At 41.9% G+C, this 144,179-nt stretch overlaps 1 protein-coding gene across 1 annotated transcript; it reads right to left on the minus strand.

Moving 5' to 3' along the window:
* Positions 1–14,834: 14,834 nt before the first annotated feature.
* Positions 14,835–116,797, minus strand: PLPP3 (phospholipid phosphatase 3). The gene is made up of 6 exons (XM_003411056.4): positions 116,102–116,797; positions 64,210–64,367; positions 47,733–48,013; positions 47,274–47,331; positions 34,357–34,533; positions 14,835–16,900 (listed from the first exon to the last, which is right to left on the minus strand). The coding sequence occupies exons 1-6, from the start codon at positions 116,238–116,240 to the stop codon at positions 16,775–16,777; spliced, it is 939 nt and encodes a 312-aa protein (XP_003411104.1). The 5' UTR covers positions 116,241–116,797; the 3' UTR covers positions 14,835–16,774.
* Positions 116,798–144,179: the final 27,382 nt, after the last annotated feature.

Raw genomic sequence — 144,179 nt, forward strand, 5'->3', positions numbered from 1 at the left:
GATGGCAATGGGTTTGGTTTTTTTGGTATATATATACATACATATGAAAAAGTTATTCTTTAACAACCAGTGATATTTCATAATTACTTCTATTCCTTGAACTTATATTTCCAGTCCATTTACTCACAGAATCTTTTCCAGTGTAGATTATATGACTGAAAGTCTTTTACTGATCATCCTATCATATACATCCCTAACCAAAATATGTATGTAAATTGAAACATAAAATTTTGATTCCAGTAATCATATGGTTCTAAGTATTAGCATAAAAAAACTTTTTTTTTTACTTTGTCTAAATTGAATTATCATTATAATTAATAGTAGTACACAACTGATCAAAATAACAAATATATTATGGGTTTTTGAAAGAAATTCCTAAGCCTATAAAGTAAAATCTCATTGGAAATGTATATCATAATGAGATATATGAGGACTTTCTTTAATTAGTTCATGTATCCACTGACATATAATGTTTATTACTATAATGAGAAAAAATTAAACATCTATTTCCATTTTTCGTATTTACAGACATCAGCACTGAAAATCCTTATTTTCAAAAATAAGTACTTGGGAAAAGAAAGAGCTTTGTTAAAGGAATTCAACTCAATTCTTTGAACTCCTAAGTTATATGCCAAAAACCACATAGTGAACAATCATAAAACATTATTTTAAAGATCTATCATCTGTTAACGAATAAATCTGGGGCTCAGATTCGTGCATGTTAGCTGTGAGGTGCCTTTTAGACACTCAAGTGCAGAGGTCCAGAGAATGCATCTTCTGTCTTCCGTGGCAAGAATGGTGGTGCTTCAGGCAGAGTTAGGGTCTGAGAGTTGGTGGCAGGTGTGGCACAGGTGGCTGTGATGACCTGGGGAGAGGGGCAGAGCAGACCCTGACTGCCACTAGGTTGGAAAGAGCACTGCACCAGGAGTTAAAACACTTGGGTTCTAGTCACAGGACCAACCCTGCTGGCAGTGGGACCTTGGACAAGTTATAAAGTCTTTCTGAGCCTCAGTTTCCCTTTCTCACTTTCATGTGGGCCCACAGAACCTAGAGGTTCACACTGGAACTATTTCACTGGGAACACAGACTTTTTGAACTCTCCAACTGTTCAGAAGAATAAAATACAGCACATCCAGGTGTAGCCATATCACCAACCACATGCTCTGGATTTTATTTCTCATTCAGATGAGTTTTTATTTACTCAACAAAGATTTATTGAGCATCTACTGTGTTTGTATACGTACATCACTGGATAGACAATGTGGCCCAGACATAAACTTCACAGTCTATGGTAGATTTGCAGTTGGATCCATGTACTTGCCCCACCTTTTGTCCATCAATCAAGCCTCTGGAACAATATCACATTAGCACCACAATCTCATAGTTCAGTTTAGAGCCCGAAGACCACCTAGTTGCATCCTGCATGCATGCTTGATGTTAAAGATAATCATGTATTCTCTTATTAAACTCTCTACGGAAGCATAGGAAACCCTGGTGGCATAGTTGTTAAGAGCTACCGCTGCTAATCAAAAGTTCAAATGTACCAGGTGCTCCTTGGAAACCCTATGGGACAGTTCTACTCTGCCCTTTAGGGTCGCTGTGAGTTGGAATCAACTCATGGCAACGGGTTAAAGAATATCAGAAAATAGTTCAGACTTCTTAGGTAGGTTCAGGCAGTCCCCAGGTTACAAACAAGATCCATTCCTAAGTGTGTCTTCAAGTTGAATTTGTAGGTAAGTTGGAACAGATGCCTACGGTTCTCATTTAGCCTTACTTTAATGCAAGAAGGAGCCCTAGTGGCAAGAGCTTGGTTGCTAACTAAAAGGCAGCTCAAATCCACCAGCCACTTCTTGGAAACCCTATGGGGCAGTTCTACTCTGTCTTATAGGGTCACTATGAGTCAGAATTGACTCGATGACAATGGATCTGTCCTGGTCTAGTGCAAGAAAAGGCTCAAAGCCTTTGGAATGATTTAAAATCTGCTCATACAGCATTCAAGTGAAGGTGATTGTGATGAAGAATTCATTGCAAGTAGGGGTTGGTTCCCATTCTCAGTGGTTAAGCAATTGACTGCTAACCAAAAGGTTACCAGGGGCTCCGCAAGAGAAAGATGTGACAATCTGCTTCCGTAGAGCCTTGGAAGCCCTCTGCGTTCACTATGAGTCGGAATCTACTCAGTGGCAGTGGGTTTTGGTTTAGGGGTTAGTTCAGGTAGCCCTGCTAGTTCAGTGGTTAAAGGGTGTGGCTGCTAGCCTAAAGGTCAGTGCTTCAAACCCCCCAGCCACTCCAAAGGAAGAAAGATGTGGCATTCTGCTTCCGTAAAGCCCCCACGTGTCTGTCAGTTGTTGTACTGTGGGCGCTTGTGTGTTGTTGTGATGCTGGAAGCTATGCCAACAGTATTCAGATACCAGCAGGTCACCAATGGAGGACAGGTTTCAGCTTAGCTTCCAGATTAAGGCAGACTAGGAAGAAGGACCCAGCAGTCTACTTCTGAAAAGCACTAGCCAGTGAAAACCACATGAACAGCAGCAGAATATTGTCTGATAAGGTGCTGGAAGATGAGCCCCCCAGGTTGGAAGGCACTCAAAAGACGACTGGAAAAGAGTTGCCTCCTCAAAGTAGAGTTGACCTTAGTTATGTGGATGGAGTCAAGCTTTTGGGACCTTCATTTGCTGATGTGGCATGACTCAAAATGAGAAGAAACAGCTGCAAATATCCATTAATAATCAGAACCTGGAATGTATGAAGTATGAATCTAGGAAAATTGGAAATCATCAAAAATGAAATGGAACACATAAACATCAATATCCTAGGTATTAGCGAGCTGAAATGCATTGGTATTGGCCATTTTGGATCAGATAATCATATAGTCTACTATGCCAGGAATGACAACTTGAAGAGGAATGGTGTTGCATTCATCATCAAAGAGAATGTTTCAAGATCAACCCTGAAGTACAATGCTGTCAGTAAGAGCATAACATCCATACACCTACAAGGAAGACCAGTTAATACGACTATTATTCAAATTTACATACCAACACTAAGGCCAAAGATGAAGAAATTGAAGATTTTTATCGGCTACTGCAGTCTGAAATTGATCAAACATGCAATCAGGATGCATTGAAAATCACTGGTGATTGGAACTCGAAAGTTGGAAATAAAGAAGAAGGATCGTTAATTGGAAAATAATGGCCTTGGTGATAGAAACTATACCAGAGATTGAATGATAGAATTTTACAAGACCAATGACTTCTTCATTGCAAATACATTCTTTCACCAACATAAACGGCGACTATACACATGGACCTCACTAGATGGAACACACAGAAATCAAATTGACTACATCTGTGAAAAGAGACAATGGAAAAGCTCAATATCATCAGTTAGAACAAGGCCAGGGGGTGGCTGTGGAACAGACTATCAACTTCTCATATGCAAATTCAAGCTGAAACTGAAGAAAATCAGAACAAGTCCACGAGAACCAAAATATGATCTTGAGTATATCCCACCTGAATTTAGAGACTATCTCAAGAATAGATTTGACACATTGAACACTAGTGACCAAAGAACAGTCGAGTTGTGGAATGACATCATACATCATTGAAAAGACAGGAAAGAAAGAAAAGACCAAGATGGATGTCAGAGGAAACTCTGAAACTTGCTCTCAAATGTCAAGCAGCTAAAGCAAAAGGAAGAAATGATGAAGTAAAAGAACTGAACAGAAAATTTCAAAGGGTGGCTCAAGAAGACAAAGTAAAGTATTATACTGACATGTGCAAAGAGCTAAAGATAGAAAACCAAAGGGGAAGAACACGCTTGGCGTTTCTCAAGATGAAAGAACTGAAGAAATTCGAGCCTCAAGTTGCAATCCTGAAGGATTCTATGGGGAAAATATTAAACAACACAGGAAGCATAAAAGAAGATGGAAGGAATACACAGAGCCATTATACCAAAAAGAATTAGTTGTTGTTCAACCATTTCACGAGGTAGTATATGATCAGGAACCGATGGTACTGAAGGAAGAAGTCCAAGCTGCTCTGAAGGCATTGGCAAAAAACAAGGCTCCAGGAATTGATGGAATATCAATTGAGATGTTTCAACAAACAGATGCAGCGCTGGAGGTGCTCACTCGTCTATGCCAAGAAATATGGAAGACAGCTTCCTGGCCAACTGACTGGAAGAGATCCATATGTATGCCTATTCCCAAGAAAGGTGATCCGACTGAATGTGGAAATTATAGAACAATATCATTAATATCACGTGCAAGTGAAATTTTGCTAAAGATCATTCAAAAACGGCTGCAGCAGTATATCAACAGGGAACTGCCAGAAATTCAGGCTGGTTTCGAAAGAGGATGTGGAACCAGGGATATCATTGCTGATGTCAGATGGATCCTGGCTGAAAGCAGAGAATACCAGAAGGATGTTTACCTGTGTTTTATTCACTATGCAAGGGCATTTGACTGTGTGGATCATAACAAATTATGGATAACATTGCGAAGAATGGGAATTCCAGAACACTTAATTATGCTCATGAGGAACCTTTGCATAGATCAAGAGGCAGTTGTTCGAACAGAATGAGGTGATACTGAGTGGTTTAAAGTCAGGAAAGGTGTGCGCCAGGGTTGTATTCTTTCACCATACCTATTCAATCTGTATGCCGAGCAAATAATCCTAGACGCTGGACTATATGAAGAAGAATGGGGCATCAGGATTGGAGGAAGACTCATTTAACAACCTGCGTTATGCAGATGACACAACCTTGCTTGCTGAAAGTGAAGAAGACTTGAAGCATTTACTAATGAAGATCAAAGACCACAGCCTTCAGTATGGATTACACCTCAACATAAAGAAAACAAAAATCCTCACAACTGGACCAATGAGCAACATCATGATAAATGGAGAAAAGATCGAAGTTGTCAAGGATTTCGTTTTCCTTGGATCCACAATCAACAGCCATGGAAGCAGCAGTCAAGAAATCAAATGACGCATTGCATTGGGTAAATCTGCTGCAAATGACCTCTTTAAAAGTGTTGAAAAGCAAAGATGTCACCTTGAAGACTAAGGTGCGCCTGATCCAAGCCATGGTATTTTCAATATACCACGCATCATATGCATGTGAAAGCTGGACAATGAATAGTGAAGACTGAAGAAGAATTGATGCTTTTGTATTGTGACGTTGGTGAAGAATATTGAATATGCCATGGGCTGCCAAAAGAACGAACAAGTCTGTCTTGAAGAAGTACAACCAGAATGCTCTTTAGAAGTAAGGATGGTGAGACTGTGTCTTACATACTTGGGACATGTTGTCAGGAGGGATCAGTCCCTGGAGAAGGACATCATGGTTGGCAAAGTACGGGGTCAGCGGAAAAGAGGTGGATTGACACAGTGGCTCCAACAATGAGCTCAAGCATAACCACGATTGTAAGGATGGGGTAGGACGGGACAGTGTTTCGTTCTGTTGTGCATAGGGTCGCTATGAGTAAGAACCGACTCGACGACACCTAACAACAGCAAAGGTTTACAGCCTTGGAAACCCTATGAGGCAGTTCTACTCCGTCCTGTAGGGTCACTGTGAGTTGGAATCAACTTGACAGCAGTGGTTTGCTTTCGTTTTGGTTAGAGGTGGTTTCAAAGTGAGGGCAAGTTTACATAACACTAAAAGGCAAGTACGAGTTGTCCCTAAGGCAGATGTTCAGAACCTGGGGACTTACTGTATACAAGACTGCATGATTTGGCCTCTATGACTCTCTGACTTCAATTTTCATCATGTCCACACGTGAACCCTTTCTTCCAACCACATCAAACTACCTAACAGTTCATGAAATGTACCAGGCCTTTGGACATGATTGTGTTCTCTGCCCAGAGCACCATGCTTCCTTTCCTTCATCTAGCTAACTCCTACTTGCCTTTCAAAATTTAGCATCAACACCATCTGTGTTAGGTATAATATGTTATCTTCCATTTAAATGGTTACAGTAAGTCAGATTCTAGGCTAAAAAATCATTTTAGTCAATAGTCACAACCATTCTACGTAAGTATTGTTATCTCTGGTGTCCAATGAAGGAAACAGGTTTAATTAGTGAATAGCTTACGTAGTTAAATGGCAGAGTGGAGATTTAAACTCAGGTTTATCAGACTCCAAAGCCCATATTATTTGTCACTCCAATTTGCTTCCTCTCTGACATTCCTGTCTATTTGGATTCCTCTTCTTTGAGTTGCCATACCATCCTGGCCTTACTTTGGTGTTTCTGTTTGTCCACATGTCTGTCTCCCTCATTAGACTGTAAATTCTTTGAGGGCAGGAACTATGTCTAATTCATAATGAAGGAGCTCAGTGAATATTTATTGAATGAACGATGCATGAATAAACAAACACTAGCTGTACTCTTATACCTCTGACCTAGGTTTTCCTTAATTTCCTTTGCTGTCACCAATGATGACTTTATGAGCTTGTCTCCTTGGGGGATCACCGCTCATTTCCTCTGATGTCTTGATTCATGCTGGGGTCCTCCAACTGAGCAGAGGTGACATCATAGTCATAGAACTCCTCTGCCAATAAAGGTAGGCCCCAGACAGCATCTTGTGAATCAAGCAGAAACAGGAAGATGCCAGTAGAAAGTTTCTTTTTGCCCACACATGCCAGAGTAATGAAAGGAAAGGAAACACAGAAATAGAAGTCAGAGGCTTAATGGCTTAGAAAGAGGCCCCGTGTGCTGCAGTAACTGGCCTAAAAGGATTAAAAAGAAAAGGAAATGTGAAAACTAGGCACATGAGCTTCAACTGGGTTTAAAGACATCAGGTCCACAAGACCATCTTTCACTGAGACTGTCCCATTGATGTCGTAGCTCTATGTACAAAGCTCATCCCACACCCTCCTTCCAAAACACTGAATCCAAAAGAAAGGCTGTGCTGACTTAGGTATAATGGATTCCTCCCTCCACGCGCCATAACAGGCACCGTCCATTGGGACGGTTTCTGACTGAAAGCAGCTGGAACTACATACTCCACTCTTTGGTCACCAAGGTGGCAGTTATCCTATTTCCCCTCACCACTCTCACCACAAACATCATAGCATCTCCACAAATGCTACCTAAAGGTTTGTGTCACTGACTCCCCCTTTTCAATGGAAATATAAAAATCGACAAGTGCACAAATCATAAGCATATAGTTCAATAAATATTTCCAAAGTCACCACCACCCAGATCAAGTCACAATCAATATGTCCCCCCAAAGGAACCAGGAATCTGACTTCTATGACCACAGACTAGTTTTGCCTAATTTTGAACTTTATAAAAATGGCATCATATGGTATGTATTATTTTGTGCCTGTTTTTATTCATTCAATATTCTTTCTGTGAAATTGATTGGTATTGTTGTACCTAACAGGAGTTGGTTCATTTTCCTTGCTGAACAGTATTCCCCTGTGAATATTCCAAAGTTTAATTATCCGTTTAATTGTTGACAGGGATTTTTTTTTTCCGGTTTTGGATAATGCTGTCATGAGAATTCTTATACGTGTCTTTTGGTTAGCATATGTACACCTTTCTGTTAGGTCTGTATTTAGGAGTAGAATTGCCAGGATATAGAATATGGATATTATTGACTTTAATACAGATTGCCAAAATTTTCCAAAGTGGTTATACCACCAGCAGTGAATGAGAGTACCAGTAGTTTCACATCTTAACCAACATTTGGTATTGTCAGTTCTGTGTTTTGTTTTGTTTTAAGTTTGAGAGTGTGGTAGGTATGTAATGGTATCTCATTGTGATTTTAATTCGCATTTCCCTGTGACTAATAAGGATGAATATGCTTTTATGTATTTTTTTTTCCATTTGCATATCCTCTGTTTTGAAGTTTTAGAAATGGTTCTCTCTCTTTTTCTTATTATTAGTTGTAACATGTTTTGACTTTCAAAGAAAATTTTCAGAGCCTCCCTTCACTGACATTCTTCTCTGATACTCTGGGGATATTCATTCAATATCGTCTTTTAGGAGGCTATCTGGAGGATTTGGATGCGATCATGTGTGCTCAAGTGCTTTGAAAACTATATTGTTGTTGCTGTTGTTAGTTGCCGTTCAGTCATTTCCAAGTCATGGAGATCTTAATGTCTAGCAGAATGAAATTTGCCCTGTCCACACCATCTTCATGATTGTTGGTATGTTTGAATCTATTGTTGCAACTATTGTGTCAATCTATCTCATTGAGTGATGACCCTCTACTTTACCTAACATAATGTCCTTTTCTAACAATTGGTCTTTCCTGATGATGTGTCCAAAGTAAATAAGCCAAAGCCCTGCCATGCTCACTTCCAAGGACCATTCTGGTTGTATTTCTTCTAAGACTGATTTCTTTGTTCTTCTAGCAATCTGTGGTACATTCAATATTCTTCACCAATACCACAGTTCGAATACAGCAATTCTTCTCCTGTCTTCCTTTTTCATTGTCCTGTTGTCTCACACATATGAGGTGATTGAGAAGACCATGGCTTGGGTCAGGCACACCTTAATCAGCAGAGTGACATCTTTGCTCTTTAAAATGTTAAAGAGGTCTTTTGCAGCAGACTTGCCCAATGCAATATGCTGATTTCTTGACTACTGCTTCCATGGATGTTGATTATTGATCCAAGTTGAATGAAATCCTTGACAACTTCGTTTTTCTTTTTTTTTTTCCTCCCTTATAATGTTGCTTATTGGTTCAGTTGTGAAGATTTTGTTTACTTCACATTCAGGTGTAATCCATACTGAAGGCTGTAGTCTTTAACCTCCGTCAGCAAGTGCTTCTAGTCGTCTTCATTTTTGGCAAGCATGTTGGTTTCCTGTATATTGCAGGTTGTTAACAAGTCTTCCTCTAATCCTGATGCCATGTTCTTCTTCATATAGCTCAGCTTCTGAGATTATTTGTTCAGCATACAGATTGAATAACTAAGGTGATAAGCTACAACCCTGCTGTACACATTTTCTAGTTCTAAACCATTGAAGGAAACCCTGGGGGCCTAGTGGTTAAGTGCTTTGGCTGCTAACCAAAGTGTTGACGGTTCAAATCCGCCAGGGGCTCCTTGGAAACTCTATGGGGGCAGTTCTACTCTGTCCTATAGGGTCACTATCAGTCGTAATCGAGTCGATGGCAGTGAGTTTGTTTTTTTTTTTTTTTAAACCATTGAAAGCTGTAAAGGACTATCAAGTCATAATTATCACCATTGGAAGGGTTCTAGCAGAAGCTGGCATTCTTTTCAGGGTTGAAAGTTCCAGAAGGGATGTTTCCATGGGCTGGGGAGAGGGTCCACAATGGAGGACTTCAAAGTCTTTCTAGCACATTCCATTTATGCCACCACTGCACTTTGTACACAGCTCATTCCCTTATCACACCACTGTAATTATTTACCCACTTGTCTTTTCTACAGAATTACACTTGGCAAGTCCCCTTTCATTCATTTGGTTAGGGCAGAGGTGTAGTGAAAGCAGGCTTTGGCCCTAGGCAGATGTGAAGGAAGCCATCCTTTGATAGGATGGTTCCTCCTGCTGAAAGCTCTCGTAGCTTCCTGTAGTTTTTCCTCATAACACTCATCTTAGTTCTTAACTACATATTTGATTAGCATTTCCATTCCCCACTAGACTATATGCTCCTTGAAGCTGGGCTCATGTCAGTTTTAAACACTATCTTACCTTATGTACTCACCAGTGCTTGGTACAGAGTAGGTAAATAACAAATATTAGTTCAACAAACAACTGAAAAGACTCGGATCTGAATCTCAAATCTGCCCTGTATTATATGTGTGAACTAAACAAGATTCAGATGAGCCTCAATTTCCCCTCTTAGTAAAATGGTGCTACTTATGTCTACTTTAATTTGTTGCCGTTGAGTCAATTCCAACTCATAACAACCCTATAGGATAGAGTAGAACTGCTCCGTAGGGTTTCCAAGGAGTGGTGGGTGAATTTGAACTGCCGGCCTTTTGGTTAGCAGTCATAGCTCTTAAGCACTGTACCACCAGGGCCCCATATCTACTTTACTGGTTGTTTTTGAGGATTTAAATGAAGCAAAGCATGTAAAAGTACCTAGGTCAGCGATTTACGGATACATGGTCATTTGGAAATATTTTGGAACAAATGAATGAATACACAAATTCATTTAAAAAAATGAATTAAAAAAAAAAAAGTGTGCCTCTTTTATCTCTACCACAGAGAAAATATATCTCTTGACTAACTCCTATAGAAAGTTCTCTGTATTCCTGCAGAGTGGGTAATGGGAGCCATTGACCCAGAGAGGTCAATTTGGTTCAACAGCTACCAGGAACTGTTCAGTGTCAGCTATGAAGCCAGGACTTGATCCAGAGATGAGTAAGACATGCTCCTTACCCCTCGGAAGCTGCAGTCGTGGGACCAATCTTTGCGCGTGTAATTTTGGTGTGTAAGGCTGAGAGGTTACTGATGTCTGCACAGCATACATTGAGCCAAGTCTTGGAGGGATGCAGCTGTGCAGAACACACTGGAACATAATCTGCAAGTTCATGGCACAAAGAGTGGGGGTGTTTCTCAAACTTTATTGTGCATACCAATCATCTGGGGATCTTGCTAAAAGGAAGAATCTGATTCTGTAGGTCTAGTGTGGATTCTGAGCACCTGCATTTCCAACCAGCTCCCAGGAGATGAAAATGCTGCTGGTCTGTGGCATGTTTCGAGTAGCAATGATCAAGGTTGAGAGAATGTCATGAGTAAAGACAGAGGTGTGAATCAGGTATTATAAATCTCATCTTTATAGAGTAGCAATTTGAGATTAAGAGAGGTTAAGAAACTCGTCGAAAGGCACACAACCGTGATGCTCCCTTAAAAAGCTAGAAATAGAAATACCATACGATCCAGCAATCCTACTCCTAGGAATATACCCTAGAGAAATAAGAGCCATCACATGAATAGACATATGCACACCCATGTTCACTGCAGCATTATTCATAATAGCAAAAAGATGGAAATAACCTAAGTTCCCATCAACAGATGAATGGATAAACTATGGTACATACACACAATGGAATACTATGCAGCAATAAAGAACAATAATGAATCTGTGAAACATCTCACAATATGTATGAATCTGTAAGGCATTATGCTTAGTGAAATTAAGTCAATCACAAAAGGACAAATACTGTATGAGACTGCTATTATAAAAACTCATGAAAAGGTTTACACATAGAAAGAACCAATCTTTGATGGCTACTAGGGAGGGGAGGGGCAGGAAGGGAAAAACACTAACTAGACAATAGATAAGTGGTAACTTCGGTGAAGGGTAAGATAGTACACAATACTGGGGAAGTCAGAACGACTTGACCAAGGCAAGGCTATAGAAGCTTTATAGACACATCCAAGCTCCCAGAGGGACAGAATTACTGGGCTGAGGGCTGGGGACTACAGTCTCAGGGGACAACTAGCTCAATTGGCATAAAATAGTTTATAAAGAAAATGTTCTACATCCTACTTTGGTGAGTGGCGTCTGGGGTCTTAAAAGCTTGTGAGCAGCCATGTAAGATAGTCCACTGGTCCCAACCTGAGAATGAAGAAAACCAAGGACACAGGGAAAGATTAGTCCAAAGGGCTAATGGGCCACAACTACCTCAGCCTCCACCAGACTGAGTCCAGCAGAACTAGATGATGGCCGGCTACCACCACTGACTGCTCTGACAGAGATCATAATAGAGACAGAACTGGAGAAAAATGTAGAACAAAATTCTAACTCACACACACACACACAAAGATCAGACTCACTGGTCTGACAGAGACTGGAGAAACCCCAAGATATGGCCCCCTGACACCCTTTTAACTCAGTACTGCAGTCACTCCTGAGGTTCACCCTTCAGTCAAAGATTAGACAGGCCCATAAAACAAAACAAGACTAAAGGGGCACACGAGCCCAGGGGCAAGGATGAGAAGGCAGGAGGGACAGGAAAGCTGGTAATGGAGAAACCAAGGTCGAGAAAGGGAGAGTGTTGACCTGTAGTGGGATTTGCAACCTATATGACAAAACAGTGTGTATTAATTTTTTAATGAGAAACTCATTTGCTCTGTAAACCTTTAACTAAAGTACAATTAAAAAAAACACAAAGGCACACAACTAGTAAGTGGCAGAACCAAGACTGTAACCTTGATGAGACTCCAAAGACCATGTTTCTTTTGACTTCATCAGGCTGCCTACCACAATGGCATGGATACTATGAGGTGCAGCTCCATCTTTCCCTGATGTCTCCATGAAATGTTATTTCTCTTAGAAACTAGTTTAGTCTGTTAAGTACTACTGTTGTTCGTTGCCATTGAGTCAGCTCCGACTCATGATGACCCCATGTACAACAGAACGAAATGGTGCCTGGTCCTGTACCATCTTCGTAATTGATGCATGTTTGAGTGCATTATTGTAGCCACTGTATTTGAGCGCCTTCCAACCTAGGGGACTCATCTTCCAGCACTATATCAGGCAGCTTTCTGTTGTGATCCATAAGGTTTTTATTGGTTAATTTTTTGAAGTAGATCGCCTTTCTTCCTAATTTCCCTTAGTCCGGAAGTTCTTAACCCTGCTGGTATTTGAAATACTAGTGGCATAGCTACCAGCATCATAGCAACATGCAAGCCACCAGTATAAAAAACTGACAGAGGTGGTGGCAAGTACTCAAAAGGCATAATGGAAAGACTGGGGGACTGGTGTCAGGAGAGTTGGGTTCTGGTCTCCCCAGTTCCTCTGCTAACTTGCTGTGTGAACACTCAGTGAGTTGTCTCTCTGGACCTTTTTTACTCCAAATTTGAAGTGAAAGTTGGGGTTCTTCCCTTAAGGAATCTCCCTGGCTGTATTCTATGGCCCAAAGATATGTCTCCACTTATAGGAAATGCTAAGAAATTGTACAGGGGCCTGAGTAGGTGAGGGGTTACCAGAATAGGGCCTGCCTTATCTAGCAGTGGATTTTGCCTAGCAGGCTCACCTTGGAGCATAGAAAAAGCCATGAGCTGCAGAGGCTTAGTCCCAGGGCTTGAAACCAGGTGGAGTTTGCCCAGCTGGATTTTGAAATTGCTTGGACTGATGATTCATTTTTTTCCTTCCATTTTCTCCCTTTTTGAATGGGAATGTCTATTGCTGTTAACCTATGTCTGTCCCACCACTGTATTTTGGGAGCAGATAACTTGTTTCTTGAGTTTCATAGGTTCACAGATGGAGAGATTGTTTCTTGGGATGGATGATAATCAAAGTCTCATCCATACCCGATTTAGTTTAGATGAGATTTAGGACTTTTGAACTGGTAAGATTTAGATGAAATTTTGGATTTCGAGCTGATGCTGTTATGTGTCAAAAACTTTTGAGGATGTTAGACTAGGGTGAATGAATTTTGCATGAAGGAGGGATGACAATCTTTGGGTACCAGAGAGTGGACTGTGGTAGGCAGAACAATGGCTCTCCCAACCTCCTCCCTACCAAAAAAAAAAAAATGCCTACGTCCTAATTCTTGGAGTTCCTGAATGTATTTCATGGCAAAGGGAAATTAAGGTAGCAGATGGAACTGAGGTTGCTAGTCAGTTGACCTTAAAATGGGAGATTATCGTGGATTATCTGGATGAGCCCAATGGAATTCCAACAGTCCTTAAATGTGGAAAAGGGAACAGAAGAGAAGAACCAGAGAGTGGTAGTGAGAAGGACTCAGCCCAGTGTTGGTGGCTTTTGAAGATGGAGTAAGAGGACCACAAGTCAAGGAATGCGGGTAGCTTCTAGAAGCTAGAAGAGGCAAGGAATTTGCCTCTCTCTAAAACCTCCAGAGGAAACTCTGGTGGTGTAGTGGTTAAGAGCTACAGCTGCTAACCAAAGGGCTGGCAGTTTGAATCTGCAAGGCGCTCTTTGGAAAACTCTGTGGGGCAGTTCTACTCTGTCCTATAGGGTCGCTATGAGTTGGAATCGACTCGATGGCACTGGGTTTGTTTTTTTTTAAACCTACAAAAGGAATGCTGTCCTGCCAACACCTTGACTTTAGCCTAGTGAGACCCTTTTCTACCTTTACAACCCAAACTATAGCACTAATGATAATAAACGTGTTTTCTTTTAACCCCTAAGTTTGTGGTAGTATGTTACCACAGCACTAGAAAACTAACACACGTTCCGTCCTGCAATTTACTGTTTTGGGATCTTGGACGTTATTTCATCTTTGCTTTCTTTATTTCTAAATATAAGAACTGCTGTGAAGCTCAAAACTGACAAAAGGGTAGAAATGCCTGTGACCCAGGCGCTCAGTAAATGTGAATTTCCGGCTTGCCCTTTCCTTCCGGGTTGGGAAAACACAGAAAAGGAAAGCAGGAGCAAAATGTCATTCTCAGTGATGCACTCACCTTCCTCTGATGTCAGCTGCTTTAGGACTCCCTCACTAAGCTCCCAGGCACACCTTATCTGGAACACTCGGGCTCTTTATCTGCCTTTGGGGAGCCCACAGCTCCCCAAACGAAAATACCCTTCAGAACACAAAAGGTCTTTAGAAGAGCCTGAAATGAGAGCAGAGCCAGAGCCTCACTCTGCAAACGACCTTTCAAAGATGAAAGAGCAGCTCTGACATTGGTATCTGTACTAAAAACCAGTTGTGGTGGAGTGGATTTTGACTCATGGTGACCTCAGGTGTGTCAGAGTACAATTGTGTTCCATAGGGTTTTCAGTGGTGTAATTTTTTGAAAGTAATAATAGCCAGGCCTTTTTCCAAGGAACCACCAACATTTTGGTTAGCAGTAGAGTGCATTAATTGTTTACAGCTCCCAGGAATTCCAGTATCTATACTACGGTTTAAAAAAAAAAAAACAAAAACATAGTATAGATACTTTTTCTGGGATATACTACGGTTACCATATTTCCCGCAGAAAGAATCAGGAGGTAAGGTAAGCCCGTTCAGAGGGGCCAGGTCTGGGGTTCCCACTCCATCCACCCCCATACCTGAGACAAACACCCCTCAAACATTCCAGGCTTCCAATTCCTTAATTAGTTGTGTTACGAGCTTTTATTTCAAAAGCACATTTAATACAAGTATAGTTTCGCAGATACAAGTTTTCACTTTGTATTCTACAAAAGTCTTTGAATATTATTCTCTTTACAAAATGGAACCTTACAAAAATACTGACAATTTAATGCTTTTATACAGTTTTCTCTAGTTGCAGTTATTTCTTTCACTGTAAAACAATGTCTACCACAGAACTACGATATTTTAGTTGATATTAAAAAAAAAATTAACTCAATGCTTTTTTAAGCAGCTAATGTAAATAACACAGGTCGAGACACAGTTTATAATCATAGTGGATATAGCTAAAATTGTTTCAGAAATAATATTTTACATAGTTAACTTTTAATGTTTTATACATTATTTATATAATATTTATATATAAAAATCATAGCTTGCTATAGTTGAAATGAAAGGACGGATGTGCATGTGGTAGATGCATGTGGTTACATTTAGCCCTTTGAAAGGTTTGCACCCAAGATCTGAAAGCATTTCTTCCTTCCTCCTTTTCTCAAAGGTGCCGTAGGAGTCCCTGTACACTGCCTAGAGTGAGACCTTGCTTAGAAGGACTTAAAGGATACAGGATGAGGAAAACTCTCTACGGAGATTTAACCCACGTGTTCTGCCCAGCAGAACCTACCAAGATCTGCCCCAGAGATCAACCCCAAGACAATAGTGCTTTACACAGTTTAGCAAGAGCAACACCCACAAGGACCCCTGTCAGCTCCGTGATCTTGAAGGGCAGCCTCGCAGGTATGAGCCCGTCTGCTACTCTGGCTCCTTCTGACTTTGAGTAGCCAGGAGGTTGGTTCCTTTTTCATTCCGCCCCCTTCACTCCCCCATCTCTTGTACAGAAGGCTGCCTCTTCTCAGCTGGCGGCGGACCACGCCTTTGCTCATCTCCTGACCCTCAGCGGAAACCCTGGTAGGTACACAGCAAGGATTTCAAGGGAGAAGGCAGTCACTGAAGTCTAACCATTTCTAAAGAGTGTGCAAGTGCCCGGTGATTGGTGTACACAACATCAGCATCCTGTCATCGCCATTTCAGCATCACAGGCTGATGCGTCAACAGAAGACAAATGAGGGTATGCACCCTCGATGTCTTCTGAAATTGTGCTATTTGTGAAATTCACTCATCCACAAAGAGTCTCCTAATCACTAATGTGAGGGACTGTGCTTACTGGCCTGTGGGCCGGGGAAGTGATAAGGCCTCAGGAGTGTGAATTTAGGTTCGGGATAATGTGACTGAGCAAGCTTGCTCTTTCCTTTTATCCAAAAATAAAAATAAAATGAACTTCTTGAACCAAAGTCACAGTAAAGAACAGCGTGGGGTTGACAGAGAGACGTAGGAGGGGAGCCCCCTCAATGGCTATTTTCTTAATTCAGTGCTATCTCTGGCATCGTGTGCTACAATGTGAATTTGCGCTTTTCTTACAGGTCTGGGATTCCTCAGGTCACAAAGGTGACCAACAGACTCTACTCAAACCATTTTAGTGTTTGCTCCAGAACAAGCCTGTGTTCACTAGAACATGAACACTTAAACCAATTGCACATCCAGGATTCCGGCACCTGGGGTTAGTTTGCTGTTGTTTCCACATAGGTGAACACTACCTATTTTGGAAGGCCACAAAGTAAGACACTTTTTTTTTCTTTTTTAAATCAGTCAGGCAAAAAGTTTTTTTTCCCTACATTCTACTGTCTGATGAGATTGGAGAGCAGCAAGAAATTGCTGTCAGCAGTCATTTTACAAAAACAGCTTGAGAGGTGGGTGGCTCCTACACCATGTTGTGGTGATTGTTCCTCTCAATAATGTCCACAGGCGAGAGGATTTCCTTCCTGATAGGAGGGGGAGGCAGGGACAGAGTCGTCTTGCTCTTGAAGAGGTCAGACACGAAGAAAACCTAGAAGCACAAATCAGAGACCCAGATCAGTCATGGATACCTGGGGACTGGGGACATTCAAAGGCAAAGGGAGCATCACAAGACCATGGGCTTTAGGGAAAAGGGGCTCCAAGTCACAGATCTTTCAACAGGGAAGGGCTGTAGTTCATGTAGTGCAACTTTCGTTGTACAGACAGGGAAACTGAGGCCCAGAGAAGGGTAGAGACATGGCCCAGGTTGCACAGCAGCAGTAGGAATAGAACCCAACTCTCAGTCCATTGCTCCATATCCATATCCGTATCCATAGCCCCTATTTATTTCTTATTTCTCAAGGTAAATGAATAGCAATGAAATGGAAGTTCCTAAACAAAGGAAGCAAGTCATAATTAGTCACAGTCATTTACCCATGCTACTTTCCCTTTCCTCACAAAGGAATCTAGGGTATAACCAAAAAAGATCAGCCAATATGAATTCATATATCAGCGGGAGTTAGAATAAGGAAGAGATAGTGGCCACTTTTTCCTGAAAATCCAGTGACACCAATAGTTTTGATGGAGGTCGAGAAGCCCGGGTCTTGTTGCTGAAGGAGTCAGCAACTAACCCAGAGGCAAGGTCAGTGAAAAATCTCCTATTGCTCATTCCCCAGCCTTCTTCCTCCTAGGCATATAATCTCACTGAGTCTTTCTTAAAATCATTGAGAAACTTTTATTGAACTCCCATTTGCAAGGGTATAAGGATGCCTCAGGCTTAGTTCCTGCTCAATGGATTTATGATGAAAGACTCAAGGACTTGATGAGTTGCTGAAGAAACACATATGCTTTGTATTAGGTGGCAAATAAATACACAGAAATCCATTTGAACCAGTTAGCAACAGGAGTTTGTATTAAATAACTATAAGAGGCAGCTATCAGTCATGTAATTTATGGGAAACACATGGCTAGGTTTCAAAATGGGGGATAAAACACTTCCAAAGTTCCTATGTCCAACAGCTTTCTGACATGAAAAGCTTTTGTCTTGAAGATGGTGAATGTTCCCTAGCGATGTTAACACAATGGACTTCATTATGGTCACGTTGTTTTGTGTCATTGAATCAATTCCAACTCATAGTGACCCTATAGGACAGAGCAGAATGCTCCATTGAGTTTCCTAGGCTATAAATCTTTATGGGAGCATTCACCAGGTCCGTTGTCCCACAGAGCCACTGGTGGGTTCAAACCGCTGACCTTTCAGTTAGCAGCTGAGTGTTTAACCATTGCGCCACCAGGGCTCCTTCCTGGTCACATCAGAGGCAAGAAAATGAAGTCCTTCATAAGACATCACCAAAACTGAGGCTTTAACAGCTTAGGACCAGCACACAGTAGGGACTTGGAGCATTTGTTCAACCAAATTCCATGATGTCCCTTCTGTAGTAACACAGCAATGAACAAAGGGCCACAAAAATTCCAACAAGGAACTGGTCATGCACGGGGTTACCCAGGACAGGGGAACTGGGAGGCTGGAGGACAAAGGTGAAAGGAAGGTGCACTTGTCATTGTAAAACCCTTTATACCTCTTGAATTTTGTACGCATTACATTTATTACCTAATCGAATGTTTAATGATATTTTAGGGGAAAAAAGGGTGAAGAAAAGAAAGGTAGACTGTTTATATGTAACTACGAAGAAGTGAAATATTAGCCAAAAAAAGTAACTGATTTTTTAAGTCCACTTATAGCTTGAGTGCCAGTGAATGCACCATTTTAAAGAAAAAAAAATTAAGCTTTTTTTTTTTTTTTTCACTTTCTTTTCTAAGGAAGCATGAACAGTAAGAATTTTGGTACAGAAAGGTATATCTTCAAGTTAGAAAAGACTGTGCCTGCCCCTGCGCCAGGAGGCTCTCAGGCTCCTCTCACTGGGAACTCTTCACAAGTGGTCAGGGGAAGGGTGTTCAAGTGCCCCCTGAACAAGGAAAAACTAAAAAAATGATCAAAGTTAAATGTGAAAAATATTTATTAAGCTTTTCAACTCTCCTCTAGCCCCACCCCACATTTCCCTTCAACTCCTCCAACGGCCTCACTTCCTACTGTCCTGAAAAGAGGTGATCATCTGACAGAAGCAGAGACAATGTCTTCATCGCTACCTGAAAATTACCCCTCCCCTTCATTTTTGATCAATCCTTCCCCATTACTGGCGTTCATCTCCACTTATTCCAGTCTAGCAGCAAGTTCTAGCAAATAAGGGCTCCTACTGCCCTTATTCCAACTCATAGGGTTGCTATGAGTTGGAATCGACTGGACGGAACTGGGTTTAGTTTTTTTTTTTTTTTTTACCGCCCTTATTTCTTAGAGATCATTCTCTAGGCTCCTTCCTCTCTGCTGAGGGCATACATAGCAGGGAATCCCCCTCTCCAGAACAAACACCTCCTCCTTCAAGATCTTACTACTTATAACCTCAATGTACTGGTGTAGTTCCCAGTATGGCTTTCTAGGTTCATACCCACCACATATTAGTGTTTCAGTTTCCTAACTGCAAGGTAGGAATAATATGAAGATTAAAAGCGATAGTGTACTTAAGAAGATCTAAAACGGTGTCTAGTACATGGTTCAACAAAAGGCATTTCTGTCTCTAATACTCTGGACACCAGAGGAATTACTGGGCTCACAGTGTCCCATATTCCCTGGAGTCACCAAAACTTTGCTCATCAGCCTTTTTTCCTAGATAAGAAGTTTCTTGAAGGCACAGTCCTTGCCCTAATCATCTTCTATCACCCACAACACTTAGCGTTGGGCCTTGCCCACAGCAAGGGCTCAATAAATATTGTTGAATTTCTAAACTACTGGGAAGCAAGTGCTTTGGCCTCGAATCCTATCGGCACAGGGAGCTCTTGAAGACTTCTGGAGGGACCACATACTCACACAACAAAAGCGCACAGCCCAGTGGCAACATGAGAAGTTGGGCCCAGTCCAGCAGAATCCCCCTTTAAGCGGTATTTCGCTTTCAGTGTAGCTTGAGGTTACACAAATACTTTTTGGGAATCATAAAACATGACCTGTCAGACTCAAACAGGGTTCAGTCCTCCCAATGCCTGAGCAGCAGAACACAAAAAAGGACTTGGAGCATTTGTGCAGAAGATGATCTTCACCCAGAAAGAAAACCCAGGAGCCCAGGCCAGGAAGGGTCCGTACACATTAAGTAGCAATCTTAGGTCTCAGGCTACAGTCATACTCAGCAAATAGGAACTCTATACCCTAAGTGCCAAGAAGTGTTCTAAGTTACACTGCTCAGAGCACTGGCCGTCAATTCCATTTCTCTGATTCTTTGCATTGTATAATTATCTTTTTTTTTTTTTTTTGAGAAATGAATGAATGCAACCAGTAAATATCTACTGAGATAGTTCTCTGTTCCAAGCCCTGAGAATATAAATATACATAAGACAGAGACCTTTCAGGAGCTCACAGCCGAGTGAGGGAGAGAGCTACAGAGATAACTACAGTACAGTGCTTTAAGGATTATGATAGAGGGAAGCCAGGATGTTAAAAAGCCACAGAGAATATGGCATCTAACCTAGACAGAAGGGAAGGGCAGAGAGCCACAGCAGACTTTCCCCCAAAAGAGGTGTATTTGAGCTTAGCTTTGAAGGCTAAATAGGAGTTAGCCAGGTGGTGAATAACAGGAATGTTGTTACAGGCAGGAGCAGCGTGTGCACAAGCACAGGAGTGAGCAAGCACAGCAGGTTCAGGGAACTGTGAGAAGCTCAGTATGGCTAAGGGCGGATCATTCCATGAGGCTGCAATGGCCAGGGCCACACCTTGAAAAGCCTTCTATGACATGTTGAGGAGTTCAGATCTTATTCTCTTGGCTCTAGGAAATGTCGTCAAGGCTTAAGCAGGAAAGCATCACGTTGGGAAGACTTGCATTAAGATCATGTTGGAATCTAGAATACAGATGCTGTTGTCATTAGGTGCCGCTGAGTCGATTTTGACTCATAACAACCCCATGTAACAGAGTAGAACTGCCTCATAAGGTTTTCTAGGCTGTAGTCTTTATGTGGAGGAGCCTTGGTGGCGCAGCAGTTAGGTGCTAACTGAAAGGCTGGAGGTTTGAACCTACCCCCAGGAGAAAGATGTGGCAGTCTGCTTCTGTAAAGATTACCTTGGAAACTGATGGGACAGTTCTACTCTGCCCTATAGGGTCGCTACGGGTCAGAATTGACTTGACAGCAACTCATTTGGTTTTTGGTTTTGGTTTAATCTTTATGGGAGCAAACACCAGGTCTTTCTCCCATGGAGCTGCTGGGTGAATTCAAACTATCAGCCTTTCCGCCAGCAGCCAAGTATTTAACCATTGCACCACCAGGGCTCCTTTCAGAATACAGAAGGAGTTGGGAAAGGGTGCAGTGAGCCTGAAGGTAGTGAGACCAATGGCATACTAGTACAGAGTCTAGGAGAGGATGAGTCCTGAACTACAGTCATGCTGTGGAGACGAAGAAGAGGTGGATTTTGAGATGTTGAGGATAGAACGAAGCTGGTATAGATGGTATGTGTGTGTGGGAGGGAGGGAGGGGGGAGGTAATGCTTTTCTTTCCAGCACTGTTCTTCACTCCGGAGATCCTTGCATGTGTTACCAGAAAACTCTTACAGTTTGGGTAAATATGCTGGGGGAAAAATTATAACTCTACTTTCCTCTGCCTTCCAATATTTTGACTCTTTCTGACAGTGTCTTGGGAAGTGATTCTGACTTCCTCCTGAGTTAGAACGGCAGGTTATTCTGTGGTTTGAGGGTAAAATGATCTGATTTTCTCAAACATTCAGGTCAATGTCTCCTTTCCTTCAGGAGCAAGACTACATACAAACAAGGCAACCTTGGGCTGGAGGAACCCTGTTCATTCACCGTAAGGAAGAATCTGTACAAATGGTGACCATTATTCGTGTTCTAATACCATTGCATCACCATCTCCCACTCTCAATCCAACACACATTAAAAAATCTTTGTTCTTTGGAATACGAAAGACGTCTTTACATCCAAGTTTTACCATTTTCAGCAAGATACCTAAATAGGAGATACAATACCTACCTCAGAGGGTTACTCCAAAGACTATATGTCATAACAAGTGGCTAAAGGGCAGCAGAGTGCCTGGTGCACTGTAAGAGGCTGATAAGTGGAGGCCATTCCAACTGGTGTGTGTGCTCAGTGCTTACCTACACAAAGCAGGCTGCAAATTATGGTCCTTCTCCTCCCTACCCTCTATGAAGGAAGAGGAGAAGAGAAAAACTGAAAAAAGGAAAAGGAGAGAGAGGGAAATGGGAATGAGTGCAAATATGAAGGAGCGTGTCAAGTCTGTACATGAAGATGTGCTGATGGGACAGGACAGATAGGTTTTACTCTAGCAGTCCTATAATTTCTGGGGCTACTTTAGGCAAATAAGCACAATCAAGAAGGAAGATGCACAAAAATCCTAAATAAAACAATGGAAAAGAACCACATGATCAACTCTATGGATGCAGAAAAAGCATCTGATAAAATCCAACATCCATGCTTGATGAAAACCCTAAAGAAGATTTGTGTATGAGTGAAAATTCAGGGCATATATGAAAAGCCAACAGCCAACATCATAATGAAGAAAAACTGAGAGCTTTCTCCTTGAAATCGGGAATAAGTTAAGGGTGCGGCTCTCACTGCTTCTATTTAATATTGTATCAGAAGTCCTAGCTGGACCAATAAAAAAAAAAAAAGACAAGAAATAAAAGGCATCCACATTGGAAAAGAAGAAGTAAAATTACCTCTACATGGATGATATGATCCTACATATAAGAAATCCCAAAGAGTCCACAAGAAAACTTCTAGAGCTAATAAAGGAATTTAGCAGAGTTGCAAAATTCAAACAAAATCCAAACAAAAATCAGTTGGATTTCTATACACCAGCAATGAGAAATCAGAAAGGGAAATTAGGGAAACAATTCCATTTACAGTAGCATCTAAGAGAATAAAATACCTAGGAATAAATCTAACCAGGGATGTGAAGGACTTACACAATCCAAGCTATATAACACTGCTGAAAGAGATTAAAGAAGACTCAAAAAATGAAACAGGATCCATGCCTCACATCACACACAAAAACAAATTCAAAATGGATTAAGGATCTAAATGTGAAAACTAAAACCATAAAATTCTTATTAGAACAAGCAGAGACAACGCTGTCAGGCCTAGCTTTCAACAATGGTTTTTCTAATATAATAACAAAAGCACAAACAGGGAAAGATAAAATTAAATAAATGGGAACTCATAAAAACTAAAAACTTTTGTTCATCAAAAGACTTTACCAAAAAAGTGAAAAGACAAGTTGCTGACTGGGAGAATATCTTCGGAAACCATAATCCAATTAGAAATTAATAACCAAAGTATATAAAAAAACCTGGACAACTTAACAACAAAAAGACAAATGATCCAATCATAAAATGGGCAAAGGACCTGAATAGACATTTCACCAAAAAAGACATTCAAATGACCACCAAACACATGAAAAGATGCTCAGCATCATTAGCCATCAGAGAGATTCAAATAAAAACCACAATGAAATACCATTTCACTCCCAGTAGAATGGCTAAGAGCCCTCGTGGCACAGTGGTTAAGAGTTCCGCTGCTAACCAAAAGGTCAGCAGCTTCAATCCACCAGCTGCTCCTTAAAAACCCTATAGGGCAATTGTACCCTGTCTTATAGGGTCACTGTAAGTTCGAATTGACTTGACAGCATTTTTTTTTTTTTTTAAATAATGGCTAAGATTAAAAAATAATAATAATAACAAATGTTGGCGAGGATGTGGAGAATTAGAACTCTTATCCATTGCTGGTGGGAACGCAAAATGGTACAACTGTTGTAGAAGACAGTGTGGCGGTCCTCAAAAAACTAAAAATAGAACTAACATACGACCCAGTAATCCCATTCCTAGATATATACCCAAAGAGACCTGTATACCAATGTCCACTGCAGCACTATTCACAATAGCCAAAAGGTGGAAACAACCTAAATCCCCATCAACAGATGAACGGATAAACAAAATGTGATACATACATACAATGGAATATTACTCAGCCAGTAGAAGAAATGAAGTCTTGATACATGTTACAGTATGGACGGAGCTTGCAGACATTATGCTGAGTGAAATAAGCCAATCACAAAATATTGTATGATTTCACTTATATAAAAAAACAGGAAAAGACAAATGCATGGAGACCAAAGTTTCTTAGCGGTTACCAGGAATGGAAGGGAGGGGGCAAAGGGGGACTAATGGTTACGAAAAAAACGCATTGATTAAAAGTAGAGTAGCACAGGTGATTACTGCACTTGCTGTCAGTAAGTTATACAGCTGTAAAAAGATGAATTGGCAAAAGTTGTGTGATAGATATATTTACAACAGTGACAAAAAAAAAAAAAAAAAGTAGCTGCTGAGCCTGTTTATATACAACCAAACACCTCATGGGATTTGGTTCCTTGGTTTGGAGGTTTAGGGTTATGGTTTCATGGGACATCTCAGTTAACTGGCCTAATAACAACATGTTTAGTGCTTCTGTTCTACCTCCTGGTTCCTTGCTTAGTGATTGGGGCCTTTAAAGCTTACAAGAGGCCATCCAAGGCACATCAATTTGTCTCTATTCACCTGGAGCAACAGAGAAAGGAGGAAGAGTCCGAAATAGGAGGGTATGGAATGTGTGGCTAATTGCCTCCATGAACAACTGGCTCCTTTGCCATGAGTCCAGAAGAACTGGATGGTTTCTGGCTACCATTACGGAACATTTTGATCAAAGATTCCATAGAAGAATCCTGATCAAAAGGGGGGAAATGCGGAACAGAATTTAAAATTCTCAAGAATGCTAGACTTTCTGGAGCCATGGAGGGTGCCCTGAGATAATCTTTAAAATTTAAACCAAAAATATCCCCTGAAGTCATCTGAAAATCAAACAACAGTTAAGCTTATCTAGTAAAAAGGGTCTGCCTTGAGCATTAGCATTATGCTCTTTTAAGAACGATCTATATGGGATCAAACTGACAATAGCAACTCAAAAGATTAGATAGAAACCTTAGGAGGCAGTGAGTTTATACTTAAGGAGAGAAGAACAACTCAAAAAGGGAGGGTGAAAATGGTTGTACAACTCCAAGAATATAGTCAATGTCACCAAATTGTACATATAGTAACTGTTGAACTGGTGTACGTTTTGCTGTCTGTATTCTCAACAACAACAAAAGTAACTAAAATTTAGGGAAAAAAAAAAAGGAAGATGCTCCCATGCCTTCTTGATGACATTCACACACCCCGGAGATGCCAGGCCCCTCGGAACACACACAGCCCAGCTCTACTGGGGTGCTCCCTGGCTGGAGCTCACCAGGCACCACACTGGCCAGAAATCAGAAGTCTGGTCAGTAGCCAGCTTTCCGCTTCCATTGCTGCAAATGGCTGAGTTAGCAAATTCTGAGGGCCATTCTATCAAGGGCAGATTATAACAAAATCATCCTTTAAATGTTTCTGGAGCGTTTCAACTCCTGAGATTGTGTAAGTGAGCTCCTTGAAGATAGGAATGATGGCCTTATGCATTACAATTTTTATATGCTCCCACTGAGCTTAGATGCTAGCACAGAGCAGACAAGTATAAAAGCAGAGTTACAGAATCTTAGAACCAGAAGAAAACCAAGAGATTGTCTTTCCAATATTTCTCCAAGTGCTGGCCTCAGACCATCTGTTTCAAAATCACCTGGGTATGTCTTGAAAAACCAGGTTCCTAGGCTCACCCCAGGTCTACTGGAAGTGTGGCCTGGAGTCTGTATTTTAGCAAACACTAGAGGTGTTTGTTATGCAGACTGAAGTTAAGAGAACCATTCGAGGATAGTTCATAGAGATAAACAGATGGACTCAACTCCCAGGTCTGCCATTTAATGGCTCTGTGTTTTTTTTTTTAGTCAGACAGGTTATCATCTCTCTGAGAGCAGTTTATTTGTCAACTGAGCATCATGACAGCACCCTTGAGCCATCCCTACCTTCCCTCCTTGGTAACCATATTGAATTTTTAATGGCCTTCTATCACAGCACTAGGCCTTAGGCGTCATTGCATAATGCTTGAAATGCTATGTCATGTTTCCTTAAAGAGCATGAATTGTGTTGAGTCATCTCTGTGCTCAGAGCCCAGCAACTACAGCTCTCAATAGCCTAGTCCACTCTGGGTTTGAGTACAGACCATGCCTACTGCTCCTTATTCATATACCCTATATGCCTAGGCCTTGAGATTTCCTTTTGGCTTCCTGCTCTGCCATAATGAACTATCTCACAGATTAAGGAAAGATTAGGGGAGAGAAAGCCTTGGAATCTGGCTCACCCTCATGCTGGCTAAAGAAAAGCCATCTTTGGCAGCCCTGTCTTTTGACTAAATGGGAGTTACCCGATTACATTCATTACTTTTTGACCTCAATAAAGGGCTTGCAGCAGCTTTTGGCACTGGGGATTTGCCAGCTGTCTGTGTTGAGGGATTTCCTGGTGTAGCTGAGAGGGAACGTGACACGCTGGGAAGAGCGTCACCATGGGAGTCAGACAGCAGCATCTAGCCCCGAAATTGCTATTGCTGTGGGACTTGGGCTAGGTCACACACTTCTCTCTACTTGACTTTACATAAACTGAAGAGGTTTATGATTTCAGATAATAAATCTGCCTTGTATCTGTGTGCAAATGTTATTTTAAAAAAAGCCTACTTTCACATAGTTACTGCAAAACTTATATAAAAGAGTAGACATGAAAACACTTTGTACCTATAAAGGGCTATTTGAATATTACCTTAGTTACCATTGTTAATGACTTTCACTGCTATTGAAAGTTAGTCCTACATAAAGAAGGGGGGTGGGGTTGGAGCACGAGAGGAGGGGAGGTTGTGGGCAATGCTGAAGGAGAATAAAGATCTGTGCCCCGCCAAGGAGCCTGAATGAAATGTCCACTTCCAGGCTATGAAAAAGGAAGATTTCAGGGAAGGAGAACCCACAGGGCCAACAGCTCTGACAATGGGGTGTTCCACTCAGCAAGAGTTGGAGTATTGGAACGTGGTACCCCATGACTGGACAACGGCAGGGCCACCACTCCCAGAAATCCTACAATGTTGAAGCTGTAAGGGAAAAGAGGGTTACTATTTATTGAGCTCAACTCCCCATTATTCCACAAATTCCAGTCGTTTTCTTCTAAATTCCTAGGGTCACAAAACATACCATATTCCCAGTCATCTCCTATCTTGGTTTATGCTATTCCTTCAGCACAAGCTCTCCTTCCTTACCTTCTGTATCTTATATTAAATGTTCACTGATCTTTCAAGAACCATCTCCTCCAGGAATTCTTTCCAGTCCAACAACCTTGAGAAGAATTAATTATCATCTCTCTGGTGTCCCCACTGTCCCCAGTAGAGAATCCTATCCCAGCCACTATACCATTTTATTGCTCTCGTTTGTTTACCTCTCTGTTCCCACTAGATCAATGGTTTTCAAACTGCAGGTCGCAAACCATTAATAAATTACGAAATTAACTTACTGGGTGCTGACCACCAGCATTTTTAAAGGTTAAATAGAAAATAGCAGAACATATCACACACAGTAAGCATTATTTTGTGGAATATTTGTTTCAGTTATGTGTGTATGCCTTTACTGGCTTATGATGTAAAATGTATTTCTTCTTACGAATTGTGGCCAAGTCTTTGAAAGCTACTGGAAGGACCAAGTCTTTTTTGTAGCTCTGGATCCTTAAAACCAAGCATAGTGATAAATGCATAATACACATTCAATAAATGTGCTGCATGGGCCAAGCAGTACTCATCGTTTATTTCATTGATTCCTCAATCCAAATATCGCATAGGTATTATCACTCCCGCTTCACAGAATACAAAAAGGAGGCACAGAGAGCTGAAGTGAATTGCCCAAGCTGCCTAACTAGCAAGTGGCAGGAATAGAATTCCCTTCCGGGTCTCTGCCTCACCATCCGCCCCTTCCTTCTCATAAGGTAAATGAGAAAGGAGAACCACTTTGCAAACTGTAGAGTACTGTAAGGATACTGTCATCATCCAGTAGGAGCCAAGGTTTATCTCTGCCTTTGCTTCCTTCTCCCTTCCACATCCCCATTCCTGGTACCCATGCCCACCTGAGACTGAGAGCCTAGGGTGGCAGGCTCAGCCCCAGGGCTTACTGGGCAAAGGGCTAGGCTTTCATAAGACTGGAGAGATTTGGGAGGTCATTTCACCCATTCCCCTGTGTGGCACTGAAATAAATTCAATGGCAATAGATGAGAATCTCTCCCATTAGAGAAGAAAGAAATCTTGCAAATTCCTGGCATAGACCAAGCATGTCTGGAGTTTATTGTCTTAGCCCTTTTGAGATGGTACATGGACAGGAATCAAGGACTGGGACTGGGTTCCTACTCTCCACTGTCTGCTGTGTGTCCCTGGGCAGGCCACATCCTCTCTCTCTCTGCACCTCGGTTTCCTCCTGAAGAGCTATCTCTGAACTCTTCTTCACACTATCATTCTTGCTGGTCTCTTTCCCCAAGGTCACCTCCCTAGGGCAGAGACAAAGAATTCCCTTGCCCTTCCCTACATCCTGGAGCAAAACTGCAGCACACAAAAGAGCCACCACTAGCTGAGGCACACCCCGGGGAGAGGAAGACCAGGAAGGGCTCTGCTGTGTGTTTATGAAATTCATCAGCAGCTGCTTCCTTTGTGGAGCCCAAAGCAATGGCAGGCTGGCCCTCCCCTGACCCCTCCAGGGCCCCATAATTTGCCATCTGTTAGAGGGGTCAGGGAGGAGGTGACCAGATATGCAAGTTGTCACCGGATAGGAAACGAACTGATGTCTGTCCCTTCATCCAAGTCCCTCGGTTAGTCCAGCTGGTGGGTATGGTGAGCTGGACCACTGTGTTCTTGCTTTTGGTTGGAGTCACTGTACGTGTGTGGAGATGGGAAGGAGACTGTGAGGGTCAATATCTACCTGTGTCTGCATCTGTCTCTCTGTGTCTGTTGTTCTGACTGCTGCTGACAGAGGGAGAATAAATGAATGTCTATGTATCTGGGTATGACTGTCCATTCGCCTCTATCTGGGCTGTGGCTTGGCAGCTCTCTGCCTTTGTGTGTGTGCTTCTGTCCATGTGGGTGAAGGTGTACACCTCTGTATGCAGGCTTATATGATCCTGTACCTCTGTGCTGAGTCCGTGACATTGTGTATGTAATCTGTTTGTGCTGGGTTCTATTGTCTTCCCTTTCTGGAAAGGGTTCAACTACTGAGCCATGAGGAAGGAAATCGAACCCACTCCAGTTTGGCCTGTGCTTTTTTGTCTAGACAAGTCTGCTTGCCATGACAGGACCTCCCCTTAGTGGACTCAGGTAAAAGCACTTGGCTGTCACAGCTTGTTGCCCAAGGCTCTGCAGTGTCTGAACCAACTTTCTAGGATCGCGTACTGCACGCACTGGGACGCATGCTGCGATCTCCAAATAAAAGGCACCTTTACAAGCACTGTGGGGAGACAGCCCATCTGAGAAGACATGTCCAGAGCTTAGCTACTGCAAAATCAGCTATGCTACAGAACCTCTGTGGAAAAAGGTCACAGAGTTACAGAACCTCCAAGATCATGTCACAGATGCAGAAACTAGCCTCGGTGGGGAAGTGTCTTGCTTGAGGTCACAAGCTAATGCATCATTCATTACTTAAGCAACGCTTATCAAGCACCATCGTGTGTCAGCTGATGTACTAGGCACTGGGAATGACTAACCAGAAGGTTAAGCCATGGATTATGCTATTAAAGTACCCACAATCTAGTTGGGGAGACAAACATATGAGCAGGCAATTGTGATAGAACAGGCCAGACGCTGTGGGGGGTGGGGGGCGGGGAAGAAAGTGCAAAGGGTCGCGGTAGCACAGGAATGAAGCCAGGCAATTCTGTCTTCCCGGAGGGAAACTGTGGTGGGCTAAACAATGCCCCTCTGCCACCAAAGACATTCACATCCTAATTCCTGGAACCTGTGAATATGTTCCTTTACATAACAAATTAAGGATCATGAGATGGGGGATTACAACTAGATTTTCTGCATGGACCCCACGTAATCACAAGGGTCTTTATAACAGGGAGGCAGGAGGGTCAGAGTCACAGATGGAGATGTGATGGAAGAAGCAGAAGCCAGAGAAAGGGAGCGATTTAAAGATGCTACCCTGCTGGCTTTAAAGATGGAGGACGCGGCCAGGAGCCAAGGAGTGCAGATGATCTCTCTTAACTACTGCATAGTTGATCCTGACTCATGGTGACCTCATGTGTGAAGAGTAGAACTGCTCCATAAGGTTTTCAAGACTGTGACCTTTTAGAAGCAGATTGCCAGGTCTTTCTTCTGAGGTACCTCTTGGTGGGTTCGAACCACCAACCTTTTAGCTAGTAGTTGAGTACTTAAATGTTTGCCCCATGCAGGGGCTCTAGATGATCTCTAGAAGTTGGGAAAGGCAAGCATTCTTCCCTCGAATCTCCAGAAGGAACACAGTCCTGCCAGCACCTTTATTTTAGCCCACTAAGACCCTTTTTGGACTCCTCACCTCCAGAACTGTAAGAAAATAAATCTGTGTTGCTTTAAGCCACTAAAGTTTATGGTAATTAATAACAGCAGCCATAGGTTACTAATTCAGAAGGTTTCATCTGAGATGAGACGACTTGGGAACTGTGCTCCATTAAAGGGACCAGGCAGAGAAGGGGAATAGCTTTCCAAGATAAGAGCTCAGGGTGCTGGGGAAATACTGAGAAGCTTGGTATGCCTAGAGGTGAGGGGAATGGACAGCAGTCAGGAGATGGGGTGCTTAAAAGAAGCTTGGTCTTGGAGTCCTTGTGTATTGGACTCCTTGGGGTTATGTGGCTTCTCTACCTTCTCTCTGCATGACCTTCTTAACCTCTGTTTCCTCATCTCTTAAATGAGGACAATAATGGAATCTTCAATACAGGATTTTCAAGGGACTGAAGAAGATGATCTGTGCAAAGTGTAAACATTGTGGCTGGCACACAGTGGGCTCTCAACTAGCAATCACGACTTCTCTGTGAAGTTAATGGAGAGTTCAGAGAGGCTTGGCTTAAAGGTTACCTGGCAGAGTGGGAAAGGATTCCAGGTTTCTTTCTTATACGCCATACTGCACTGCCTCTGGAAACCCTGGTAGCATAGCGGTTAAGAGCTACGGCTGCTAACCACAAGGTCGGGAGTTCGAATCCACCAGGCGCTCCTTGGGAACTATATGGGGCAGTTCTACTCTGTCCTATAGGGTCGCTATGAGTCGAAATCGACTCAACGGCAACGTGTTTGGTTTTTTTGGTTTGCACTACCTCTTTCTTGGTCTTCTTAACCCCAGGAAGTATCTCCATGTTTCCAGAACCATTCAATATAGTCACATTCCCAGGTGGGAAGAGAGTTTGGCTTTGTGCCCTGGGATTTATTGGGACAGCTAGCCCTGCTTCTTGGTGGAAAGTTCTGCTATGTGGCACAAGCAGAGCAGAGGTCACAGGCTCTTGCCTGGGCTGCAGAGAGCTACATTGCATAACTCAGGAAAAATCCCTGATAAAGCTGCAAAACCTGTTAGGCAGATGCCCTTCACCCTCCTCACAGCTACTTCTCTCTGGGCACCCCATGTCCTATAAGAGCCCCTTGGTTCCCCAGGTCTCCTCAGGGATCTGCTCATCTCTAGCTCAATCCAAGGGTCCTGGGCTTTGTTTGTGTCTGTCTCCCTCACAATCAAAACCAGAACCACAAAACCCTGGGATCTTAGAATGGGAAAGGATCCACTACTTTCTTTTCACAATGCTGAGTATTCCCAGTCTCTTACACTGATCAGCCACAGCTGCCAGCCACTTTCTCCCTCTGGCCTTCTCAGGTGGGTTAAATGGCACAGATGGCTCAGTGCTGGGAGTCACTCAGCTGGAACCATGAGCTCCTACTGTGCACCAGGCTGGGTGTTAGGCACTGGAGCTTAAATGATGAGTATGATAGAGTCCCTGTCCTCACTTGTTCACAGCTGAGTAAGCAAAGGGCGGGGAAAGATATTTATCACTCCTCTCCAAACCATCTTCACATTATATAACAGGCTTTCAAACTCAAAGGAATGACTCTCAGCCCAAAGGGATGGCAAGGACCCCGTGACACCCTTAAATTATACTCTCAGGAGTTCTCTGTGCTGTTTATGCCTCAGGTTACCTGTGGCCGGCCTTCAGCTTCAGTGATCCTTCCTCCCTGCAAAGTACAGAGGGCAAAGCTTGGGAGCAGCTGTCTACTAGCCCTGTGACTTTGGATGACTTGAGTCATCTCTCTGAGCCTTAGCTACCTCATGTGCAAAATGGCTGTAGTAAAATGGCTTTGTGTGGCTAAAAGGAGATAATGGGCAAAGTATCTAGAACGGTGCCTGTAGACAGGAGGTGCTTTACAAATGCTAGAACCAAATTCTTGTGTTATGGTCAGCCAGAGCCAAACAGGATAAAAGTCAGACCCTCAGATTCCTTCTAGAACTGAAGTCTTCACCCTCCCAGATACTTTGTCCAATCGCTCTTTTAGGATATAAAAGAGAGGAAGGCTACGAAGGATCTCCCACCTTTAATTTTTTTTAATTGGGGGTAGAGGAGACTCCAATTAGGGCAGTGGCACCAAGAAGGAAACACAACAGCAGGCCCTATTGCTAAGAGCAAAGCTCAGTGGGCACAGTCAGCAAAGGGTTATTATTACTCTTACTTCAAACTTCCATCCCCCACTGTCACTTTGTGTTAAAGGGTCAAGCACTGGGAATAAGCTGGTCAGTGACAGTCACTCTCATTAAGGGTTTCCTTCCCCAGCTTTTCTCCTTTCTGGCTTTGACTTTAAAAAAAAAAAAAAAAAAAGGAAGGAAGAAAGAAATGTGACGAAAGCCATCAAAACGGTTAGTCCCTTAGGCTAGGATTCCCATGGCTGGGCGGGCAAGCAGTTCAGATGCTACTTTTTCGTGGTACCCATTCTGATCACCCCAACTTCTCCTCCCTCTTCTTGACCACAGGACCCTGCACCAGGCCCTCGCCTGCCTGTTGACGCACCCTACGCACACGCACGGCACTTCCACAGCCCAGTGTGCTGCTTCATACAGAAGCTCCTGCTCCTCCCCTGTCTGGGTAAGCAGCCAGTCTGGGATTTGCAAGGACTGAGCCTTATCCATCCCCAAACCTTTAACAGAACGTTTCCTATAGAGTTCCCAACAAAGCTTTGATCAACCCACTGATTCTAGGATTTTGTTTTTTAAGCAAGCATTTACTTACTCTGAGCCAGGGTCCCTGAGAGGCCTTGGTAACACAGAATAATACATGTGGCCGCTGCTCCCGAGAAACTTACAGTTGAATCAGAGACACACATAAACAATCTTATTAGAGAATGATCAGTGTTATGAGAGAGGAAGGTGGGGGGAGGTTGCTACAGGGAGACATGGGCTTCAGCCAGCCTTGGAAACCAGAACTAGGACAAGGAGCTAGTGGAGAGCTCTCTATTGTTTGCAGTTCTTACTGTGAATAAGCAAGAATTACACTAACAGCGAATAAGCAAGAATTATACTAACAACAATACAACCGACAGGTGTGGCGCTTAAACATCCAGCCATTGTTGTATTCTGGGATCCCTGCTGGGTTGAGAGCTTCTCTGAGTGGGGCCCAGGCCTGGATAATATCAGAGGAGGTGATCAGCTGTGTTTGCTGAATAAGACCCTCAAAAGTTTCAGAAAGCAGGAAAAGCAGAGGTGACTGAGGAAATGGAGGCGCTGAGAGGTAGAACATTTTACCTTTTTTTCTCATGGGGAGTCAAGGACAAAGCATGTGAAAAGGGCTTCCCAGCCATTTGAGGCACACCAGAATGTAGCCTGTCCCAAGTACCATCTCTAATGAGCTCTCTGACCTACCGTGCAAGGCCCTGAGCCCACAGCAAGCTCCTCTTCTCCACTTAATACCAAATTTAGGGTCTAATCAAGATACCCTGAAGGTCACAAAGGGGAAGGTGGATGTTCTGCAAGTACTCAATAGTGTTTGTCAAAGCAGCACGTGAGCACCAGATGAGTCAGAAGTCCCTGGGCTCTGCTGCTAATGTGCCATGTGACCTGGGCAAGTTTCTTCCCCTCTCTTACCCTACATTTCCTCATTTATAAAATGTGAGAGTTGGACAATATCTAAGATCCCTTCCAATTCCAACAATCTATGAGTCCACGAATGATTTATGTTAGTGGGGAAGAGGATTTGCAGACCATGTCTGATTAAAACTCAACAGCTAAGATTCCTTGTAATTCTAACAATCCATGAGCAGGAATTATTCTCATTGTATTAAGGAGGCCCTGCAACGGGTGACCCTTCCTTCAGAGGCCAAGCAGAGAACAGGCCTGTGTGCTCTCTGGCTGTAGTCACTGAGCTGGAAACATTTAACAAGCAAGCAGTCTAGGGCTGGGCTTGCAAACCGACGACAAGATGCTACTTACTATGCAGCAGGCCACCAGGGCTCCTTGAGCAAATCCTGCCAGGACGTCACCGGGATGGTGCTTGTGGTCAGAGACGCGTGACAGTCCCGTGTAGAAGGCCATCATGAGCAGGGTGAACTGCAGGAGAGGCCGGAGCAGGCGGGCGCCTCGCCAAGTGAAGCGGGCCTGCAGGTACAGCTGGAGGGAGGAGAGAAAAGGGGCAGACACCAAGTGACATTCTGTTCACCTGCATTATAACACCAGACTGGCCCTGGTCCACACACTACATTTCTGCTAAACGGAACCATCGGAACCTTGGTGGTATGCTGTAGAAGGAGCATTCAACTTGGACATCACCTCAGGCCTGTTATTTAAACTCTGAGCCTTAGTTCCCATAGTAAAGAGTAAGAAAAATAGATCTTACCACCTAGGGAGGGTCAAACAAGGTAACACCATGTGAATGGCTGTAGCATACTGCTTGACATTAAAAAAGCAAAAACAAAACAAAAAAAAGAACAGTTGCTGTGGAGTCGTTTCCAACTCATGATGACCCCACGTGAGTCAGAGTAAAACTGTCCTCTATAGGGTTTTCAGTGGCCAATTTTTTGGAAGTAGGCTTCTTCCAAGGCATCTCTGGGTGGACTGGAACCTCCAACCTTTCAGTTAGCAGCTGAGTGCGTTAACCCTTTGCACCCCCCAGTGACACCGCTTGGCACATGGTAAGCACTTAATAAATTAGAGTTTCTTGATGGAAGCTCTAATTCAAGAACAGTAACCAGGGCTAAAAAAATGTTTCTTATTTGATAATGGATGATAACTCACTTAAGCCAGTTGTCTGTTTTTTTCCTGTGGATCACAGGTGTACAATCTCTATACTACCTACCTCTCAGAATTGCCATGGAAACAAAATACATGATGCAAATGTAAAGGGTGGTTATCATAATACTCAGAAAGGGATGCTTCTACTTCAAAGGAAAGTGACTCTATGAAAGAACTAGTATGTACATCACCACTACAGGTCTATGGATTTTGAATAAGAATATAAGGAAACACATAAACCAACAGACAATGCCAGAAACTTTCAAATAAAAGTTGACAGACACTGAACTGGGTGGGGTAGAAGATTAACCTGAAGAAAATGGGGGGAAAAGAAACCAGCAAAACACCCCTGGCCGAAGCAAAGAAGTTGAAATGACGTCAGCTGGGCATTGTCCCCTTGGAGTTATCTTGCTGCAGTTTCCGTTCTAACCTTGGGGCACAACCTACTTCCCAGGTTCCTGTGGGAACTTGGGGAACAAGAGGGAAGAGGCAGCAGGACAAGGGGAACTTCCGACTACAAATCAAAGCACTTGGAGAGGCCAAAAGAAAAGGGAAGAGAGAGGGGAGGGGTCTGATGGCCTAAAGATAGACCTGGGACAGGGGCAAAGGCGTGACTTTGCCCTTCCTGAGACAAATGAATACCTTCCTTTTGGTGGTCAGGGAAGAGCAAGTGATCGGTCTTGAAGACACAAGAACAGTGGAAGAAGGTCCTAGAGTCACTTACTCTCGGCTGTGCAGGGTCGGCCTACAGAACTGAATCACTTACTTAGGAAACTATTTCAATAAAGTCAGGCAACTTTATAATTGTTTGGAAATTATATGAATGTGTTATTGGAAAACCCAAGAGTAACCAAAGGAAAAAAAAAAAAAGAGACTGCACTGGTGGTGTTGGCTGGCACATGAGTGACAAACATCAACACTTTTCTCACATACAAATAGTAACTAGTTAAAAATCTAAAAGGAGAAATTAAACCCTCATAATAGCAAGGGGATCAAATAAATAGTAATTTACCAATATCTGCACAGGATTTTCATGAAATAAGGAACATAAAGGACAACTTGACCTTTATGTAGACTGAGAATTTTTGTTTATAAAAACACTCAATTTATAAAAGTTGATATGTAAATTCAGCGAGATTTCCATGAATATCCTCCAAAGATGTGGAGGAAAAACTTGTGGAAAAAAATTATTATAGAGATAATCTAAAAGACCAAACCTGTGGGACTAGCCAGTAAAAACAAAAACAAAAAGAAGGCAGGCATCCTGGTAGGTACTAAGGGCACAAAAATGACAACTTGTAATCCCTGCCCATGGAGCATACAGTCGGGGAATACATGAAAACAAGTAAGTGTGAATAGGTGTTTGCTGGGAGTTAAGAGGATAGTAGTGAGGGGTGTGTATAGCAGGCAAAGCCAGGGCATAGAGGCCAGAAATCAAAGTTTCCAAGAACAAGCAGTTCGGTATAGCTGGAGAAGGGGGTATATGAGGAGGCAATGAGAAATGGGGCTGAAGAGGCAAGCAGGGCCAGATTATGAAGGACCTTGAATGTCAAACTAAAGAACCTGGCCTTTATTCAGTAGGCCAGTGTTTCCTAAACCATATTCCATGGAACACTAAAGGTCTTGCAATAAAAAAAGATTGGTAAATGCTCTCAGCTAAGTCCTTATTTTAGTCACAGTGCTTATAAAATGATTAAAGCTCTGAGGAGTCCTGCAGAAAAAAACTTACTTGACCTTAAATCATTATTATTTATAGAACACCTACCTAACTGAATCATGATTGGGAAATGTTGCTGTAAGCAATTGTGAGAAACTAAATGGTTTTAAGCAAGGTACTCAGTATCATAAAAAATAATGTGGTTGCTTTGTAAGGGCTCTAGGCAAGCCTGGGTCACTACAGGCAATAATAAAGTCACAGAAAATCCAAAGCTTAGGCCAAAGACTATTCCTCATTTCTGCTGAAATCACCCAACAAATGGGAAGGCTGCCATCATGAATCAAAAGACCCCTTTATTTTGGTAGCAGTGATGGGGATGATGCTGGTCTAGCTCCTACTCAGCAAGAATCTTTAGGACAATGGCGAGATCAAGGCATGGGGAATATTCCATTTGCAATGTGCCCACTATGGTCTGGACTTGCTCCAGCTATTCTTGGCAATGGATGGGGGTGGAGTGGGTAATAGAAAGCACATACATTTTAATCAGAAAATTCTCACTGAGCCTATAAAATAGGTTTCAAAACCACTGTCTTCCACGTCTGTGGTAGAATTGATGACGTAGATCAAGTGCCTGATACACACAACAATGTTATTGTTATTGTTGGGTGCTGTCGAGTCAATGCCAACTCATAGCAACCCCATGTGTTACAGATTAGAACTTCTCCATAGGGTTTTCATAGCTGTTATCCTTACAGAAGCAGGTCACCAGGTTTTTCTCCTGCAAAACCACTGGGTGGGTTTGAACCGTCAGCCTTTCATTTAGCACCTGAGTGCTTACCCATTATACCACCAGGTTCCTTGTTCAGTACATTGATGATTTTATTCTCTAGCCACTTTTCTTTATTTGAGCCCAGTGGCCTCAAGATTTTTTATTTTCCTCACTGAAAAAGGTACAGGTCCTCAGAAAATGCCTTTTCAAAACCCAACCCCTTCCCCCAACCCCATGCATGCAGACTTTAGGTCAAGGGTCTTGGGAGTCAGGGTGGGGCAGAGGAAGGGTGGGTTTCCCAACCGGACAAGGCACACATCTCCCTTTCCAATGACTCAGATACTTAAGGCTGGAGCTCAATGAAAGAAAAAAAAAAATGAGAGGAACTTGAGGAGGGAGGAAGAGAGCAGTCATCAGAATAGCTTCAGGAAGGGAGTGCTGATGAATGAGAAAGGAGTAGGGGGCCATGGGAAAAGAACTCAGTTGGGAAGCAGTCAGACATGGGATTGCAGTCACCAGAGAGAAGCTTGTTCTCCCATATGCATCAGTGACTAATACATTTACTGAGGAATGCCTCAAGAACTGGGGTTGATTCTGGTGTCTGTAGCTGGTACTTTGGGGGAAGCTGTGAAATAGCAAAGTGTATTTTGAGGTGAGACAGCCCTGATTCCAGTCCTGGTTCTACCACATACAAACTGTGTATAACTTTAGCAAGTCACTTAAGCCCTCTAAGGCTCTGTCTTCATTTTTAAAAGAAAGATGACAGTATCTCCTTCTCAGTGCTGACAGGATCAAATGAGACAATATGCCAAGTACTCTCTGCCTGGCAAAACAGGCATTCAACACACTCCAGAAACTGAGGTCACCTTTTTGCCATGATAAATGAGATTTACTCAATGACTGGTGATTTCACCAAAACAAGTAAATTATGAACAGAAGAGGCTGCATAACTGCCTTCCACCCAGTGGCTACATTGAATTCGAGAAGTAAATTGGTGGCCATAAGCTTCAAAGTTGATCAAAGGATCTGATAACCCTCTCCCCACCCCACAGCAATCTAACAAATAGATTGGATTTTGCCAGTGCATAACTCCATTCATGAAGAATGGACAGCTTTGTGTTTTTTGTTTTTTGTAAAGTAGAGGGTGTTTGAAGTCATACACTTCCATGGCTGGGTCTCACTCTGATCAGGGGGTACATTCTGGAGCGCTCTGAGGTTGTTGTTGTTAGCTGCCCTCAAGTCGGGCACTGACTCAGGGCGACCCCACGCACAACAGGACAAAATGCTGCCTGGTCCTACACCATCCCCATCATGGGTTGCGAATCAGACAGTTGTGATCCATAGGGTTTCCACTGGCTGATTTTTAAGTAGATCACCAAGCCTTTCTTTCTAGTACTTAGTTTGGAAGCTCTGCTGAAATCTCTTCAGCATCACAGCAACACACAAGCCGCCAGTGATAGATGGGTGGTGGCTGCACATGAGGTGCACTGGCCAGGAATAGGACCTGGGTCTCCCGCATGGACAGTGAGAATCCCACTGCTGAACCACCAATGCCTCTGCTGGAGTGCTACACTCTCTTGGAAACCCTAGCCTGGGATGATATGTAACTCTGGAGGCTCTGTTCATTCCCACTCCAGAAGGGGCCTCGTACACCTTATTCAGGAGAAGAAGCCAAACCTTCCTGACAGCAATGATTCCATGCCCCTGCCCTGGACCAAAACAGCAAGGAGACTCTTTTCCAGAGTCAGAATTCCTACAGGGATTTCACCTAAGTCCCAAACACCCTGAGCAAAACCACTAATGCACTTCTCCATTGTCAGCAGCCTGGAGTCCTTGCCCGTTTTCACCTCCCCATCTGTGTGAAGACCTCTGTGCTGGGAGAATCAGGGTCTGGGTCTACTCTCTGAGCATCAGTGTGTCCCTGGCTGCAGAAAGTGATCTGCAGGCAAGTAACTAGATTCGAATCTGTTCTCTGCTGTATACCCTGGACAAGCCACTCTGCTTCTCTGGATTTGTTTTCTCTTATACAAAGTAAGGAGATCTGTTCATTAAAAAAAAAAACAAAAAACATGGTGTAAGCATCTATTATGCTCAAAACTCTATGAAAGGCTCAGACAAGCATAAAATATGTTCCTTCATGAAAAAAAAACATAATCTTAAAGTCCCTTTCTTGTATCAAGATTTTGGTTCCAATTGCTAAAATAAAACTGCTGATTGTGGATATGATGAAGATTACTACACAACAGTCTATGTCTGTCCCTAAAATTAATGTATGTACAAGTCCCTGGCACATAGCACATACTCCATAAATACAGCTCTCTTCTCCCCACAGGTCATAGCTTCAAAATGGAGATCCTGCAGAATTCCAACAAAACCTCCTTAGAAAGTTCTGGCTAAATTCAAGCCTACTTGTCTGGTTTGAACCAGCAGAGTCAGATGTGGTGTGAGTCACACTCCCTCTGCTTCTTGCTAAGTCATTTGTGTTTCATTAAATGATTTGCATACTGGTGAAACAGGTCCGTACTGTCCTCTTACTTCATTTCCATTGCTCCTGGGACAGCTCTGCTAAAAGTGAAAAGAAGGCTTTTGTCCTTCTGTATGTCCCTGTCTACCCTCTTCTTGGAATCCAGTCCAGATCACCGACAGCCACAGTGAGGAACTTTTTCCCTTTTGGGATTTCCTCCATGGCTCCCATTTGACTATGGTCCATGTGCCCCGTGGCTCACCTACATGGTGGGTACAGAACTAGAATTATTTAACTATGAAGTAGTTTATATGTTAGTAATTGGTGTAATAGGCCTTTAAGCCCAAAGGTGAATTTCTAGTTGATTTTTCTCCTCTTTAAGAAGGAAATCAGATTTTGTCTTCTGTCACTGTCAGGGGGAGGAAAGAAAAGTACCATTTTGCTAAGCACTGTTCTAGACACTGTGCTGGGTGCTTTCAAGTTTATTATCTGCAGTTGTCACAATAATCCAGCTAGGTAGGCATCACTGTGCTCATTTTACAGATGAAGCAATCAAGACTAAAAGAGGCCATGTCACTTGCTCACTTTACATTGAATAAGGCTTGCTTCTTTACAAGTCCGGAAACCCTGGTGGTGTAGTGGTTAAGTGCTACAGCTGCTAACCAAAAGGTCAGCAGTTCAAATCTGCCAGGCACGCCTTGGAAACTCTATGGGGCAGTTCTCCTCTGTCCTGTAGGGTCGCTATGAGTTGGAATCGACTCAACGGCATTGGGTTTGGTTTTGTTTTCTTTACAAGTCCATGCTCTAGGCTCAGAACAACCTGGTTTCTATAGGGAATTAGTGCATTGAGACAAAGCATTGGTCTTTTTGTACTGAGCCTCCGTCCATGGAGAAAAGAAGCAATTTGAGGGGACTATACAGCTGCCATGGACTAAAGGACAACCTCCAGGGGTTCTGTTATGGATTGAATTGTGTCCCCCCCAAAATGTGTGTCAACTTGGATAGGCCATGATTTCCAGTATTGTGTGATTGTCCACCATTGTCATCTGATGTGGTTTTCCTATGTGTTGTAAATCCTACCTTCATGATGTTAATGAGGTAGGATTAGAGACAGTTATGTTAATGAGGCAGGACTCAATCTACAAAATTAAGTTGTGTCTTGAGTCATTCTCTTTTGAGATATAAAAGAGAGAAGGAAGCAGAGAGGTAGGGGTACTGCCTACCACCAAGAATGAAGAGCCAGGAGCATGAGAGTTCTTTGGACCTGGGGTCCCTGCACTGAGAAACTCCTAGACCAGGGGAAGATTGATGACGAGAACCTTCCCCCAGAGCTGATAAAATGAAAAAGACTTCCCCTGGAGCTGGCACCCTGAATTCAGACTTCTAGCCTCCTAGACTGTGAGAGAATAAATTTCTCTTTGTTAAAGCCATCCACTTGTAGTATGTCTGTTATAGCAGCATCGGATAATTAAGACAGGTTCCATTTGGAACTTCTGGCTTTTCTTATTCACCTGTCATACACTTTCATAAATGCCCACATCTGAAGTACATTTGTACAGCTTTTGTAGGAGTAGAAGAACCTCCAAACTGATCTTGAACTGACTTAGTACACCTTATAGCAGAGTTAAAAGTGTTCCCCATTAGTACACCACACAGCAGTTAACTAGCCCTTTCCTCTGTGTTTCAACCCTTTAGCCCTCCTCAGTAACAGAACTTAATCCAACTATTTTGCAGCTATTTACTTTTCAGTCTTTCTGCAGAAAACTGTGAGCCCTTTTTGTGTCCCCAGGTCCTCTTAACAGGGTACAACACACACCAGGTATTCAGCAACTTCACAGTGGGTGGGTGGGTAGATGGGTGGATGGGTAGATGGGTGGATGGATGGATGGATGGATGGATGGATGGATGGATGGATGGATGGATGGATGGATGGATGGATGGAGAAAATAGGGAAAAAGGAGAGGGAGATCATTTGGTGCAGTGGCTTATACCTTTTGGGAACAACAATCTTGTTCCTATCCTGGTGTGGGCATTTTATTCAGATCCTAGGATCTGTGGGAAGACTATGCTTTGTGGGGATATCGAAACCCACTGCTCCAGGATTTAAATATGTTGAACAAAACCTCAGTGACTAACAACCACAGGCTGGAGAATGTGGCTGTTAGAACGCAGCCACTTCCCTGTTTCCTTGGTACCTAACACAGCCTTGGACGTATAAACAGTTCTCACAGGGCACCACGGTGAGGGAAGACGTACATGGTTCAGTGAAGGGGCAGCAAAGGTCTTCCCTGTACCACACAGTCCCTTAGGAACTTATCAAGTGACTGATGGGGAAACAAAACAAAAATTCTGATGGGGATGGAAAGCAGCATGGCCTGTGAGTACAAGAAGACCAGGGACTCATTAATTCATCAAATATTTACTGCACACTTACTATGTATCATGCCTGTTTTGGAAAGTGGAGACACAGCCATTAGTAAGGAGACAAAATCCCCTCCCCCACAGAGCTTACAATTTGGCTGGGGAGACAAACAAGTGAATATATAGAATTTCAGATGACAATAAATTAGGAAAAAAAAAAAAAGCAGCAAAAGGGAATAGGGAGGATGGGAGAAGGGGGTGCCATTTTAAACAAGGTGGTCAAAAAAGGCTTCTCTTAAAAAGTACCTGAAGAAGGTGAGGGAGCCAACACACAGATTCCTGGGAAAAAAGCACAAGCAGGCAAGGGAATCCCTTGCTGCTAACTTACCGCTGCCTATTCTGGGTTGCAGAATAAAGAGTTGAGACCAATGATTCCAAAGGCCTTTTCTGTTTTCAGGTGTGCCCTCCACCTTGCTCTCTACCAGCCATCAAAGCTGGGCTCAACTGAACACCCATAGTTTCCCCAACCACCATCCTACTTTACAGCTGCATGTTGATTAACCCTACTGGAAGCCTCTCTGGCTTCTGCCATCCTCAGCCCAGGTTAGCTTGGGTACCCCAATTCTGAGCTTCCATAATAACCTGTGCATCTCTTCCCCTATTGCTCAGTGTACCAGGTTGCAGTCAGTGCCTATCTCCTCCTCTAGGCTAAGAAACCCCCCAGGGCTGTGACCACACCTTACTCACCTCGGTATTCTCAACTTCTAGCGTAGTAAACCCATTGCCATCAAGTTGATTATGACTCATAGCAACCCTATAGGATAGAGCAGAACTGCCCTGTAGGGTTTCCAAAGAGCAGCTGGTAGATTTGAACTGCCAACATTTTGGTTAGCAGCTGAGGTCTTAACCACTGCGCCATCAGGGCTCCATTCTAGCATAGTGCTTGGTGAATAACTGTCACTCAGTAAACATGTGCTGAAAGCTGAGTGCATCAGTGAGTTCCTTAGGGCAGGGCCCAGGTCTGATTCATTTCAGTATCCCCAGAAGGCAGCACAGTGCCTGGTCCAACAGAGGTGACACCTGGTATACCACATGAATTGGTGCCTAGCCCTGATGTTGCCATTTTATCCAACCATGGAGATGCAGGGCCAATCCAGATGTGGTCCTCTGGGGTGTGGGGTAGGCCAGGGCTCAAGGCTAGGAAACAGAGTTTATACTTATATATGCTGCAGGGTTTTTTTTATTAGAATTTGCACGAATCTCTAACAAGCCTATCCTCATCCTTAAGCTTCCATGCCCAGAGATAATTTGGTGTTTAGGGCATGGTTTTTCCAAACAAACCATTTTGCAAATTAAACCTAACATGGTGTGCCCTTCAAAGTTATGAGAGGCTCCAGGAACGAGACTGGTGCTGGAAGCCCAGGAGTGGGATGGCTGGTGCTTCTGGTCTGCCACTCAACTGTGCACCCTGAACCCAGTGGGAACGTGGGCATGCCTGTGTCCCTAATGGCTTCTCATCTTTGCTTTCAGCATTTGTGATAGTTCAAACTTCTTTCACATGGAACTATAGAGGCTGAGAGATAAAGACGCGATTTAATCCTGCTCTTTCTTTGGATGGATGGGGTAAGTAAGGTCCAGGAAGGAAAAGTGGCAGCACCTCTACAAACTGGACCTAATTTTCTCCTTTTTACAGATGAGTATACCGAGCCTCTAAGGTCAAGTAACCCAACTCACAGGCCCACGGCTGATAACTGGCATGGCCAGATTTGACTGCAGGATTGTCTGGCTCTAAAGGCAAAAGCTGCCAATGCTACACCCAGCTGGCTCACACATGGTTCTCCCCCAACGCTCCAGGGAAGCTGCAGAATCACAGGCTACATTAAGGCACACACAAGGTACACCAGGGGAGGCCATAGGCTGTTCAGCCAACTCCAGGACTTCCTGAAGCCCAACATAAAAGCATTGGGGGAGACTCTAAAGGCTCCCTGATGACTGACTGCAGGAGTCTCCATCGCCCCTGGCCAGCAGCAGGCAGCAGGCAGCAATGGTGTTCTTCAAACTTCCTGTAGAAAGTTTTGCAAACTGGGCATTAAAAGGGCCCGGATTTCTGTGCAAATCACATAAAAACCAGCTCTGGCAAAGACCACAGGTCCTTATTTTTTGGTTGTTAGCTTCAGAGGTTTCAGGGCAAGATAACCGTACAGTTAAAAGCAGAGCCGTGTGTATATTGTTGTATATGTGGGTGTCTGTGAGTTGTGAAGGCTGAGAGTATATATGTTTGTATGAGTTCCTGGGAGTACGTGGTATGTGAATGGGGGCAGGGAAACATGCAATAACATGCTTAGAAGATGAGGGAAGCTCCCCACCCTTTCAGGAATATGAAGGCACTATGTTTTATTCCTCCCTTAGAGAGATGGAAATAGACTTTCATTAAAATATACTCCTTCGCCATCAGCCCACAGAGTGTTCTTGTTGTCCTCATAGCTGTAAGGACTCGATGGTGGGGGTAGAAAGGGAGTATTTCAGCTGCTAATGCAGGTCTGAACAAAAGCAGACTTCCTTCAGGTAAAACTGAAATTAGGGTCAGAAGGTATATTCCTGAAGTTTATATTTTTTTTTTAATTGCGGTAAATATCCAACATACGTACAACATACATTTCAACATTCTTCACATGTACAATTTAGTCACATTAACTGTATCTATCATGTTGTACAGCCATCACTATTAGCCATGTTTGACTTCCTTAAGGGTATCTGGAAGAGGTTTTTTTGTTTTTGTTTTGGTTTGTTTGTTTGATAAGTGCAGTACAATGAAAAGAACATATGGCAACTCTGGAGTCATAAAGACCAGATTTCAAATACATTTTCTGCCTCTTACCATTTGTAGAACTTTTACTAGATTCAGAGTTTTTGTTTTTTAATCTGAAAATAAGGTAATCAACGTGTATCTAGTTAGGTTACTGAGAGAATCAAACATTACAGGGTAAGCTCAGACCAGGGCCTGGCACATAGGAGGCACCCCAAAACATGCCAGCACTTTCACTTTGGAGACAGCTGCTGGGGACAGAATGCACAGTGTTGGTTTCAAAATTATCCAGTGTTTTCCTCTTGGAAGAAAATGAAGGGACATGAAAGAAGTACCCTCATATGACTCTGTTAAGCACCTTTACAAAACACTGAAATTACATTTGTAAAATTGCTTCCAGCCGTGGGTAAAAATGGAGCAAGAACCTAAATATCTTTGCTAAATCATCCTTCCTAAGAGTAAAACATGAAAATGAAAAGAGAAGGAAGGGAAGTACTATTCATGAGTAAATAAAATCCATGCTAAATGGGTTCATAAGTTGAGGTCCACCTTTGAGTTCTACAACCTAGGTAACAGGAAGCCCAGAGGGCTCTACTTGGAAAGTACTGGGGGAAAAACAAAACAAAACAAATACTCTCTGTTGTTTTTTTCCAATTCCTAATTATGTTTTTCAAATAAGTTGAAATCAAACTTTTTTTTCCAAACAGCTTACACATCTCTAAGCAACATCTGACCTCCCAGCACCTCCTTGCTCTGAACTCCATCAAAGCAGCTGAAGGCAGGAAGTGCCTTGGCACATGGACCTCATTCAAGGGGAGTGGAAAGGCTAGGGAGACCATATTTAACTGACAAGAAAAATAGACCAGCCTGCTGTCTGTGCAGCAGCTGGAGCAGAGAGCAGAGCACTTCACCTACACTGGCCGAGTGTCCAGGAAATGGGAGCAGATGCTGGCATAGGGAAGGCAGCAGCTTGAAGTCAGACATGTGTGAATTCATATCATGGTTCCACCACTAACTGAAGGACCTCAAACATGCTACTTAACTTCTCTGTGCTTTGGTGTCTGGATCCGAGAAATGGGAATAAGGATTTCGTGCTTCACATCACGGTTATGAGGTCATACGGGCTCATGGATGCAGGGGTTTTTTCTTACAACTCAGAATCACTATATGTAATCAGATAATAATGATTTTTAGAGCCCTTTTGTATAGCGATCATCTTCCATAAAGATTACATCAAAATCAAACCCCTTGCCATCGAGGTGATTCTGACTCATAGCGACCCTACAGGGCAAGAGAGAACTGCCTCATAAGGTTTCCAAGGCTGAAAATCTTTAGGAAAGCAGAGCCACTGGTGGGTTCAAACCACCGACCTTTCGGTTAGCAGCCAAGTGCTTCAACCAGTGCACCACAGGGGCTCCTCCAAAAAATTACAGCTAAGAAAATCCTACAGATCAGTTCTACTCTGTAACACATGGGGTCGCCATGAATCAGAATCAACACAGGAGCAATGGGTTTGGTTTCTCTGTTATCAGCAGAACATGGAGGAGGACTGACATATTGAACATTGCCAGGAATTTGATCAGAAGGCTTGGATTTGAGTGACAGTTCTGGTGTTTATACAAAATCTGGCAGTTCACTTGAATTCTCTGAGACTTTCTCAGCAATCTCTTGCCAAAAAATAGAGATAATAACATTACTTACAACATCAGGTTATTGTAAGGATCAAATAGGTTAATGGCTTTGCAGAAAACAGTGGTTCTTACCTTAAAACTGTATACAAATCTTTTTATCGCTTTATAATTTCAAAATGGGTGCACAGCCCTCATTAAGCAGCCATGGCAAATATTATTTTTATTTGAAAAATAAAAAGGGAAAGCCTAGAAAGTGTAACAACTTCTGCTAAGGCAGTGACAGAGCTCAGAATGGGACCTAACTTTTCTAACTCACCTCGAGTTTAGGGATTTCACAGGGAAGTCAGTCCCTAATCATTTTGAGACCTGTATGTACAGAAGCGATTCAGTCTGCAGCTGGACTCTGTTCTCATCAGAGGGAAGGTACTTACCACCAAATACAGCATGGTGTACATAGAGAAGGAGGCATGGCCGGAGAAGAAGGACTTCCTGCAAGAGCAAGAGAGGGCCATGAAATGGTCATATTCACATTCCTGATACATGTCTGTCTATCTGTCTTCCCTCCCTAGATTGTGACCTTAAGAGTGGGCACTATGTCTTGTTCATTTTTATATCCTTGGTAGTGCTTTGAACATGTTACCTGGAACACAGCAGTCACTCATCAATGCATGAATAAACAAAAAAAAATGAATGTATGTATCATAATCATTTATTTGTGCAAGAATGTGACCATTTGATCATGAGCTCCTCAAAAGTAGGAAATATACCTTGTTTGCCTGCGCAAGCCAGAGCCCAGTGTCAGGCCTGGCGCCTAGTAGGTGCTTAGTGTTCACTGAACTGTAGAGCATCAAAGGGGTGCATACTCTGGCCATGGGGAGGTGGTGTCTCACCTGGCTTCCTGGATTTTGCTGTCATCTCCTCTGCATCTGTAGTTTTGAATGTAGCCCTGGGAGCAGTTGATCTGGCTGAAATCTGGGTCGCAAACGCTCAAGAAGTGAGGACGCAGGCGCCCTATGGACACTTTGGCAATGTCTGTGAAGGACTGGCTGATGGCACAGCCAAAGACAAAGCAACCCACTTGCTTATAGAGTGCTGCCACGTAGGGATTCTGGATTGTTGACCGGGACTTCTCCTTCAGGTAATAGATCCGGTAGAATTCCCCTGTGATGATCTGAAAGGAAACCAACAGGGGAATTAGGCAGAATCGAGATCCATCATCCAAACTGATACTGTCAAGATATTTAGTAACAGAAGAATGTTCCATATATAACTCAGGTTATAATCTATAAAATCTCAATTTTCTATTTAAAAGGTACACAGACACAAATATGTACAGGAGGAAAGATGAAAGTGCTAATCTGGCCACTTATTTATTTATTTATTTATTTATTTATTTTTAAGTCCTGTAATGGCCATGTAATACCTTCACAACTAGAAAAATACACAATAAAATATATTTATGTGTAAATTTTATTTTTTTTAAAGGGAGAGGCAATGACTTACCTACAGGAAAAAAATTTAGATGAAGAATCAAGGATATTTTTAAGGGAATCCAGGGATGTCTGGGGATCTAAGCAAATCTCAGGATTCTGGGATTTAAAGAATTACCAGCAATGGTTTGACTCTAAATAAAGTCCTGAGCCTTTGTGCCAACACTGAGTCATGGGGGGTGTTTCAGCATAAAATGGTGAATGCCCCAAGGCTAACTCCTAGGTTTGAATCCAGCTTCTGCCACCTACCTGGTGTCCTTCAGCAATGACCTTTCCTAGCTTTAGTTTATCGGCCTTTGCAGAGCTGATGGCTTATCTGTGATAATATGGATGGGAAATTACCTGGGTCACAGAAAGTGATCCTTTTATTTTATTCTTTAAATTTAAAGGCATGGTGTGATGAAAAGTACACAGTCTAGGGGACTTTTAGTACACCATCCTTCAATGCTCTCTCATTCCCTCAAGACTGCCTATGCTGCCTCCTCAGATCCTGGAGGATGGTGAAAAAACTCATTGCCATCGAGTTGATTCCAACTCACAGCAACACTATTGGACAGAGTAGAACTGCCCCATAGGGTGTTCAAGGAGTGGCTGATGGATTCGAACTGTTGACCTTTTGGTTAGTAGCCAGAGTTCACCATTGCTCTTAACCACTGTGCCACCAGGGCTTCAGAGGACAATGAGTCTTAATTTTCAAATTCTTCCGCCATTGCACTGGGTCTACTACTCAATGCTTAGGGGATATTGATGACTTCTAAAAAAAAAAAAAAAAAAAGCCACCAAGTATTGATTACCTACTGTGTACCAGGCATTGCTTTTATACGCATTATTTCATGAAATCTTCGTAACAGTCGTGAGATAGATACCACAAAGATGCAGACAGGGGAAGTACCTTGCCTGAAATTGCCTGTTTGGGGGGCTCAGGGCCAGCTGATTCTCTGTAAGGTAAAAACCTATGACATCTAATGGCAGAAAACCAATTCTGTCTTGGTGATGCACATCCCAAAGGGAGATTAGCACCACAAGGCTGCTGCTCTTGTCTTAACTCCACAACGCAGCCCTGGACACTTCCTGGTTTAACCACAGCCCAGAACAGAGATGTTCTACTCTTTGCTCACCACAAAGTCCCTTTCACACTTCCTCACAGGGCAGGATGATGAGCCACACTTACCCTTTCAGGGAGCAGAGACCATATTCACAACCACAAGGGAAGCAATTGACAGACATATCCGGACACTCCTTTTCAAAGGCTACCATTATTCTTTTATAGAGGGGTAGGGCAACGGACACAGGTCTGGTCTGGTCTAGGTCCTCTGGGCTCCAAAGTCTAAGGGTAGGACAGTCATGTAGGAAAAAAAATGTCTGCTGAATCCAGGGACAAGCAGGTACAGTGGTGTTAACAAGCTATTACCCGTGCTAACATTATATAGTGAGTCTATGTTTATAAGCAAGAAGCCCTGGCGGAGCTTGGCTGCTAACTAAAAGGTCGGTGGTTCGAACCAACCTAGTGGGTCTGTGAGAGAAAGACCTGGCAATCTGCTCCCGTAAAGATTACAGACTAGAAAACCCTATGGGACAGTTCTACTCTGTCACATGGGGTCACTATGAGTCAGAATCGACTCAACGGCACAAAACAATTATGTTTATAAATGCTCTCTATTTGTAAATGTTACAAATTGTTTTCTCAGATTATATGCAGTGTGATTCTTTATTAAAAGAGGATGGCCAAAGTCCAGGCAAGCCCAGCATTCTGGCTAGCCATTCCCTGGGAGGGTAGTACTAAATCCTGACCCAGAGTGGGTGCTCAGAGACTACCAGTTGAATGAACAAATGAGCTAGACTTTGAAGGAAGGGAGCAGGATAGTCCTCAGAGCTGCCTTATTATAAAACTGGAAATACCCCCTAAATATTACTAACAGCCCTTTGATAACACATTGCAGAGATTAAAATTGGAGAAGCACAGCAAGTCAGAAATGAAAGGGGCCATTATATCTTGAAGAAGCTAAGGTCCAAATTCACTCAGATCTAAAGATTAGACCCAGGTGTTCTGACTTCCCACCAAACATTCTTTCCTACCATTCATGATCTAATTCTCCTTTTGAACCGGTTTATACTTTTACCCTATGTAACCTTGCAGCCTAATGAGTTCCAGATGCTTATTAACCATGATTTCTTATTCTTCTTTATTTATAAATCATGCTTAGTGACTTTATATGCAGGAGGAAGAACACTAAAGTAGGAGCCAAGTAGCCAGCGTTCAGGGCCCTACATGGGCACTACTCATCGAGTGAAATGAGAATAAGTCAGTTTCCTCAACTGCAAAATGAGAGCACTAGGCTCCATGATTTCATAATCGCAATGACATTTATTCTCAACTCTCCCATGCTACCTCCACCATTCTCCTCCCAGTGAGGCCAAGGTCATAAGCAAAAGCAGAGGAAAATTACTTCCTCAAGATGACACCACAGACAAGGAGTGGAACCAAGGACCCTTGTCCTTGGATCACTCCTGAGTTCCCTGAACCATACCACTGACAGAGATTAAGAAACCATTTCTATGAAAGTTTGGCTTGATCATCAATTGACGTGAATTCCCATTTGACGCTGAGAAAGAGCACCTGGACATCTAGCATGAACTTAGCATATCTCACGCGAATTTACTGGCTAATGGTGAGTCACCCCTCTGCTTCAGTTTGCTCACTTTAGAGAGGAGTTGGATTTCAACTCAAGGACTCTCTTCAGTTCTAATATCGCCCCACTCTAAAATGTCAGTTTAAGTGCCACAGTTTTGCAAACTGTAAACTAGTAATGAAAATGCTTCCTCTGCTCACGGGAAAATAAGATAAAGGGGAGAACATTTTTTGGCACCTCCAAGTGCTAACAACAGAGGCAATATTGGCAGCAATCTCTTACTTTTCTTTTGCACATTACAGTCTCATTTAACCTCAAACTCTATGAAGTAGATAAACTGATTCTACCGATGGGGAAACTAAAATTCAGGAAGATAAAGGGACTTATCTGAAGGTTCTGAGGCCAGTGAGAGAGTTAAAAGTGTTTTTAGTTGCCATCGAGTTGGCTCCAACTCACAGGGACCTCATGTATAACACAACGAAACACTGCCTGGTCCTGCACCATCTGCAAGATGATTGGTATGTTTGAGCCCCTTGCTGTAGCTGTTGTGTCAGTCCATCTCATGGAGGGTTTCCCTCGTTTTCACTGACCCTCTACCAAATATGATGTCCTTTTCTAGTGATTGGTCTTTCCTGAGGATGTGACCAAAGTCAGCAAGGCGAAGTCTCGCCATCCTCGCTTGTAAGGAGCTTTCTGGCTGTATTTCCTCCAAGACTGAGTTCAGAGTAGAACCCAGGTATTCTGACTCTCAAGTTCAGAACTTTTTATGTCTGTTGTTATTAAGAACAGTTTCCACTGCAGAATAACAGTTGCGTATTTTCCAGGACAGAGCCAGGCTAAAGCCCTTCAGCAGACACATGACTCCAGGCCCACATGGCTTCTGGGGCAGCCGTGACAGATCTGGGAGTTAATGAGCAACAAATTATGTATTTTCTCTATCCCCTTGTACTGAAGGGTCGGGGAGTCGACAACACAGCCATAAATCATCATTATGAACCAGCTGGACTGGGCTTCTTGTAATCCTAACCCTTAAAAGGCCATTTAATGAAATTTGGGCTGTGAAAAGCAGCCCGAATGCCCCACCTCTACAGAAGGGGCGAAGGCTTAAATTGTTCTCCGACACGTTACACACCTAACTCTGGAGTCCCAGATTTACTGCTTTCGGACTTTATTCATTACTCACAATGTTTTTATTCCCAAGTAATAAAATAAGCTCTTCCCTCTCCCTCTCCCTCCCCCTAAAAGGCTGCGGGACCCCCACCCTGGACTCCATTCCCCAGAGCCTTCATTTCTGCTGCAGTCAGCAAGGCTGTGATATGTAAATTTCATTACTGAGGAAAAAAAAAAAAAAAAGCCTTCTATGTTGATCCCTTTCTGAAATGGCAAGCAACAGATTCTGGGGGTGGTGGCAGGCTGCCAGGTCAGCAGAGAGTTCTCCCCTACCTGCCTTTTAAAAGCACTTGGCACGGAATGTGGAAACTAATAAAGTGGGAAAGCAGTGCAATTAAGCTACAAGAGGACAGACAGAAAGGAGAAAGGGATCAGTCCTTGCCTACGGGTCTCGGCAGCTGGAAAGGGAGTATTTTCCAACTGTGAGACAGCTCCTCTTCCTGTCTCTTCTGATATTATGGTAGAAATAGCTTATCTGCCCACATAGTAACAAATATTTAACTGTTCCAGAGAGGAAATTTGGAGAAATGTTAGGGGAGTCTTTGGAAAGGATATAGCACAGAGTGGTGAAGGAAGTATCATCCATTTTGGAACCAGAAGAGCCTGGGTCTGAAATCCCAACTCTTACCTTAGAGGTGATTTCACCTCTCTGGGCTTGGGTGCCCTCATCTATAAAATAAGATCAAAAATATCTACCTGGCAGGTATGTCAAGTATAAGGTGATATGTCAAATGCCTGCCACATAGCAGATGAGCTCTCCAAAGCAACCCTATGTACAACAGAACAAAACACTGCCTGGTCTATGTGCTATTCTCATAATCGTCGTTATGCTTGAACCCATCGTTGCAGTCACTGTGTCAATTCATCTTGTTGTGGGTCTTCCTCTTTTTTGAAGATCCTCTACTTTACCAAGCATGATGGTCTTCTCCAGGGACTGATCCCTCCTGATAACATGTTCAAAGTATGTGAGATGTGGTCTCACCATCCTTGCTTCTAAGGAGCATTCTGGCTGTACTTCTTTCAATGCAGATTTGTTAGTTCTTTTGGCAGTCCATGGTATATTCAATATTCTTCTCCAACACTGTAATTCAAAGGCATCAATTCTTTGGTCTTCCTTATTCCAGCTTTCATATGCATATGAGGTAACTGAAAACACCATGGGTTGGGTCAGGTGACCTTAGTCTTCAAGGTGACATCTTTGCTTTTTAACACTTTAAAGAGGTCTTTTGCAGCAGATTTGCCCAATGCAATGCACCATTTGATTTCCTAACTGCTGTTTGCAAGGGTGTTGACTGTGGATTCAAGTAAAATGAAATCTTTGACAACTTCAATATTTTCTTCATTTATCATCATCCCACCAGGGTAAAACCAGAAAATTTGTGTATGGATGACTTGGGTTTTGACCATTTTATTGGGAATATCTTTTCGAAGGGGACAAAGTGAGAGGCAAGTCTATACCCAAGGCAGAAAGGATAATCCTACAGTTCTGTTTGTGTTATTTTTAACATTCCATTCTAAGTTATAAATTATCCTTAAAAAAGTAATATTTTAGCACATAGGGTCCCCACAATCCCTTTTTTAGAGACTGAGAACTCATCTTCTGCCCCTGCTGAGCTTGAAGGATAAACTTCCCTATGTTTTGGTCTGTTTTAGTAATAAATATTTGCATAGCCCTTTACACCTTACAAAGCACTTACACATCCACTGTGTTGTTTGCTTCTCATGAATCAGTAAATTATTATCAACACTTCATAGGTGAGTATGGCGAAGGTTAGTGAATTGGCCTAGATGAAAAGAGAGGCTGTGGCAGGGCGGTCACTGAAGCAGGGAACTCCTTGTTCTAGTTCCTGGACTTCTCCCAATGGCATCATGCTGGCTTACCCTAAGAAGTTCTAGCGGGAAATTGCACATCTAAGTCCCTGCTAGCCAAGGATGCCACACTGTCCATACACACCTCAGATATGCAGGTTGATGCATTTATGCATCAGATCAGATTAGATTCACTCAACACACATTTGATGGAGAATAATGAGGGGGAAGATCATTCTTAGTTTATTTCTCAGTCCCAAAGGTAAGGAAAAATGTAATGTGTTTGGCTTCTGCCTCTAAAGACAGAAACAGAAGTATAACCGTATTGTCCCTGAAGCTGAATGCTCCATCGACTGCATTAAAATGGAGTATCTTTATTGTCTAGAAATAATTGATGAAAAGTTATTTAATCTTCTATTCTTCTCTCCTTCAGCTACATTCAGCCTCTTGACAGGAAATAAGTGCCTCACAGTCCAGGAAAGGTGATGAGGATATGGATCTGCCCACAGCTACCAGTGGAATTTTGGGGCTTTTATGAGTTGGAAACCCTGGTGGCATAGTGGTTAAGTGCTACGGCACTCCTTGGAAACTCTATGCGGCAGTTCTACTCTGTCGTGTAGGGTCGCTATGAGTTGGAATGCACTCAACAGCACTGGGTTTGGTTTTGGTATGAGTAAGTCAAAACTCCAATATCTAGAATATGGGTGGCAAAGAGGCCAGAGAGAGAGGCAGCAGAAGCTATTTATTGGTTGAAATCAGCAGTAGCTGGCCTATGCCCACAAGCTTTATGAAGAAGGCACTCATGAGGGGTCATTATTTTGCCAAAAGTCAGAGATTCAGAGAAATGAGCCTTCTTACTGACTAGCTCTGTTAGCCGTGCAAGAGTCAGTTACTGTTCTTTCTATAGCACTGCTTACTGCCAATCTCTTGTTTCTTTTTGAAGTTGAATTCCCTAACCAAAAACCAAACCCGTTGCCACTGAGTCGATTCCAACTCGTAGCGACCCTACAGGTCAGAGCAGAACTGCCCCATAGAGTTTCCAAGGAGCGCCTGATGGATCTGAACTGCCGACTTTTTGGTTAGCAGCTGTAACACTTAACCACTACGCCTTCAGGATTTCCTTGAATTCCCTAGGCTTCCTTAATATCACTGTGCTTTTCTTCTATTGCTCAAACACTTTTTCCCTTCCTTCTTTCAGTGCCTTTACTTTTGGATTCTACCTGATAAATATTCAATCGCTATGCTGGGCAAATAATCTGAGAAGATGGACTATATGAAGAAGAATATGGCATCAGGATTGGTAGAAGATTCATTAACAACCTAGATGACAAAACCATGCTTGCTGAAAGTGAAGAGGACTTGAAGCACTTACTGAGGAAGACCAAAGACCACAGCCTTCAGTATGGCTTGCATCTCAACAAAAAGAAAACAAAGATCCTCACAACTGGACCAATAAGCAATATCACGATAAATGGAGAGAAGACTGAAGTTGTCAAGGATTTCATTTTACTTGGATCCACAATCAACAGCCATTGACGCGGCAGTCAAGAAAGCAAACAATGTATTGCATTGGGCAAATCTGCTGCAAAATGCCTTTTTAAAGTGTTAAAAAGCAAAGATGTCACCTTGAAGACTAAGGTGTGCCTAACCCAAGCCATGATATTTTCAATCACCTCATATGCATGCGAAATCTAGATAGTGAATAAGAAAGACCAAAGAAGAATTGACACCTTTGAATTATGGTATTTGCAAAGAATACTGAATATACCATGGTCTCCCAGAAGAATGAACAAATCTGTCTGGGAAGAAGTACAACTAGAATGCTCCTTAGAAGTGAGGATGAGGAGAATTCGTCTCACATACTTGGAACATGTTATCAGGAGGAACCAGTCCTCAGAAGTAGAGGGTCAGTGAAAAAGAGGAAGACCCTTGACGGGATGGATTGACACAGTGGCTGCAACAATGGGCTCAGACATACCAATGATTGTGAGGATGGCGCAGGACACAGCAGAGTTTGATTCTGTTGTACACAGCATCGCAATGAGTTAGAACCAATTTGAAGGTACCCAACAACAACTGAAAAACATGGATCTTCCCCAGGATTGTGTCCTTGGCCTGCTATTGGGACCTCAGTTACTTCAATTGCTTCAATTACTACCTCTGTAAAAATGACCTCTAAAAGTCTCTTTAGCTTCAGTTTACCCTTTATCCCTCTCAGTCCTATTCCAATCTTCTGCTCAGTCTCCCAAATGGATATCAAAACAATGTTAATACCATGTCAAACTAATCAAGTCTAAGAGCACACTCATTCCCCACCCCTGCCCCGAATCTCACTTTTCGTCTATTTCTGCTCAAGCTGCCGCTATATATCTAACTGCAAAGATATAAAATCTTAGTCTCCTCCCTCTCCCTCATTCCACTCTCATCAATTCTGTTCATCCTTCTTTGCCAATCTCTCATACTCGTTCCTTTTTCTCTATTCACCTTGGGTGCTACCACTGGGGTTCATGCATCACATTACCTTGGTTAGAAAATTGGCTAAGGCAGCTTAAACTACTCTGTTAAATCTCTAGCCAAGTAACTAAAGTAAAAATTCCTCAACATTTAAAGACTTCCTAATCTTGCTGCAATCTTTTCTTTAACTTCATCCACTCCTTTATACTTACTCTATTTCCTCAGCCGAACAGGCCTGTTCTACATTTCCTGAGAACACACTATTGTTTCTGGGTCTCCACCACTGTTGATGCAACCACCTCTGCCTGAAATATCAGTATCTATGAGGAAAATCCCACCCATTCTTCAAAGTATAGCTCAAGTGCCAACTACTGTAATGGATTAGATTTTTGGCTCTTTCATGTATGAGTCTTAGATGACTGAGCTTTCTAAATCTGTTTTCCTTCCTGTAAAAATGGGGATGACCACAGTAACAAGAGCTCAAGGGCTGTTGTGATAATTAAATGTGATGAGTGCTCAAGGAATGATGATCAAAATGATGATGATGAAAACTTCACCAATAACAACAGCCTTAAGTCATCTTCATCTGAACTCTTACAGCACTTTATTTATACCCCAGGCATGTTTTGTTCTTGAAGCTTTCACCACCTTCTTAGGGTTCAACATCCGAAGCTACTCTGACTTTCTTCTTATTCTCTGAACAATCTTTAGTCTCTTCGAGGGTCTAATAGTGTAGTTAGTCTTGTACTTGCCTTTTCTCCACATATCCTCCAAGGGCAAGATCTGGGTCTTACACATCTACTTATAAGCCAAGGTACCCACCAGAAAGCCTACTTATTATAAGGGAGGTAACCTACCAAGCATCTACCTACAGTAGGTATCACTTTCTGTGCAGACCACTTCATATAAACCACTGCTACACACTGTCCATCTTAGAAGGTCATCTGCCCAATAGTTTACACGTTAGTCTTCCCCCATACATTTAGCTCTCCGAGACCAGGAACTAAAAGCTTTTATAGCTAACTAAATAAAGAGCACTCTGCATAGAATCTAACACAGAGTGGGCCTTCAATACCTGTTCATTAAAACACTTAGACTTTGAAGCTGAACAGGCCTGGGTTTTAATTCCTGCTCCACCATTAACAAAGTAGAGTGACCACAGAATGGTCACTTCACCCATGTAAGCCTCAGTTTCCTCTCTCATTTGTAAAATGGAGCAAATACTTGCCGCAGGTAGCTGTAGAACAAGATTTAAGATAATATATCTCTGTATCCAGCACATAAAATAGCCTTTACACTTTATTCAATTTTCCACCCCTTCCCAACACAACGGATTCACAGGCTCCTAAGCTTTATCACTTAAAAGGAAGAATATCTCCACCTTGATATTTTTGATAATTTTAAAAAAAACGATCATTAACTCCTAAGAGCTCGATGTAACTACTGAACAACTGCTGCCACACTCTGTTCTTTCGGGGCATGAGAGTGAGTGTGGCTGGTGGGGAAAGGGAACAAAGTAAATCCGGGACGACGCAATCTCCATGTTTGTTAAATCGCAAATAGCTGCCCCCTCCCACCAACCCTGCAGGGATAAGACGGTCTCAGAACTCGGCAGCCATCTGATCAGGGGACAACAAAGCTGAAGGATTAATGTGGCCTCTCTCTGTTGGTGGTCTTGGTAATTGCACAGATGTAGTGGGTTGTAAACTAGGAGATCGGGTCTCCCGCTAACGCACCACTGGGCCAGCACAACTTCACTTTTTTCAGAGTTGCAAACTCGACTAGCCTTTAATGAGGAGGCAATCTTGGGGAACCTTGTTTTCTTGGCAGTGCTCTCTCAGATAAAGGGAGATGGGAGGGTGGGAGGAACTAATGAAGTCCAGATGTGGGCAAAGTGAAGCTTGATCCTGAATAAACAAGTCTTCGAGGTCTTAAGCTCTTCTTCTTGTCTCTCCAGCAAGAAATCTGCATGTGGTACAGAGCACGTTCCCAAGTGCATTGGGGAGATGTAAGATTTTAGGGAAGCAAAGAGGCCACATTTCCCTGCTCCACAGATCCTCTGGCCATCTTTTGGCCTAACGCTTCTGATTTTCTGCTCAAAATGCATGGCCAACACTGCGATTCTACAAACATGTATTGAGCACCAGCAATTGTGCCTGGCACTAAGCAATACAAAATAACATCAGACCTGTACCTACCCTGACGCAGCTCCCAGGGTAGACAGGATATAGACGAGTAAACAGACGGCAATTCAACACAGTAAGTGCAAGGACAGACGTGGGCCTAGGGTTCCTTGGGGCCTTTGGAGGGTGGAGGAGATGCAGAACAAGGAATACCTGCCAGAGGAGGAGATGTCTGCCTGGTGTCTATTTAGTGTTACGCACAAGGCCCTGTGCTAGTCACTGTCAATCACTGTCAAAGGGGAAAAGACCTGGCCTCTGCCTTCCAGGAACTTATTACCTAGCTGGGGAGAGAAGACCTATATAAAAATTACACTACAAGGCGTGGTGCCTTGAATTACACTACAAGGCAGTATGCATTAAAGGTGCTTGAGACGAAGTGGTTTCTGGCAGGTCAGCGGTGAGAGACAACACACAGCTAGTTGGGCTGAGGCTCACCACTGTGTCCCTAGTACCTGGCACACTGTAGGTGCTTGATAGATAACTGTGGAAGGCAGGCAGGCAGGCTTCAGAAGGCAGCAGTGCTGTCATTACTCAAGAAGTCTTGGACTTAACAAAAGGTCAACTGTTGTATGACCTCACTTACAAGAAATCTCTAGAACAGGCAAGTATATGAGATCAAAGCTTATGAGTGGTTACTAGGGGTAGGTGAGGGGGAGGGGAAAGGAAGACACAATGTTTAGGGGACACTGCAGCTCTGTTAAAAATGTCTGGAAAATTCGGGAATGGATAATGATGATGGCTAAATAACACGATGAACATAATTACCATCACTGAATTGTACATGTGAAGATTGTAGAAATGGCAAATGTTTTGTGACTTATATATTTACCACAATAAAGAAATAACAGTAATAAAACTAATAAATGTTTAAAAAAAAGTGTTGGACTTAGAATCTGAGAACTCCTGGTGTGGCCCTACCAGTAATTAGTTATGGGAAAGTCACCTAATATCCTTGAGCCCCAGTGGCTTCAGCTATAACAATCCACCTGCCAGGCTTACTACCAGGTGCAAATAAGCTAACGTATGCATAAAGTCCACTTTGTAAACTATACAATACTACAGGAATGAAAAGGACTGTCCTCACTGATCACACACAGTATGTCACTTGACCCCCAAAACAGGCTATGGAGCTGATCAACTATTGCCATCATTTTACAAAAACAGAAAGCAAAGTTCGGACGGGTTCAACGGCTTGCCCAAAGTTGAAGGACAAGTAACAGCACTAGTAAGTACAGAAGCTGGGACGTGAACCTAAGTCAGAAGATGTCAAAGCGTGAGCTTTTTTTCTGGTTAGGAATATTATTACAGAGGTAGAATTTGAGCTGGATCTAGAAGAAAAAGCAGAGTTTTTATGGCTGGGGGGTGGGGGGGGGCGGGGTTCACCCATGACTCAGCCACGAGTCAATTCCTAGATACTAAGAACCTATATAAACCCCTTTCGGGTTCGGACCAAGGCAAGCACTGAGCCCATGTTTATTTAAAAAGGATACTGAGCATTTTTCCCACATTAAAACCTTTGCCCATAATACCCTTCTCGGCACAGGGCAAAGCAAAACTGAGAGGAAGCTAGATAGGAGATGATATTTTACTGTTTGCTCCTAATCTCACTGCTGCTAGAATCATTAAGCCTTTGCAGGGCAGGGATAGTAACCAGTGCTTTGTGGATTTGGAAGGAATTCCTATTATGCTATAATTTCAGAATCTGAGATACATCTGAAAAAGAAGTCAGAATTACTAGGTTTTTCCATATCTCCTGCCATAGAAAGGTGTCTGCTTTCTCTATAACTTCAGAGATTTGCAACTCTAGGCAGCACTGGCCTCCTTCACGGGCATTCCACGTCTTTGCTGTGAGGCCTATTCATACTGGAGGGTGGGCATCCAAATCAGTCGAGGTTGTTCTTGTTTTAAACAAACCTGACATTCGGCAGGAGAAGGTCTGGGCAGCAAGTAGCAGGACGATTAGATTTCCAGTTCTGGGGCCCTCTGCACCCTCCAAGACTGTCACTCATGCCCTCTGATCAGAAGAAGATTCTGGATGGAGGCACCAGGTTCATACGGCCAGTCATAATGGGAAAGTGAGATAGGTGCGTGTTTTGTTGTTGGTTTTTAATTTAAGTTGTATAGTTTTCCAGAATTGGTTACATCACGTATAAGATGAATGCATACACTTTGCCTTTACTTTTTTCCATGAGTGCTCTCAGTACTCAACGGCAGGTAATGGGCTAGTAGACTTCACTAGGCGCCCACATCTCATACATGCCTCCAGCTGAAAGGCAACAGCAGCCGATCAGGAGGCAAAAGTCCTTTTGCAAAAAGCATTGGCATGAGAGTCAAGAGAACTGGGTTCTAATTAGTAAACTATAAGGAATGAACCAGAGATCTGAGTCCAAAGACTCTATGGTTGCCAGTTAAAAGTCTTAGCTAAGTACAGTGTGGTACAAATGGTTAACGCCCTCAGCTCCTAATCAAAAGGTTGGTGGTTCAAGTCCATCCAGAGGACCCTTGGAAGAAAGACCTGGCAATCTACTTCTGAAAAACCAGCCAGTGAAAACCCTATGGCACACACTTCTACTCTGACACATATGGAGCCACCGTGAATAGGAACAAATTTGATGGCAACTTTTTTTTTTTTTTTTATTTTAAGTCACTTCGCTAACGTTTGCCTCTGTTTACTCATTTAAAATAAAAATAACATTTACTGAGCATGCTGAACATGCCAGGCACTGAACTACTTTCTATATAACAGTTCATTTCATTCTCAAACTTCACCAGTTGCAACATCTATCTCTGTTGAACAGATGAGTCTACGGAGGCTCAGAGGTTAATTAACTTGCCACATGGTCCACAGCTAGTGAGCAGAGGAGTTCAGATCGGAACCAGAGCTTATGCCCTCAGCCCCATGCTAAACTGAGAACCATAAAGATGCCCGGTGCTCGGGGTTTCTGTGAGAGTGAAATGCGATACACAGCGCCATGCTTCTATGGCACACAGTAGCACTCAACAAAGGATGACAATTACGGCAGGATTTTCTTGATTGGTCTTTCTCTGTAAGAAAGCACTATCCAAGCCTATTTGCTGACATTGGGGGAGCAAAGCTGTTTCTCCTTCCAGCTCATTCTGTAACCAAGGCCACATGGTATGACTGTTTCAAGGAAATGGTGGGAGGTCAGAGAGCATTTTAATTAAAACATCAGCATGTCATGAGGAGAGGGGTAAGCCACAACTAAGCTCTTAAAGGCAAATTTTTCTCAGAAATGCTGGAATCTCATAAGGAGGAAGGGGCTGGCCTTGACAAGCAGCAGGGGACAAGCTGCTGACCAGGGGATTTGCTTGGGGAAGGAAGAACAGAAGAGAAGCATGGCTCTCAAAGAAGCTGCTTTAGCACTTCCCTTTGCCCATTCTGGGGTTAGGTCAGAAAACCAGAACCACTCCTTCTAGAAAACTCTGCCTGCCATCTAGCCCCCAGCTACAAAGTGTGTTCCTATACATTATTGTGTTTGAATCTTCTAGCAATCCCATGAGTAGAATCCAGACATCATTCTTGTTTTATAGATGAGGAAAATGAGGCTTAGAGAAAACCAGTGATTTGTCTAACTCACATAGCTAGTCAGTGGAATGGCCCCGACAGTGTTTCTTTTTACCACATGGCGCCTGGGAGCAGCCTGCTAGGCAAACGGGGAATAAGCCCATGTAGACAGCATGAAAGGGTACATGATATTCCTGTCCCTGTGCTGTCTTTCTCTCTCCACATTCCTGTATTAGTTCTAATGGGCTTCCTAAAAGCATGCAACTAACTGATCCTCCAAGCGTCAAAAGCACCTGTTCAAATCTTAGTACAAAAAGACACTTTGCAATTATTTGCCTTCCATTAGAAATGTCTTTTCCAGGAAAAGCCATTCTTCCTAGAGAACTCAGCCCCACAACTGTCAGCTTGGAGCAAATAGTAAAATTAGGTCTTTTATTTTTCAGTTTTTGAACAAAGATCCTTAGTCCACCTTTAGGAAACCAGCACAGCTGCCAAAACGGACTGTTTTTCTTTTAAAGGTTGGAAAGAATTCTACTAGCCTCCCTTCCCTCTCCCCAATTTCAAACTGTTGATTGTGTGGCTGGTTTATGATGTTATTTAAACACAAAGAGGGGTCTCAACATTTACGACCAGCCCCCAGAGTAGAGAAATCAAAAGAAAAACTTCATGAAATGTGGTTCATGTAACATCAGCAGCTTACATTTGATCCAGAGTAGGCCAGATAAGCTAACTGTCAATCCTCTTGAAAAGTTCATTAGCAGACCCCAAACTGGAATTAAGTCTGCAAGATGGAAACAGGGCTTTGAAATAAGCCAGGTATGGCATTCTTGAACCCCAGTCTCACAAGTTACTAGCTGTAGATTTTGAGCATGTCATTCAACTCCTTTGAGCTTCAGGTTTTCCGTCTGTATAATGGGATAATAGCACTTCACATTTAGTGTTAATGCTAACCTTCTTCTTTCTGACTTGCTAATACATACCAGAGATAAATGTCCAGGTCATGCTCAATAGAAAAGTGACTCAAGGACCTATGCGAGAGAATTTATGATCCTAGTAGACGTGACACATATCCTTTTCACCTATGTGGTTAGAGTTCAAGAGCAAAGAACAAACAAAATACTGGAGGTAAGAAATGAATAGCTGTGAAAAATGTATGACTCACAAATTACAAGACTAGATTTCCACAAGCCCACACCTTGCCCAAATAGACACATCTGTAACACGGTGGTGACCTTCTAAGTAGGGCCCAGGTAGGCCGTACCCCAATTCCTGTGGGGTTACCACTGCTCAAAATGATTGTGGACTCTGTCAAAGTCAGTGGCGCATTTTTCCAATACACTCAATGAGGACTTCACGCTTGAAGGGAAGACCCTGATGTAAGTTGGAACTTAACACCTGTATATGAGTAGCCTGCAAAGTATTTCAATAGCCATGACCTCTTTTGCTCCTCACTGCAATGCTGTGAAGAAAGACGGTCAACCTTGTTTTCAAAGATGTACAGTTGTAAGTGACAAGGCCAGGTCTAGAACCTAGGTCTCTGGATTCCAAGGCCTAATTGCTTTTCACCTTGACCTCACGGCCAGTGGGCAAAAGATCAAAATACTCCGTCAGAGAACATCAGTGGATTATCACTGTTACAGACCACAGTGATGGTGTGGAGAGAACACTGAAAATGCTTGTGATTGCTGGCAAGGCATAGCCTTCTCTGGGGCTAACAGCTTAGGGTCTGGGGAAAGCGGCAATGAGCTTCAAACAACCCCCAACTCTACCACTTATTAACCAGGTGACCTTGGACAAGTTATTTTTACTCTGTGAACCTCAGTTTCTTTATTTGTAGAAGAAAGATAACAATGGCATCTATACTTTATGGGATTGTTGTGAGGCTAATGCATGAAAAATATTTTGGAAGGGTGCTTGGCATACATTAATTTCATCATAAATGTTGGCTTTGGTAATAGTATTAACTGCATGAAATGAATTGTGTTAATCAAATGGCATCCTTGATACTTGAGCTGTACAAGTCAGTGTTGACACAGATATTCTGAAACAGTACAATACAACGGGAAGTCAGACAGGATGGAGTATGACCCAGTCTGGGGACTTACCGCAAGAATGGCAATGACGATCCCCACAGCACAGAGCACAGCGTCATTTATCGTCTCACCAGTTTTCAGTGGATACTTGATGCTCTCGTCATTGCAGTAAAACCCTCGGTGGTAAGGCTTGATGGTGCTTGACTCGATGATGAGGAAGGGCAGGCCCGCTAGTCAAGACAGAGCCATTGCATGGAAGAGAAAGAAATAACAAATAGGGAAAAGATCAGTGCAAGGAGGCTGAAGACCACCCTGCATCACAACAGTGATAGCAATATGAATTCCTCTTTTACAGAAATCTATAGCCTATGGAGAGCTTTCACTACACTCATCCCCTTTATTCCTTTCCTCATCCCTAGAAGGAGAGTGGAGCTCTGGTGGCACAATGCTTAAGCACTTGGCTGCTAATCAAAAGGTCAGTGGTTTGAACCCACCAGCAGCTCTACAGACTAAAAAACCTGGCAATCTGCTCCCGTAGAGATTACAGTTTTGGGAATGCTATGGGGCAGTTCAGTTCTACTCTGTCCTACAGGGTCGCTATGAATTGAAATGGACTCAACAGCACACAGCAACAACAACGAAAGGAGAGTAGCATTATCCTCTTTTAAGGGTGGGGAGCCTGGCGTTTAGTAAGGAGCAATGTCTTGCTCAAGGGCACACAGGAGCTTTTCACTGTTCTTCAACACCATGCTGAAGTCTAATTCATAATAATTACCAATATAGGCCCAAATTTAATGACACCCATTATTCATTCCTCCAAATGCATTCATTTCATAGGGGGCAGGCCCCTTGTCTTGGTAGAGAAAGAAAAAGTCCCCTTCAAGAAGCTCACCCGAAGGCTCGGCTGTCTGGAGTAGCAAAGGCCTTGGAGTCAGATATCCAGATTGTGAATCCCAGATCCACTACCTCCTAGTATTGTGACCTCTGGTTCCCACTCCACCTCTCAGAGTCTCAGTTTCCCCAAATGTAAAGTAAGTCACAGTGATGACTAAAGGAGATAAAACCCGTAAGGCTCTAACCCAGTGCCAGGCACATAGTAGCTGCTCAATGAATGCCATTTTACCTACCCTTTTCTTTCACTGTCCAAAGGCTAAACAAGACTAAACAGAGTTGAGTTTGGCCCTGCTGCCTGGAGAACTGGAGTGGAGCCCAAGGGCACCTGGGGGCACCATGAAGCTCTTGCAGCTGTTGCTGGTTACCAGTGGCCAGCTCAGATGCCATTCTCTCCAAGGTCATAGCAAACACATTCCACCACTTGCCAGGCAACCCTGAGGCAAAAGGCAAAGGCCCACTATCTCTCTCACCTAGACTACTGCAGCAGCCTCCTAATCAAGGTCTCCTGGCCTCCACTGCCTCTTATACACATCCACTAGTTTATTTACTGAAAGGCTCTGGCCATGATCACGCCACTGCCTTACTAGAACTTCTTCAGTGGCTCCCTATCGCCCAGGGTAAGATAAAGTCCCTAAGTATGGCCTACCGAGTTCACTGTGATGTAACCCTCTCCTCTCCAGCTTCATGGTCTTCCGTCTCCTTCACACTCCCTCCAAGAAAACGAGTACATAGAGGCTCTGCCTTGGTTCATGCCATTCCCTTAGACTAGAATATGCTTTCTCCCTCTATTCTCCAGGTTCAAGGCCAAGCTCCAATGCCACCACACACAGTAAAAGATGAAACACTGAATCTTTGAGCTTGAGAAGAACATAAAATATATCTTGGTAATAATCATAAACCTAAACTCACTGCTGTTGAGTTGATTCTAACTCATAGCAACCCTATAGGACGGAGTAGAGCTGCTCACAGGGTTTTCAAGGCTGTACATCTTTACAGAGGCAGACTGCCACATCTTTCTCCCATGGAGCGGCTGATGGGTTCAAACCACCGAACTTTCAGCTAGCAGCCCAGCACTTAACCACTGCTTTACCATGGCTTCTTCAGGTAATAATAATAGTTACCGCTGACTGTTCACCAATAATGTGCAAGGTACGTTGTATCAGTTTTGCACTGAATCTTTTCAACAACCCTGAGAGATAATCTTTAAAACACCATTTAAGTACTACTATTCCCTTCTTAAGGTCCTTAACAAAACCAAAACCAAAACCAAACCCGTTGCCATCAAGTCGATTCGGACTCATAGCAACCCTATAGGACAGAGTAGAACTGCCCCATAGGGTTTCCAAGGAGCGCCTGGCAGATCTGAAGTGCCGACCTTTAGGTTAGCAGCCATAGCGCTTAACCACTTCGCCACCAGGGTTTCTGTTAGGAGGCGCAAATTATTTGCGTTCACTGCTAAAGTTTGGGGTTTCAAACTCACCCTGTGGCACCACAAAAGAAAGTCCTGGCGATTTGCTTCCTTAAAGATTACAACCAAAAAAAAAAAACCCCTATGGAGTAGTTCTATTCTATAACACGTGGGGCTGCCATGAATCAGAATCGACTTGACAGCAACAGATTTTGTTTGTTTGTTTACTCCCATCTTGGAGCCCTGGATGTGCAAATGGTTAATATACTTAGCTGCTAACAAAAGGTTGAAGGTTCAAGTCCATCCAGAGGCACCTCAGAAGAAAAGCCTGGTGATCTACTTCTGAAAAATCAACCATTAAAACCCTATGGAGCACAGTTCTGCTCTGACACACATGGTCGCCGTGTGTTGGAGTTGACTTGACAGCAACCGGTTTATTCCCACCTTTCACGAAGACAACAGATTCCAAGAGAATATTTACCTCATTAGAACCTCTTAGTCCCAAGCCCCCAACCAAACCCACCGCCACTGAGTTGATTCCAACTCATGGAGACCCACAAGACAGAGCAGAACTGTCCCTTAGGGTTTCCAAGGCTGCAAATCTTTACAGAAACAGGATGCCACATCTTTCTCCTATGCAGCGGCTGGTAGGGTTTGAACCACTAACCTTCTGGTTAGTAGCCGAGCACTTTAACCACTTCGATAACCCCCAAACATCTAAATCCCTAATTTAACTTTGCAAATTGGTTTCATTCAAATGTGAATTTCATTAGCTGAAAAATCCCAAGATAAGTGATTGTTTAAAAGATAAAACTCTATTTTCTTGTTTTTCAAAAACAATTAAATTCATGTCATGTAGCTTGAAGCCCCAGACCACCTCTAAAAAAATGTACCATAAACTCCACAATTTTTCAATTACTTTGGTCCAGACCAGCAACGATAAAAATGCTCACTTTCTAAAAAGCGTATTTATGTATCACTGCATACACATGTGAATTTATTTGGTTTTATTCTTTGGGTTTATTTGAATTCAACGGCTATTTATTTTGTGACCCTTAACTGCTTCCTGCTAGAACAACAATTTATTTTATCAAATTCATACTGGTGCTTTGAAAAGAAAGAACAGCAACACACCACAGTATTGTGCCTGAGCTTCTCAAAGTAAACACAGAGGGGCCCTGGAAGGCAATAACCATTAGTTCTTGAAACTCTGTCTTTGCAATGAAGAGAGGGAGGCTGTTCTGGCTTAGATATGGCAGCGGGCCTTTTTGGTTTGGTAGAGCTGGGAGAGAAAAGTTATAGGCCTGAACCATCTTCATTCCACTGCCTAAACATTTTGAAATGTGGCCAAGTTGGCTATGAAAAGTAGCTGAGAAGCCAAGAGTATGATATTAATAGGCCACTTATAAAGTTCCACACACCATGATGAAGATGTTTGGCTTTTTCAGACGCAGCTCGCCGCAGCCTCTGTGGTGCCTAGGAGCCAAAGCATTGCTGATAAACTCAAGAAGGGAATAGACCCTGGGTTCCTTACATTTGCACTGCACTCTTAGGCCTCCAGCTTCTATTTTTAATAGTGTTCACATGATAAGCCTGTAAAACATGTGCTTCTAAGGACAATAAAACACATATAAAAGAGATTTCGAGTTAGACCAGTTAACTAGCTGCTGTCAAGTCGATTCTGACTCATGGCAATCCCATGTGCATCAGAGAAAAACTGTGCTCCATGGACTTTTAAATGGTTGATTTTTTTGCAAGTAGATCACCAGGTCTTTTTTCCAAGGTACCTGAGTGGACTCGAATCTCCAACCTTCCGGTCAGCAGCCAGCAGAACTGAGCTAATGATCTCAACTCCGCTCCCTACTAGTAGTGGGACTTTGAGAATTGTATATAGCATTGGAAATACAGCATTGGATAACTGTGGCGATGTAATTAATCCATTCATTTATTCAGTAAATATTTACTGAGTCTTAATTATTAATGCTAAATACAAGGGATACGAAGATGACATAGAACTTGCCCTCAGGGAGCTTGCAATCTAGTAGAGGAAGACACAAATAATCAAATAAACTCAGTCCAGGAAGATGCTTTAGTTTGAAGAAAGTCAAGACAAACCATACTGGATAGTATCAGGAGAGCTTGGCACACACTTACAATAAATGCTATAAAGGAGATGAGAAAAAAAGTCTAACAGAGATGGCTAGGAAAGAAAATCTGTCTGGTCAGTTCCTTTTGCCCTCTATCATCAACCTGGGTCCAATCCAAATCTTTTTTCTTCCTTCCTTGCCTAAGGCTTAGGGAGGATTTCCGGTTCTGATTATGTGGATAATGACCACAAACAGACAAGAAGTTGGATCAGAATACATGCTGTTTATTTTCTTGAAAGGCATGGAGATTGCATTTATAAAACCCAATGGCTTTTTCTGTCACCCCTACAAACTTGTGGTATTATTGGTGGTGATGCCAATCAAGTATTGACTTTGCTCCAGGAAGAGAGTAACCTCAGAATCCCTTCAGTTCATGTGAAGAGTATAAACATTCCCCCAATGCCTGGACAGCTAGTGTTCAAGAGGCATAATACCAAGGCCCACCTCTCCAGCGCACAGAAGGGGCTGTTCTCCTCCAAAGCAAGGCTCTATCTTTGATCTCCAACAATGGCACCATCTTTATTACCAATCACTATAGTCCCTACCATTTCATTTCAAGAACATTCCCAGAGGTAAAGACTGGGATCTAGAGGGAGTAAGTCATAGTACCTCCTCTCAAAAAGCTCATAGTATCGCAAGAAAGACAAAAACAAGTGCACTAAAATTGTTTTAGTGTATTGATTGACACCTGTATAGAGTACACTGAAGGCACAAAAGATCACTCTATCAGGGACATTAAACGTGTCCCACAGAGGAGGACTGAGTTGATCCTTACATGAATACCAGGTCTCTGGGATCCAGGGGCTCAGCACATTCATGAAAAAACCAGTGCAGTTTAAGAATTCCAATACCGGCAGTGACAAAACTAACAGTCATTATGATAATACAATTCTAAATTCTAAACTTTGGAAGTGATATACAAGTAGAAAATGAAGGGAAGAAAGGGAAAATTAACACAGAGGATAATAATAGCTAACATTTACTGAACAACTACTTTGTGCCCAAACTGTGTTGAGGATCTTCCTAGAGTCTACTACAGTCTGGCAGACTCCGCTGCCTGTTATTGGTCAGGCACACAGCTGGGCCGACTGGGCTACTGAGATGAGGCGGGCTAACTTCCAACCTTCAAGTGGCCCAAATACTTCATAAAAACCAATACAGCGGGTGTTGCAAATGGTTAACATGCTCGGCTGCTAACCAAAAGGCTGGAGGTTCGAGTCTACCCAGAGGTACCTTGGAAGAAAGACCTGATGATCTACTTCTGAAAAATCAGCCATGGAAAACCCTATGGAGCACAGTTCTACTCTGATACACATGGGATTGCCATGAGTTGAAGTCAACTTGATGGCAACTGGTTTTTAAGGTTCAAACAGATTAAAATGTATTACCAGAGTCATTCAGCAAGTAAGTGATGGAGCTCAATGGGGTTCAAAGGAGCTAACTCTAAATCCGGAGTACTTTCTAAAGTAAGTCAGTCACTCAATAAAGAGAGAATGAAGCAGCTATGATTGCTAATAAATTAAGTAAAGCTCAGCAAATCTCATGGCCCCTGGGGGAAGGAGGGATGCTTTGTTTGGAATAGTTAAGGCAATGTACTGTCCACTGAATGTTTACCATGTACCACACATATGCTAAGTGTCTAATTAAAAGCGTGGAGCCAATATCCTGGAATTTAGATTTATCTCTAATAAAAGGTACATTACAAATTGTTTGCAATGTAGGACCAAGAGGGGAAAAAAACCCTCCGGTGTGATTCTAGACCCAGACTCAAGCATTTCTCCTCCTTTTAATCAATGACCAATGAACTTCTTATACCTCCAGGGACCTCTCCGGCTGTGTAGGCTGCAGAGGAGGCGAAATAAGAACTCACTGACAAACACTTAATGGGCAGAAAATCAAAGCATGAAGAAAGACCCCTGTGTTGGGTTCTGGGCTTTGAAACTTTTCAGGCTTTGAAAAACTAACACTTGAGCAGGTTGGCCGATTTGGGGGTGGGGTGTAAAAAAACACAGGATAAGTTTCCATGGCCCACCCATTGATAAAGTCATGTGGGAAGTGTTACCAAAGTGACCCAGCCCCAAAGCCCTGCTCCCTTCAGCCAGAGCTGCATGTTTGCACAAAATTAAACACAGCCTACTTCTTTCTAAGTGCATTTCAGAAAGCCCTTGTTGGGGGCAGGGGAGGAGGGTGATGGATGGGGTAAGCTAGAAATCCTTGCACTTCGGCATGAGCAAAATCAGAGCATCAAAGAGGGGCTTGCCATCTCTCCCACACATCAAGTTCTTCGAGTGCTGTTTCCAGAGGTGCCCAATTTTCCACTGAGCCTGATCTGTATTTTCCCCAAAATAAGCAAAATCCAGGATCTGCCAGAGTAATAATTAAAATAACATCTTCAGAAAGTCTACACACCTAGCCACAAAATAATACTGGATGCAGCATACATGTGTAGATATTCAGCATAGTTGCTGTTGTTGTTAGGCGTTGTCAATTTTCAACTCCTAGCGGCCCCATGTGACAGAGTAGAACTCCTCCATAGAGTTTTTCTAGGCTGTAATCGTTACAGGAACAGATCACCAGGTCTTTCTCCTGCGGAGCTGCTAGGTGGATTTGAACCCCCAACCTTTCAGTTAGCAGCTGAGCACTTAACCACTGCACCACCAGGGCTCTCAAATCAGGCAGCTACTGTGACTCTGTGATAGGTACTTTTACACATCTTAACCACAGTATAGAGTTATAAAAAAAAAACACAGTGCCGTCATAAGGTAGGTATTATTCTGCCTACTTTACAAATGAAAAAACTGAGGCTCGGAAAGGTTAAAACAGTTCACCCAAAGTGCAAAGCTAGCATATGGTACCAATTTGGGCAGGATGTTAGAAATATAGATAGAAAATACTGAGCCTTTGACTTCAAGGAGGTTAAAGTCTAGTTAAGAATTAATTTATTTAATCTCCATAGCAGCTATGAAAAGTTAAGTGTTTATTATCTTCATTTATATTCAACAGAAAACCAAGGTCAGAAGTTTTGTAACTTCTCCAAGGTCTCCAAGTGAGTAAATATGGTCACTGGGATTTGAACCCATGGCTGTCTTTGCTTTGGTTCATGTTTTCTTACTCTATGACCTGACCCTGCCTTTCTTTATAAATGTATTCCCTGTAAAAATATGACCAACTGATTTTTTTTTAATCACTTAAGGTCAGAATGGTCAACCCAACTACTACTTAGAGGTTCAAAATACAAATATTTATGCTGCTTGTAAGTGACAGGGTTTCTATTTAAAGTAATTAATTGCTACTGGTCTTAGAAGTGTGCAAACTTTCTTTGGTTTACGATACTTGTCCAGATTTTTAGACTGGACACAATCCAGATAAGACAAAACTAAGTTTACTATAAAGGCGTTTTCCCACCTTTGAAACGGGCTGCCATGAAAAACGCTTGCTGCTGGCTGGTGGGAACACACAATATTCTGGGTCTAGAGAGTTTTCTTGACAAATGCTCATTCTTCAGTACTGGAAAGTTCAGGCCCTTCCTTCACAAAAAGAAGATTGTCAGAACCCAAAGCAGCTGCGTGACAGAAATAAAGAACTGATGGCAGATCTAGTCCTGGTACCTAGGTGTCCTGACACTAAATCCAAGGCCCTTTAGTTTAGCTCAACTAACATGTCTTGACAGTTACTGAGTGATGGGCACCGCATTAGGTGCTGGGGACACAAAGATGAGCAATATACTGCACTGCTTTGACTTCCCCACAGCCTTGGGGAAGTCTCAGGTTCTGCGGCAAAGAAAAACCCTGTCTTTGGTCTACTCACGGGTGGAGGGGGCGGGGAACTCTAGATAGCCTTTCTTATTTGAAAGTGCTTCAAGTAAAAACATTTTATTCTTTAAAATAATATCTGACTGTTGTGGCCATTTTCGTCGGATTTTTAAGGGGTTTGTACATTCACCAACAACTAAAAAACCAACTAACCATTGACCCATGCATGGTTCATAACTGGCACCTTCCATTGGGAGAGTTCCAGGCCTCTTTTGTCACATTACATTTTTCACGAATGAGACAATTTCTAGTAATGCACAACTACCAGAGCCAGCAGGGCTTACAGTCCCTTCACACCAGGTAAAGCTCTAAATTACTTCCCAATACACCCTTCCTCTCTTTGGTCTCTCTTTTAAGTAAGGATAGGAGTAAGTTTACATTGGCTGGGTATCTCCTATGTGCCAGGGACTTTGGATACATCAGCTGATTTAACTCTCAAACCAATCCTCCTAATTACAGCCAAATAACCGAGGGCCAGAGATTAAATAATACGCTTCAGGGTCCCCTCTGCTGATAAGATGTATAACCAGGCTAGGGAATAGAACCCTTTGGTTCTAAAGTTAAGTCAGAAATGGCACCAGTTAGCCTTTCTCGCTAAGTACACATGAATTATGTCTTATGCAGATACCAGCAACCTAGAAAGTCAACTACAAATTCTAGAACAGGGTATACTGACCTGGAACAGGGGTAAAAGGCAAGGGCTCCTCCTTAGATATTAAGGTAGATTTATACAGACACAGCCACAGTCCCTACCTCAATCTCTTTTATGACCCAAATGTGTTCATTTGTAATTTGGCTGCCCAGAATTAGGACACAGTAAAAAAAAAAAAAAAAAAAGTGTGTGCCATAGCACTTGACTGCATGCTTACATAAATAATCACATTTATAATCACAACTTCGTAAGGTCATATTTATAACATCCGATTTAAAGTCCTAGTCATTCATCAAGAATTATATCTCTCTTCTATAAAATTAGATCTCCACTTAGCCAGGTAACCCACTCTCCAGGGTTAGTTGTTCTTTTCTTTTTTCGGATTTATCTATGACCTTCTGAGTCAGGCAGACAGGACTTCACATCCCATTTCATTTCTATCACTTGCCGCCATACTTACTGTATGGCCTTCGGCAAGTCATTTTACCTCTCTGATCTTCATTTTCATCATCCTACAAAAGGACTTTGCGCCATAGTTCTTAACATATAGAGTTGATTCTGAGGACTAATGAGATACAGTTTATAATGTATTCAGCAATCTCCTGGCTCAGTAGACGTTCATTATCGCTCTCATATGTGACAGCCAGCCACTGAAAGTTTTTACGCAGGGGTAAGATTCAAGTAGAAGAGGGCCAGCCAGCCATTTCCGAAATGCAATCTGATCACAAGCGGAAGGCATGATCATAAAATGCTGTCATTCCAGAGACAACTCTGGATGGTGTAAACACATGGGGCTCTGACAGTGGTTAGCAGGACCTAGCCCCCAACCCAGGAAAGAAATATCACAGCAAGAACCCTGACATTTGCTTAAAAGAGTACATGAGGCTACATGGGAGGTGGGTCTATAAGGGTGGAAAAAACATTTCTTTTTATTTTTCTGACAGTTAAACATGCATTCGTCAGCAAAAGCACTCCCATCCAAGCCATGCTGCCCAAGTGTACACAAAACACCACATTTATGTGGCAGTAAAATAAACAACATGTGAACTGGCAGGACATCAGACACCTAGGAGGGCCAAAGTTCAAGATAGTCCAAAGGCAAGACTGGAGCCAGATGCCGTGCCAATAGTGAAGAGCTGACACATTATTGGAGGCCCTGAGAGAACAAAATTATGCTGGAAAACATCCCAAGGTGTCAGGGCACTCCAAGATACCCCATCAAGCTACACGAGCCAAGTTCAAGGTCAAAGGTCACAAAGTGCCACTCACAGCCAAATCTGGCCTGCAGAGATGTTCTGTTTGGCCCACCCAGGGTTTAAAGCTTTTTAAATTAGTTGCTAACAACAGGTCTCACATAACATCCAGGTTTCCAGGTTTTCTTGAAAAATCAGCTCCAACACCAGGCAACACCCCTGCCACTCTGTGGGAGAAAGACGTGGCAATCTTCGTCCGTAAAGATTACAGCCTTGGAAACCCTAACGGTTTAGTTCTACTCTGTCCTATAGGGTCACTATGAGTTGGAATCAACTCAATGGCAATGGGTGGGTATTCCTGCTCTAAGTGAACATGTGAGTCCTTGGAGGAACCCATAAAAATAGACCCAACTCCTGTTTCAATACTGTCCTCTAAGGTAGGTAAGAGCCACACTGTTGTCAGTTCCCATCGAGTTGGCTCTAACTCGTAGTAACTTTATGTATAGCAGAGCAAAATGTTGTCCAGTCCTGTGCCATCTTCATGATCATTGGTATATTTGATCCCACTGTTGTGGCTATTATGTAGTGCCTTCCAATCTGGGGGGCTCATCTTCTAGCACTATACCGACGACATTCTGTTGTGATCCATAGTTTTCACTGGCTAATTTTTGGAAGTGGATCATCAGACCTTTCCTCCTAGTTTGTATTAGTCTGGGAGCTCTGCTGAAACCTATCCACCATGGATGACCCTGCTGGTATCTGAAATACCAGTGGCATATCTTCTAGCATCACAGAGACACATAAATCACCACAGTATAACAAACTGACAGGCGGTAGAACAGCCATATTAAACCTGTGTATATACATATGGGGATGTGTGTGTTTGTTTATGTATATGTACATAATCAACCCCAAGACTGGGCCTCCTATCTATGTCTTCAATTACAGTGTAAGCTGTGAAAACAGGAACTCTATGGCATTGCCTTGTTTTTCCAGGTCTCGAAAGTTTTCTGCATTTGACAGGATGCAGTCTTAGCACTTTTCTATCACCTGTTTTAGTGAAAAATATTTGAGTTTTCCTTCTCTGACAGGTTTCTGCCTTACAGGGGTCCTGGCTTTCCAAGATTTTACAGTATAAATCCAAGAATCATATCAAGGCACCATTACAAGGCAGATACATAATAATATTTGTACTTTATACATAAGGAAACTGAGGCTCAAAAGCTTAGTGGCTTGCCAAAGATCACACAGCTAGTTAAAGGAACACAGATCCCTTAAAGAAGCAATAAAGTCCTTAGCAATTTCATTCCATGAGGCTGGTGGCGGAACCAAAAACTAGCCAGTTAAACAATGTGTGAGTCCTACTAAATTATGTTGTTGCTTCGGAAGACTTGACTGAACACAACTTATACATCTCTGTGTTGATACTAAGTGGTGTTATTAGAAAGTTCTATTTTTAAAGGCAAGAGTTATTTAAAACAAGAACAAAAGCAGCCTCTTTCTGATAGAATCTCATTATTAATCCTAAAGAATAAAAGCCAGGTGAGAAGAGGCTTAAGAATTAAAGCCCATCAGATATTTGCTGCTGTTACAAATCTTACTCTAAATGGATGCAATGCTGCAAGCACTCACTCATCTATGCCAAGAAATTTGGAAGACAGCTACCTGGCCAACCAACTAGATCTGCAGACATGCCTATTTCAAAGAAAGGTGACCCAACAGAATGCTGAAATTATCGAACAGTATTGTTAATACCACACACAGGCAAAGTTATGCTGAAGATAATTCAAAAACAGTTGCAACAGTACATAGACAAGGAACTGCCAGAAACTCAAGCCTGATTCAGAAGAGGACATGGAATGAGGGATATCACTGCTGATGTCAAATGATCTCGGCTGAAAGCAGAGAATACCAGAAAGATGTTTACCTGTGTTTTACTGACTACCCAAAGGTATTCAACTATGTGGATCATAGTTATGGATAACATTGTGAAGAATGGGAATTCCAGAACATTTAATTGCACTCATGAGGAACCTGTACATGGATTAAGAGGCAGTCATTCAAACAGAACAAGGGGACGCTGCATGGTTTAAAATCAGGAAAGGTTTGCGTCAGGGTTGTATCCTTTCAACATATTTATTCAGTCTGTATGTTGAGCAAGTAATTCAAGAAGCTGAACTATATGAAGAAGAATGCAGCATCAGGATTGGAGGAAAACTCATTAATGACCAGCAATATGCAGATAACACAACATTGCTTGCTAAAAGTGAAGAAGACTTGAGCACTTACTGATGAAGATCAAAGACTACAGCCTTCAGAATGGATTAAACCTTAACATAATACATCCTCAGAACTGGATGAATAAGTAACATCATGATAAACAGAGAAAATATTGAAGTTGTCAAGGATTTCATTTTACTGGGGTCCACAATCAACACCCACAGAAGAAGCAGTCAAGAAATCAAATGATGTATAGCATTGAGCAAATCTGCTGCAAAAGACCTCTTTAAAGTGTTAAAAAGCAAAGATGTCCCTCTGAGGACTAAGGTGCACCTGACTCAAGCCACAGTATTTTCAATCGCCTCATGTCTTAGTTATCTAGTGCTGCTATAATTGAAATAACACAAGTGGATGGTTTTAACAAAGAGAAGTTTATTTCTTCACAATAAAGTAGGCTAGAAGTCCAAATTCAGGGTGTCGGCTCCACAGAAAGGCTTTCTTTCTCTGTCAGCCTTCTCATCGAACCAGACTAGGAGCTTCTCTGCGCAGGGACCCCAGGTCCAAAGGATGCCTTCTGCTCCTGGCACTGCTTTCTTGGTGGTATGAGGTCCCCCAACTCTCTGCTTGCTTCCCTTTCCTTTTATCTCGTGTAAGATAAAAGGTGGTACAGGCCACACCCCAGGAAAATTCCCTTTACATTGGCTCAGGGATGTGACCTTAGTAAGGGTGTTACAATCCTACCCTAAGCCTCTTTAACATAAAATTACAATCATAAAATGGAAGACAGCCACACAATACTGGGAATCATGGTCCAGCCAAACTGATAAACACATTTTGTGGGGGGACATAATTCACGACACCTCATATGCATGTGAAAGCTGGACAATGAACAAGTAAGACTGAAGAAGAACTGTTGCATTTGAATCACGGTGTTGGCAAAGAATACTGATTATACCATGGACTGCCAGAAGAACGCACAGACCTGTCTTTGGAAGAAGTTCGGCCAGAATGCTCCTTAGAAGCAAGGATGGCTAGACTTTGTCTCACATACTTGGACATGTAGTCAGGAGGGACCACTCCCTGAAAAAGGACATCATGCTTGGTAATGTAGAGGGTCAACGAAAATGAGATGGACTAACACACTGACTGCAACAATGGGCTCTAACATAGCAATGATTGTGACAATGGTGCAGGACCAGGCAGTATTTTGTTCTGTTGTACAGGGGATCACTACGAGTCGGAACTGACTCGACAGCACCTAACCACAACTCTGACTTAAGACATGTCAGTAATACATTGATAACATTTTGGAACTAAGATCTTAACCAAAAAGAAAAACAAAAGCAAACTCATTGCCTTCGAGTTGATTCCAACTCATAGTAACCCTATAGGACAGAGTAGAACTGCCCCACATGGTTTCCAAGGAGCCCCTGGTGGATTCGAACTGCCAACCTTTTGGTTAGCAGCTGAGCTCTTAACCACTACACCAGCAGAGTTAGATGTCATTTATTCCTTTTAGTAGATGGAAAGTCTGAGACCCACCACATTCTAGCACTGTGATCATTCCTTTTCTGTATATGTTCTGCATTAGCTGACTCTATAGTCAGAAAAGGGTTCATATCTTATTCAGTTCTGTATTCCCATCACAAAACATAATTCCTGGTGTTTAGTGGGCGTTCAACAAAGGTGTATTAAATAAACAAACAGGAAACAAACGAAAATTCTGAAGACCTGGCTCCACTCCTAATTAGCTGTGTAATTTTAGGCATCTCTAAGCTTTAGTTTCCTCAACTACAAGTTCCTCAACTACTAATCCTGCTCTGCCCACTTCCCAAGTTTGTTATAAGAAGTAAATGTAGAAATGTCTTGTAAATCCTAGAAATCTCTACAGATTTCAGGAGTGTTTTGAAAATTTCAACAGGGACACCGTGAGACTTGACTTTGAAGGACACGTAAATATATACATTCCAACCTGAAATGAAGTACACTCTGTGACCTGTAGATCCTCTTCTCCCTTCTGAACTTGAATCTCCCTCACATCTCTCTCACACCCTGTTTTCCTATGAAATCTTCCAAAGCAAAACAATACCACATACCCTGGTGAACAGTAGACAATTCCACGAGGAGTTATTTACAGGGAACCTAAACAGCTTCAAGCTTCATATAGGTGGTTGGGCTCGACCACCTTTCAGACTAATCTTCACAGCTTCCCAACCTAATAGTAGGCACTATTTGTAGGGCACCCTAAGGGAAGCTGAGGAGCCTGCTGCTTAGAGATTCAGCCGTCATAGCCCCGCCCTGCCCAGCTGCCCCAAGAGCTAAGGGATCCATTTCAGCACACCTCTAGCCCATTTGATACAATCCGTTTAGGAATCTGTACCCTAAACAAAGCTCTGTGTAATAGGAAAAGCACAGATCTCAAGAAAGCAACAGAGAACTGGGTTTGAAAACCAGTTTTGTCGGTTACAACCCATATGATCTTCAGCAAGTTGCTGAACTTTTGAGTCCCAGCCTGCTAATATCCACCTTGAGAACTATGAGGATAAAATACCACATAGTAGGTATTTAACAGAGATTAGTTCTCTTCCCACCCCATCCTGAAAATCTCCTATCCAGCTGTCTTGTTTATGTAATGCCAATTAACTGGCTTTCCGCAATCAGTTGGCTGTGCTACCAAGACAGGGCTGTGTCAGCTCAGACAAGAACTGTCACAAGGCCTGCACAAAGATGGCAGCAAAGCCAGCATGCTGTGGATAAGACAACCCTCACCCTAGAAGCTTTCCCCAGTCCAAGCCCTGTCAATGTTCCTTTTGTAAAACACAGAAACCTTCTTCAAATGTGACAGCTGCCACCTGCACAAATAATTCAGGGATGTAATTTTGTAACTGAATACAAGCCCTGAAAGCTGAAAAGTCTGAAGTCCAAAATAATCCCTTTGACCTTCTGCCTAAACACTCACTAATCACTTTTTAATTTGTAGTTTATTTCCCCTCTCAGTGCTGTCCTTGTGGGCTACATTTTCATTTCAGAAGTGTCCGGGGAGCAAATGGCATTACACAGCAGCTGATAAAAGTACGAGTCAAACTTCTTTCCCAGACAGTCAAGGCTTGATCCATGCTCCACCGAGTTTCCAAATGGCACTGGGAAGCAAGTAAGTGAAGGGGAGAAAAGGCTGCTTTGAAGGAGGAAACTCCTTGCTGAGACTTAGGAATTACAGAAAGTAATAAGGTGTAGTCCCTACCCTCCAAGAATGCACACTCTGGGGACAACTACCCATACTGCAACGCGACAGGAACAGACATTTCTAAAGTGTTCTGGAAGGACAGAGCACGCCCTTCACCCGTGACCTGGCAGCCAGCCTGTAGGCATGCAATACCTGTTTGTTGATCAGCTCCATAAATGTGTTACAGAGATTCCACACTCCCATTTGAATGCCAACCATGTGCTTAAAGCTATACAAAAAAATTCCAGAACTGGAGAGTTTTACCATCCAAGAAGTTAACAAAACTGCTGCTGTGTTCCATCCTCATCCCTGCTCTGTTAACCCTGAGGAAAAATGAGAAAAGTGGTTTAAGGAAGCCCATCTCATCCTTAGAGTATAGATGCTGAAAAGATGTATGCTAAAAGGAAACAAGCTGGCATTTTTTTAAATTTCCTTATTTGGGAAAAAGGTTTCTAGCTTAATCATCACTTAGGATTACTGTAAAATCTAAAAGAGAGGCTGGGGTCTGTTTTACCAAATTAGCCAGCCTTTCACAGGAGTCTCTGGGTGGCCCAAAGGGCTAAGCGCTCTACTACTAACTGTAAAGGCTGGTGGTTGGCACCCATCCAGAGGGACCTCAGAAGAAAGTCCTGGCAACCTGCTTCCAAAAGGTCACAGCCTTGAAAACCCTATGAAGTACAGTTCTACTCTGAAACCCATGGGGTTGCAATTAGTTGGAATCTACTCCATGGCAACCGGTTTGGTTTTGGGTTTCATCTACAGGCTAATGGGGGTCTCAGGTGGTCTGAGTTGAGTCAGCCAATATCCTAGAGTAAGATGATTTCAACACAAGTTTTCAGTTCAGTGAAGAAATGTGTGATATCAATAAGATAACCAAACAAGTCTGGGAGAATTAGTTCAGTTTCTGTTGCCATAATAACATTAAAAAAAAAAAAAAAGTAATTAACAGTATCTGATAATAACTCGTCTTAGTTCTGCTCTTAACAGATTGCAGAAAGCTCACGTTTGCTCTTTCTGGCTCTATTTTTTCATGCACCAAAAGAAAGAGAGGTAGTTTTACCAGATGTTTCATGGACCTTTCTAATTTTAGGAGTTTTGCCTTTACCCAAGGAGCGCAAAGTATTTTATAAACAAACTAAGGGCTTCATTTCCATGGCATCCTTGTAGGGCAGATGGGCGTCACCACCTGACTCCTGTTGGAGCTGAGATAACTGAAGAGTGACTTTCTTCTTAAGTTTGTGAAGGCACATTGGCAGAGCTGAGACCCCCGAAGATGGAAGAAGCTCATTTACAAATAGCTACAGATACATCCCCACATCTGCATGCCTTCAGATGCAAACTGAATGAATGATTGACAGCTCATGGTTCTTTAAAAGAAAAAGGCATCAGTGAAAAAGAGCTGAGGGTAGAGGGAGGTGGAAATTAACATTGAGCTACTGCTGCAAAGGACCTCCATAGTTGCATCTCATTATTCTTCCCAGTAACCCTTTCCAGTTAAGAAGCACAAGCTCGATTTTACAAAGGCTAGAACTGAAGGTCAGAGACAAGGTCACAGAACCAAAGAGTCGCAAGGTAGGGAATGACACTGGGTCAGGCTGAGTTTTCATAGTTCTGTGCAGCCATCAGAACTCTGATGGTGTAGTGGTTAAGAGCTTGGCTGCTAACCAAAAGGTAGGCTGTTCGGATCCACCAGCCACTCCTTGGAAATCCAAGGGGCACTCCTATTGTGTCCTATTGGGTCACTATGAGTTGGAATCGACTCGATGGCAATGGGCTTTGGTGCAGCCGTCATATTTTTCTCTTTTGCTGTTTTTGACTGGAACTGAGAAAGGGATGACTCTAATGAACTGGCCCACCCTCATACTGTAGATGGAAATCCAGGTGTTCTGAGGCCACCCTCAGTTGCTTTGGCAGCCCTGTCCCTCCTCCACCAGGATGAGGATAACAAAATGTGGGCATTCAGATACATGTGGGAGAACTGGCTGCAGTCAATAATTCTGGGTGGTTTGCTAGAGGAACCCTATTGTTCCAGAGGGAGGCTGTTTTGCCAAAACAGCTCCAGGAAGCCACAGTTGTGTGATGTATTTTTCAGCTGTTGAGAGAAAAGGGTAGCTCCTGGGATGTTTCTTCAACGGCTCTAGAAGCCAGACCCTTAATCCTCGCAAAGCAGCAAGGAGCCAGCTTCCCTCAGCGGGACATAATTTCTAGAGTCCTTCTTCCAGAAAAAAAACAGAAAAACTCCCCAACTTACCCTTTACAGGCTCTCAAAATACCTCAGGAAACTTATGAATCAGGTAGAGGAGGGAAGAGGGTAGCGAAGCCCAAGGGGGTCCAGGCCTTCTCTACATCCCTCCTCCCATCTTGACCCCACCCACCTGACCCCTCTATGGCAGTAAATTACAAAGCCCTGCTGTTCTCTCTGCCCATCTATCCCTGACATACACTTTTTTAAGTGCTAAATGCCAAATAACATTACTCCCCTTCACCATGGTATTGCCATGAGAACTGCCTGGTATGTTTGCCTGAAAAATTGAAGGTTTTCATGGAAATCTCAGCCTCCACTACAGCCCGCCCTTTGCGGAAGTGGACTTAAAAAGAAATGGAAGGATCCCCAAATGGAACCTAATTGGAAAGACAAGAGAGGAGGACAAGGTCCCTGAGTGTGCTCAAAGGCCTCAGGAACCCTTGACTGTGCCTTTGGGAGCCAACAAGCCTTTGCACACACTCACCAAGCCACCTCCTCCAGCCTCTCTCCCTGTCCCTCTGCATAATGTCCCTCTCTTTAATGAGCAGCCTCGCCTCACAATGGGGACCCTATTATATACCGTGAGAGGGGGATGGGAGTCCGTACAGTAGGCGTATTATCCATAGAGGCAAAGTGGTATTGCTGTGCACGATGTAAATTACAGAAAGCTGTTTCACAGCCTGTATTAATCAATGGAGCACAAGAAAAATCAAAATAGTGTTCTGGGTTTTGTTTTGTTTTCTCTCGGTCTGGAATCAGCTCACCTAAGTATGAGTCCCTCCCACCTCTGCCAAGTCACAGCAGTGTGACACTTAAAACCTAGTGAATTATCAGGACCTCAGTTTCCCCGCCTGCAGAGCACGTAATACAGTCTCCAAGGGCTCTTGTGAGGATTTCCTGAGACAATGTGTGAAACAGCCTGGCCCAGAGCAGGTGCACATTAATGTTTCTTCCTTCTCGCCACTAAAGCACCAAGGGGTGGGGGGAGCAGACTCCTGGGAAGAGGACAGGAACCGTGAGAAATATCCTCTCCTATCACTCCAAGTACTGATGAGAGCAAAACTGCATATGTGGGCTCCTACTTGTCCATCAAGACAACAGAATGAGTCTTGGGGAATTAATTATTCAACAAACCCACCCTTCGCAAATCCCATCCAAAGGTTTGGTTTGATGCCTTTCAGTACACTTACTATACAAAACACTGAAAGGCCAGTGCACTTCAAAAGCCTCACAAAAACCCAGGCCTGGGTTTGGCAGGAGTTCCTTAGCCACTGGGTTTTTCTGTGTGTGGTTTATAATAACATGCAGACCTGATGCCAAGTCCTAATCTATTAAGAGACTGCCAATTAGCAAGAGGCTTAGAGCCGAAGGTTTGAGAACTGGGGAGCAGGTCTAATTAGGCTTGCAAATCACCTCTCTCCATCACCCCTCTCAATCTGACACAAGGTATACCGGTCAATTGTTCTGGATATGTCCTTTCTGTATTCCTTGTAGCCATTGTTTTCTCTCTCTCTTTTGTTTTTTTTTCTTGTATATGTTTGTCTTCAGGTCCCAGGCCTTATTTTCATGTCTGCCTTTAAGAGTAAAACTGGGGATTGAACAGGATAAGATTATTCTCTAGACAGTGACTCTCAAATCTGGCCAAACGTTAACATTAGCAGAGGCACTTATGAAAAAAGAGGTTCCAGACCCCAACCAGACTTACTCAATCAGAATCCGAATCAGAGGGAAGACCTGGGCAATTCTTATTTTAGACAAGAGCTTCAGATGAGTCTATGCCAACGTGATGTGGGGATCATAGGTCTTACGGAGTAAATACTGTTTCATTTTTTAATGGATGGGCTTGTTTTTAAATCGAGAGGTGATATACAGAAAATCCAATTTACATATGCATACGCGAAATAAACTACATTAACTATCAGATATTTACTGAGCATCTATTGTGTGCTGGGGACAGGAAATGCAGGGTTCCTGCCCTCAAAGATCTCCCTGTCTAGTACGGCCCAGTAAAATCCCAATAGAAAAACCTGGCTTGTGAAGCTAGTCTCCCCTGCAGGGATCCTGGCAGAACTCAAGCCTGCAGCTCTCATCTTGCTTTCTCTTTTGCTTAGTTGTAAACTTAGCTTTCCGCTAACCTTGCCAGGACAACCCCAAGAAAGTAGTGATTTCAGATGCCAAACATCAGAGGCCTATCTTAAAAAAAAAAAAAAAAAATTTTTTTTTTTTAAAAAAGCCTGAGAAGCATATGGTTTCAAGATACAGGGGGAAATATGTGCCTTAAGACTCCCTGGTATAAAACAGAAACCAAGAGTGGGGAGAAAAATGGAGAGCCCCCTGTACAGCTAAAAGAGCAATGAGGGGAGAGGGGCCTCAGGACTTCAAGGTTGGATTCTTTTGTGACTTGAGAAAGATCTTTGTCTTCTTTGAGTTTCCTTATCTATTAAAGAGAAGACACTGGGCTAGCTGGTCATACCCCAAAGCATATTTGGCAAGAACATTTCTCTCTGGAGCTTTCATCGAAACTCACTCTTTCATTTCCCACAGGGAGATGTACAACTCAGAAGAACGAGGGTTCTCCAGAACACGCTTTAAGTGTTCTAACAGTTCTCTAAGAAATGCTAGCCTAGATGATCTCCAGCAAACTCTAAAATTCTGTTGTGTGTGTGTGGTGTGTGGCTTTCAAATAAGACTGGTTTTCTTGTCAGGAGGGACAACGTTTTATATTTATTCCCTCCACAGTGACAGGTACACAGCAGATACTCAAATTATGAATACATCTTTGGTAGGAAGTGGAACCCTGGTGGCATACTGATTAAGAGTTTGGCTGCTAACCAAAAAGATCAGCAGTCTGAATCCACCAGCTGCTCCTTTGAAGCCTTACGAGGCAGTTCTACTCTGTCCTATAGGGGTGCTATGAGTTGGAATCGACTCGACAGCAATGGGTTTTATGGGTTGGTAGGAAATGGCATGACTCCACTGTCTGTAGAAAGATCATTCTGGGGTCCAAGTGGGAGAGGAACTGGAGCAGAGGCGCTTTAGGCTGCCTGGAGGGCACAGTGGGTTAAGTGCTTGGGGACTAGCAAAAGGTTGGTGGTTCACATCCTGAGACACCTCGGAAGAAAGGCCTGGTGATCTACTTCAGGAAGATCACAGCCATTGAAAACTCTGTAGCATGTAGTTCTACTCTGGAACAGATAGGATCGCCATGAGTAGTCGGAGTTCACTTGATGGCGACTGTGTTCTTTTTTTTAAAGGCGTTTTGTTAGCTGACTCCCTGTTAACTGACTGTGACTAAAGGAAAAGCTTGCATTTTTTAGTCACATCCCCATCAACCCTGAACAAGATTTATTAAGGCCACTCACAGCCATGACACCACACCAGGTCCTGGACAGCACAACTCAAATAAACGCCACGACTCAAATAAACGCCACCTGCGCTCCAGGAGTGGTCTGTGCCTGTTTCCCTTTGTGCTTCAAACATGTCTCTGAAACTCATTGTTATAGTCTCCCTATTCAGCCTCTCTCAGGTTATCTTAACACATAGCACTAGTTAATGGCATACCTAGATCTGTTCACACCTATAATGGCAAATAGCATGATGTAGATCAAAACGTGCGGATTTGAGATTCCAGTCTCCACCCTGAACAAGTCAGTTAACCTCTCACAGTGATGTGGGGCGAAATAAGACAGAGTGTATGAAGATGCACTGTACAATGTCTGGTACATAGAAAGTGCTCAATAAATATTACTTTTATTAATATGGGATGGTGTTCCTTCCGTGGAAAGGAGAGAGACAAGCTTATCTTGGACTATAAAGGATCCATTATGTATTTCACATTTAGTTACTGAGTATGTACTATGAAAATCACAAAGCGTTTAACTTTTTTATGAGACTTGAGTGGATGACTGACTATATGGATATCAGAAAAAGTACAGGCTTTGGGGTCAAACTGATTAATATTTGAAGCATGGATCTGCCTCTTCTTAGCCCTGTGACATTGGGCAAGCTACTAACCTCTCTAGGCCATCTGTAAAATGGCGCTAATATGGCTAATCTTGAAGGGTTACTAGGAAGTTGTTGGGTGTTGTTGAGTCGATTTTTGACTCACAGAGACCCCATGTGACACAGTAGAATTGTCCCATAGGGTTTTCTAGGCTGTAATCTTTACAGGAGCAGATCTTCAAGTCTTTTCTCCCATGGAGCTATTGGGTGGGTTTGAACCACCAACCTTTTGGTTAGCAGACAAACGCTTAACCATTGGGCCACCAGGGCACCTTTAAGTTTATAGATATAAAACCCATTGCCATCGAGTCGACTGCAACTCATAGAGACCCTATAGGACAGAGTAGAACTGCTCCACAGGGTTTCTAAGGAGCACCTGGTAGATTCAAACTGCCAACCTTTTGGTTAGCAGACGTAGTTCTTAACCACTACACCACCAGATATAGTACCATGTATAAAGTGTCCTCAGTACATGGAAGCTACTGTTACTGTTCACGGTCCTCCCTATAAAACATATTAGAATCAAGAAAGATGATCAGGGTATCTCTTCGTCCCTATGTGAGAGTTCCTTGCTTTCCTTAATGCAAGGGCAACAGTATAGGTAGAGTGTTTAAAATACAAATGTTTGCTAGGGGCCCTAATATATGGCATAAATAGGATATAAATCATAACTAACGATACACAAATACCAGAAGATAAACTAGATACTGGGAGCTCCTAAAAATTAAACACTTAAATGCTCATCAAAAGACTTCACCAGAAGAGTAAAAAGAGAACCCATAGACTGGGAAAAAAATTTTGGCTACGACGATTCTGACAAGGGTCTAATCTCTAAAATCTGTAAGATACTGTAACACCCCCAACAACAAAAAGATAAATAATCCAATTAAAAACTGGGCAAAGGATAGGAATAGACACTTTACTAAAGAAAACATCCAGGCAGCTAAGAGACACATCAGGAAATGCTCATGATCATTAGCCGCTAGAGAAATGCAGATCAAAACCACATTGAGATACCATCTCACCCCAACATTACTGGCACAAATCAAAACACCAGAAAATAAACAAATGTTGGAGAGGTTATGGGGGAAGTGGAACCCTTATGCACTGCTGGTGGGAATGTAAAATGGTACAACCACTATGGAAAACAATATGACGCTTCCTTAAAAAGCTGGAAATAGAAATACCATACGATCCAGCAATCCCACTCCTAGGAACATATCCCAGAGAAATAAGAGCCATCACACGAATAGACATATGCACACCTATGTTCACTGCAGCATTATTCATAACAGCAAAAAGACGGAAACAACCTAAGTGCCCATCAACAGGTGCGTGAACTATGATACACACACAAGATGGAATACTACGCAATGACAAAGAATAATGATGAACCCGTGAAACATCTCACAATATGGGTGAATCTGGAAGGCATTATGCTGAGTGAAATAAGTCATTCACAAAGGGACAAATGCTGTATGAGACCATGATTATAAAAAACTCAGAAAGAAACAATCTTTGATGGTTATGAGTGAAGGGAGGGTTAGGGAGGGGAAATCACTAACTAGAGAGTAGGTAAGTGTTAACTTTGTTGAAGAAAAAGGCAGTATGCAATATAGGCAAAGTCAGCACAACTTGACCAAGGCAATGTCACAGAAGCTTCACAGACACATCCAAGCACCCTAAGGGACTGAGTTACTGGGGCTGAGGGCTAGAGACCATGTTTATGGGGGTCATCTAGGTCAAAAGTCATAACAAACTTCATAAAGAAAATGTTCTATATCCAACTTGAGTGAAGTGCATCTGGAGTCTTAAAAGCTAGCGAATGGCCATCTAAGATACATCTAATGGTCCCATCCCGTCCAGAGCAAAGAAGAATGAAGAAAATCAAAGACACACGGGAAACAGCCCAAAGGACTAATGGACTCTTAAGTACCACAGTCTCCACCAGCCTGAGCCCAGAACTAGATAGCGCCCAGCTACCACCACCAACTGCTCTGACAGGGATCACAATAGAGGGTTCCAAACAAAGCAAGAGAAAAATCTAGAACAAAATTCAAATTCACAAAAGAAGACCAGACTTACTGGTCTGACAGAGACTGGAAGAACCCCTGAGACTATGGCCCCAGACACCCTTTTAACTCCGAACTGAAGCCATTCCTGAAGTTCACCTTTCAGCCAAAGATTAGACAGTTCTGTAAAATAAAGAGTAACACGCTTGAGGAACCTGCTTCTTAGTTCAATTGTGTATACCAGGCTGAAGGGCAACACCTGCCCAAAAGCAATGACAGGAAAGCAGGAAGGGACAGGAAAAATGAACAGACGGAAGCAGGAAATTGGGATGTGTGGAAGGGGAGAGTGTTGACACATTTCAGGGACTGCAACCAATGTCACAAAACAATTTGTTTATAAATTTTTTAAAGAGAAACTGATTTGCTCTGTAAAGTTTCACCTAAAACAATAAAAAATAAAATACGAATGTTTTTTCAGTGTTTGATTTTTCCAGCTAAAGAAAAATAATTGGGGATTTTCTTATCACTTCCTGCTGGTTTGGATGGAATGTCCCCTGGAACTTCCTTGGTCCACTGCATACTGATAGCCAGCCTTCATCTGTCTCATGGTAGTGTTTATTTGTTCACTCTTGCTTTCATCCATTTTTTTTTTTCTAGTAAATATTTATTCAGCACCTCCAATGAACAAAGTAGACTTAAGAGCAATGGGGGATACACACCTTCTATTTTTTCTTCATTTGAGAAAATTGAGAAAAAGAGAAGTGATTTTCCCAAGGGTACTATGCAGAAAAGGGACACCATTCGCAGGCTAGTGTTGCTTTCATTACTCCACAGTCTAGAGAAGGTGGAGCAGGCACCGTCCAATCTCTTCTGCTCAACATCTTCAGCAGGGGCTTTGTCTTTCCTATGAACCTGGAAACCCTGAGGACCACGGAGTGGCTGACTACATTAACTGATTATTGGTTTATTGGTTCTAGGCTTCCATGGAGCCTATTGGGGTGTATGTATAATTTGGTACAGTCACTTATTCAAGAAAACAAAAACCAAAAACTACAGGAAGGAATCTACAAAAAAAAGATGGAGAAACAGAGAAAAATCAATGACCAAGCCCAAATAGTGACTGGTTTGGCTACAGAAAGTGGTCCAATTATTGAGATGCCATATAGCCTATCAAACCCACTGCTGTCAAGTAGATTCCGACTCATAGCGACCCTAAAGAACAGAGTAGAATTGCCCTATCGGGTTTCTAAGGAGCAGCTCATGGGTTCGAACTGCCGACTTATTGGTTAGCAGCCATTACTCTTAACCACTGCACTATCAAGGCTCTGTATAGCCTATACATCTCTGCATTCCCTGGAATTTTCAAGTAAGAAAGCAATAATTTGTGCAACAGGCTGAACAATAAACAATAAAAAGTTTTAGCTAAGCCTAGTGTACTATACTGAGCCTGGTTTTTAAATAACATCATGATACAGATTTTAACAGGTCAAAATCAGTTAAATTTAGCAGTTAATTTAATAACCATCAAACATTGTCCCACACTAATCAAAGTCAGATCAAGGAAGCAATTTTTTTTAGCATCTAAGTATTTTCAATTCATGGGTAGGAAGCAGGATATGATTTCAGAGTCAGATAGGCCTAAGCTCACATCTCAAGCTACTTGGCTTGGGCCTCAATTTCCTTACATATAAACAGAGGTGGGGGGGGATGGAGGCAACAGTACTGACCCCAGAGAGGTACTGAGTGGGGAGACTGGGAAGGGAAGCAAGTGAAAGGGAGCGAAGGAGAAACTCTGTGTTATTAAAGGGCAATGTTTAATTTGAATGATGTTAAAAGGTAAAGTAAAAATAATTTTAATTATGGAACCTGTCAGCAACAGAGAAAATCATATGTATATATATACCTAAATAACTGAAAGAAAATCATATAAAAATGACTGGAAGAGAATATGCCAAAATGGTAATAGTATTTGTGTTAGGTGATAGGATTTGGGGGGATTTTTCTCACTCTTTTCCAAATTTTAGGTGATATAGTTTAAAACATCAGTAAAGGAAAACAGATTAACCTTTTAGGAGAAAGGTTAAAAAACTTGTGCTAGTATCAAAAATGACTTGAGTTTTTTTGTTTGTTTGTTTTGTTTTCCACTGAGCATCTTACATGTACCAGGCCCTAAGTTAGGCACTAGGAATATAGAAATAAAAAGACAAGGTCCCTGCCTCAGATTTCACATTAGGGTTCTGTATAAACCTATTCCTATCATCCACACCTCCCCAAATACACATAAAATTACAGTATTTTCTACTAACTTTAATCTCCAACTCAAATATTCTAATTCAAAGAAAGAGAAAGAAGCTGTGTGTATAGCCCAGGTACCTATAAACACACCAGAAACCTTCTAAATGTAGTCATTCAATAAACCAGTCACCCACTGTAGTTTCTCTGATTAGGTATGGATGTCAAAAACCCCACCTGGAGTGTGAATCCTAAGAGGGGGAAATGCCATTCCTACATCTCATGATACTATCAGGCTGTTAGGCCAACACTTTGCAGATTCAAGGCCCTGGAACCTCTGAATTCAAGTATATGTTTTCATTTTCATTTTCAGGCATATGTTGCTACAACTTCTGTGTAGGACACAGTACTAGTTCCCTGCCACATAAATACCGCTCCAAGACAGAAATGGAGTAAGTCTGGATTCTCAACTGTTGGAAAACATGCAGCATGGACTCCATGACTGATGGATATTCCGCGCATACAGCACAAATTCTTGGAAAGTTTCCCCTTCTTGCCCCATGTGATGGTTAAGGCTGTGCGTCAACTTGGCTGAGCCATGATTCCCAGTGGTTTGGCAGCTATGTAATGATGTAATTTGGCAGTTATGTAATGATGTAGTCATCTTCCATGAAGTGAAATGATGTGATTAGCCAATCAGTTGTAAGGGGAGTATCCTTGGGGGTGTGGCCTACATCCAAAATACATACATATATATATGGATGTTCCGGCAAAGCTTGCTTGCTTGCTTTGAATTCTGCATCTGACTTGTCATGATCTGACCTTTGGTTCTTGGGACTTGAGCCAGCAGCCTGCTGTACTGCCTGCTGATCTTGGGATTTGTCAGCCTCCACAGCCTGTGAGCCAGAAGCCTGCCATCTAACCAGCTGATCTTGGATTCATCAGCCTCTGCAGCTATTGAGTCAGGAAAAGCCTCCAGCCTGCCTGATGCCTGACCCACAGACTTAGAAATTACCAGCCCCTACAACTGCGAGAGCCATTTACTTGAGATAAATCTCTTTCTCTCTCTCCATGTATACATCCAAAACCGAACCAAACCCATTGGTGTTGAGTCGATTTCAACTCACAGTGACCCTACAGGACAGAGTAGAACTGACCCATAGGGTTTCCAAGGTGCGGCTGGTAGATTCAAACTGCCAACCTTTTGGTTAGCAGCCAAATGCTCAACCACTGTGCCACCAGAGCCCCGATACACACACACACACACACACACACACACTTAACTGATTTTGCTTTTCTAGAGAACCCAGGGTAAGACACCCCATGTATCAGAACCCACACACTTCCAAATGTGTGCTTTTGAAGACTCAGAGCTACTTCTCTTTTTCTATGGTGATGGCACTCAGCTGATCCAGGCCCTCACAGCATAAGTTCTGTTGTCAATGGTTCTGACAAACCCACCCCTTTCCTTCTGCTGTTGTTGTTGTTGTATTCCTCTACCCACCGCACTCCCACCCTGTACTCCTACAAGCAGTTGGCAGAAAGCAGGACTTGTCTAATTATAAAATTTTTTGCTTGATAGTTGAAGTTTAGATACATAAAAATGAAAAATAGACTACTCAAGATTTAGATTATTTGCTCTTCCATGAGGATGTATTTTGGTTTTCTCCCATACTCACTACCAGTTATCTAACTGAACAGGCCCTGCTGTCCTCTTTGCGCTGGTCAGTGTGCTGCAAAGACCAATGAGTGTTAAAGTTTCACTTCAGGGAAGGTGAAATCCAAAAACTGATCTGAGAGGGGTATGAAGGGTACAATGTGTATGTGAACGTGATGGGGAGTATTTACTAAGAAAGACTTTCTTCTGCATTTCAAATCTCAAATTTTAATCCACTAGACTTTGAGTTCCTTGAGTAGGAATCATCTTTTTGACTGCATAACCATATCAACCTAGCATATATCAGGTACTCAATAAATGTTGCCTAATTAAGTGGGTGAATGAACACATCAATGAGCATAGTTAGTTTGGGCCTTGAAGGAAAACCACCAGCCAACAGACACCCTTACTGGAATGGTAAAGTCCACACACATACCTTCACGGATCATTTTCCTTATTTTCTGCTCAAAGACATGTAATGTTGTCAAGTCCACATTTTACAGATGTGTTAATTAAACTGAGAGAGGAAAGATAATGGCTTCTAAAACCAACTTTTGAGGGTTTTGAATTAAACCCACAGAGTATGAAGAAACTTTATACTTCCTTCATCGATCTCAGAGTCCCTCTTCTCCTCCAGTCCCAGGGTGCTTTCCCAGTCCCACATTGCTCTGTGCTGAAGCCAAGGCCCAGTTTCTCGCCTCAAAAGCCCCTTTGTTTGGGCTCTCTTTCCAAATCAGCGTATCCTGAGCTTGAACCCCCAGTGCTTTTGAGAACTCTGATGCCTTGGCAGCAGAAGGCTTTGCCAGCAGGTCTGCGGTCCTTAACAGCTTTCAAAAACCTCAATGTGAGGCCATGTCTATAGCTCAGAAACCCGTTTCATGGGAGGGGGGAGAAGGAGTATTATTTTAAGAGTTGCAAAAACAACTTCAAATTGACTCTTTACTATTTAATTGCTACCAGAAGACTGAGGACTTCTTGTTCTCTTGTATTTAATTAAGATGATAGTTTTAATCAACTTCAAATGATATTGGTTAATATGTTCTGCTTAACCTCTCTGGCAGATTTTGCCTCAGAACACTGGAATGCATTCAAGGTGAATTTCCCTCCCCACTGGAAAACACCTTTAGCAAGGGCAGATGGAAAGGCAGCTGCTACATGATGCCCTGGAAGCCCTCCAAAGTTACCTTTCAAAGATCAGATAAACTGTGTCTACTCCACACTTTGTACATTCAAAAAACCCAAACCCTTTGCCATTGAGTTGATTCTGACTCGTAGCAATCGTAAAGGACAGAATAGAACTGCTCCATAGAGTTTTCTTGGCTGTAATTTCTATGGAAGCAGACCATCACATCTTTCTCTCTCAGAGCCACTGATAGGTTCAAATCGCAGACCTTTCTGTCAGCGGCCAAGCACTTAACCACTGCATCACCAGGGCTCTTTACACATGCTATAAATCCAAAGAGCACTCTCTCATACACTTATTTGTTTCAAAAACTGCCAATTCTCTGTGACAGGTAAATTTCTAAACAAGGGGCAGGATAAATTAATGCTGAAGAGCCTACTGTCTGCAAGACATCTTCCATTTGAATCTCAGGACGACCTATAAGGTAGGAATTACTATCCCCATTTTACAAATGAAGAAAGTATAGGTCAGACAGGTTGCAACGCTTGTCTCAGGTTGTAAAAACAGCAAATGTTGGGGCCATGGTTTGAACTTATTCTCTTTTCATTGAGCTAACTCTAAGTTCAATTTTGGAAACTCGTGATGGGAATCTCTCGTGCAGCACACTGTGACAGACTCAGCAATTCATTTAAGACCGCCCATTATCAACCACTGTCCTAGGTGTTGCGTCTTTTATATTTGTTGACATCTATAGAAAAAAAAAAAAAAATTTTTTTTTTCATAGATCTTGGGAGGGGGGAGAGGCAGTAGTGGCTCAGTGGTACAACTCTTGCCTTCCATGCAGGAAACCCAGGTTTGAGTCCCAGCCAATGAACCTCAAGCATGGCCATCATTCGTCTATCAGTGGAGGCTTCCATGTTGCTATGATGCTGAACAGGTTTCAGTGGAGCTTCCAGACTAAGACAGACTAGGAAAAAGGGCTGGCAATCTGCTTCTGGAAAAACAGCTAATGAAAATCCTATGGATCACAATGGTCTGATCTCATTGTGCATGGGGTCACCATGAGTTGGAGGGCAACTCAATGGTAGCTGACAACAACAACAACATAGATCTAGGAACTCTACATTCTTCCCCCATTGACATAAACTCATTGCCCCCTAAGTTTACTATCTGACCTTTTGAGTTGCTATTGTCAATTTGATCCCATATACATTCTTCTTTAAAAGAGCACAATGCTCAAGTCAAGACAAACATTCTTTACTAATTAAGCTAACCTACTGTTTGGTTTAAAGAAGACTTCACGAGATATTTTTGGTTTAAGGTTTAAAATTTTCTGAGGTCAAAAGTTTCTGGAGTTCATCCAGCCTCGATGGCTCCCGAGAGTCTGGACTCCATGAAAACTTAAAATTCTGTTCCTTATTGTCCCTCCTTTTGATCAAGATTCTTCTATAGATTCTTTGCTCAAAATGCTCATTAACAGTAGCCAGAACCATCCAGTTTTTCTGGTATCGTGGCAAGGCAAGCAGCTGCTCATCAAAGCAATTAGCCACGCATTCCATTTAAGAAGAGGAAAACTATGGTCCCTCTTCCTCCCACATTCTGAAATTGTACCAAAGGATGGCCATTGGTACTGGTCAGAGCTGAGGCAGAGGAACCACTCTGCTAAAGCAGAATGTTTTCAGTGCATTGCCTTCCTTAACAATGGTGTCTAATAGCATTGTACAAATTTGTGTGTTCAAATGGGTTCCAGTACCAGTTGCCTTTGAATCAGTTCTGAATTATGGAAATCTCATATGTGTCAAAGTAGAACTGTGCTCCATACGGTTTTCAGTGGCTGATTTTTCAGAAGTAGATGGCCAGGCTTCTTCCAGTCCAAACAGGTTACTGCCTTCAAAAACTTCCCCTGCAACTCCACCCCAAACATAGTTAATAACTCCCTCAACATTGCTACCTCCACATAGCATACATGTTGTACTTCTAGAACCGTACCTGCCCAAGGTCCCTTTCAGAAGAATCATGCAAGGACCTCATCAGATTAATCATTAGATCACTAACACTTAGAGTACCTGGCACATTAAAGGTACTCAGTGAGTGTTTGCTGAAATGACGCACCATCGACCATTTATTCAAGGGTTTTTAATTATAAAACTAATTAATATCTTTAATGCTAGTAATTATTAACGAACACTGTACCACATATAGCCAGCGCTGGGTTAAAATTATAGGAATGCAGATTTTTACATCAACACTGCCTTTTGAGCAACTAGAGCTGCCTCCTAGAAATAAATTCAAATTACTGGAAGTATTAAACAGAGACTGGATCCCAATCAAGAAAAGACGGTTTAGAGGGGCTGTGCCCTGCACATGGGTAGGAATGGGAAGATGGGATAAATGGTCTCAAAGGCTAAGTTTTGAACAAGACACACAGATCTGAAGTTCATTCCTAACATTTAACATCTCTAAGCCTCAGTTTTATCATCTGTAAAATTGGACAATACAGCCATGATAACACCATGGAGATTAAATAAACCATGTGGAGCATCAAGAGCACATCAGGTGCTCTAAAAGTTAGCTCCTTTCCCTCCTGAATCAGACATTTTGGTCTTTCAATCTCAGCCATCTCAGAATTGTGAGAAGTAGATTAAATATTGAAAAAGGCAAACATGCACACTAAGTTCTGGCTTTAAGAAGTTTTTCCAATAGGTAAAGACAATGAACCAAATACTTTTGAAGTGACAGAATTAAGAACAAGTACAGCAATATTGTCTTCACATGAGTATAAGGAACAGAGATTTCAGGAAGCGGCCAGTTGAGCAAATGAACTAGAGATTTCCTCATGTTGGAAGACCTGTCACATTTCTTCACAGATGAGGCAACAGGGTAACAGGAAAAGTTACCTGGCCAAGGTGACCAGTAAGTGAGTAGTAAAGTTAGGGCATAAAACCCAGATTTCTTGACTCCCAGCTTGAGTTTTGTTTTGTTTTGTCTACAGGTTTCTCTTCTCTCCTCCCCATTCAGAGCCCTCTTTAAAGTCAGACAAGGGTGAAAAAAATCACGCATTCTAGCTAGAGGCCTAACTTTTAGGGTGGGTTAAACACTATATGGAGCCCTGGTGGCCAAACAGCCAAGTACTTGATTGTTAGTTGAAAGGTTGGCAGTTTACACCCACCCAGTGCTTTGAGGGAGAAAGACTTGGCGATCTGCTCCTACAGCCTGGAAAGCCCTCTGGGGGAAGTTCTACTCTGTCACAGAGGGCCGCTATGAATCAAAATCAATTCGGCACCTAACAATAACAAAAACAAACATATATAGAAGCTATCATGGTTAACACTAATTCAGTTTGTCACCCAAGTCCAAAACACCAAATGAATGCAAAAGTAATCTTAAAATACCTAGCTGCTATTAAGTTGGTTGCATACGTCCAAGTGCCTTACAAGTTAATACCTTAGTATGGGACTGTTACGAAATCTAGCAAGCCATTTTTTTTTTTTCCATTTCATCAGGCTGATTTACAGAAAGTATGTCTTAAGCACCCAGGGTTTAGCTTTATAATTACGCTTAATGATAATTCAGGTATTCATAGAAAAAGAGACATTGTGCCAGTGGCTACCCCAGGATTGTGTTATTACAGGAATTACAAAAATGTTTTTCTTTGTGTTTCTTGTCTATACTTTCTAAAATAACTTTACATTTTTTTCAGTAAGAATTTTGAGCATCTATTATATATGAGGACCTTATCCTCTTTTCAGACAAAACTATACAAAATTATAAAATAAACCATAAAATTTTCCATAAGAAAGGTCAACACAAGATACTGTGGGAGCCCAAAGGAAGGATGAATTCCGCCCTGAGGAAATCAGGAAAGGCTTCACAGAGGGGGTAGTGCTTGAAGTGAGTGTCCCGAGGTGAGTAGCACATACCAAGCAAGCAAAGAGAAAGAATGTTAAGGTGGGAATGTGTCTGGGAGAGTCACCGAATGGGGGTGTCTGGGGCTAAGGTGTGTGTGTTGGGGGGGTGGTACGAAATGTAGCAGGGTGGGAAGCAAGGGAATGGAGAGCAGAAAAGAGCTGAGGATGAAAGGGTTGGTTGGGGCAAAATTCCAAAGGATTTAAAGGATGTCATACTAAGAAGTTTATTCCGTAGTTGACAAGGGGTCATACAAGTCACGTTCTGAAGAGAAGGGCCTCCGTGATCAGAATTGCATAAAAATAACTCCTCAATAGTCTTTGTGTCAAGCATATATGGGAGAGTGACTATCATTCTAGAAATGAAATCTATAAAGAAATTTTTTAAGACCTGGGTGAACGATAGCATGGGCTTCAAACAGGGTAGAAATAGGGAGAATGGAGAGGAGTGAATCTGGAAGACAAAAAAAAAAAAATGTTCATCGTACAAATATGACCTACAGTTTGCAAAACATTTTCATACTATATACATACGTATGTATATAATATGAAACCATATCATCTGGTCTCAACAGCTCTATGTGTCAGGCAGGGAACGAATCATCATCGTGTTTTATGATTTATGATACAGAAGCAGTAACCTAGAGAAGTGACCTGGAGCTTAGATCAGCATCAAGCTGCCTTTAAGATTCTATATTTTTAAAATTTCATTTAATTATTGGGTCAAGACCCTGGTGGTGTTTTTTTTTCATCAAATGTTTGTATGTCCATCTTCTCATCTCCCCACCTGCTCCTTGAAAGCAGGATCCACAGCTTATATTTCTTTGTATCTCCTTCAGTGCTTTGTATTTATGTCAATAAACACCGAGGGATAGATAAGATAGATGGCTGACTCTCAGGAGGGTTCTCATTTGTAGTTTTCTGAAAGCAAAGAATGGTCAACAGCCAAGGATACACGCTCCCACTGGTCTGGTGGGTATTTCCTATGCATCAATGATGGACCACAGCAGAGGAACAGCCCTTGCTACAATGCCTGTGATCCAAGGTGCCTCTTGCCAGCCACTTTGCTGCTTTGCATTCTAAGCGTGAAGGATCTGTACAAAATGGGCCTGCTTTGAATCCTATTTAGCTTTTCCATGGGTCCGTGTTTGTCAAAGCTTCATGCCAACTCTGTCAGAAAGAGAAATGCCACAAAACTTCTTTTAGGAAAGGGAAAAAAGGGCTACTTTATACACTTGCTCTCATGCTAATCACACCACCATTCAAATCCCAGCTGAATAGGAGTCCTACAATAGCCTGGGAAATATACAGAGCCTTTTCCAAAGTACTGGCTTCTTCACTCAAAATGTTGCATTTCCCTGGCTTTTTAACTCCTTTGGAGAAGACTGATAAGAGGAAGGAAGAATTAACAAGACAATCTAAACTCGTTATCCCTCTGCAGTAAAAGTCATTCCATTTCTGTATGAAACTGCCAAAGTATTCTCCTTACCATGGCTTTTCTTTGACCTTTCCTTCTAAGGCTCCACAAATTTGGAGCCAAGATTCTTTCTGATCTATTTCGGTGAAATTTTAATGCATGATTCAAGTAACCAGCTCAAAGCAGATTCTGGCAAAGAATTTCCTGTGGAATCTCAGTAAAAGCTCTCTGCTAGTGATTTGCTAGTTCAATCATTAATACAGTGTGCTACCACCCACCAAAAAGAATTGAAATAGGTATTGCTGACGAAATTCTGAGAAAACCGAAATGATGTCCACAGTAGGCTGAGGCTGCCTCCGTGCTGGTGTGAAATTCTAGTAAGTTAATAATGCATGTAAAGTCCCTAGCACACTGCCTATCATCTGGTAAATATCTATTCAGTTAAGTTCATGTCCCTCCTTTCCAGCCTGGAGGTTCTAATTTCTAATTTCTTAGGAATATACAAAGAAAGAGGCAATATTGGCCAGAGCAAAGGGTTTTAAACCTCAGATCAAACTTGAACACTTCTCAAGGCCTAATGATTTCATTTCATTCAACTTTTTGGCTTGTTTGCTTTTGTCATATGCTCATCATTGAAAACAGCAGTCAGCGAAAGATTCAAGAGCCAGTCTTCATTCTTGGTAGAAAAAGCATACAGGCTTTGGTTTGTTCACATACCAGATGCTCCACAATTTACTAGCTGTGATTCAGGGTGAATCACTTGACCTCTCTGAATGGTGACTGTCTCTTCGGTAAAAGTGGTTAGAAGCTTATCTCTCTTTCAGGGTTGTATGATTTGATGATATACGTCAATGTGCCTTACTACAGAGTACGTTTAAGTGTTCAAAAATGTTAATTTCCCAACCTTTATCCAGTTGACATTGGGGAATGATATTCTGGGTAGGGTGGTTTTGGTGTTTTATTTTGTTTGCTTTAGAGGGATAGAGAGATAAAGATCTAGAGTAAGAAAAATAAAGAGGCAAGATAAAAGAGGCAAGATAGGCTACTTAAATTCACATTCTCGGATACATACCTTATCATGTGATATAACTGTTTAGCAAAAGGGGTTATTAATTAATAATAAATGTCTGGATTTCCCAAGGCCAAGCACAACCACAAACAACCAATTTAAGGCACAATCATAATGAAAGGTTCTTCAGCTCCATCAATGGCCTAAGGAAAACTAAACCTAACCTCAAGACAGTTAATTTTCCCCTGAAATTGAAAGGTCTATATTTTGAATGCTCTGGACCAAGAACTATATTCTAAATTCCCAGCTGGTCCCTAGGAATTCCGCATTCACACAATGCCTGTACACAGACCTTTTCAAAGCAAAGGTTCGCAAAGGTGAGTGGAAGCTACTCTCTCCAGACAAATTTAAATGAGAAGCCAGCTAAAGAAAGGACTCTAGTAAGTTGGTAACACCCTTGGAAATATGAAAAAAATCCCAGCTGGCTATAAGTTCCTCTCTATGATCACAGTATGTGCAGTTGCTTCAAAAGAGGACAATCAAAGTATTCATTAAGACCAAGATGACAGGAAGACAAATGCAATGATTAGAAATAATATATTAGACCATTCCTCCCTAGAAACCTATGGAAGCCAAATTGACCAAAACAGCCACTTCGGGCAAGTGTCTAATAAAATCTGCTGTGTGGCTGAGAAGCATTTCTTCCACTTCCTGTCAGTGGTCGCTAACTTTACAACAATGCAGGTCATTTGTGGGGAGGAGGCTGCTGGTGGAAGTTCTATTTACTGCATTTAATGAAGGAGCTGCATTCGCAGCCACTAACCAGAGAAGCTCAGCATTTCCCAATGTGACCCAAAGGTTACACCAAACCACAAAGACTGCAGATCAAGTTCATGGTACAAAAGGGATCACTAACAGATTGACCTACTACCGCTGCCCAATGTGAATGACAAATGGTCCAGTTCAAGTCTCTCTTCCCCTTAGGGTACCTGTCAAGATGGGTCCAGGGCCCAGTGGCCTTCTTCTTCTTCACTGATTGTCCATTCCAGGGTGTCCAACCTTTTTACTGCTCAAGATCCCTCACAGTCTCTGGGCCCCTGTGTGGCTTGTTTTCTGGAAGATTTTTTTGTTTTGTTTTTTCCCCCAGGAAACTGTATTAAGTTGACATTTCTCCATTTTTGTTAATCCAGGCATACAAAGTGCCAGTCCCTTTTCCTAGTTAGCAGAAATATGTATGTCATTCAAATCACAAGTGCAGAAACCTGATGTTTCGAGCAGTCTCTACAAAGGTGGATTCCTTTGAGTTAGTCTCAGCAAGTTAATCATTGGTAAACGTACAGGATACATTAGATATTTCTGAAGTGCTGAAAATATCCTAGGATGCCCCATGATTGCCTAACAGGCCTTTTACAGGTCCAGAGAACCCAAGGTGGGAATCACAAGTCTAACTCATTTTGGACAACTAATCACACGCTGCCAGCCTGAAAGCCAGCAGGGAGTGAAGGGGAAAAGCTTGGGCTTCAGAAACCTTGGGAGAACATAAGCATTAGCACCTCATAGTTAAGAACCACTTAACTACTGACCCCAGTTCTCCCACTCACTTGCAGCATAACCTTTTGTAAGTTATTTTTAACCTCTCTGAACCTTGGTTGGGTACAAGGGAGATAAAAGTAATAACAACTTCATGGGCTCATTGAGAGTACAAAATAAGATACTGCTTAGCACAGCTAGCACTAAATAAATGTTATCAATTGTTATGATTTAGTGAGGCTTGAGTTCAAATCCCAAAACCTACACATAAGCTGTGTGGCCTTGGCAAATCGTTTACTTTCTCTGAGCTGCAAAACCAGGTTACCGACATCTACCTTATACTGTTATTAGAAAGATTAAATGAGATAGCATGTAAAGCACCTAATAATAAGTGTGAACGCCTTTTCCTCATTCTCAATATTTGTGGTTTAATTTTTCATGCACTTACAGCTTAATTTTTCGAGCATTTATGACTTGACGCTCCAAATAATTCCTGAAGATTTGTGCTTGTGTCTTACTCTCTTTAATAACTCCTAGAATCCTGCATAAGTCTAGCAGACCCATGGTAATTTTAATTCCTGAGACTATAATTATGTACACAACCATATATCCAGGGGAAAAAAGAGTGAATAATCAGCCTAATCAGAAACTGAATAGATATTTCTATTTCTTAAAAATATAGTAAAGTAGATCCCAGGAAAATACGTGTTCAAATTTGCGTTTTCAACATACGCTGAGGATGCATGGCTTTTTTCTTTTTTTCCCCCTTTCATTTTGCTGAGGCAGGAATCTGGTTTGTGGAAGCATGTTACTCAGCGGGTGAGCAGGTCTAGCTGACCCCCCAGCATCTACTCCTTAGTCAGCTTTATTGTTCTCTGCTCACTCATCTTAAACCCAGTGACACTGCTAAACTGATGAAACTGATGAAAAATGCCTCTAAGAACAAAGCTGTACTATAGTGGTTTCATGAATATGTTAATTCAAAGCTCCTCAGTGAATCTTTTGTGTTTTTTCTTGACATATTTTAATTAATCTTAAAATGGTGCAGCCACTATGGAAAACAGTTTGGCAGTTCCTCATAAAATTAAACATAGAATTACCATGTTGTTGTGTACCACCAAATAGATTTCAACTCATAGTGACCCTGTATTACAGAGTAGAACTGTCCTGTAGGGTTTCCTAGGCTGTAATGTTTATGGGAGCAGATTGCCAGCTCTTTTCTATCACACAGCAGCTACTGGGTTCAAACCTTCAACCTTTCTTTTGGTTAGCAGCCGAGTGCTTAACCCTTGTTCCACCAGGGCTCCTTAGAGTTACCGTAAACCAAAATCAAACCAAACCCATTGCCATCAAGTCACTTCCAGCTCATAGCGACCCTACAGAACAGAGTAGAACTGCTCCATAGGGTTTCCAAAGAGCAGCTGGTAGATTCGAACCGCCAGCCTTTTGATCAGCAGCCAAATGCGCTTAACCACTACTACGTCACCAGGGCTCCAGAGTTACCATCAAACCCAAAACCCACTACTGTCGAATCGATTCCAACTCATAGCGACCCTATAGGACAGAGTAGAACTGTCCTGTAGAGTTTCCAAGGAGCGCCTGGCAGATTTGAACTGCTGACCTTTTGGTTAGTAGCCGTAGCACTTAACCACTACGCCACCAGAGTTTTCCAGTTACAGGACCCAGTAATTCTACTCTTAGTTTTGTATACCCAAGAGAATTGAAAACATGTATCATACAAGCACACGTACACAAATGTTCATAGCACCATTATTTATAACAGTTAAAAAGTGGAAACAACCCAAATGTCCACCAAGTAATAAATGGATAAACAAAATGTGGTACAGCTATACAAAAGAGTATTACTGGATCATAAAAAGGTATGAAGTATTCATTTATGCTATAACATAGATGAACCCTGAAAACATTATGCTAAATTAAAGAAGTCAGTCACAAAAGACCACATAATAAATGATTCCATTTATATGAAATATTCAGAGTAGGCAAATCTATAGAGACAGAAAGTAGATTAGTGGTTGCCATGGATGGGCTTGAGGTGGCTGGAGGAGTGACTGCTCATGGGTTCGGGGTTTCTTTCTGCGTTGATGAAAATGTTCCAAAATTGGTTGTGATGATGGTTGCATAGCTATGTGAACATATTAAAAACCACTGAGTTGAATACTTTAAATGGGTTAATTGTATATGTCAATTATATTTCAATAACGTTGCTTTTAAAAATACCATTACAACCCAAGAAAAAACCCTTTCTCTAAACCCACGTGATTTCCAGTGGCCCATTTATTTTAAGGGGCATTTGAAAAATAAAAAAATTGCAGAGCAAAAAAAAAAAAGGAAAGAAACTTCATAGCCACATTTGTATAATAAGGCTATAAACATGAAGAAGCATTTCCAAATCACACCATATAACCAAAACCAAAACCAAACCCAGTGCTGTCAAGTCGATTCCAACTCATAGGGACCTTATACGGATTTCCTAAATCTTCCATAAAGATTGCATTTAAAGCATTTGTGGTGGGAGTGGCATCACTTCGGCTCAGAGGCTCCCTCCCAGAGATCAGGAGCTACCTGTCATCTCCTTTTTACCCTTCCCTTTACTTCTCTGGCCCTATTGCCTTAGGTTCAGTTCTCACCTGCCTCCCAGCTGGTTTCACCACTGTACCTCCCATTCGCCAGCCTTCAAATTCAGAGTGATCTTTCTCAACCAGGAACCAGATTAGATTAATGCCCCATTAAAAACTTCTAGCAACTTTTATTTGTTTGAAATTTTCCACAAATAAAAACAAAAAAAAAAACTCCATTTATTCTGCTGGTTCTCCAAAATAAAGTTCAAGTTCTTTAGCTGTCTGCCATTTATAATTTATAGCCTTTCATAATCTGGTTCCAACCCAGTTCTTCAGCCTCCTCTCCAACATCCTCCTTCCCCACTCACACAGTCCAAATATACACCTCCTTATATTGCTGCAGCCTCTAACTACTCACCCATCTCAAATATGTCTGTATTTCCTGTTTCAGCACCTATCGTTCCCTCTGCCGCAAAACTCTCACCCTTCACTATTGCGCTTAACAACAACAACCTTCACTATTATTTATCTTACCAGATCCAGCTCCTGCCCTCAGGCAAACTTCATGACTCTCTACTTGCTGCAGCAGCCCTGCCCTTCCAAAGTGTGCATGACTTAGGGTTTGTAAATATGCAAATCTCTCATTCACTAGCCTGGAAATTCCCTAAGAGCAAGGAACCCTCAGTGCCCAGCATAGAGTAGGTGCTCAAAAAACTTCCATGGAAGAGTAGCGTCTGGGTTCTTAAAAACTTACAAGGGGCCATCTAAGATACAACTGCTGGTTTCCATTTGCCTGGAGTGAGAGTCACCCAAGCAAAAGGAAACCCAAGAGTTATAGAAGGAACCAGACTACAGGACTGTCTCCATGAACCACTACTTCCTCTACCTTGAGACCAGAAGAACTAGATGGTGCCCAGCTATTGTTGTTAGGTGCCGTCGAGTCGGTTCCAACTCATAGCGACCCTATGCCCAGCTACCACTACCTAAATTTCTCCTCAGGGTCACAGTAGATGAATCCTGATACAGAGGGAGAAAAATGTGGAACAGAACTTCAAATTCTTAAAGAATCCAGACTTACTGGACCATTGAGGCTTGAGGAATCCCTGAAATTATTACTCTAAGATGCTCTTTAAACCTTGAGACAAAACTATGCCATGAAGTCACCTTTTAAGCAGGTTAACTCAAAAAGTAAAGAATGTAACCCTTCCTTCCATACTGCACTCTTTTAAAAAATTATCTATATGAAACCAAATGGACAACAGTTACTCTAAAGCACAGATGAGAAATTGGGGGAGGGGGAAAGGGGTAGCGAGACTGAGTTAATTGGAGTGAAACAACTATAATGGAAATAATTAGATGGTTGACACATTGTGAAGAATGTAACCAATGTCACTGAATATTATATATATAAATTGTCGAATGGGAGTATGTTTTGCTGTGTATATTTTCACCAAAAATACAATAAAATATTTTTTTTAAAAAACCATCCGTAGAAGACAAGACTTACGCTTTAAAGACAAGCACAAACAAATTTAACTAAATAGCCTTAAGTGAAATTATCCTGATTGATACTACAAACTAATTTGGGTACTAGATATAAAAAACACCAATGAAAACGCCTTCCTTGGTGTCAATGTAATCACGTGTATTATGTGCTTTGGGGATACATAAACAGGAACCAAAGCACAGCGCTTATTATGACAAGGCGCTTATACTGATTTGCATTTCTCTGCAAAACTCTTTAGGCATATCCACCACAACCCACTGCCATCAAGTCGATTCCAACTCATACTGACCCTGTAAGGACAGAGTAGAACTATTCCATAGTGTTTCCAAGGCTATAAATTCTTACAGAAGCAGCCTGCCACATCTTTCTCCCATGGAGGAGCTGGTGGGTTTGAACCATCAAACTTTCAGTTAGCAGCCGAGTGCTTTAATCACTGTGCCACCAGGGCTCCTTTTTCTCTAAGCATATAATTTTGTTAATTTGTGACAAACCTCAAAAACACCCTTGCTACCAATACCCTGATTGCAATATATACTTTCAAAGCACACAGAACTCAACAAGTTATTTTCAAAGGTTTCCAACTAAGTCTTATGTATGTTGTGTTGGTTTGTTTCTAAATTGGAGTATTTTAATAAAATTTAACCTGGACCTAAGGGAAGAGTCGTTTCACAAGGATGTTCAAGAACCTGACCTGGCCTTCTTTAGAGTTGGCATGGCCAATTAATGCATAACCCAGTAACCCAGTGCCATTGATTAATGCATGTCCTTGAGAAAATTAATTAATCTGAGTCTGTTACCTTCTCTGTCCGACTAGAATAATTCTTACCTCAAGAGACTGTTCAGAGGATTTTAAAAAGCAAGAACTTAGTAAATATGGGTTCCCTTTCTTCTCTCCTGGGATACATTCTTTTGAAAAAGATGGTGTCTGCTCAAGCTCAAATAAGTCAGCAATGATCTTTGGTAATAAGCACTTCCTAGAGGAAGTACCAGTTTGAACAAACGTGATATGTCAAAAAACTGCCTAGTCCTTCAAGTTTGCCCCATGTAGCTCTGTCCTTACTCAGCTAACCTGCACTAATTTGGATTATAAATTAAGCCTGTTTGTCTTATTCCTCTTTTGATTGGCAAAGGCAAGAGAAGGAAGAGAATATAACTCTCTGGAGAAATGTACCTTAAGAATAATACCAAACTTCCAACTTGACAAGTAAATACCAGAAATGCACCATGGTATATAGTCAAGACCTTCATTTGAGGCCCTGCTCTTTTACCAATGTTGGACAATCGCTAACAATCCAGGTCTCGTGTTCCCCATGTGTATCAAGGGCTCTGAGGAGGATATGATGATGATGATGACCATGATGATGATGATGATGATGGTGATGATGACAGAAGCTAAGGTCTGTTGAGTATTTATACACTATGCACTATATCAGGCATATTCTCACAACTTCATGAGGTACATACTATATCCATTTCACAACTTAGAAAACTGAGGCCTCAAAGAGATTAACTGTATAACCTAGTTTATATAGTTAATAGTAATGAGCAAGTGGCAGAGCCAAACGTTTAACTCAGGCCTGTCTGACCATGACCCTCCACCCTGTGTTTTTTCTCCTCTGACCTCCTACCCTTCTCTAGCTCAAAAAGCCTGTTTTTATGACTGACAGGAAAAATGACCCTGGTATTGTTGATAATGAAATCTCCAAGGTATTTTCAAATTTTAAAGATTCCCTGAATCTAGGTAATGAAGAATTGCTCCAGTGGTATTCTCTTTTCTTACATCCACAGTGAGGCTTATTCGTCACATTCTAAACTGTTTTGCAGTTATTTATTTATAACTCTTGCCTATTCCACTGCCCAATATGATCCTTAAGACTCGTATTTATGTCCTATATTGGGTTTTATTAAATATTGTGTACATATTTGGACTCAACAAAATTGAAATACATGAGGTGGAATGAAATAGAAAAGAGTGAGTCTTTGTTGCATTAATTGTATTGTAAAGCGGGCAGAAGAGCTCTGGGTTGAAATAAAAAAAAAATTTAGTGATTCCTCACTAGTTGGTACCCTCATGCAAGTTACAGCACTTCTCTGAGCTGCAGTATCCTCATCTATAAAAGGGGGTCTCATATCTGTATCATATGTTTGGCCCGAATAATAAATATGCTACCTAGCACAGTGCCTCCATTTCTCAACAACACACGCAGAGCGCTCTAGATGACAAGGATTTGACTATTTTCAGTCATTGCTGTTCTTTTAATTAGGCTTTTTCCCTGGACTGTCAAAGGACACAGATAAGAGGTGACCCTAAAACAGACCATTTCCCCAAATTCTCTCCTGCCCTTCCTAAGGTCTTTCTTTCAAGATGATATGGCCATCTCCCTTTCAAAGGGGAGGAATGCAACCACCAAAGGCTATTGAAGTTCCCGCACTTTGACTTTTCCAGACAGGGTCAGAAAACCTTCCACTGCTTTTCTTAAGTTAATAGAAAACATTTGTGTTCACTCTGCCTTGTTTTTTCTTAGGATTCTCCTCACATTTTTTTACCCTAATATATTTAAGGCAACTTTGCTGCCAAAAAATGAAAGGAGGATTTCATAGAACCATTAAGAAGGAAATTGAAAAGCAAAATCCAATTACTATGAATAAGAATAGCAAAATAATACCTGATAATGGTATAGTGCTTTTTAGCTTTTCAAAATGCTTTCGGATTTGTGATCTCATCTGAGCTTCACGACTTAAGAGTGCTGCGATCTGTGCTTATTTTATAGATGTGGAAATTGAAGCCTAAACCAAAACCAAACCAAACTCGTAGTCCTCGAGTCGGTTTTGATTCACTGTGACCTTACAGGACAGAGTAGAACTGCCCCGTAGGGTTTCCAAGGCTGTAAATCTTTACGGAAGCAGATTGCCACATCCTTCTCCCACAGAACAGCTGATGGGTTTGAACCCCCTGCCTTTCAGTTAGCAGTCGAGCACTTTAACCACTATGCCACTGGGGCTTCTTAAATTGAAACTTAGAACTTAAATAACTTTTGCCCAAGTCTTACAAAGTGTTATTTTTAAGTCAGAATTCAAACCCAGATCAGGATGAATCCAAAGCTTGTTTTGTCTCTACCATGTCAAGCTAACTTTGATCTTTTAAAGGAACATGCTCAGCTGCTAACCGAAGGATTGGAAGTTCAAGTCTACCCAGAGGTACCTTGGAAGAAAGGCCTGGCAAAAGGAAAAAAAAACTACTTGCGGAAATTCAGCCATTGAAAACCTCATTATTAAGCAAAGTTCTGTAGGGTCACTATGAGTCGGAATCGACTCGACAGCACTGGATTTGGTTTTTTTTGGTTTTCTACTCTGACATATATGGCGTCGCCAAGTCAGAATTAACTCAGTGGCAACTGATTTATTCAGGATTCTAATTTACTCTTTTCACTTTTGACTCGTGCACAAATTTCAATATCTCAAAAGAAAATATTTAAACACCTCATTATCCAAAGAGGTCATTTGGCTGGCGACTTCAACTACATAGAACTCAGTTTAGGATGCTGAAATACACAAAATCCTAGCCTCTCAGCAATTAGAGACCAGAGGACATCTTGTCACTAAAAATCACAGGAGACCCTCACACCTCCCCTCACAGGTGATTTTTTTTTTTCTTTGCAGAATTCTAGCAAGCTTGATTATCTAGATTCTCATCTCTATATTGAAAAAGAAAGATGTACTGAGCACAAATGAAAATATGAGCAGACAACCTAACAATGTGGAGAATGCCAGAACATTTAGTATAGTGAGGGACAAAAAGCCCACAACCATAATTCAATTTCTTTTGGTATCAGCCATTAAACAACATTAACTGGTCTGATAAGAAGCACAGATGACTTTATAAAATACAGAATCCCGGGCCCTACCCCAAACCTTCCTGAATCTGAATCTCCTCAAAGGGAGCCTGAGAATCTGTATTTCACACCAGATTGGTCTTATTATTGGGTGAGTTTGTGAAATATAGACATAGTAGACATTCCCAAAATAAACTATTACTCCTCAAATAATGCATATGGAATTGAACTGACACACAGGGTAGAGCTTCTCCATAAATATAACTGCCTACACGGGGAAGAAGCCCTTGACTATGGTCTCATTAACATCATGCTGTGATCAACTGGGCTTGCCAGCCCAAATAACTGCACAGGAAGGGGTAAAGAAAGAATCTAAAATCGACAGGAAATCAAAAGGGCTAAAAGTGGAAAAGACCACCAACTCTGGATTAAGCAGTTTCCCACAAAGGCAGGTACCACCATTACCCGCTGCCATCGAGTCGATTCCGACTCATAGCAATCCTATAGGACAGAGTAGAACTGCCCCATAGAGTTGGTACCACCATTATATACCTTTTATATATAAGTGAAGGTTAGGGAAAAGAGAACAGAGAGCTAAGAAAAAAAAAAAAAGCAATTCTGGACAAAGAGGTTTTCAACTGTCCTAGAAATGTCAGCAGCGTTTACCAACTGAATGGTGCTTCCCTTCTTTATTGCGATCCATGCAGGCGGCTTGGCTAGGTTGCTCATCAGTTTGATTAATGAAAATCTGTTTCTATATTCTATGGTTCACATGGCAGATTAAGTGATTAAAACCTATTGAGTTATTAGAAACACATACTTGTTGAATATAATACCAGAGGGGCAAAAAGTACTTGCTTACTTGTTTGTGATTGCTATAAATTTCAGGAAGCAGGTGAAAGGACACACATCCAGCCAAGGAAAAATTCAGCCAGTTTCTCAGCATACTGGACTAACTCCAGTAAAACACTGTGTTTACTTTTGCTCCAGAACTAACGGCTTTTGCTAATTTTCAGCATTAAATCTTGTCTCAAAAAACAATACAATAATTCAGTTAATGAAGGGTGGTCTTACAGAAGCTGTTGTTGTGTGCTGTCCAGTCAATTCCTACTCAAAGCAACCCCATATGACAGTAGAACTGTTGCATTGGGTTTCGTAGGCCGAAATCTTTAATGGAGCAGATCGCCAGGTCTTTTCTCCCAAGAAGCAGCTGATGGGTTCGAACCACTGACCTTTTGGTTAGTGGCCAAGTGCTTAACCACTGCACCACCAGGGCTCCTTTCTAAGAGCAGTGACTGGATTTCTACATTATAAGGTCTACCAGCACAGACTCACAAAATTGTTAGAGCTAAAACGAGTCTTATCCCTTGCCACCGAGTCGATTCCGATTCAGCAACCCTATAGGACAGAGTAGAACTGCCCCAGTAGGGTTTCCAAGGAGCATCTGTTAGATTCAAACTGCTGACCTTTTGGTGAACAGGTGCAATTCTTAACCACTGCGCCACCAGAGCTCCAAAAGTAATCTTAGAGGTGATCTATTCTCTTTGTTGCAGTGATAAAGACACCATAGCCCAAGAAAGTCAAGTGATTTTCCCAAAGTCACACAGCAACATAGTTGCTAGAACAAAAACAGAACCCAGGTCTCTGGGTTCCATTGTGATGATTCATTGAGCTAAGCATTGACGAGCTAAGCAGACTGTATGTACGCAGCAGACATTCGACAAATGTGTGATTACTCTCTACTAGAAACCAATCACAGAATGTTTAAGGGCAGCCTCAGAAATAATGCCACCCAACCAGCCATTTTACTGATAGAAAAAACTAAGAACCATAGAAAACCAACCTATTCACAGGCACGCAACTAGAAAGTGGCACTGGCCAGACTGGAACCCACAGCTTCTGATTTCAAGTCTCCTATTCTCTTCACTTGGAAACCCTGGTGGCACAGTGGTTAAGCACTACAGCTGAACCCACCAGGCGCTCCTTAGAAACCCTATGGGGCAATTCTGCTCTGTCCTATTGGGAATGTTATGAGTTGGAACTGACTCAATGGCAACGGGTTTGGTTTGGTTTTGTATTCTCTTCACTTAAGCGTTCTGCTGCTAACCAAAACGTTAGCCATTCAAATCCACCAGATGAATCCACCAGGCACTCCTTGGCAACCCTATGGTGCAGTTCTACTCTGTCCTATAGGGTCGCTATGAGTAGGAATAGACTCGATGGCAATGGGTTTGGTTTTGGTTTATTCTCATTACACCACATTGTCTCCCAATCCTTATTAAAAGTGAAGCATTTAATAAAAACACATAATGACTTTATGTAATCCTTATAAGGAACCAGTTCTAGAATTTTATCTCAACCATTTTATTACAAATGAAGAAATTGCCAGATACTTTCTGGAACCAGCAAATTAAATAGCATGATTGCTAACCCCCTACATTCTATTATTTTACCTATTTGAGATTCTCTCCTTTTGCCTCATAACACTTCATTCACTGACTTTGTTTCCTTGTTCAAGAACAGAACGGGAGTCAAGCTTTGCAGACCAAACCTGACCAAGCACATGCTTCCCTGAACTTCTTCCACCCCTATCATAACTCAGCTAACCTACCTGCCAGTATCAAAAGCCACAGGAGGAACATTCTTTAGGAACAAAAGAATTATGAAGGGCCTTGAACAGAGAGCACAGGACAAAAAGCTGGACCTGTCTAACACGAGCTGCCTATCAAAGTGCCTGGGTGCCTGGGTTCAAAGGAAGCACTCAATAAATACATGGGTGGGGGAGAAGGGCATGGAAGCTCAGTTGGGATTTACCAAAACTCTGCATCTGTACTGCAGTCATGGACTATTGTGCATTCTTTTCTCTGAAACCACTGTCTCACGGGGTAAAGAGGTTCCTTCAAAAGCTCAATGCTAGAGCTAGCTCCAAATCAAAACGATGCCATAGAGCAAACAAGACCAGAAGAGTAGTACCACGTTTACCCACCTGCCTTGGTGCAAATGGGTACCTGGGAAACATGCAGAGGCAGGGCTTTCTGCAAACTTAGTATCAGGATTTTCTGATGAGAATCTGGGCTTCAGGATTCGACAGGTGAAGAAAGGAAATAGGGATGGACTCCAACCATGCTAAGCTGAGAATTAGGGTTCAACTCAAACTGACTTCAAGTGAGTCCCTGTCCTTTCTTCTCTGAGATTTGGTTTTCTTATCAAAAAAATGGAGATAATCTCTTCATAGGAGTTACAGTCATGACTAAATAATTTCACAAAATTAATTAATTTTAATGTAATTCTAAACCAAAAAAAAAAAAAAAAAACCCAGAACCCATTGCCATCGAGTCGATTCCAACTCATAGCAATCCTATGGGACACAGCAGAACTGCCCCATAGGGTTTCCAAGGAGCACCTGGTGGATGTGAACTGCTGACCTTTTGGTTAGGAGCCATAGCACTTAGCCACTACACCACAGCCTACCAAAAATTAGAAACACAGTAGATGCTCCTCCTTATTTGCATAGGGGTCATCTCTCCCATTTGCACGTTACCCCTTATACCAGTAACAATGCACAAAAAACAGGAGGCAATGCCTATTGCTTGACTGAAAGTAAAACAAAATCAACTTCAGAAAAAGTACTATGCAAAGATTCATAACTTTGCCTGCAAAATAATTAGTCGGCAAAGATAGCTTTTCAATAGAAGATAAACTCCCATTGATGTACTCTGACATCAAATTGTTCTGGGCTTCAAACAAAAGTGTTTTTTTGTTTGTTTTCCACCAAGAACTTAACATCAAAAAATTATGTGAAACAACTTAAACTACTTGCATATCTCCACTTACATGACATTTATATAGCACATCAGCTTTTATTTTTTCCAGATACAGAAGCCGATTGCCTCATCTTTCTCCCTTGGAGCGCCTGGTGGGTTCAAATGGGATAGAACTGGTTCCTTCCAGTTTGAACCCCTGCTGAGAATCTGCCTTTCTACCCCAGATATGGAAACCCTGATGGCGTAATGGTTAACTAAGAGCTAGGACTGCTAACCAAAAGGTCAGCAGTTCGAATCCACCAGGCACTCCTTGGAAACTATGAGGCAGCTCTACTCTGTCCTATAGTGTTGCTACGAGTCAGAATGAACTCAAAGGCAATGGGTCACGGGTAATCCCAGATATACTGAATCTGAATCTACATTTTAACAAGATCACCAGGTGATTCTTATATATGATAAATTTGGAGCCCTGGTGGCACAGTGATTAAGAGCTTTGCTGCTAACCAAAACTTTGGCAGTTCGAATTCACCAGCTGCTCCTTGGAAACTCTATAGGGAAGTTCTACTCTGTCCTATATGGTTGCTGGGAGTTGGAGCTGACTTGATGGCACCTAGTAACAACAAGAGCTGCTCTACTAGTGGTTCTCAGGATTGATCCCTATCCTATGCAGCAGCATTAGTATCAGTTGGGGACTTATTAGAAATGCAAATTCTCAGCAGGGGTTCAAACCAGAGCAAACCGGTTCAAAGCCCTGGAATGAACAGAAAACTATGTCTCTTTTTAATATATTAGTGCCCTATAATCCAGGCCATATGATCAATAAACTACATAAAAATTAAACCATAGTGACAGTCTCAGGCAAAAAGTGAACCAAGTAGAAACAATTTTTAAGACCGTGGTGTGCAGAATATTAAAATCACATGTTGTGTTATTAATTTTTCTTTTGGAAGCCAAATAGAGTTGTCCTGCTTAAATTTCCCAATTAAATATTTACCTTTTCAAATAGCTTTTCCTCTTGAAGGTGTTAGAAAGGCATTTAATTAGTGATATTGTACTTCAGGCTATACCTAGGGGAGACACTGATCAATAAGTGACTTTGAAAATAACTTTGTTGACATGGTTTTAATGACAGGAGATATATCCCCCTTAAAACGAGCAGCTATGTGCCTCTCACAATAAAATACGTAGTCCTGATCTCCTTAACGTTTTTAGGTAAACAAAATCATGTGTTCGGATATTAGAAAATAGGGAACAAACCTAATGAACAGCTAGGTTTATTTATACGAGCTTTCTGAAGACAGGAGGATAGCTGGGACAGATGGACTGAAACCAGCAAAAGCACACCTTGCTTTTGATCTTCAACACACGTCTGAGTATGTGTGTTGGCTTTCTATGTCTCTGGCTAACCTATAGCTCCTAGGTGTGTCTTTTTGCAAATCCCTTCACATTTATTTTTCCATGAATAAAAAGGCACCATTTCTTGGAACTGGCTTCTGAAATCAAAAGAGTGGAAGGAAGGAGGAGGACAACGAAACTACAAAGGCTGTCAGGCATGTTCTAGTCGGCTTTCCTAATCACAAAGTAGGAGGGAGTTGGGCTTCACAGCACAGGTGCACTCCGAAAAGAACTTACCCCATCACCAACAAAAAACCAAGTAAACACTTGGAAGCCCCAGGCAAGTTTACAGCAAACAGCCTTGGAAACTCTATGGGGCAGTTCTACTCTGTCCTACATAGGGTTGTTATGAGTTGGAATCGACCGGTCAGCACTGGGATGTCCTCCCCCAGGACCTGGGAGGGTCTTTTAAAAAAACACAATAGTTTGGTTTCAAGCCTTTTAAGTACTAATCTGCTCCATGGTGCATAATAATAAACTAGGCTCCTACAGGAAGGGAGACCCCCCCCCAGTGACAATTCCTTTACACAGCATCTTAATGTTTAATTTATATTAGGTGCGGGGAATGGGTCTGCCACTTGAACTGTGGTGACCTTTCTTCCCCTCCACACAGCACAATTTTGCCTTCAGCTGTCTCTCCTTATCTTAAGGGGGCTGTTCTTATTTTTAAGTTCTAAGAATCCCATCTTTCTTTCAAAATTTACTGTGGGCAGTTCAAGCCAAATGTAGGAGGATGCAGGATGCAAGTTAGGGAAAACTACATGAGTAAGGACCCTGCTAGAGAAAGCCTCATCAACACAAGGGAAGGCTAACTAACTAACTCCAGCATAAGAAGCATCAGTTTTCAGTCTGCACGGACAAATTCATTTCAAAGGGCACTTAAGTCTCTGTGCAGGAGTTCTATTTTAAGGGAACTGAAGGGGGAACACAGATGTTTCTTCAGTTAGCAGAGTTGGCAGAACAGCTCCTGGAGCAAATCTGAGTTCTTAAAGCAGGAAGGGGCTCCAGCAGCATCTAGTTCAACCCACTCATTCAACAGATGAGGAAACTGAGGCCTATGAGACAGTTAGGTGGCACACCCAGCAGGTAGCAGAGTGGCAGTCTTCTGATGACAAGTTCTGCACACTTTCCATTACACCAGGATTCGCTTTAAAAAAAATTTTTTTTTTAAATCCTAGCTGACTTCAACCTTGGAACTACTGCAGATTCATGTCAATAGCTCCCCGCCCCAGTTCATAAATCCTCCTCACTCTCCCACTCCCATTCCTTTGACTCCCACCCATTTGCTAGCTGAGGCTTCCAAATAGTTTGGAAAAGAGAAGTAGATTGACTAGTGCCTCAACTTTCTGGGACTGCAATTAATTTTGGCTCCAAAACATGACCGTGGCTTGCCTAACCAGTGCCTCAGTTTCTTCGTCAGTGAAATGGGACTCCTCACCCCTACTGCACTGAGTTAGGGAGAGGGTTAGTTAAAGCAGATGCCCCTAAAACTGCCTAGCACCTGGCACACAGTAGGTGCTCAAGAAGGGATTGCTGAATGGGAACCCAGCACCAAGCCGGGGGAGAGCACCTTCCAACCCCTGGGGGGTGTATAGGAAAGAAGCCGGGGAAAAGGCCAGCTTGCCAGCCGGCCTGGCCAAAACAGCACCGGCGGAAGGGTTGGATGTTTACATACAGCCGCGGGGAGGCAGCTCGGCTCCAGGCAGAAGCCTGAAACTCCGGGAGATCCATTTTACTTGGACGGATGGCAACAAGTGGTATATTCGCTGGCTCTAAAACGTGATTCAACCAACTTCGCCTGTTCTGAAAGAAAAAACCCACACCGTCCATGCGATTTTGCCCGGGCTTCGGAAGACGCGATGCGACTTCCAACTGGAGAGGACTTTAAAGAGCCCCGAACGCACAAGCACTTCCAGACACTTTACAGGCCAGGGAGTCAGTAGACTCAGGGGGGCAGGGAGCCTCGGGGCCCCGAGCGGCGCGAAGGCTCCCCGAGCGGGCAGCCGGGGCCTCCCGGAGCTGACAGCGCGGGCAGGCGGGCTGGGCAGGCTAGCTGGCGGCCGCGCCGAGGCGCTGCCCGGGAACGCGGCCGCCGGGGCCCCCAGCCAGCGAGGAAGCGCCTAGCCCTGCGCGCCCGGACCCGGCTGGGCTGGGACGGGCGCCGAGGGCAGAGAGGCCGAGGGATCGCGGGGCTGGGCTCACCCATGAAGAGGCAGAAGAGGTCCAGGCAGATGAGCAGCACCCGCTTGCTGCCGCTCCTCCTAGGGTTGTTGTTGAGAGCCGGGCTGCCGCCGTTCTTGCTCTCCGGAGCGATCGCCTTGTCGTACTTGTAGTTTTGCATGGCGCTGGTTACGGCGCGAGCCTCCCGCCCCGCGAAGACGTCCCGCAACAGCAGCCGCAGACCCCCACGCCGAGTCGTCTCCTGGTCGCTCCGCCGCCGCCGCCGAGGCTGCTCCGGAGAGTGGCGGGTCGGCCCCGGCTCGAGGCACGGCGGCGAGGACGCAGCCCCGGCTGCCTGCTTCCGAGCTGCAGAGAAGTTTTCGTGGAGGCCGCCGGTGCTCGCTGCTCTCCTGTGCGCCTCTGCGTTTCTCTCGCAACCTCAGTTCGTTCAAAAGTCCAGAGCCAAGTCGCGAGCAGACACTTTTGCAGACCTGTGGCCCTTCGGACGCGCTGGGTTGGCGTGTGTATGTGTGCGAGCGACTGAGTGGGCAGAGCGGGCGCTGGGCCACCTTCCTCCGCAGCTGGTTACTTAATGAATGAGAGCTGCGCTGAGCCCTGCAACCCCGAGCGGCTGCACCAAACACCAACTTTTCCTGCTGCTGCTGCCGCGGCGGCTGCTGCTGTGATCGCCTCGGTTTGTTTTCTGCACTTTTATTTCACGAGGTCCTTTAAAAAAAAAAAAAAGAGAGAGGGAGAGAGAAGGACCTCCTTACTTGGCTCTGATGGGATTCCGAAAGCACAGCCCCTTCCTTAAGCTGCCTAAGACGCGGGATAATTAAGGCCACATTTTCCCCCACCCCCTTAAAAAAAAAATCCTAAAAGGAAAAGTTACTCTTCAACCAGAGAATCCGGGAGCCCCTAGCGTTCAGAAACGCCAGCTTGTCACAAAAGAGGCGGGGGAGGGGGGGGGACAAAAAAAAAAAAAACTTTTTCTTGCCGACCTTGGGTCAGGCAAAAGTTGGTGCTGTGCAGATAAAATGCATTTCTCCTCCCTTACGAATGTTGGGCGTCACGTCTTTATTTTGACGCGGATTTTACTGAATTGTATTATCCTGAAAACAATTAAGGAAAACTTTTTTTTTTTAAATATTTAACACCCGCGTATTTTAGGACTGTGCTAGATTCTGAGGATAATAAGATGAAAACTACTGAAGCCAGACCGCCTGTATTTGAATCCTGACTGTGGCTGTAGGACTTTGAGGAAGTTACTCAGTGTTCTTGTGCCTCGGTTTCCCCGAATGTAAACCGAAGATAGTAGCAGTTTCTACCAGATAAGTCGGTGTGAAAATTTAATGAGCTAATTTATGTAAGCCCCTAGAACTGTGCCTGGTGCATAGAACCACTTACTATCCAGTCCATTCTGACACATAACAACCTCATGTGTGTCACAGTAGAATTGTGCTCCATAGGGTTTTCAATGGTTGGCTTTTAAGAAGTAGATTGCCAGGCCTTTCTTGCGAGGCACTTCTGGATGGTTTCAACCCTCCTACCTTTCGACCAGCAGCCCAGCATATTGTTTGCACTACCCAGGGACTCCCCCAAGTGCAAAAAAAAAAGTGCTATATAAGGGTTAGCCATTATCTTTATTTCTGCTGGGAGGATTGGGGATGAAGGATTCCCAAGCCCTGAAACACCTTCAAGCATGCATGGTTGAAGCAATCTAATGCTTTGCCTTAGAGTCTGCATATTATGTTCAATTATTTTATGTGAGCAAATCTTGTTTCTTCCAGATAGAATATAAACACTTCCAGGGCATGGGCCTTCCCTTGTATCTTCCAAGTGCCTAGCACAAATCTGAGCACACAGTGGGCAACAGATAAACATTTCTTTCAGATGTCACTTTTTGTGCAGCCAGAAATAGAAATAACCCTCCATCCAGCGGGCCATAAACCGCTTGCCCCTTCTAGAATAGTCCTTGCACACCCCACACCCGTGCTCTGCGGCTCCCTCTGCCTGTGAAGCTCATCTATTGCTTCTAAAAAAAAAAAAAATTGCTTCTAGAGCTGACAAAATGTTTCTCCTGCTCTAGGGTCCTCTGAAATGTCACTTCTTCCCTGAGCCCTTTCTTGACCCTTGGACAGAATTAACTTCACCCTCAGTGCTTTGTTTATAACACTCTTGTAGCACTTACCACCATCTGATTCGTTATAGTTAGTAAAAACTAGTCAGCTGTATATTATCAGCTCCATAGACTCTCCCTAGTGCCTAGCTCAGAGGTTGGTGTTCGCTGAATTAAACTCAGAATTGGGACTGGTGGGACAGGCAAAGAAAGGCAAAACTGCTGTCTTCTGGAAGCAAGAGTAATCTCCAAGGCAGTTTTGGAGCTGAGGCCTCCAGCTGCCACTCTGCCACAGCATTCTCCATAAAGATAGGAGGTAAACAGACTCCTAAGACAGCTTTTGAGTGAGAAACACCTTTTCTTCAAATGTTAAAAGAGCAAAAACAATGCTAGACCAGGTTTAGTATTCTGGACATCCTACAAGGAATTCAGGGACTTGGTGTTTTGTCTGTCCCCACCCAGTTCTCTTTGTAATTATAATCATACTTGAAATTCTGTCACTAAACCTTATCTTTGAGATTCCAATCTCACAGGGAAGTCAGCCGTCGTGAACACTACCTCCCACTCTGATCTTTTTCTCCTTGGAGCTCCAAAGGTCCAATATCATAGGTGCCACTGGATGCCACTCCTGTATACCACCCTGTTTTATTATTTTACTTTTCACAAGTGATTATAACTTGTCTCTAAAACATTGTTAGCACCGTGGGGCTGACTCTTGACTTCGATTTCTCAAGAATTTTGGTGAAATCCAATGTCGAGGAAATAAACAGTGACTAAGTGAATTTTTTTTTTTAAGTGAATTTTACTGTATCCTAGAAGGTCGCTATGCGTGGGAATTGACTGGATGGCAATGGGTTTTAAGTGAATTTTATGGTTACCTTCCTTTACATTTCTTGTCTGCTTTTCTTATTTGTGAAATGACTTTTATTAATTTAAGAATAAATACATTGTTAAAAACTAGACTTTTACTGTAGTTAAATCACTGTTGGTCTCTTTAAAGATTACTGGGTAAGATTGTTAACTTTAGCCTACACTAAATTGAATACTTTTTCACTTTAATACTGTTTAAGGTTCTCTGGATTAGATTCAACTACTTATTAAGAAGGATAAAACTCTGTTATTCCAAAAGCAAATAAAAGGGAAAATAGATGGATGTTTAAATAAGAGTTTTATATTTCCATTTACAAGACTTTGTGGGCTATTTTTTCATAACTAAAAGATCATGGTGCTAATTGATGGTTGTAGTTCTACGCAAACAAGTATCATATCTGGATAACTCTTCAAGGGAACCAAACACTCATTAAAACTGAGTTGAACAAATCATAAATATAGTGTCAATATCAATCTGCAGATAATCAGAAATAAAACAGCCTAAAAAAAATTTTTTTTTAACCAGTTAAGCATTCGGCTGCTAACCAAAAGGTTGGCAGTTCGAATCCACCACCCGCTACTTGGAAACCCTATGGGGCAGTTCTACTCTGTCCTATAGGATCGCTGGGTTGGAACGGACCATAGGGCAGCGGGTTTGGTTTTTGATTTTACCAGCAAGTAAAATGCAATGGAACAGACTTGATCGATTTACAATAGTGTCATTTCAAAGTAATTAAGGAATTAAAATCTGGCAAACATAGCTTAACAAAATTCACACAGTAAAATGATATCCAGTTCACTAAACTAGTCTATATAAAAACAATCACATCAGCAGGGATAAGTGCCTTTTTATGATTAACTTAGTATGTGTGGCAACAACAGCTCATCATTCTTAAATAACCGACACGTCCCAGGAGACTGAAACGACGATCATTTCTAAGATCTCTTGTTACCACATAAGTTTATTTCTCTCTCCTTTTAACCTCTAACATTTACTAATTAATCATTTTGATTTTTTCTAAAGGTGTGAATTGGCTCTGGAAATATTTGAGGGAAAAGTAGCTGAGTCCCTTTACATAAAATTGTATAATCCAAAGGTCAGAGCCCAAAATTTCCAAGCCATTGAAATTAATTGAAAACGTCAAATTTTAGCTAAGAAGTACCCATTTATCTAAAAACCAAAACAAACAAACCCAGTGCTGTCGAGTCAATTCCAACTCATAGCAACCCTATAGGACAGAGTAGAACTGCCCCATAGAGTTTCCAAGGAGCGCCTGGCAGATTCAAACTGCTAGCAGCCGTAGCACTTAACCACTACGCCACCAGGGTTTCCACCCATGTATCTAGGTTCTTCAAAACCAGCTGCAGCCCACCTCTGGCTTTTACTTTCAGCAAAATTGCTGACTTGCTGCTCTAATTGTTGGATTCAATATCATTAATTTTCCCACAGGACTAAATGGAGGCCGCCACAGTAACACTCCTGAGAAAAAGATAGGAAGGAGTAGGGGATTTGAGGTCAGAAAATCTTGGATCTGCTGTTTGACCTCAGGCAAAACTGAGTTACCTCTCTGAACCTCAGTTTCCTTGACTTTAAAATGGGGCCACTATTTTTCTTCAGTATGGGCAGGACTAAAAAATTATAAAATAATAAATTGGGAAATACCTAGTACACAACAAGCAATCAATAAATGTTTCTGTTGCTGTTGAGTCCAACTCATAACGGCCCTATGGGACAGAGTAGAACTGCCCCATAGAGTTTTCAAGAAGCAGCTGGTGGATTCGAACCACCAGCCTTTTGGTTAGCAGCTGAGCAGTTAACCGTGTTAGCAAAGTGTTAATTAATATTTTAACTGAACACTTTATTTCTACAATCCCAAAACTCCTAATTTAAATGTATTCAAAAAGCGTTTATCAAGTACCAACTCTGAATATACTGTTTGATTTTATTCTTCCTTCCATTTAAAGCACCTTTCATCTTTCTATCCCAATTTTTTATTTTAATACCCAATTTCTTCAGGTTTCTGAAGGTAGTAAATCGAACATGCTTTTTTTTTAAGATGATTTACACATTGTTTTCCCCAGGACTGTTTCTGATACTCGAGAAAAGACGTTTGCTTAAAATAATAAACTTGCACAAGTGAGAGTGCTTTTATTTTAAAAACACTTTCAGGTGTATTATGTTATTCTCTCAGCTGACTGAGGTAGGTGGAGTTGCTATCATTAGTCCCATTTTACAGATGAGAAAACTGAGGCAAGCCTATTTAACTGGTTTTCCCCTTAGGTAAAATGGAAATGATTCTGCATTAGCTTATGCAATATAAAGAAGAGCCCTTTACGGTATATAAAACTATTTGCATTCATCACTGACCTCTGATCTCATTTTGTCACCACAGTTCATGAAGTAGCTAAGTGATATGAGTCCGGATCGACTCGAAGGCACTGGGTTGGGTTAGCTAAGTGAGAGATTATTATGTAGGTTTTAGAAACAGAAACTGAATCTTGGAAGGGTAAGAGATTTGCTCAAGGTTGGTGGTAAGATTTCTGGAGCAGGCCTCTTCATTTTTAGACCAAGATTCATTTCTTTACACCACTAGTTCTTACCATCAAAGGTGCTCAGAAATTTCTGCTCCTAAATTGTGGTCTCTTAGAGTAGTTTTTAAGAAGTCCTGGTGGTGCGAGGGTTAAGCATTGAGCTGCTACTGAGAAAGGTGGGAGGTGCGAACCCATGGGAGGCTCCAAGGGAGAAAAGACTTGGTGATCTTCCGTCAAGATTTACAGCCTGGAGACCCCGTGGGCAGTACTGCTCTGCCCTGTCGGGTCACCATGAGTCGGAATCAACTGGAGGGCACAGAGCAGTAACAACAAAGTAGCTTAGAGGACCTGCAGGCTCAGAAGGGAACACTGTTGCACCTTGTGTTCCTGAAACCGGAAATTTGGGCTCATTATTTGTCAAGCAGTTTTTTGGTACAAAAAAGGAAGCTTTAAGAACATAAAACAGTAATGTTACTGTAAAGCAGCCTCAGATTCATGTCAACATTTTTACCTTTCTACAGGCAGTAATCTTTTCTTCAGCTAGAAATTAGAGTGGTTAAGAATTAACCTTATGGTCATTGAGACAGTTAATTTTGTTTATTTACAAAAAACAGAACAGAACCTAGAATGGATAGGAACTTGGAAATAAAAAATATTGCAGTTTGTTTTTCTAGAATGGAGAGTCAAAGAATGAGCTTCCCAGATAACTCAAAAGGAGACTGTTGCTGCCACCTTGTGTTACTATAGAAAAGTGCTATGACTCCCTAACAGTGAAAGTTGTAGTAATTGGGGGATTAGGAGTAGCTGGGAGCCCTGGTGGTGTAGTGGTAAGAGCTTGGCTGCTAACCAAAAGGCTGGCAGTTCAAATCCACCAGTCGCTTCTTGGAAACCCTATGGGGCAGTTCTACCTGTTTTTTAAGGTTGCTTATCAACTAGACAGCTATGGGTTAGGACTAGTTAGGACTTTTCTAGCATATATAAATAAATAATAAAAATAATAATAGCCAACAATTATTGAAGTTTTGCTGATTCAGGTACTGGTCATTCATTTGACAACTATTTATTAAGCACCTACTATGGCAGCGCAGTGGTTAAGGGCTCAGTTGCTGACCAAAAAGGTCGGCAGTTCGATCCACCAGCCAATCCTTGGAAACCCTATGGGGTAGTTCTACTCTGTCCTATAGGAGAGCTGTGAGTCGAATTGACTCAAGGGTGATAGGTTTTTGGTTTACAATGTAGCAGACACTCTTCTGGGAGCTCAGGATACAGCAGTGAACAAAGCACACAAAAATTTGTGTCCTCATTGAGCCATTTGGCTTCTAATTGTCTTCTATGTATCAACTCGTTTAATACTCTGAACAACTCTAGGAGGAAGGTACTGCTGCTTTTCTCACTTTACAGGTGAGGTTACTGGGGCACAGGAGGTTATGTAACTGGTCTAAGATTATATGACTGCTAAACAACGGTGCCTGGATTTGATCCCAGACAGTCTGATACAAGGGCAATTAAGACTAATCATTAATCTACACTGAATAAATGTTGTCCTAAGATACATAGGAGTTGTGTAACTATCAGTGTCTGGAAGGACGTGGAATGCAATGTGTGTGTGTGTCCTACATATATGTATATGCACATATATGTGTATGAAGTCACATGTATACATATTTTATATACATATTCACTGTATACGTATGTATGTGTGTGTATTTATTCACTCCTTTAATCATTTATCAAATATTCATGAGCACTTATTCTTTGGTAGGATTCATGCTAGGTGCTAGGGATAATCAAATTAAATCTATGGTCCCTTTCTTCAAATAATTCTTCTTGTAGGAGAAAAAAAAATCAACAAATATTTTCAATGTTATGGTACTTATCACATTTATCATATTTTATTGTAAAGATTTCATTGTTTTCTTCAAAACACTACGTGCTCCTTCAGGACAAAACCCAAACCATTATGCATTTCAAATCCACCAGGTGCTCCTTGGAAACTGTATGGGGCAGTTCTACTCTGTCCTGTAGGGTCACTATGAGTCGAAATCGACTCGACGGCACTGGGTTTGGTTTGGTTTTTTTTTTTTTTTTTTTGTAATATAATCAGCCTTCAAAAACCATTTGTCAAGTGAATGATTAGAAGAGAGTTATAAGCTCAACACAGGAACATCGTAAGTATAAAACCTATACTTCACACCACACATAAAACTTAATCTCATAGGCCTAAATGTGAATGATAAAACAATAAAACTTTTAGAATAAAACAAATGAGAACATAGTCATGATCTTGGGGTGGGAAAACATTTCTTATATATGAATAAAAAGTATTCATTACAAGAGAAAAGATCGATAATTTGGAATTCATTAAAATTAAGAAATTGTATTTATGAACTATACCAGAGGCCAGTCCATGGGCTAAATCCACCTCACCACTTGTTTTTGTACAGCCCTTGAGCTGAGAATGGTTTTCAACATCTTCATGTGGTTTAAGAAAATAAAAGGAAGAATAATGTTTCAAGACATGAAATGTATATGCAATTGAAATTTCAGTGTCATAATTAAAGTTATATTGGTATAAAACCACACTCACTCATATAATGTATTGCCCATAACTGCTTTTGTACTACAATGACAGAATTGAGTAGTTAAAACAGAGACCACATGGCCTGCAAAGACTGAAATACTTAATATTTGGCCCCTTACAGAAAAAATTTGCCGGCCACTAACATGCACAATTAACAAAGTGGAAAGGCAAGTCACAGACTGGGACAATGCATATATCCAAAAAGAGGACTTATATACAGAATATGTAAAGAACTCCTACAAATCAATAAGACAGACAACCCATAATTAGGCAAAAGAAAAAGGGGAGTGAGGCAAAAGCTTTGAATGGGCATTTCACAAAAAAAGATACGTGGATGGCCAATAGGCATAGGACTAGGTGCTCAGCATGATTAGTCACCAGGGAGATGCAAATTAAAGCCACAATGAAATACTGTTACATACCCATCAGGGTGACTAAAATTAAAAAGACTGACGATATTAAGTCTCAGGAAGGATGTGAGCCATCTGGAGTATAAGTCTGTATAGTTATTTTGGAAAACTGGTAGTATCTACTACCCACTACCATCAAGTCAATTCTAATGCATAGCAACCCTGTAGGACAGAATAGAACTGCCCCATAGGGTTTCTAAGGAGTAGCTGGTGGATTTGAACTGCCCATCTTTTGGTGGTTGGCAGCCGAGCTCTTTAATTTCACTCCCAGAGATATACCAAACAAAATGAGGGCATATGTCCACCAAAAAGCTTGTACAAGAATGTTTACAGCAGCTTTATTCATGATAACTCACAAATGGGAGCACAAGTGTCCATCAAAAATGGAAGGATTAGATAAATTATGATTATGCACTCAGTGGAATACTACACAGCTGTGAAAAAGAATGAACTACATTACAGCTTCATAGCAGAGCTTGGATAAATTACTCATATATGCACTGGGGTTGGAAAAAAAATTGACACAAGTGCACACTGAATGCTTCCTTTATAAGAAGTTCTAAATAAGTAAAACTTGTCTACGATGATAAAACTCAGAACAGCGGTCACCTTTAGGGGGTTATTCACAGGAAGGAGGCATGAGGAAGCCTTCTGGGTGCTTGATTTGAGTGGTGGTTGCATGGATGTAAAAATTAATAGTGTGAAATTAGTGTATGAACTTAAAGGTTTTACACTTTATTGCTTGTATGTTATACTACAATAAGGCTTAAGCAAAAAAGAAGTAGCAGAAGTGTGAATGCCAAGTATAGTTATGTATGAGATGGAGGGGAAAAGGGAGAAACAGAAGAATTGCTTCAATTTTCCAGATTGTTAACATCAACCTATTCATTTATTTGATATTTAGCTAAGTATTGTAGCACATAAATAAAACAGAGTTAATAATTATTGTAGAAACTTAACCTATTTGGTCATCCCAATCCCAAAACAGGTCCACTCTCACCCTGCCCTTTGACCGTATTAACGGCTATGGCCATGTGAGCATCCTTACCTCAGATAATCCTCTATCTTCTACCTCCCTTCGTTCTGTGTAGCCGCTGCCTCCCAAATAACCACTTCTAGAAGACAGCCTTTCAACATGGAAAAAAAGATGGGGAATGTGAGGAAGTCCATAACAAGGGCTAAGGAGAACTAAAAAAACCTTTATTGAGTGTGGTAGTTTGAATGGTGGCCACCAGAAAGATACGTCCACATCCTAATCACCAGAATCTGAATTTGACTTTATTTAGAAAAAGGGTCTTTGCAAACGTAATTAAATTAAAGATTTTGAGATGAAATGATCCTGGATTACTCAGGTGGACCCCAATGATGAGAGAAGAGGACACAGGCATATAGAGGAGAAGGCCATGTGAAGACAGAGGCAGAGGTGGAGTGATGCAGCCAAAAATGCCAGGGCAGCCATGAAGCTGGAAGAGGCAAGGAAGAGGTTTTCCCCTAAAGCCCCCAGAGCCCTCTGCAGCCTTGCCAGGTTTTGGACTTGTAGCTTCCATAACTATAAGAGAACGGCAGCCACAGTAAACGAATACATTGGGTACTAAGTTCATTATCTTCTTCAGCCCAACAGAAACTTTTCTCTCCTATTTCTTTAAATTTTGTAGGGTGGTAAAATGGGGTGCAGAATGACAGGAACATAAAGAGTCAGGCCTTTGCTCTGTATGTTACCTCGGGAACGCCTCCTTCAGGTCTTTACTCATCATGTCTCTTTCCTGATGACCCTGCTTTATTGTTCTCTATAGAATTTACCTGACTCACTGTGTATTTTACTCGTTTGTTTCTTTTCTATCTCCTTCCACTATACTGTAAACTTCGGGAGGATAAAAACTAAAAATCTTTGTCTTCCGCCTCCACCCCATCTCTGTAGTGCCTGGATTTAGTAAATATTTGTTGAATAAATTAGTAAATGAATGACTAGCTGGGATGACATTTGTAAGGACCACAGAGTGAATGATAATTTTAGATATTATTGACAATGACAATTTTAGAAATTACTGATAATGATAATTTTAGATATTGAGGAGGCCTGCTTACTTATTATTGATTAGATAAAACCAAAACTGTGGGTTCCCTGTCTTACAGCCAATGTTCCAAACCAACCCCACTTTTCTCATGAATTATACTGTCTGCCCCACTGCTTAAGCCAAATTCCATCTTTGCTCATTGCATTCTGTCTCCCCAGCCTGCATTGTGCCTCCCTGCTTAGACATTCCTTTCCCCATTTTCCCCTCTCAGGCAATATTAACTGGCCTTTATCTCCCATGTTAAGCTGTCGGGCAATTGAGCGGGCTTTCTCATATTGAAGCCAGTGGCCGTTGAACCGATTCCGACTAACAGTGACCCCATGTGTATCAGAGTAGTACCTTGTTCCATAGGGTTATCAGTGGTTGATTTTTCAGAGGTAGATTGCCAGGCCTTTCTTTCGAGGCATTTCTGGGTAGGCTTGAACACCCAGTCTTTCAATTAGCAACCAAATGCATTAACTGTTTGCACTGCACATACAGGGTCTCTGTTAGTCAGAATTGACTCAAAGGCAAATAATTTTTCTCATACTGAGAGTGTCCTAGGTTAATCTAATATAAAAAAAATATATATGGATAAGAACAATTATGCCAAATTCGGGTGGAAAAATAAGGATGGAAACTTCAGTAGCATTCTTTGAGCATCTACTACACACGCATTCCTGTCATATGTATTGTCTCATCTCTTCATACGCACGCTGTGATATAATAGTAACAGCCATCACTTACATCCTGCTTAGGATGTACCACACCCTAAGCACTTTGCATATATTATCTAGCAACCCTATGAGATAAGTGGTTTTATGATGCCCATTTTGGGTTTAACAAAATGAGATTCAAAGAGGTTAAGTAACTTGCCCAAGGTCACACAACAATGGTGAAGCCAATATCCAAAGGCAGGCAGTTGGGGTGCAAAGTCTGTGCTCTTTACCAACAAGCTGTAATGCCTCAATAGGCTATTATTTGGTTATTATATGTTATTTTTATCTCCATTTTACATATGACGGAGATCAGGAAAAAAAAATTTCTCCGATGTCACGTAGCTGGTAAATGGTCGAGTCAATATTTGAACCCAATCTAAATCACGTATCAAACTGCCTATGTAGATATCTACAACAAAGTTTTTAGCTGTCCTTGAGTCCGCTCCCAACTCATGGCAACCACACGTGTTATGGAATAGAATTGCTTCATAGGGTTTTCTCGGCTGTAATCTTTATGGAAGCAGATTGCCAGGCCTTTGTGCTGTGGAGCCGCTGGGTGGGTTCAAACTGCCAACTTTTAGATTAGTAGCAAATTGGAAGCTGCTTGCGCCACTGGGGCTCCCCACACATATCTACTTGTATGTGTACAAATGCATCTCAAATTTAGTATATTCAGAATTATACCACAAAAAAAAAAAAAAAAAGAGCTCTTTCCCCAGGGATCTCCATCTAAGTAACTGAAATCTTCATTTACCCATGTCCTTCATGCCCCACATCCAACCAGTCACCAACTTTCATTTAATCTACCTCCCAAATATATCCCCAAATTCATCTCTTATCTCTATTTCCACTTTAGCCAACTTTTCTCCCTTGTCTATTGCTGTAACCTTTTAATCCCTCTCCCCCATCTCTAATTCTCTGTACACCACCCAGAATGCTTTTTTAAATGGAAATTTGATTATATCACTCACTTGCTTAAATCCCTTTAAAGCTTTCTTTGGGGCTTATGATAAAATTTAAAATCCTTTATAGTTTGGCCTTATCTAACTCTCTAGTTTAATGTCCCATCTTTCTCATTATACTCTAGGGGCACTGGCCTTTTCTCTTCTTCCTCGCAGACATTAAGTTCCTTTCCAGCCTGAGGCCTTTCCATACACTGTTCCTTATATAATATTCATTTTATAATGTTTCATCTATTATCTAACTCTTTTTTTTAACAGCTTAATGGAGATATAGTTCATTTTCATATTTCATAGCGGCATTATTCATAATAGCCAGAAAGCTTCCAATTTGCTACTAATCTAAAAGTTGGCAGTTTGAACCCACCCAGTGGTTCCACAGCACAAAGGCCTAGCAATCTGCTTCCATAAAGATTACAGCTGAGAAAACCCTATGAAGCAATTCTATTCCATAACACGTGTGGTTGCCATGAGTTGGGAGCGGACTCAAGGACAGCTAAAAACTTTGTTGTAGATATCTACATAGGCAGTTTGATACGTGATTTAGATTGGGTTCTAAATAAAACACCCATTCAGAATGTACAATTCAGTGGTATTTAGTACATTAACAGAGTTGTACAACCATCACCACCATCAATATTAGAGCATTTTATCACCTCACAAGGAAACTCCATACCCATTAGCCATCATTCTCTATTTCCCCCAAGCCACTTCATCCCTAGGCAACCACTAATCTACTTTTTGTCTCCATAGATTTGCTTATTTTAGGCATTTAATGTAATGCACAATCATGTAATTGTATGTAATGCAATACAATATGTAATGTTTCATGACTGTTTTCTTTCATGTAGCATAATTTTTTCAAGTTTCACCCAGGTTGTACAATGTGTCAGGACTTTATTCCTTTTTATTGCCAAATCATACTCCATTGTATGGATACACCACATTTTGTTTATTCATTTACCAGTTGATATTTGAGTTGTTTTACTTTTCTGGCTATTATGAATAATGCCGCTATGAAATATACTTGCCATTGAAGAGACTTTAGCCTTTACTCTGAGTGAAATAAATATCTATTTTAGAAGCTGGGGTCAGAGGAGTGATAATCTGATTTAAGTTTTAAAAGAACCATTCTGGCTGTTTTGAGAAAAGACGATTGCAATAGCCCAGGAAAGAGGTGGTGGTGGGTGGAATTAAGGTGGTAGTTGTGTAGAAGATGGTGAGAGTGGTCAGATTCTGGATACATTTTAAAGGTAGAGCCAAAAAGATTTGCTGACAAAATGGATATTTGGTAGGGGAAAAAGCGAGAAGTGAAGGATGACTCCAGGGTTTTTAGTTTAGTGGCTATAAGGATGGAGTGCCATCAACAGAAATGAAAAAGACAGTGAGTGGAGCAGGTGAGGGAAGGGAAAACCAAGATCTCAGTTCTGGCATGTTAAATTTGAAACGTCTACTAGGAATCAACTCGACGGCAGTGGGTGGGACTAGACATCTAAGTGGAGATATCAAGAAAGCAAATGGATATATGGGGGTAAAGTTCAGGAGAGAGAGAGGAATAGTGAAGATGTGACAGGAACAATGAACTGGAAGTCCTGGTGAGATCAAAGGATTGTTGAAGTCAGAGTACTACAAGGAATGAGCTAGAAATATTATGGAATGCAAACACTGAGATTATAAGTGGGTTGCAGATATTTGGTAATGACAGATCTATGTTGTGACCGTGAGGCGTTGATATTTCAGTAGCAGAATTCTTGCCTTCCAAGAGTGAGACTTGGGTTTGATTCCAAGCCAATGACCTCATGCACAGCCACCACCCGTCTGGTAGCAGAAGCTTGTACATTGCTATGATGCTGAACAGATTTCAGTGGAGCTTCCAGACTAAGGTGGAATAGGAAGAAAGGCCTGGAGATCTACTTCTGAATCAGCCAATGAAAACCCTATGGATCACAACAATCTGATCACAAGCAATCATGAGGATGGTGCAGGATGGGTCTGTGTTCGGTTCCATTGTTCATGTGGTTGCTCTGAATGGGGTACCAACTCCATGGCCACTAACAACAAAAACAACACTGTATGACCAGAGAAATGAGTGGCCGAGGTGGTGCGGAAAATCATTAGAAGAGAGAGGAGTTCCAGAGACTGACAAGCAGGGCACTGGAAGGATCATTTATGTATATCCTGAAACCACCAATAACTGGAATCAAGAATGACATTGGAAAGAGTCACAAGAAGCTAAGAGCAACTTATGGAGAAATTAAGGGGAGTGAGTTGGGGAATGGTAGATAATAGCAAAACTGAGAATAAACTTGCTGCTGTGGAGTCGACTCATAGTGACCCTATGAAACAGAGTAGAACTGCCCCATAGCGTTTCCAAGGGGTGCCTGGAGGATTTGAACGGCCAACCTGTTGGTTAACAGTCGAACTCTTAACCACTATGCCACCAGGGTTTCCAAAATTGAGGATAGTGGATGATACAATGTGATGACAAGGGATTTAAAGCATGGAGTTTTTAGAAAGGAAAGGGAGAAAATTAGTTGGAAGCACAATGAACGTCAAGGAAATCATCAACTTCTCCTGCATGGCATTTTGAAAGGCTGTGGAGAAAGCATTCTCCTTAGTGGAGGAGCAGATTGAAGCAGAGGATGAAGGTATACACTTTACTCACGATGGACTATGAGTTCCAACTGGCCCAGTGAAGGGTTTTAGGTGTTGAGGGTAAGGAGTTGAGGCAGGACAGAATTGTTTCAAGCCTGACCACTCCACTAAGCTGTGAGTTCTACTAGGGAAGGGACCTTGAATGTCATGCTCAACAGCACGTCTCCAACATTTGGCATAGTGTTAATCCTTAGAAGGCACTCAATTATTGCCAAATATCTTACTCTAAAGTCCATGCCCCTTCTGTTATAACAGTTAATACCCCCAGTTTGTCCTTATAGCATCAAATAATTCATTTTACTAATTTAATTTTTTATTTATTCAGTAAATAATTACTGAATGCCTATTATGTATAAGGCACAACTGTAGCTATCCAATAAGGATACTAAGAAACAAACAAACCCGTAGCCATCGGGTCGATTAGAACAGAGTATAACTGCCCCTTACAGTTTCCTCCAGTAAGAATAGTCTAACTTTTTATGCCTCACATGATATGCTACATATTGCCAATACCAAAACCCTTTGCCGTGGAGTAGATTCCGACTCATAGTCGGACCCTATGGGACAGAGTAGAACTGCCCCATGGAGTTTCCACAGAGCACCTGGTGGATTTGAACTGCTGACCTTATGGTTAGCAGCCTGAGCTCTTAACCACTGCTCCATCAGGGCTCCATATTGCCAATAGTCAAGGCAATATCATTAAGCAGTGTGGGGGTCTGGGATCTGAATATTAGCTGTTTCTCTTTTCTGACTGATAATGTGATATTGACCAAGTACCTTATCTATGCATAATGGATTGAATTGTGTCCTCCCAAAATATGTGTCAACTTGGTTAGGCCATGTATGGTTGTCCTCCATTTTGTGATTTTCCTATGTATTATAAATCATAATCTCTGCCTGTGGTTAAGGAGGATTAGGGTGGGATGTAACACCCTTGCTCAGGCCACATGCCTGATCCAAAATAAAAGGATTTTCTCTGGGGTGTGGCCTACACCACTTTTTATCTCTAAAGAGATAAAAGGAAAGGAAAGCAAGCAGAGAGTCAGGGACTTCATACCACCAAGAAAGAAGCACCAGGAACAGAGCACATCCTTTGGGCCTGGGGTCCCTGTGCCAGAGAAGCTCCTCGACCATGGGAAGATTGAGGACAAGGACTTTTCTCCAGAGCTGACAGAGAAAGAAAGCCTTCCCCTGGAGATGACGCCCCGAATTTGGACTATTAGACTGTGGGAGAATAAATTGCTCTTTGTTAAGGCCATCCACTTGTGGTATTTCTATTACAGCAGCACTAGATAACTAAGACACTGTGCCTTAATTTCATCAACTTTAAAATGAGACGTTATGCAAGATGGTATAGCTAAGATCCCCCCAAAACCAAAAAGCCAAACCCATTGTGTTGATTCTGACTCATAGTGACCCTATAGGACAGAGTATAACTGCCCCATGGACTTTCCAAGGAGCGCCTGGTGGATTCAAACTGCTAACCTTCTGGTTAGCAGCCATAGCACTTAACCACTACACTGCCACGGTTTCTAAGACCTCCCTCTCCAGAGCCCCCCAAATCCTTCTATTTGCTTATCTTAATTGAAACTGGGTTTTCCCCAGGCGACATCATTTCCTTAGAAGCTTTGGCTGGGGAAGGCAGATCTTTACTTTCTCCTGTTAATGCACTGGACAAAGGAAAAAAGAAACCGAAAAACAAACTTGTTGCCGTCCAGTCAATTCTGACTCATAGTGACCCTGTACGACAGAGTAGAACTGCCCCATGGGATTTCCAAGGCTGTAATCTTTACGGAAGCAGATTGCCACATCTTTCTCCTGCAGAGCAGCTGGTGCGTTTCAAACTACCAATCTTTTGGTTGGCAGCCAAGCTCTTTAACCAATGTACCACCAGGGCTCCTTTTAAGGAAAAAAGAGGTTGGTCTATTATTTCTGGCTCTCCACAGCCACTTCCATATCATTGTTTTTGTACCATGTATTTAATAATCCCTCTTCTTTAAAAAACAGAAACAAATCTTTTTTATTATTACAAGAGTAATAATATGTTCAATGTAGACAAACATTAAAATATGGGCAAGTATGATGTTTTTCCTTTTCCTCTGCTAATATCTCAGAACACTGTGCTCATACCTCTGGTATGGCATTTGTAATATTCTGTCTGCTCTTATAGTAATTTGCGCACTATGAGGCAGATTTCGTGCGATCTGTGATGGCGTCATACTCATTTTTGCAGTTCTCGTAGCGTTCAGTTCAGTGCCTTGTCCATAAACAGAAACTCAAAAAATGCATACTAAACTAATGAGTGAATCAATAAACCATCTAAAAGAAAATAAATTTTATAAAATCTACATTATAATAAAAGTTTTGCAGGCTCTTCGGTCCTCTGTTGGTGGTTTTTCTTCTCTTTGAGCTTTTGTGTGTTATCACTATACCCCTTTGATTCGTGTACACCTATGAGGCCACTGGAATTTCTTCTAGAATAGGGAAGGTATTTTTGATAAATAAACAGCGTAGTGGAAAGACGATAGCCATGAGAATCAACAACTTGAATCCCAGCTCTGTCATTAACTAGTGTGTGACTTTGGGCAAGTCGCTATTTCTCCCATTTGATAAAACAAATTTCATAAACCTTAAACTGGGCTGATGTAGGAATAAAATGATATAAGGAATGTGGGAGTCCTTTGTAGGCTTAAATGCCTCCATTACAAAATCATCTTCTTTTTCAAATGTTTTTGAGATGACATACAATTTTCATTATTAAAATGATCAAAATTCTTCTGAAGAATAAGTTAGCAGAACTTCTAGTTTAATGCTAAGATTTGACAAGGTTTTGACCTGAGAGGTATGCTCTATAATTTTTCAAACGAGGGGACAGAAAGACATGTCCATAAAATTTTGGATATGTTCGTAATTTCGGGGTTGCCACATATGATGGTACTGGACGTGCACTGCATGACTCCAGGATGCCATTCACGTAGACTGCAGTGGAGTCCCCTGGAGTTGTGCAGCGTAGAGGTCCTGGTAGTTACCCATGCATGGAAAGAAGAATTGAGAGCCCAAGTATGGAGTGTTGAAGCCTCAAGAAAAAAGAAAGGAAAAAGAAAGATATCTCTAATTTCTATGGGGTGAGATCATCTCGAGGTAGGAAAGAGTTAAAAGACACAGGAGTCAGCTTGGAATTCAAGCTGATTGTTTGACAAGAGGAATTGTTTTGAGTAGGGCACTGGATCACCATCTACTGTGTTTCTTTTCAGTCAGGGGGAAGAAGCTATAAAGCCCTTTGTGAACCAAGTGCAAAGCTTTGAAAGCTGGTCTGGGAAGACCTTTTCTAGTCTCAGGTGTGAGTTGTGATACCCAGGCCAGTAAGGGAAGAAGCAGCAGCGTTGGAATGAGGCCAGCAAGAGCCAGAGTAGCAAATTACACCTCAGCAGTGGCAGTAACACAAGAAGAAAAAGTCATCCAAGATCTAACACAAAATGGAGGACAACTAGGGGGCTTGGAGTACAAGTGTCTTTACTTGGAAAGTTTCATACCATTAAAAGTGGTCCCCATATTAACAAGGAGAAAGGATTATACAAAGTGACTTTGTTGTCCCTCAATCTCATACATGAACAAGAAGCCTATTCATGTTTTTTAAAAATAAGTTGTTTTTTACAATATTATTTAAACTTAATTTTTAATTTATTAACTCAGTTTGTATTGTAGAAATAGAGAAGGCATTATCTATTATGTAGACAAATCTGGGCAGCAAATTTTGTCTAGTACCCTAACCTGTGGGTTGGAGAGACCTCCCCCCCCCCAAAAAAAACCAAACCTGTTGCCATCGAGTCGATTCCAACTCAAAGCGACCCTACAGGGCAGAGTAGAACTGCCCCATATGGTTTCCAAGGAGTGCCTGGTGGATTCGAACTGTCGATCTTTTGGTTAGCAGCCGTAGCTCTTAACCACTGTGCTACTAGGCTAACGTAAATATCCCAAGTTCTGTTGCTTGTCGTCCAGTTGATTCCGACTCATAGCAATGCTATGGGACAGATTAGAACTTCCCCATGGGGCTTCCAAGGCTGTAGTCTTTATGGAAGCAGACTGCTACATCTTTCTCCCACAGAGCGGCTGGTGAGTTTGAACCACTGATCTTTCTGTTAGCAGCTGAGGGCTTAACCATTGCACCACCAAGGTAATCACTCATAAAAGTCCGTTTATGTCCCCAAGCATTCTTTTTTTTTTCCAATAATTTTATTATGCTTTAGGTGAGCGCTTACAGTACAAGTTAGTTTCTCATTCAAAAATTTATATGCAAATTGTTTTGTGACATTAGTTGCTATCCCTGCAATGTGACAGCACTCTCCCCCTTTCTACCCCAGGTTCCCTGTGTCCATTGGTCCAGTTTTCCTGTCCCTTCCTGCCTTCTTGTCTTGCTTTTGGGCAGGAGTTGTCCATTTGGTCTCATATACTTGATTGAAATAAGAAGCACATTCCTCACTTGTGTTATCATTTGTTTTCTAGGCCTGTCCAACTTTGTCTGAAAAGTGGACTGTCCAAGTGGCTTTAGTTCTGAGTTAGCAGGGTGTCCAGGGGCCATAATCTCGGGGGGGAAGCATTCTTTCAAAGCCATTCTCTGGAATAATCAGTAGTTATTCAGGTTCCAGGATTGGTAACAGATAACTTCTCCTCAAACAGAACGGGAAACACAGGAGAATATGCTAGGTATAATGTTTGAGGATGTTTCTCAATATTTGACAGGCATGCATGTGTCTAAATTTTTAATTTTGTAGGCTAGTAGATGTCTTCCTTAAATTACCTAAATAATCTATTTGATTAATGTCAATATTGCCACAGTTAAGAGCTTTGGAGTCAGACAGACTTTATAGCAAGTTACTTCAGCTCTCTGACCCAGAGCTTTCTGATCTGTAAAATGACGAGAGCTAAATCTGCTTTGAGGAGTCCCGGTGGCGCAAGGGTTAAGCACGCCACTGCTAAACAAAAGGTTTGCAATCTGAACCTACCCAGGGGCTCCAAGGGAGAAAAACCTGGCAATTTACTCCTAGAAAACAACCTAGAAAACCTTATGAGGCAGTTCTACTCTGTCACACAGGTAACTATGAGTTGAAAATTGACTCGACGGCCCCTAACAACAACATACGTGCTTTGGAGTATTACTGAGCAGTTTAAATAGTGTACATAAAGTATTAAGAAATATGGTGAGTTCATAGTAAGTGTTTTATATTTCAGCAACATAATGGGACTACTCCCTAGAAACTACATTCTGTAATGGAGGATTACCCTTTCTGTTTGGCAACTAGTTGAAATGCTTAAATTTCTAAAAGTTACAGACAAATGAAGAAAGAAATTTAATATTCTATATCAGGTAAACAGATTCATCCAAATAGAGAGAATGAAAAAAAAAAAAAATGAAAACACAAGGCAAAGTTCATGTAAAAAAAAAAAAGGCCAATAAAAATCTTCATCCAAAAAAGCTCTGAAGGCTGTTCCAAATTCTTCCCAGGCTTTGTCATCCTGACCTCTGGGTTAGTTGATTGTATCTAAATAGGAGGAAAGGTGATGGAATCTAAGCCCCTCCGCCTCTGTAATTTACAACTTGCAAAACTTGTCTGGATCCACCTTTGCCACAGAAAAAAGGCACCCCAGCAGAAATTATTCCTTTAGTGCATTGAAATCATTAAATCTTAGAGCCAGAAGAGCTCTTAATCTTAGCTTGGACCACTGCCTCATTTTATAAGAAGGAAATTAGCTCAGATCAGAGAGAATAGAGACTTCCTTAAGATAGGGCAAAATCAAGATCCTAGATCTTATTCCCAGTCTTGAGTTCCGTGCCCTTTCCACTACACCACAGCATTACTGTTTTGTTTTGTACATGAAGGATGCTGTCTCATCAAAGTGGATTCTGACTCGTAGGGACCCTGTAAGATAGAGTAGAACTGACCCATAGGGTTTCCAAGGAGAAGCTGGTAGATTTGAACTGCTGACCTTTTGGTTAGCAGCCAAGCTCTTAACCACTAGGCCATCAGGGCTCCATTAAAGGATTAGGGGGAAGAAAAAAATCTTTAGATTCATAAAGCTATTCCCATGTTTCCTAATCTATAACTCTTTTACATGTGGTTTTCAACCAGACACATTTGTGACAACATTGTTTTGGGTTGTTATACAAGCGTATTGTGGGTAGGACCCAGGAATATAGCATAATACAGCAGAATAAATCGTCCTGCACAAATACAATAGCAAGTACTGTTGAAAAAGAAAAGAACAAAGCACTGACCATGTTCCAGGCATTGTGCTGTAAATGCTTGCATACACTATGTCCAGTTTAATTCACACAATTAATCAGAAAAAGTTTCCATTTCACAGAGGAGGAAACCAAGACTCTGAGAGGGAGAATTCTATGTATGCATTTATGCACGTATTGGCATTTTCCTCAAAACTATTTGTTTTTGTAGCAACAAAGTAAAGAATATTTGAACATAGAGCAAGGGAAGAGAAATATTATCCATTTCCTACCACATTAGAACAACCACTTCATATTTTGGTAAATTATCTTCTGATATTATTTCTTATGTACCTAATTTTTAAAATATTTATGACAGTATGTATACAAATATAAGTTTGTATGCTATAAGAGTCTACCCATTGCTGTATAATCTTCATAACCATCATTTTAAAAGAAACTATAATGTTCGAATCAGTGGCTGTACCATAATTTCGTTAAACATCCTTTCTTTAATTCCTTTTTTGCCATATCAAATACCTTAGGAGAAGATTTATTCTTTGCCTAAATAATCTCTAACTGTTCCTCTCCCTTACTCCCTGCAAGTATTATTCTAGGCTTCAGCTACACTTCCGATAGTTCTAGAATGCCTCTCTCCGTTAGGTCATGCTATTCCCTTACCTGAAATATCCTTGGTCCCTTCTCTTTTTGGCTTCTCTTTTGGAGGAGGTATTGCTTTCCCTACAAAGTCTATTTGAGATACTACCACAAAACATATGTGCCTAGGTTAACTGTGTGCCCACATCTATCAAAATCCTCCTTATGAAAAAATTCCACCTTCATGGTGAAATAACTAGTACTGGACTTGCCCTCCCGACATTAAAAACAAAAACAAAACACCTAGAAAAATGGACAAATATGTGAAACAACTGTTTTCAGAATTTCGGTGATTCACAGAACAAAACTCTGGTTCCTGAGAAAAGAGAAACACATGAGTGAAACCCTGTAATTGTCTCAGTTTTTTCTTGGAGGCACTCTACAGAATATGGAGCAGGGAGAATAAACACAAGCAGAGCACAGTAGTCTTGCTGAATTGAGGAGAGAGAAAGTTCAGAGTTCAGAGAGGCTGAGCAGGCTGGAATTTGCAAAACAGAGGTACCTGAGGAATGGGAGCTACCAAGATAAGATCTCCAGAAAACAACATAGGAGCCCCGTTGGGTCAGTTGTTGAACACTGAGCTGTGAATACATGAGGCTGGACAAAGAATGATTGGAGACTAAAATAAAGGATGTTTAACAAAGTCCAGAGCTCATGCAAGAGTGGAGAGATGTTCAAATCCCAGCAAGCCAGAGAAAAGAGACATTATTGGACATCTTTTTTTAGAGTATGCAATAAAAACCCAAAAGGTCATACCATAGTAGTAGAACTAAACTAGTAGTAGAGTAAGGGCTACTATGAATCAGGCCTAACAAAACTTAAAAACAAGCCTCAAAATCAAGCCAATCCACAAATAACTTAGCACTCTTTTAAAGAAAACAAAAATTCAGACACCTGACAACATAATACAATGTCTAGTTTCCAATAAAAAATTTCTAGGCATGGATAAAAAAAAAATAGAAGCAGGGAAATATGACCCACAAACAGGAGAAAAATCAGTTAATAGATATGACCTAGATAAAACAAACACAGGTAGAAACTTTAAAGCAGTTTAAGGATTTAAAAGAAAAAATACATATACTGCAGAAAAAATAAAATATTTAAAAGAGAAGCAAGTGGAAATTCTAGAAATGTTCCAAATAAAAAAATCATTGCTGGTATATAGTTGTTCATTCCATGTGAATATAAACGGCTTTTGATCCTTTTTGTTGATTCAGATAGCAAAGAATGTGCCACATAGCATGTCCCTGAGGCCATACTAATCTGCTCTAATAAAAATACCATGTTCACCACAGTAACTGCAAGTTGGGCTATTACTTGACTGAGCTTGCAATGGCCTACTGTCCTTCTCCATCTGATCTCTGCAGAGGCCATACTGGCTATCCAGATGCAGATATGACAGGGATCACCACTCCCGCGTCCTTGAAATGTTGAGAGGGCTACACAACCAAGGCATTATTCCTTCACCAGAAGATTCTCTCAAGTCACTACTATTGAAAGTTTTAGCAATTGGGCCATCATCTTGTACCAGAAACTATCCATGCCCCAGATGGAATTCTCATTGCCAGGCAAGTAATGAATGATTGCTGATTTTATAGTTTTTTTCTTTACTAGTATAAGCATTTAAAGCTATAAATTTGCCTCTTAGCATTGCTATAGCTACATTCTACAACGTCAATATGTTGTAGTTTCTTTTTCATTCACTTCAAAATGTTTTCCAATTTCCTTGTGATTTATTTTATTTTTTATTGTATTTTAGATGAAGGTTTACGGAGCAAACCAGTTTCTCATTAAACAGTTAATATACACATTGTTTTGTGACATTGGTTGCCAACACCATGACGTGTCAATACTCTCCCCTTCTCAACCTTGAGTTCTCCATTACCAGCTTTCCTGTCCCCTCCTGCCTTCTAGTCCTTGACCCTGGACTGGTGTGCCCCTTTAGTCTCATTTTGTTTTATGGGCCTGTCTAATCTTTGGGCTCCATTACTGAGCTAAAAGGGCGTGCAGAGGCCATGCTCTCGGGTTTTCTCCAGTGTCTCTCAGGCCACTGAGTTTCATTTTTTTTTTTTTGTGAGTTAGAGTTTTATTCTACATTTCTCCCCAGCTTTGTTCGGGACCCTGTATTGTGATCCCTGTCAGAGCAGTTGTTGGTGGTAGCTGGGCACCATCTACTTATGCTGGACTCAGTCTGGTACAGGCTGTAGTACTTGTGGCCCATTAGTCCTTTGGACTAATATTTCCCTTGTGCCTTTGGTTTTCTTCATTCTACCTTGCTCCAGATGGGGTAAGACTAGTGGAGTATCTTAGATGGCCTCTCACAAGCTTTAAGACCCCAGACGTTACTCACCAAATTAGAATGTACAGCTTTTTCTTTATAAGTTATATTATGCCAATTGAGCTAGATGTTCCCCGAGACCATGGTCCCCACAGCCCTCAGCCCGGTAATTTGGTCCTTTGTGGTTTATTTTGGACCCTTGGGGCATTTAGAAGATTTGTAAATTTCTAAATATTGAGAATTTTCCAGTTATGTTTATAAAAATTGATTTTTAAATGAATTCCATTGTTGGAAAACATACATAAGTTTTTAATCTTTTTAAATTTATTGGTGCTTGTTTTATAGCCAGCATATGGTCTATCTTGGCAAATATTTCATGTCCTTTTAAAAAGAACACATATTTTGCAGTTTGGGGGTCTAATATTTTATAAATGTCAACTAGGCCAAGTTGGTTGATAATGCTATCCCAGCTGTCTTTGTTCTTACTGATTTTCTGACTACTTATTCTATAAATTACTGAAAGAGGTTTGTTGGATTCTCCAACAATAATTGTGCATTTATCTGTTTTTCCTTTTAGTTCTATCAGTTTTTGCTTCATGTGATGTCCCACAAAATAACACAATGACCCATTGCAGTGATGACATCATGCTGATTGTGCAGGATGAGCAAGAGGTGGTTAGAATACTTTAGGTCTTGGTAATTTATGTGCATTCCAGAAAGTGGGAGATAAACCCTTTGATAATTCAAGGACCAGCCATTTCAGTAAACCTCTTAGAGGCTCAGTGGTCAAACACATGTCAGAACATCTCCAAAGTAAAAGACCATGCATCTTTCTATCAAGAAGGAAGCACAATGCCTGGTAGGTTTCTTTGTGTTCTGAAGGCAACACATTCCACACCTAGGAATACTGCTCTGGTTCATATCCTAGGTGTAATGAAAGTCTGTTAGCTTTGAGTGGGGCTTGGAGCAGGAAAGTGTTCTGAGCAAGTTCAGGGTGCAGTGCAAGTACTTCTGCCACTTGAGCTACACAGTTTGGTAGACTCTACAGTATTGAAAGGGTTAATGGTGGAAAAAATTATACCACAGAGTTTGTGAAAAGTTTCAGTGGGATAATCACAGTGTAGGCCCCTGGGCTTCTGGAATGAAGGTACTTTATCCCCAGTAAAGAATTATACACCTTTTGAAAAATAGCTCTGGCATGCTGTTGGGTCCTAGTAGGTATGAAATGAATGACAATAAGGGCACTAAGTGAACAAGTGTTCAGAATTGCCCATCTTGACCTGGACTCTGATATAGACCCACCAAGTCATAAAGTCAGGCAGTTCCGGCAACAATTCATCATAAGATGGAAGGAAGTGTTACCTCTGGGATCAAATATAGGCAGGACCGGATACATGATCAGGTATCCACCTCACCCCCATCCCCACAGAACCCTGAAAGATATACTACCTGGAGAGAAGTGGACTGTATGACACAAGGGGTGGACTGTCGTGGCCATAGAGGTATACCACTCAACTCTTCCTTCAAGAAAGAACTTGCTGTTCTGGTGCAAACACTGAAGTCATTGACAGCCTCCAGCCTGTAAGATTTACCTCAGCTTTTGAGTCTAGACCATGCTCTTTCCAAGCAGCCCCAAGCCAATGACCAGGCATGGTGGGTCTACTATAACCTGACAGTTTATAGCCAGCCAGGACTCTCTTAGTCTTTGTTTCAGAGTTCCTCATTGGATTGGTCAAGTCTTCTGACATATCTGTACCACAATTTCATGCTCAGCTCCAATTCTTCTTCTTCTCCCCTTTCCTTTCAGCTGGATCAGATATGCGTCAACGTCTAAAGGCTCTACTTATCTAATTCTGCTTTCCTCTCTTTTATTTTTCACAAGCATTATCCCTCCTCCACCTGTAGTCTTAACCCATGTCAGAGTCTACTTCCTGGAGAACCCAATTGAAGTATCAATAGATACTAATGCATGCCCTTATGCTACATGGTGAAAAACCTCTCCATTGACAGTTTCTATCATGCAGTAAATCAATTTCTCTACCTGCCAGCATGGGAAAAATGGATGTGGTTCCTGATGGTGAGGATAAAACATCCAAAATATCTAAAATAAAATTAAGATAAAATTAAGTATTCATAAAAGAAACCCATAGTCTAATTTTAATTTCCTTTCTTATTGAGTAGTCATTTTGTATCAACTTCTATCATCATCTGTAAATCTAAAGCAAGGATCACTAAGTGAAGCTTGTAGTCCATATCATTTTCACAAAATTATTATTGCTTGGCAGAAAATATGTTTAAAAACATTGAGAAATTTCACATAAAATCCAGATTCCTAGCTTCTCTTTAAGACTCTTTTAATCTTCTTTAATCAGAAGATCTGACAATACTGGGCTTAAATTTTCCTGGAGTAACAGTCAACAGGAGCTGAGTAATGATTCCCCCTTTAGACAGACCATACAAGTTCAGGTTTATTGAAGTAACTACTACTTCTAATCGTGTACCCAGCTCCTCTTCTCTCATTAATCTATTTTCTGTCTAAAGGTATTTAAGATAGCAACTTTTGACTTAATGTAATGACTATATTCAGATGTATTAGTTAGGATAAAATTTGGTTGCTGATTACAAAAAATCCAAAAATAGTTTTGAATTAAACAAGAGAGAAGTTTATTTTTCTCCCACATGAAAGCAGTCCAAGGTAGGCAGTTCAGGGCTGGTTTGGGGGCTCTTCAAAGTTGTTAGCAAACCAGGGTCCTTCTATCTCACTGCTCTGCCACAGATTGTGACCTTCACCTTTATGGTCCAAGTGTTGTAGAGTTCCAGGCATCTGGTCTATGTTCTAGATAGCAGGATGGAGGGAAAGGTAATAAGTGTGTGGCCCTCCTCCCTCAAGGGGATTTCTTGGCAGTCTCTACATAGAACTTTTATGTATCATTGGTCAGAATTTAGTCTCATGGTCATACCTAGCAGCAAAAGAGGCTGAAAAAAGTCTTTTACCCAGACAGCCCTGTGCCCAGCAAAAATCAAAATTATTTTTCCACAAAGGAAAGAGAACAGATATTTGGAAGATAACTAGCAACCTAAGCCTCACTGCTTGATTCATTAGGCATCTCTTTGGGCACTGCTATGGATTGAATTGTGTCCCCCCCAAAATGTGTGTCAACTTGGCTAGGCCATAATTCCCAGTATTGTGCGCTTGTTCACCACTTTGTATCTGATTTGATTTTCCTATGTGTTGTAAATCCTACCTCTATGATGTTACTGAGGCAGGACTCAATCTACAAGATTAGGTTGTATCTTAAGTCACTCTCTTTTGAGATATAAAAGAGAGAAGAATATAGACAGAAAAGGGGACCTCATATCACCAATAAACAAGAGCCAGGTGAATTGCACATCTTTTGGACCCAGGGTCCCTGTGCTGAGAAGTGCCTTGACCAGGGAAGATTGATGACGAGACCTTTCCCCAGAGCCGAGAGAGAGAAAACCTTCCCCTGGAGCTGACACACTGAATTCAGACTTCTAGCCTCCTAGACTGTGAGAGAATAAATTTCTCTTTGTTAAAGCCATTCACTCGTGGTATTTCTGTTATAGCAGCACTAGATAACTAAAACAGGTGCCTAGATGGATATTGCTGATTTTAAAAGCTTCTGGAGACATAGACAACATGGAATGATATAAAAAGTCTGAGTGATCATTTTAAAACATAAGCTAGATCACATCTCCGTGATGCTCTAAACCCTCTAAAAGCTCTCCATTTCATTCTGGCTACTGGATGAACTAAAACTGAAATAGCCTGGGCAAGAGATACTGATACAGTATGGTGGCAGCAAAGTAGACAGATTTAAGAAATATTTAGGAGGTAGAAGTAGACAGGACTTAATGATGGATTGACAAAGGGGATTTTTCCCTTAATCATGTTTCTACTTATGTAACTTGATAGTGACACCAATGACTGAAACAGGTTCTGCAGCTTTTGAAAGATAGCAGGTTGTGCAGAGCAGGGTGGTACTATCGTATGGGTTCTTTTTTGGATATGTTAACACTGAGGTGCTTTTGAGATTCTAAGATA

The sequence above is a fragment of the Loxodonta africana genome, chromosome 3, assembly GCF_030014295.1.
Source record: "Loxodonta africana isolate mLoxAfr1 chromosome 3, mLoxAfr1.hap2, whole genome shotgun sequence".
Classification (NCBI taxonomy): domain Eukaryota; kingdom Metazoa; phylum Chordata; class Mammalia; order Proboscidea; family Elephantidae; genus Loxodonta; species Loxodonta africana.

Bases quoted from the DNA above. Each gene is read 5' to 3' on its own strand.
- PLPP3 (XM_003411056.4), bottom strand. From the start codon at position 116,240: ATGCAAAACTACAAGTACGACAAGGCGATCGCTCCGGAGAGCAAGAAC. The intron at 47,332-47,732 runs GTGAGACACCAC...TTGCTCTTGCAG, and splicing joins AGCAAAATCCAGGAAGCCAG to GAAGTCCTTCTTCTCCGGCC. The intron at 16,901-34,356 runs GTAAGTAGCATC...TTGTGCTTCTAG, and splicing joins CCCTGGTGGCCTGCTGCATA to GTTTTCTTCGTGTCTGACCT.